Raw genomic sequence first — 144,179 nt, 5'->3', positions numbered from 1 at the left:
GGTTTTCAGCCGCAGATGCATTAGCTATTTGTCCTAATGTTATCTCTCCCTTTGCCCCACACCTCCTGACAGGCCCCAGTGTGTGATGTTCTCCTCCCTGTGTCCATGTGTTCTCATTGTTCGACTCCCACTTATGAGTGAGAACATGCAGTGTTTGGTTTTCTGTTCCTGTGTTAGTTTGTTGAGGATGATGACACATTAAAAAGCTTATCCACTACAATCAAGTCGGCTTCATCCCTGGGATGCAAGTCTGGTTCAACTTACACAATCAATAAATGCAATCCATCACATAAACAGAACCAATGACAAAAACCATGTAATTATCCCAATAGATGCAGAAAAGGCCTTTGATAAAATTCAACACCCTTCATGTTAAAACACTCAATAAACTAGGTATTGATGGAACACATCTCAAAATAATAAGAGCTATTTCTGACAAGCCCACAGTCAATGTCATACTGAATGGGCAAAAGGTGGAAGCAGTCCCTTTGAAAGCTGGCATGAGACAAAGATGCCCTCTCACACCACTCCTATTCAACATAGTGTTGGAAGTTCTGGCCAGAGCAATCAGGCAAGAGAAATAAATAAAGGGTATTCAATTAGGACAAGAGGAAGTCAAATTGTCCCCGTTTGCAGACGACATGATTGTATATTTAGAAAACCCCATTGTCTCAGCCCCAAATCTCCTTAAGCTGATAAGCAACATCAGCAAAGTCTCAGGACACAAAATCAATGTGCAAAAATTACAAGCATTTCTATACACCAATAATAGACAAACAGAGAGCCAAATCATGACTGAACTCCCATTCACAGTTGCTACAAAGAGAATAAAATATCTAGGGATACAACTCTGATTCTTAATAAAATTCCATGCATAAATCCAAATGACTAATATTTTATTTAAATATATCTTCATATTTATTAAAGATAGCATTTCAAGTGTGGTGGCGAAATCACAGAAGCAAAGATTTTAATTTTAAAATATTTCACTGAGAAAGTGAAGAAAACTGGTTTCTTTGCAGAGAAGTTGAGACAGTGTTACATTCCGAGTGTGACAAAGTTATAGAGGAACCTGATTAGTAAGGACAAGAGAAAGCGCTACTTGTGATGCTGTGATCCTCCCCTCCTCTTTCTCTTCCTTTTATATTTTGTTCCATCAATTTGTTCAACAAATATTTATTGAGCAGTTATTATACGTTAGGCATATGCTGGGTGTATTATCTTTGAAAGGCAATGCAAAGTAAATAGCCAGAGAGTGAGAGGTGTTATTTCAGTTAGGGTAGTCAGGGAAGCCTCTTCAATGTGAAATGAGCAGAGAAAAGACCTGAATAAAATGAAAGAGAGCAGGAGTAAGAAATGCACATATGTGGGAAGATTATGTCAGGCAGAGGAACCAGCATGAGTTACCCTTAGATTGTCTGGTTTTCCCTGAATTATATGATTGCCGCCATTGGCATGGTCATATTCTTATAAAACTTAACTGCCCTAGTCACAATTGCTTAGTTCAGTCTAGTGCCTGAATGAAATTGGAATAATCAGCATTTTTCTCTGGGATTTTTTTCTAAACATCTGAATGAGTATAGATAGCAACTATGTCTGCAGTTATGAGACCTGTAAGTCAGAAGTAAAGAATTAAGCATTGACTGGGCATGGTGGCTTACACTTGTAATCCCAGCACTTTGGAAGGCCAAGGCGGGTGGATCATGAGTTCAAGAGATCGAGGCCAACATGCTGAAACCCTGTCTCTACTAAAAATACAAGAATTAGCTGGGTGTGGTGATGCGTGCCTGTAGTCCCAGCTTCTCGGGAGGCTGAGGCAGGAGAATGGCGTGAACCTGGGAGGCAGAGGCTGCAGTAAGCTGAGATTGTGCTACTGCACTCCAGCCTGGTGACAGAGTGAGACTCCATCTCAAAAAAAAAAAAAAAAAAGAATTAAGCATTGGGAGTATCATGGTCATGTTACTCACCATGTGGGGAAAGTAATTGTACAGCCAAAGTAACGAAGGTGACATAAAAATAAACCCAGATAAAAGACCAGAAGATACGAGTTCAGGATTTCAGTGTTCCTGATACCTGCTTGCACACTAAACTATCTTCTGATCTTATTCATTATCCTTTTTCTCCTAATCAACTTTAGATTGACTTGGATTGCTACTATTTTCAGCCAAATGAGTCCACATGAAGAGCTACTGAGTGAATTTAAGTACAGGAATTTGAAAGTTGCTACTTAAGCACAGAAGGTAGACTTTGATGGGGACCAACAAACACCTTTCTACCTTTATAAGTTTGGAAACAATTGAGAGATGAGCACAGGTTTTCAAAAGAAAGATAAAAATATGAGTTCTATTACTGAAAAAAAAAAAAACCAACAACCTTGATAGGATGTGCATGGTCTTTCCAACTCTGGACTGAAGAATTAAGTTGCCCATTTGGTCTCAGTCAGAGCTGAGAAGCCATAAGGCCTCCAAACAGTTGCCTCCTTTAACTTAAGAGAAAGAGTAGCACAAAACATGTGTGTTCTATAGACAGGTTGATTGGCTCAGAAACAAAGTCTAAAAGGACCCCTCTGCCTCCTCTTAGAGGCAAGATAGAGTGAAATATTCAAAGAAAAGCTAGCATTATTACTCCAATAGAAGTCCCTTGTGAGGAAGTGATATAATGGTTACTTCCTAAAATAAAAGTATCTTCTTAAAACTGTAGCATATAGTGGAAAGACAGGAATTGGACAGAATTTGAATATCATTCTTTCCCTCTTAGATAAGCAATCTAGCTTTTTGAGTATAATTTTATAAATTTTTTAAATGGAGAATTATTATCTTTATTCATGCGATTATTGTGAAGGTTATATGAAATGAGAATAAAATATTTGATCTGTTATTGCATAAAAAGATTCATGTGTGAAATTTAACTTTTAATTTAGTAACAGTTTTCAATATTATACTTAACATGTTAGAGACACTTCATATAGGAAATGTCATAATATTTATTTTCTTGAAATATGATTATATCAGACTGTAAGCCATTATTATTTCCTGGTTAGCGAAATTCAATTTGTCATTGCTGGGACTTTTTTAGAGCATCTGAGATTATAAGAACTCCCATGCTGACATACTTCTTGCTTAAGACTTATCTTTGAGATTGAAGTTGGTCACTTTCTCATATCCCATGATTCTTTGCTGAGACTGTGGACCCTCATATCTAGGGTTCAGACTGCCTTGGTGCTACATACAAACTTCTCCCCACCAGGAGGATATGCTGCCAACCTAGGGAAATGAAAAGACATGGCCCATCAGTCCATACCATCCACCTACAGAAATGTTCCTCTAAAAATTAGAGAGATTTTCTCTTTTCTTGAATGCCTTGACCACTCACCTCTCTAGTCTAATATAGTCCTATAAAGTTGGAGAGAAAATTGAAAGAGAAAAAACAGATTGCCGTGTAGCCTATTGGTAACTTGGCTCTTGGCCTGCAGCAAAATTCTCAGAACAGGCAAGAGGATATATGATGGAAAAATAAAGTCAAGACTGAAATTAGTATGTCCATAAATTATTCTGACCCAGCAATATCTATTTTTCTGATTGATTTTTAAAAATATAACGCTCACATGGAATCTGTCTTGTAGAAGATTAAAGTTAGCAGTGTTCTTTATTTCTTTTTTTGCTTCTTTGTGCCTCTTTGGGTAGAAATCTCATTAAGGAAAATCATATTTTATAAATATTTTTAGCTTTGAATTGTTTTAAAGTATATAGCAAAAATATATACATAGCAAAATGTAATGTAATACAATTAAAATTTTTAATTCTGATTTTTAGAATAACTTCAATATAGTGTATTTCGGCTCACTGTGAAATGGAAACCATTTTAATGAGCTGACATAAGACTCCTATTATAATATCTAGCTATAAGTTGTTTCAAAACCAGTTATTTTTTCTTCAAAGAGGAAGCTTATATTTCTTGGGGAAACACAGAAACACTAACCTTTTTGAAATATATATTTTAATCATTGATTATTTGAGCCGTTCTGAGAGAACAGGAGAAATTTTAAACTAGCCATAAAAGAGAAAACAACAACAACAAAAACTTTTACAATCAGCTGAAGCAGAAGGTTCTAAGTCATTGGAACTTATTTATTGTATGCTTGAGAGACTCTTGGAGCCAACAAAGCTGGGTATTAATACATGGGCAAGCACAAGACAGACAGGGCAGATGTTGCATTAATCAAAATTCACTGAAATTTGAGAGCAGCTGTGTGGTTTGAGATGGCCATTCTGGCACAAAATTTATGCAAGGACCAAAATAGATACTACTGTACATTTAAAAAAATAAGAAGAAAAAAGCTAAATTCCATTGTAAAACCTGACTAAAGTCAAATTATATTCCCATAACAAAAGAGCGGTTAGTCAATCATAACATATGAGAATTAGAGTTTTCCCTAGGCAATAAACCCTAAATTCTGAGAGTCAATTGAAATCTAAATCACCTAGCCATCATTTTAAATCTAATATATCTTCATTTACATGAAAGTATAGCTAGCCAATGTAGAGTCCATCTCAATCATGATTCAGAATAGTGCTATTAATTCACAAATGACTTCTAAATTCCCATCTGTCAAGAAAATTAAGACCCTGACAGCTCTAACATTCTGTATGGTAGGCTACACGTTATAATGGAAAGAGAATGGGAGCCAACAGCACCAGATGATCTCAGCATCATTACTTACCAGTGAGGTTTTAAGGGTATTTTTTTTCTAAATTTCCTGACTCCTGTTCTCCTACTTCTAAAATGGGGATATCTATACTTGCCATCTCAGCTCCTCTCACTCTTCTCTCTTGAACACACCCTGATAGACTTTCATTTCTACCACTCCACTGAAAGAACTCTTGCTAAAGTTGCTAATGGCTCCTATACTAATACATTTGATGGTCAAATCTCCTCCCACATTTTGTTTGTTTGCCAACAATATTTTACAGAGTGTAACTCATTTAACTTGATTTTGTATGGAACCACTATCTTTTGGTGGAACCCCTACTTCATTGGCTATTCTTTATCAGTCTTCATTTCAAATTCTCTTCTTCCAAAAAAAAATCTAAAACAATTTTCAAGTTAAAATTTTAGGACACATGTTTATATTTTGAGAAAATGTAAAAGGTCTGAGGTTTTGCAGTGTTTGCATCTAACAAGGTTGCTTGGCACTGCTTCATATATGTCAGAAGACATGAGAATCCTGGGTCAGAGATAAAAGACAGCTTGTTATTCAGAGCAATAGCAGAAGCCAGAGAAGCATTGCTGTGTCAGTTACCCTGGTTCCTTTCCTTAGAAGATGATGTGATGAGGGGTGGCTGTTGTCTATACACACAATGGAGTATGTTAGGACAGAGAATCACTAATATTAGAAAGGCTTGATTGTTATATAGGAGGCCATTGGCAAATCTGCCTATTCTCCCCTTCAGAGAGAGACATTAATTTTATTACCTTGGAATATAACAGATATGCACCAATGAAGGAAGTGAGAGAGATTTTTATCTTTAATATCCTGAGATGTAAGCAAATCCTTTGTGGAGAGATATCTCTGTCTTCCCTGACACTTGTGTATTTAAACATCTTAAAAATACTATTTGGAGAAAATGAGCTATTATCTTGACATCTGGACACACGAGAGATCAATGGAAAATTGTTACCAACACATTAGCTTGTTTCTCTTTTAGATTAGGAAACTGTTTTCTGCTTGCCTTTATTTAGCTTTGCCCTAAAAAGTAATCTTGCTTTGATGATTCAGAATTTAAGACAGTTTCTAAAAGTATTGACAAAGTATTCCACAATAACATCTTCGTATCTTTGCAATGTTTCCTTTTACAGTATTTATAAAGAATTCTGGCTTATAGTGGATTTTCAAACACTGAAAAACACCAGTGGACTTTATTGGGTAGCATTTGAATAATGTAACATTTGGATCTCCTAGCAAGTTTAATGCATTATACAAAATGACTTGCTGAAATTGCCAATTTAAAGACTTATTCTTCTCCCAAAACATATTACTTCTTGGAAACACCACTCACAGGTGCATGCTTTCAAAAAGCATACCATGCATTTAAACTTATCAACAGTTATTTTATTTGCAATGATTCACCATTAGCAGTAGATGGGACTACAGATCCACAAATAAAACATGGTGACTGCTACAAACATTGTGACTCCTTTCCTACATGCTCTGGACCCAGTTCATGCAAATGTTGGTCTTAAACTTCATGACCATGTGTTAGTGTTTTCTGTTATTTCTCTTGACTTGATGTTAGTAGATTTCTTCAAATTTTATCTTTATGTAAGCTTAATGCTTGCAGATTTATATACTTTTTTACATTTTCCAAATTTCTTAGCTAATTTTCTCTAATTTCTGGAGATACAGGGGTAATCCTTAGGGAAAAATACATACACACATACACACACACATATATTTATGTGTGTGTATATATATATATATATTTCTGGAGATATATATCTTCAATACTGTATATATGTGGGTTTATTTCTGAGTTCTTTTTTTTTATATTCCACTGACCTCTATGCCTATCATTTCACTAATTCCATAGTCTCTTGATTACTATAGGTTTAATTTAAATCTTAAAATCAAGTAGTTTGTCTTTCAACTTTCTCTTTCAATTTTAAACTTGTTTTGATAATCTGAATTGAATTTTCATACAAATTTTAGAATACATTTGTCAACTTCATTTACAAAATTATATTTGAATTTTGATTGGCACTTGATTATAGTGATAGATAATTTGCAAAGAATTGACATCTTAACAACACTGTGTTGCAGTTGATGAACATGGTTTATCTGTTCTAACATCTGTTTATCTATGTAAACATCTGTTTAGATCTTCTTTAATTTCTCTAAGTAGAGCTCTGTGGTGTTCAGTAAAAAGATTTTGCAAAACTGTTAATTTTATTCCTAAGTATTTTGTGCTTTTGTAGCTAATGAAAAACAAGTACCTTAAAATTTTATTTTATGATTGCTTAATTCTTATACATAAAGTAATTCTTTTTTATATTAAACTTGTATCACGTGATCTTGTTAAATTCACATATTAAGTGTAATAGTTTTTATTTGTTTGTTTGTTTGTTTTTGGTAGCCTCCTTAAGATTTGCTATCTAAACAATTCTGTAATCTACATATACAGAACATTTTCCTTCCTACTTTTTTATTGTTTTACCTTTCTTTTCTTGCATTATTATAGTGGCTAGGAACCCTAATAAGATATTGAATAGAACAAGTAACATCAGATCTTTTTGCCTTGTTCCAAATCTTGGGGTGGGGAAGGTGTTCAATATTATCACATATTTGTAGATGTCCTTTATCAAGTTATGGAAGCTCCTCTCTCTTCCTTGTTTGCTTAGAGTTTTAATCATGAATAAGCATGAAATTTTCAATTTTTTTTTTCTGCATCCTCTGACTTCTGGCTTCTATGATTCTTGATAGAAACTCCACACCTGTTTGCATCAGTGTTGCCTCTATACCTAGAAATGTCTTTGTTTGCATTTATTCTATTTGAGGTTAGCTGAGCTTCTTGAATCTGTAAATTTATTCCATGATTTCTTCAAATAATTTATTTTTGCTACATTTACCTTTTCCTTTCCTTCTGGCTCTCCAAATACACATATATTAGACATTTTGAACAATTAGACCACTGTTCAACAGGTTCCTGGAGTTTGTTAACTTTTAATGTATCTTGCTTTCTTTTTTTTAACTTGAATTATTTCTATTAATTTATCTTCAAATTCACTAGTTATTTTCTCTGTCACATCCCTTTTTTTCTTAAGACCATAAAATATATTTTTCTTTAATTCCAACATTTTTCAGCTCTAAAATTTGTATTTAGTTTACTTTCGTATTCACATGCATATTTTCCCTAAAATTTCAATATTTTAAATTTAATACTAGTACATTTGAGTTTCCATCACTGAGCATCATTATAATATCTGCTTGATAGTCCTTGCTTGATAATTTCAACATCTGGTTCATCTATAAGTTGGAATCTATTGTTGTCTTTTCCCTTGAGAACAGTTTGCATTTTTCTAACTCTTTACAATTTTAAATTTTTGTTATTGTATCTTAGACGTTGTGAATGTTATGTAGTAGTAACTGTGGACTCACTTGTATTCCTTTAAAGTGTGCTAATGTTTTTGTTTTAGCAAATGATTAATTTCTTAGAGTTTGTTTACTGTGCCATTATTAGGGTAGGCAATGGCTCAGATTTCAACTGGAATTTCTGTCTTCCCATAAAATAAATAGATCAGGATTTAGCCAGATATATAGTGGGCACCAAATCTGAGATTCTTTTTCTCCGGTTCTCTTCATTCTAGAAATTCTCCCCTCACTCTATGGGGAACTCCTAGTTCCCCCAGGTTTCTTCCCCTGATTCCTCTGGCTAGGAATATTTTGGGAAATTCCATGCTGTAGCCACAGCTGTGGTATCTCTCATGATAAAGCTGCACATATGGAAAATTCATTTCAATCAAATATAGTCCCCAAATTTTAACTTTCCTCCAACTCTGCCTAATTTGACTTGCTTCTCTGAGTCCTCAGACAGTTGTGTTTTAGTATTATGTCCAGAATTTATAACTGTTACCTGTACACAGAAAGCTTGGACTTAGTAGCATAGTGTTCTATAATGGAAAAGGAATTTCTCTTACTACCTGTAAGGTATAATTTAAATAAAAGAAAATTCACATATTTAAGTGATTAATTTGATGAATCTTGGCAATTATGTATATCCAGGAAATCACCAGCAAAAACAAGATACATAATATTTCTATCATTCTGGAATGTTCCATTCTTTCCCTTTTCAATCAGTCCCTCATTTTTGCCCCAATAAAAAGCTTGGGATCCATTTTATTATTTCTCTTGTCTTAGAATAATTCTGCCTTTTAGAAATCATAACAGTGAATATAATTGTGTTATTTTGTGCCTGGATTATTTTGTTCAGTTTAATGTTTTTGAGAATCATCCATATTGTTGCAGGTATCAATAGGTATCAATTTGATAACTCAGTATTAAATTTCAAAAATATGTTGCATTTTAATTATTCTCCTGTTGATGGAAATTTGGATTATTTCCAATTAGATATTCTTATTAATAAGGCTGCTGTGGATACTGTTTTCCAAATTGTTTTTGTAGACACATTTTTATTTATCTTGAATAAGTATCTAGGACATAAAAGCTAGGCTATAGTGTAGATATAACAGATTTTACAACAAACTTCCAAACTGTTATCCAAAATTGTGGAACCATTTTATAATGCCACCAGCAATGTGTGATCAACTGCTCCGTATCCTTGCCAATATGTTCCATTATTTGTCATTTTTATTTTAGTCATTCTAGTGTCTGTTTAAATTCTTTTTAGAGAGAAGTTCCATTGAAGATATTTGTTCATGTTTTATTGAGTTGTTGCCTTTTTATTGTTGACTTCCAAAAGGCCCTCACATGATTTGGGTACAGGTGCTTTTTCTACTATATATATTTTGAACAAATTTCTCGAACATTGGCTTGCCTTTTAATTTTATTAATAGTCATTTTGCTAGCCAGAATATATATATTTTTAAATTTTGGAATTTAAGTTCCTCCTTCTTATATGTGTCCTGCATAAGGTATGCTTGGCTATCCAAAATCATTTAAATATTATTATTTTATTTTCTGAGAAGTTATTTGCAAGTTTTTACATTCAGGTCTATAGTCTATATAAATTAAATTTTTTGTATAAAGTGAGATGAAAATCAAGGTTTGTGTTTTCATGTGTTAAAAAGACATGTTTCAATAAACAAAAACATTACAAAAAAAAACTACAGATCAAAATTTATCATGAAAATTGGTGCATAAGTTTTTACAAAGTAGTAGCAAATTAAATTTAGCAGAATAGTAAAATAATTATATATCATGATCAAGTGGAATTTATTCCTGAAACATGATATATAAAAATCAATCAACATAATACACTGAATTAACAGAAGTAAGGAAAAAAACCATGATCATCTCAAATGGTGCAGAAATACCATTTGGCAAAATTCAATATTCTTTCACGACAAAATCACTAAAAAACTAGGAATTGAGGGAATCTACATCAACATAATGTAAGTCCTATAGGAAAAACCCACGGTTAACATCATACTCAATGATGAAAGATAAAGCTTTTCCCTAACATCATGAGCAGGACAATGATGCCTGTTTACACCATATTTGTTCAACACATTAATGATATCCTAGCCAGAGCAATTAGGCAAGAAAATCAAATAAAAGGCAACCAAGCTAGAAAGAAAGAAGTAAATTGATCTCTGTTTATAGATGACATGATCTTATATGTAGAGTACCCTAAAGATTCCACAAAAGAAAATTAATAAAACAGATAAATTGAGTAAAGTAGCAGGATATAAAGTCAACATGCAAAAATACAGAGTAACTATGAATATGGGAAATGTTCACAGTTATATATGTTTTCTTTAAGTTCTTTCAGCAATGTTTTACAGTCCTCGTTATAAAAGTCTTTGACTTTGGTATCATGAAAAATAATACCAAAGTTAGGAATTAACCTAACCAAAAAAAAAAAAATCACTTGACCCTATATTGGGGAGTTTCCTCACTCAGTGGGGAAAGGATGTCTTTTCAATGAAAAGTTTTGAGAAAGTTGAACATCTACATGGAAAAGAATAAAACCGGAACCTTACTTAAAATATACACAAAAATTAACTCAGAATGGATCCAAGGCCTAAATGTAAGAGCTAAAATGATCACACTTAGAAGAGAATGCAAGGGAAAATCTTCATGACATAAAATTTGGAAATGATTTATTGGATATGACACTCTAAACGTGAACAGTAAAAGAAAAAATAGATAAATTGAATTTTATATAGATTTAAAAATATATATATATGTCAAAGGATACTATCAATACAGAGAAATATCTAGAAATCATATATCTGATAAGGGACTAATATCCAGAATATATAATGAACTTCTGAAACTCAACAATAATTACAGCCATCTCAATTGAAACATTGGCAAAGGACTTGAACAGACATTTCTCTGAAGAAGATATAGAATGGCAATAACTACATGAAAAAATGCTCAACATTACTTATTAGAGACATGCAAATCAAAACTAGAATGTAATACCACTTTACATCTGCCATAGACTGAATTGTGTCACAAAATTTATACTTTGAAGCCTTAACCCCCAATGTGGCTGTATCTGGAGAGATAATCTTTAGGAAGTGACTAAGGGTAAGTGAGGGCATAAGAGTGGGACCTTAATTCACCTGGACTTTGACCTCGTAAGAAGAGGAAGAGAGATATTGCCTTCTTCTGCTCTCTAAACAATGTGAGAGAACACGGTGAGAAGCTGGTTTTCTACAAGCCAAGGAGAGACCTTACCTGAAACTGAATTACTCAGCTTCCAGAACTGTGAGAAAATAAGTTTCTATTGTTTAAAACATGCAGTCTGTGGTATTTTGTTATGGAGGCCCATCCTAACACATTACGATGGCTATTAATAAAAGAAAATAATTAAAAATAACAATGGTTGTCATTGGATATGGTGAAATTGCAACCCTTGTATATTGCTGGTGGCAGTGTCAAATGGTAAAGTCTCTGTAAAAAAAAATATGACGTTTCCTTAAAAAATTAAACATAGAGTTCCCACATAGCCCAGCAGTTTCATTTCTGTGTATATACCTGAAATCATTGAAAGCAGGATCTCCAGTGGGTATCTGTTCACCCATATTTATTGCAAAATTATCCACAATAACCAAAAGGTAGAACCAACCCGTGTCCACTGATAGACGAATGAATATACAAAACATGGTACATACATACAATAGAATATTATTCAGCCTTAAAAAGGAATGAAAATCTGATAAATGCTACATCAATGGAACTTAAAAGAATTATTGTAAGTGAAATTAGTCAGACACAAAGGACAAATATTGTATAATCCCACTTACATAAAATACCCAGAAGAGTCAAATGTTAAATCCAGAGAAACAGAAAGTAGAATAGTGGTTACTACGGAATAAATGGGGGGAAGGGGTTAAAGAGCATTTGTTTTGTATGGGGAAAAAGTTTCAGTTTGGGATAATAAAAAAGTTGCGGAAGTGGATAGTGACTATCTATGCCACTAAATTTTATGCTTAGAAATGGTTAAAATAGTGAAGGTGCAGTGGCTCATGCCAGTAATCCCAGCACTTTGGGAGACCGAAGTGGGTGGACAGTTTGAGCCCTGGAGTTTGAAACCAGCCTGGGCAACATAGTGAGACCCTGTCTCTACAAATAAAATTAGCCATCTGTGGTGTCATGTGCCTGTGGTCCCAGCTACTGGGGGAGCTAAGGTGGGAAGATCACCTGAGCCTTGGAGGTTGAAGATGCAGTGGGCAGAAATCTTGCCACTGCACTCCAGCCTGGGTGACAGAGTGAGACCCTGTCTCAAAAATTAAAAAAAAAAAAAAAGGTTAAAAAAGTCAATTTTATATTCTGTATAGCTTACCACAATTTAAAAAGACATGTTTCCCTATTAATTGAGTTGGTAACTTGCTTAGTAATCTATAAATCATATATGTGTGCTTCTATTACTGGACTTTCTATTCTTTATATTCTACTGATCTGTCTGTAAACTGCTTACTGCAACTTTAGAACAAAATTTGAAATTTGGTGGTCTAAGTTCTCCAACTTTTTCTTTTTTTCAAGACTTTTTTCTATCTCAAGTACCTTTGATTTTCTATATATATTTTAGAATTCTCCCATTAAATTCTTCCCCAAAAATCTAACTGGCACAAGAAGAGAACACCAAATACCACATGTTCTCACTCAAAAGTGGGAGTTGAACGATGAGAACACATGGACACAGGGAAAGGAACAACACACACAGAGGCCTGTCACGGGATGTGGGGATGGGGGAGGGATACCATTAGGACAAATAGCTAGTGTAAATGACAAGTTGATGGGTGCAGCAAACCAACATGGCACATATATACCTATGTAACAAACCTGCACGTTGTGCACATGTACTCCAGAACTGAAAGTATAATAAATAAATAAATAGATAAATAAATAAAAATTTAAAAGAAAAAAAGTTAACTGGATTTATACTGAGACTGTGCTGAATTTAAAAATCAATTTGGGAAAAAGAAAGTTTGCCTATTCATGAACATATTTTTCCATTTGTTAGGTCTCCTTAAATTTCTCTCAACTACATTTTGTAATTTTCACTGTAGTAGTCTTACTACACTCCATTTTTATTTAGATTTACTTCTTGGCATTTTATATTTTTAGATATTAATTTAAATTGTATCATTTTTTGTTTTTCTCCATATTTTGTAACCAGTATATAAAAATACAATTGATTTTTATATTGACGTTTTTATCTTGCAACCTTCCCAATGCATGTATTAATTTGAATTTTTTTTGTATATTTCATAGTTTTCTACATGCTCAATTATGTATGAAAATAAAATGGTTTTACTTTTTCCAGTCTTCCTTTGTAGTATTTCTTTTACTTATATCATACTGCCTAGCAATTTTGGTACAATGTTGAGTAAATGTATTGAGGGTAAACATCTTTGCAATGGCTATTAATCTTGGAGAAAAAGTGGCCAATATTTAATCACTAACTTCTATTTTGGATTCTCTCTCTTCACAATGCTTCAACATGGATGAAAGTAGCTGTGTGTCTGTCTCTTCTCTCCTAAGAAATGCTCGTACCTTTTTGAAATATAGTTTTGTTAGATTTCCATGCATTTTCATCTCTATGATTAAGTCAAACTAAAAAAGTTATGATTTCTATGCATTTTTAGCTCTTTGATTGATAAAAGAAATTAGGGGAAAAATCACTATGTAGTTCCAGTGTGCTTTGTTGTTAGCCTAAAAACAACAGTTACTTGAGACTTTCTACATTATAACTAGACATAATAGGATTAAATCTACTTCACAGCTTTAAATGTCATCTCTAAGCCTATGAATTGCAGATTAATATCCTCTATCTGTAGACACAGTGTATTTTCAGCACAGAACTCCAAGTGATTCTTCTAAAGCAGTCTGATCATGTCCCTCCATCTGAAACACTCTGGTGAGTCCCCATTTTACTCAGCATAAAAGTCAAAAGTCTTCTAATGACCAAAAGCTACATATGATTTGAACCTCACCCTTAATATCTGTCGCTTTGACCTCATCTCCCACAATTTCACCTTTGTTCTTTCTGTTCCAGCCACATGGGCCTCTCCGCTGTATCTGAAACAAATCAAGTACCCTCTAGACTCATGACTTTGCATTTGCTCTTCCTCTTCTCATAATGGTCTTTTTCAGACAGACCCCAAATCCTTCAGATCTCTGCTCAAATGTCCCTGTCACAGTATTATCTAACTATTTCAATATTATTTGCTCTTGTTTGAAATAATACTTGCTATTCTGTTTATTATTTGTGTTTCCTAAGTAAAAGGCAGGAATTTTATTTTACTGCTCTTTTTGCTCTATTTTTCAAGAATCTAAAAGATAGCTGAGATACAAGAATAAAAAATATATATATATTTGTAAATGAATATAAAACTAAACAAAAGAGGCTTGGTTATCTTCAGCCATGGTTCAAATGATTTACTAAAATAATGTTAGCTTTCAGTAAAACAACAAAAGCATTCCCAGTGGCATCAAATATTTCCCAGTGGACAAGATTTTCCTACTTTAGTTCTAAATGTCTGAAGCACATATATTCTAGAGTAACAATTTCTTTAATGACTGTATTAGTCCATTCTTACACTGCTACAAACAGTGTAAGACTGAGACTGGGTAATTTAGGAAGAAAAGAGGTTCAATTGACTCGCAGTTTCACAGGTTTAACAGGAAGCATGACTGGGAAGCCATGACTAGGAAACTTACAGTCATGGCAGAAGGCAAAGGGGAAGCAAACACCTTTCCACGGCAGCCGGAGAAGGAAAGAGCAAGGGGGGGAAGTGCCACACACTTTTTTTTTTTTTTTTTTTGTCCATCATTAAAGTTTTATTGGAACACAGTCATGCTCATTTATTTATGCATTGTCGGTGGCTGCTTTTGCGCAACAGCGACATTGAGTAGTTGCAAAACAGACCATCTAGCCCGCAAAGCCTAAAATATTTTCTATCTGGCCCTTTACAGAAAGCCTTTGTTGACCTGTGGCACGGTTTGGCTCTGTGTCCCCACCCAAATTTCATCTTGCAGCACCCATAATTCCCACGTGTTATGGGAGGGACCCAATGGGAGATGACCGAATTATGGGGGCGGATCTTTCCTGTGCCGTTCTCGTGATAGTGAATAGGTCTCACGAGATCTGATGGTTTTAAAAACGGGAGTTGCCTTGTACAAGCTTTCTTTTTGCTTGCTGCCATCCGTAGAGGATGTGACTTGCTCATGCTTGACTTCTGCCATGGTTGCCACACACTTTTAAACCATCAGATCTCGCGAAAACTCACTCACCATCATGAGAACAGCAAGGGGGAAACCTGCCCCCATGATCCAATCACCACCCACCAGGATCTTCTTCCAGTTCAACATGAGATTTGGGTGGGGACACAAATCTAAACCATATCAAGAACTTTTAAGGATTTTTAAAAAATCACTTGTTAGTTCCTTTATTTAGGGAGAATTATCATTTAAAACAAATAAACATGAACATATTTTTAAACTTCATTGAATGCCTTATTACTGAATCTTTTATATTCAGAACAAATTTTTGGACATCTATGAAGGCTAAAACAACTTCATTATCCCCTCCACTGCCCTCCAAAATAAAGTTTTCATTGTGCTTAATATGATCCATATTTGGTATCCTGACACTAGGTGGCTAAGTGGTGTGGAGTAGTAAAAAGATTTAGATTATAAATTAAATGACAATAAAATTTTTAAAAACAATGAAATGCCATGTCCATATACCTGGGTTAATTTCGTATGAGTTTTGTACACTTGTGCAGAGGAAGCAGAGTGGAGGAACATAGCTATTTCTGGATGCTTTGTTTCCTATGCATGTACCACAGGGCCTAGAAGGGTACCAAGTGTGTAGCAGGAGCTGCATGAGTACTTGCTGAATATAAGAATGAATAAATGAAGAGTCATGGAGACACAAGAAAACTTCCTTTTCCTTTCTCTCTCTTCTAACTTTTCATTACATTTCACAGTATAAACAATGTTTTACATAAAATTAACAGCTTAATATTGGCTTACTCCTTAAACTTTACCAATGTGAGTTTTCAACTAGTTTGCAAACAGTAATGTGATAGTTTCTTCTTGTGATGAAGGGTGAATGATGCAGTAAAATGAGATAAAATATTATCTATCTTTATTAATTTTACATATACATAAGGAGAGATAGCTCCTATATCATACTAATATCCCCCCTAGGGATTATAAAATGATGCATTTCATATAGTTCTCTATCAGGTTGCTATTTATTAACCCTGATGAAGGAAGACATGTATATACATATATACATACTCATACATATATGCATACATATATATCATTTATATGTGTGTGTATATATACATATCAAAGAAATATATGTATATAGACAGACATACACATGTATATGTGTGCATGTGTATATATAGTGTCTCTGTGTATGTATGCATATATAAAAATATCGTGTAGCTGTCATATTATCTAGGAAGGGTTTTATTGTTGCTGATGTAGCAGTGTCTTCAGGTCACAGCTTGCCTTTTTTGTTTTCAATTACTACAAACCTTTAGAGCCCTTCATTTTTCTCCCACTAACGCAATTATTTTCTTTGCTGAAAAAGAATGTGTCATTTACTGTTACCTTTTTAAAAAATGACATCTTTAAAATTGCTTCTTTTTGTTTTTATTGAATATACATATCTTCTTGGAAAAGGGAAAATGTGTCATGACTACGCTGCCTTAATTGTACTCTGTGTGTGTATATGTGTGTGTGAGAGAGAGAAAGAGAAAAAGAGAGAGAGAGCAAGAGTGTGTGCTAGTAAGAGCGAGCACAGTGCATTGGATTTAAGATGTTCTAATCATTTAGTTCACATAAACCTTATGAAAAATGAAAACTGTTCATTTTTCTCTGCGTTCCTCTATTATTCGTCAGGTGCAGCACCTGGAACCAATCTCAAGAAACAATTTGTCACTGTGTGTAATTGCTATGCAGCATATTAGAATCAAACAATTCATTATGTTGGTTTATAGAAACAAAAAAACTAGTCAAAGATTTTCTTTCATTTTAACCTTTGTAAGAAAATCAGTGTTCTCACTTCATTCAAGCTGGAGATGAATTGACTCTCACTGGAAACAAATGAGGACATAAATACCTGTCCTTGTCCTATTGCCTTTTGACCATTCATTCCACTAGGGCTGGACAGTGTTATTCATTTAGGGGTCAGGCTTGGACATTAAGAAATCCTCCACACCAATTTTTTTCATTTATTTTTACATCAATTTTTTAATGTACCTTTAATGTAGAGAGTCCATACAACACTCCAGCATTGAGAGAATAGTTTCTATGGACTTAAGCCAACATTTTGTTTAATTATAATCTAATTATAGACACAGTTTTGTGATCATTATAAAGAGTATACTATATAAGTATAATGTAAGGAAATGAAAATCATCTGTAATTCCACATTGACTACTGATGAAAGAGGTGGTGGGCTGGAGTGGTCTCCTGAGATGCCCAGTGCCTGCTGGAAGCAGTGAGGCTCAGCGCCTAGTGAGGGCAAAAATAAGCCACTAAAGCCAAAGACACAGACTAAGTCTAGACTGCTGAGAGCCAGAGAAGAGTTTGTGGAGCAAGGCTGACTGAGACTGGAGTGGGAAGTGTGCTGACTGGGCACGGGCAGGCCTCAACTCTGCCCTACAGGTATTCTGCAGAGTTCCTCTGCGTGGCCCTCCCCAAGGCCAGGGCCTGTGATCTTTGGCATTTGCCTCATCAGCTACTTCTGCAGAGTGCCACTGAATCACAAGGTTGTGAGTGGAAATTGAGCTGGGGGAAATGGGTCCTGCCATAAGTGGAAAAATAGGTGTTAATACCACCTTTAGCCTTATGATTCTTTCTTGCAATTTTGTATTGTAACCATTTTTTTCACTTACAATTTTTCATGCTTATAAGTAGTTGTATTTTGTAATGGACAAATGTAATAATATAAATTTACATAAAATGATATGATGTACTAGATTAATGTTATATTCATGGATATTTGACTTGTTTCTCATTTTTGATATAGAAAATACTGAGATCAACACTTTAGAAACAGACATTTATCTGAATTGCTAGTTATTAAATTAAGATAGCTAGAAGTTAAATTACTAACTTTTTTACATTTATTGATACATATTGCCAAATTTATACTCCCATTCTTTAGGTATTGAACAACCTGACCTACTGTACACTAAGTATAACATCATTTGACAATAGAGTCTAATTGATAAAATGAAAATAAATTCTTATTGTGCTAATCTGACTGCCTTAATTTATTAATAAGGTTAAACATTTTTATGTATTCAACAACTATTTTTAATGTTTCTATACATTTTATGTTTATGGAATATTGCTTTTTTCACATGGAAGTTTTAGTGCTTTACTTGTTGGTTGAAAAGTCCCTCCATATTAAGGATATTCATAATTTATTTTATTGTTGCAAATAAATTTTGGAGATTCAAATTTTTTTTTTCATTTAGCTTTTGATGATTCTCAATATGAAAATGCTTTGTATTTTATACCTGGAAATCAATTGACTTTTTGGTCACTTTTCTTATTGCTTTATAGATTACAACATACTTATATCTTCTAGTTCCATTTTATTTACATTAAACTCTTTAATCAACCTCTAATTGATTTTATGTTTAATTTTCTATCATAAATGATTAATTTTCCTTACATTATGTAATAGTTGCTGTAGTAGTAACAATAGTTGGAGTAATAGTAGTAGTGGTTAGTTCATATTTTGTATGTACAAAACATGATGTTTGATGAATTACTTGTGCTACTTCAATGAATCTAATAATCCAATTGGAAGTTTATCTTTACTATTTTACAAATAAGCAATTTTGTTTGCAGTATTTAGAAACATTATACAAGCAGTATGAATCAAGCCTCAAATTCTAATACTTTTCATTCTCCTAATGGAACTTGTATTTAGTCCACTTTCAGGCTGCTGATAAAGACATACTTGAGACTGAGCAAATTACAAAAGAAGAAGTTTAACTGGACTTACAGTTCCATGTAGCTGGGGAAGCCTCACAATCATGGGGGAACAAAAGGAGGAGCAAGTCATTCATCTTACGTGGATGGTGGCAGGCAAAAAATGAGAGACCTTGTGCCAGGGAATGCCTCTTTTTAAAACCATCAGATCTCATGAGGCTTATTCACTATCACGAGAACAGCATGGGAAAGACCTGCCCCCATGATTCAATTACCTCCCATCAAGTTTCTCCCACAACATGTGAGAATTCAAGATGAGATTTGGGTGCGGACACAGCCAAACCATATCATTTTGCCTGTTGCCCCTCCCAAATCTCATGTCCCCACACTTCAAAACCAATCATGCCTTCCCAACAGTCTCCTGAAGTCTTAACTCATTTCAGCATTAACTCAGAAGTCCACAGTCCAAAGTCTCATCTGAGACAAGGCAAGTCCCTTCTGTCTATGAGCCTGTAAAATCAAAAGCAAGCAAGTTATTTCTTAGATACAATGGGGGTACAGACATTGGGTAAATACAACCATTCCAAATGGGAGATACTGACCAAAGCAAAGGGGCTACAGGGCCTATGCACACCCAAAATCCAGCAGGGCAGCCAAATCTTAAAGCTCCTAAATGATCTCCTTTGACTGCGTGTCTCACATCCAGGTCATGCTGATGTAAGAGGTGGGTTCCCATGGTCTTGGGCAGCTCCACCCCTGTGACTTTGCAGGCTACAGCCTCCCACCTGGCTGCTTTCACCGGCTGATGTTGAGTGTCTGTGGCTTTTCCAGGTGCATGGTGCAAGCTGTGTCTGGATCTACCATTCTGGGGTCTGGAGGACTGTGGCCCTCCTCTCACAGCTCCACTAGGCAGTGCCCCAGTAGGGATTCTGTGTGGGGACTCTGACCCACATTTCCCTTCTGCACTGCCCTAGCAGAGGTTCTCCATGAGAGCCCCAGCCCTGTAGCAAATTTCTGCCTGGGCATCCAGATGTTTGCATATAACTTCTGAAATCAAGGTGGAGGTTCCCAAATCTTAATTCTTGACCTCTGTGCACCCACAGGCTCAATACCATGTGGAAGCTGCCAAGGCTTGGGGCTTGCACTATCTGAAGCCACAGCCTGAGCTCTATATTGGCATTTTTCAGCCATGGCTAGAGTGGCTGGGATGCAGGGCAACAAGTCCCTAAGCTGCTCAGGGACCCTAGGCCCAGCCCACAAAACTACTTTTTCCTCCTAGACCTCCTGGCCTGTGATGGGGGCACTGCCATGAAGACCTCTGACATGCCCTGGAGATATTTTCACCATTGTCTTAGGGATTAGCTTTTAGCTCCTCGTTACTTAATGCAAATTTCTGCAGCCCGATTGAATTTCTCCTCAGAAAATAGGCTTTTCTTTTCTATCACATTGTCAGGCTGCAATTTTTTAAAACTTTTAGGTTCTGTTTCCCTTTTAAAATGGAATGCTTTTAATAGCACCCAAGTCACAACTTGAAGCTTTGCTGCTTATAAATTTCTTCCACCAGTTTTTCTAAATTATCTCTCTCAAGTTCAAAGTTCCACAAATCTCTAGGCCAGGGGCAAATGCTGCCAGTCTTTTTGCTAAATCATAACAGGAGTCACCCTTGCTGTGGTTCCCAACACGTTCCTCATCTCCATCTGAGACCATCGCAGCCTGGATTATATTGTCCATATCACTATCAGCATTTTGGGCAAAGCCATTCAACAAGTCTCCAAGGAGTTGCAAACTTTCCCACATTTTCCTGTCTTCTTCTGAGCCCTCCAAACTGTTCCAACCCCTGCCTGTTACCTTCCACATTTTTGGGTATCTATGACTGCGCCCCACTCCCAGTATTAATTTACTGTATTAGTTTGTTTTCATGCTGCTGATAAAGACATATCTGAGACTGAACAATTTACAAAAGAAAGAGGTTTAACTGGACTTATAGTTCCATGTGGCTGGGGAAGCCTCACAATCATGGCGGAAGGCAAGGAGGAGCAAGTCACATCTTACATGGATGGCAGCAGGCAAGAAATGATCAAGCTTGTGCAGGGGAATTCCTCTTTTTAAAACCATCAGATCTCGTGAGACTTATTCACTATCATGAGAACAGCATGGGAAAGACTTGGCCCTCATGATTCAGTTACCTCCCAGCAGGTCCCTCCCACAACACATGGGAATTCAAGATGAGATTTGGGTGGGGACACAGCCAAACCATATCAGCACTCTTTTATATACTCATCTTCATCAAAGTTAAATACATATATTCATCTCTTTACTACCCATTCTCTCATCTATTCTCATCTTCTTGTTTAACTTTCATTGAGCTTATCATGGCTTTATCATTATTAGGTTTTAAAAGGCTTTAAGCAGTGCAAGGCCAAATCTCTTGCTATTCTACTTAAATTGTATTTTTTGACCAAATCCTCAGAGTTAAATGGGGTTCAAAGTTAATGTGATACCCCTCAATAATCAGTCTCCTCTCACTATTTGGAGCAATGGTAACATGGTCTTAATTTTTGACAGTATTTTTAAAAGAAGATAGAGATCAGCTGAATTTACATCTTTGGGAGGTAGAAATAAACTTAAAAATATGACATATTTGAACATGCTGACATACACATATCAGTGAATAAATACTTTTTAACTGATGTGTGAATATTTTTAGAACATAAGCACCTCAAATTAGTATCAGTCAAACAACTAGCATGTGGCATATATACAGATGGATCACAGCAGCCTATCACCAGCTGTGTATGTCAGACACTTAAGCAAGACTGACACTTGTGAGACAGATGGTGAAATAGGCTATTATAAATATATATTCTGGATTTTTAAGCTTTCATAATACTGTCTATTTTGTCAGTGCAACAATTGGCATATTTTACTTGTCATTCATCTTGACTCTTATATACATATGGATATAAAAACATATCCACGTGTAATATATAGATAGATAGGCAGATAGATACTATACATAATCCTACCTTAATTTTATGGTAACTCTTCATGGTAGTTTAAAATCTATCTACTTAAAATGATAACTATCTCAGCAATTTATGTCTATTTTGACAACCTCACTGTCAACACAGGTAAGCTGTGCAATACTGAGAAATTGATGGATTCTACTCTGCCTCTGAAAAGAGAGATAGAAGTATTACGGTGTATTGAAAGAGCATGAGATGTGTGTCAGGAAAACTGAAAATTTATGTCACAATTCTGCCACTGCCTAGCTGTGGGAATATAAGCAAATTGTTTAAACTTTGAACACCTCAGGTTCTTTATGAATTCAAAATAAACAATAATACCTATTTTGTAGTATTGATGACCATGAGAGTACTGATTGGTTAAATTAACTTAAATTTTACCTGAGGCTTCCTTTGTATTCTGAGTTCCTACATGATAAACTGCAACTTAACTTAGCATGTAAATAAACTGAAATCAAACTTAGGAGAAAAACAAACAGCCACGTTTCAGCCAATTACAAGTAGCCAACTCATCATACCATGCCCAAATAAGAAAAATGCCTCATTACACCATGTCCAAAAAAGGCTAACACCATGTTTTGTGCACATAAAATATGAACTCACCTCCACTACTAATACTCCAACTATCGTTATTACTGCGGCAACTACTACAGAATATAAGGAAAATTAATAAAGTCCAATCAGGTGACTTCTCTACTTTGTTTCTGTGTCTTCCCTATAAAAGCTCAGTGGTCACACTGCTGCCTGGAGCTCTCTGAACTGCTCCTGATTCTGAATGTTGCCCAATTCATGAATTATTCTTTTCTCGAATGAGCTCCTAAATGTAATTTGTCTAAAGTCTTCTGCTTAACAAATTATAGTACTAATAATGGTGATAATAATAAAATAGATAACATTACATATATGAATTATGCCAGTGCTACGGTGACTGCCAGATTCTATGATGTGTGCTTAAAATATACCATCACTCTTAATATTCTAAATACTTTTTTGAGGTGAATATTCTTAATATCTTTATTTTACAGATGATAACATTGCATTTCATAGTATCTTAAGATCGTAAGATCGTGTTTAGGATAACATAGGTATTTATCTGCTCTGAAGAAGAGAAAGCTAAATCCATCAACTTTCCAGAGATTCTTTATTTTTTGCCACATACTCTAAGGACTAAAACTGATTTATTGTTGTTCAGTAACTGCCACAATTTCTTATATATTTTGACATTTTTCTTCCCTTAACATGTGATTTAGAATTTTCACCCACCACCAGAACCAAAAGTGTACCTGGCTGTCCAAAAAGGCAAGTAAAACTATGTTTGTCATTGGAGAAATTTAATTATATGTCTTTATGGGAAATATAAGCTCAAAAATAAATAACATAGTAGTATGATTTATAATTTTTGAAGTCTTAGGTAAGCCTTTCCAGTACCTTATACAAGTTTTCTATCAGACATTGCTTTTGTTTTTGTTTCTGTGTGATGTCTTTTTCTGGTTTTGGTATGAAAGTGCTGCCAGCCCCATAAAATGAGTTTGAAAACATTCTCTCCTCTTTTAATTTTTGGAAGAGTATATGAAGAGATAGTATTAATTCTTCTTTGAATGTTTAGTAGAATTCACCAGTGAAACCATCTGGTCCTGGGCTTTTCTTTGTTGGGAGGTTTTTGATTATTCAATATGAGAAGGCTATGGCTAATTAATGGGGAAAACCTAAAAGCTTTGCCTCTAAGATTCAGTGCTAGGCAGGGATGCCTACTCTGTCCATTTCTTTTCAGCATAGTACTGAAAATTCTAGCCAGAGCAATTAGAAAAGAAAAAAAAAGATATCAAAATTAGAAAAGAAGTACAATTATTTCTGTTTGTAGATAATATAATGAAGTATATAGAAAAACCTAAAGACTCAATGGAAAAACTCTTAGAACTAATAAATGAATCCATAAGTTTTCAGGATACAAAATTAACATATAAAAGTCAGTCATTTCTGTCACAATGAAATATTTTTACAGAAAATTAATAAAACAATCCCATTTACAATGGCAACAAAAAGAATAAAATACTTAGAAATAATTAGGAAGGTGGAAGACTTGTACACTGAAAATTGTAAAACACTGATGAAGAAAATTAAATAAAATATAGATAAATAGAAAGATATTCCGTATCCTGTGTTCATGGATTTGAAGAATTAATATTCTTAAAATGTCCATACTATCTAATGTGAGCTACAGACTCAATGCAATTTCTATCAAAACCTCAATAGCATTTTCCCAGAAATAGAAAAAAATAACCCCAAATTCATATGGAACCCCCAAAATTCCCAAATAGCCAAAGCATTTCTGAGAAAGAAGAACAAAGTTGGGGGCATTGCATTTCCTGATTTCAAAATATATAACAAAGCTACAATAATTAGGAAAGTATAGTACTGGCATAAAAAGAGAAATGTAGACCAATGGAAAAGAATAGAGAGCTCAGAAATAAATTCGTACATCTACAGTCAACTGATCTTTGGGAAGGATGCCAAGAACACATAATAGGGACACAATAGTCTCTTTAATGGTGTTGCCAAAACTGGATATCAACAGGCAGAAGAGTGAAACTGAAACTTTAACTCACACCATATACAAAAGTCATCTCAAAATGGATCACAAACAAACATAAGACCTGAAATCATAAAACTATTAGAAGAAAACATAGCTAAAACATTTTTTACTTGGTCTGGGCAATGATTTTCAGATATGATACCAAGAGCACAGGCAATTAAAGCAAAAATAGATGAGACTATGGTAAACTAAAGAGCTTCTTCACAGCAACAGAAGCAATCAACAGAGTAGAAATATAACCTGCAGAATGGGAGAAAATATTTGCAAACTATATATCTGATAGGGATTTAATATCCAAAATACATAAGGGTCTCATGCATATCAATTGCTAAATAAATAACATTTTTAAAAAACAGGCAGAAGAGGCTGGTTGGGGTGGCTCACTCCTGTAATCCCAGCACTTTGGGAGCCCAAGGCAGGTGGATCACTTGAACCAAGGATTTCAACACCAGCCTGGGCAATATGGCAAAACTCCATCTCTACAAAAACTTTTAAAAATTAGCTGGGCATGGTGGTACATGCCTGTAGTCCCAGCTACTCGGGAGGCTGAGGTAGGAGGATCACTTGTGCTTAGGAGATCAAGGCTGCAGTGAGCCGTGCTCCAGCCTGGGTGATGGAGTGAGATCCTGTTTCCAAAAAAAAAAACAACAAAAAACAAAAAACACAGAATAAACATTTCTTAAAAGAAGAAATAAAAAATGGCCGATAGATATATGAAAAAGTTCTTAGCTTCGCTATTAGGAAAATGCAAATTAAAACCACAATAGTTTTATTTTTAATTTTTTGAGGAACCTTCATACCATTTTTTGTAAAGGCTAAAACAATTTACATTCCTACCAACAGTGTATAAGGGTTCCCATGCACAAAACCTCACACTTGTTAGAATGGCTATTATCAAAAATGATAAAAGATAAGAAATTATGCTGAAGATTTAGAGAGAATGAAATCCTTATACACTGTTGGTAGAAACGTAAATTGTTACAGCCTCCACAAAAATAGTATAGAGATGCCTCAAAAAATTAAAAATAAAACTATTGTGGTCTAGCAATACCACTTCTGGGTATATATCCAATGGGAATGGAGTAATTATCTTGAAGATATGTATGCACTCCTGTGTTAACTTTAGCATTACTCACAATAGCTAATATATGGAAATAACCTGCATATATGTTAATGGATGAAGGTATAAAGAAAATTATACAGATATAATTACATATATAAGTGTGTGTATATATATAATATGATGGTTAATATTGAGTGTACATTTGATTGGATTGAAGGATGCAAATTATTGTTCCTGGGTGTGTCTGTGAGGGTATTGGCAAAGGAAATTAACATTTGAGTCAGTGGACTGGGAGAGGCAGACCCACTCTCAATCTGGGTGAGCACCATCTAATCAGCTGCCAGTGCAACTAGAATTAAGCAGACTGGAGAAGATGGAAGAGCAGACTTGCTGAGTCTTCCCGCCTCCATCTTTCTCCTGTGCTGGATGCTTCTTGCCTTCGAACATCAGACTCCAAGTTCTTCAGCTTCTGGACTCTTGGACTTATGCCAGTGGTTTGCCAGGGGCTCTCAGGCCTTTGTCCACAGACTGAAAGCTGAATTGTCGGCTTCCCTACTTTTGAGGTGTGGGGACTCAGACTAATCCACCACTGGCTTCCTGGCTCGTCAGCTTGCTGACGGCCTATCGTGAGACTAACTTGTGATTGTGTGAGTCAATTCTCCTTAATAAACTCCCTCTCATATATACATATATCTTATTAGTTCTGTCCTTCTAGCGAACCCTGACTAGTACTACATACACACACGTGCGCACACACACACACACACACACACTTACATGCTTAAATATTACTCAGCATTTTAAAAAAGGGAAATCTTGCTATTTAGAACAACCTGGATGAGTTTGGAGGACATGATACTAAGTGGCATAAACTTGTTGCAGAAAGACAAATATTGGATGCTCTCACTTACATGTGGAATTTAAACAGTCAAAACTCACAGAGGCAGAGAATGGTGGTCACCAGAGTTAGGCAGAGGGGAATATGGGAAGATGCTGATCAAGGGGCACAAAGCTTCAGTATTCAAGATGAACAAGTTTTGAGATCGAATGTACAACACTGTGACTATAGTTAATAATACTCTGTTGTATATAACAAACTTGCTAAGAAATTTGCAAATTTGCTTATGTGTTCTCACTACAAAAGAAAGGAGATGGTAACTGGTAGCCAGGTGAGGTGTTGGATATGTTAATTAGCTTGATTGTGGTGACTATTTTACAATGTAGGTATATATCAAATCAAGTTGTACACTTTGTATACAATTTTTAATTGCCAATTATACCTCAATAAAGCAGGACAAATAGACAACTCTGTGTAAATAAATGGATATTTTCTTTGGTGCATTTATTATTTATCATGGAATGCAGGGTTACCTTACGAAAATCTTCAATTCTTTGTGCACAAGGCTTATGACCCCTAAAAACTGGAGGGTCTCCAGCATACAGGTTCTTGAAATCTCTATTTAGAAAATGAAACCATAGGTATACTGGAAAATTTTATAATAGCCTCTCTCTGGGAACAAACATTAAGTTTCATAGGTTATGGTCTATCCAGTATAGGAAAATATGGTGACTCTATTTTGGAATGTGTACATTTTGTTTGTATATGTTAAAGTTAATCCTTTAACCAACACTAGTTGCAAATTCTCATTTTTTCAGATGTCATGAGCCCTCAGTTTTAAACTGTAGCCTGCTCCATCAACCAAAACTTAATTGCAGTACCATAAAATTTATGAACTGATTATTTCTTCCGTCATTAGAAGTTACTCCTTTAGAAGTTTTATGGTTCATCTTATGGTTTTATGGTGTCAAGTTACCATACATGTTCTGATAAAACCTAAATCTTTACACTATAGCCACTAAACTTCAAATTGTCTATAACTTACACACATTGCAAAACCTTTGTAATGTAATATCTAGAGTTTTCGTCATTAAAAATATACAAAAGATTATATTAGCAAATCCTTGAAAATGTCCCCTATCTATAAGTCCACACAAAAATGTATTATCGTATAAGGTATATTTATTAACAAATTTATGGTTGCAATTTGCTCTGTGCTGTGTTATTGCAAATTATTGAGGTCATTGCCCATGTCATTAGAGCCACATATTTGGCCCAATGTGAATGTGAGAACTGCTGTGATTCTTTAAATTCAAATTGAGTCAGCAATTTATATCATTGCCTTTTTTTTTGTAGGCTGAAAATTTTAGCATTCATACCTCTATTTCATCTAATTAGATGCTAAAATTAATTTGTTTACTAATAACCTTTCCTGATAATGACTATAATGCATGCTGATTATTTCTAACCTCTCATTAAAGGTATGCTCTGTCCATTCTCACTAACTTTATTTGTTCTAATTCCTTGCTTTATTACACTTAAATTAATACAGCAACCTCAAGTCCATCTATTTTAGTTATCTAATGCCATGCAAAAAACCATCTGTAAATCTTAGGAGATTAAAACAACACAGATGTAAGGATTTATTATTTCACAGTTTCTGTGGACCAGGAATCAGGGAGCAGCTAATTTAGATGCCTGTGGTTCATGGTCTCATGAAGTTGTAGTAAACCTCTCAGTCAGGGCTGTTGTCTCATTTGAAGACTCAACTATTGAAGGTCTCCCTCCCAACCTCATTCAAATGGTGATTTTCAGGTTTCAGTTCCTTGCTGGCTACTTGGAAGACACTTCAGTTTTTCACACATGGGCCTCTTGAAAGGCTGCCTGATGTGACCTGGCAGTTTATGTCCCCAAAGCAACTGATCTGAGTGAGTGAACTCAAGACTGAAGCAACAATGTTTGTATAAACGTATTTCAGTAGTAACATACCATCACTTCTGCTATATTCTATTCAATAGAACCAAATCACTAAATCCACTCCATACCCAAAGAGAGGGAAATCCTTCTTTGCCTCTTAAAGGGAGGCATATCAATGCATTTGTTGGCATGTTTTTAAAGCTACCATCCTCATATTACATGTTATGGTCATAGTAATGATTCTTAAATACTACTATTTTGGATATTCCAAGATATTTTATTTTCCTATTGCATAAAATCTTTCCTACACACTGCTTATGCATAGAAAGACTGTACTTCACCTAATAAGAGAAGGAAAATAACCTTCATCCTGTATTTCTGATGCAATCTATGTGTGTATATGGAAGAATCTGTCATTTTATTATTCAGATAGAGTATCCTAGCAGGAAACCTAGAGGAGGACACAGGGAATTTCTCTTCAAGGGGTGTTTTTATTCACTCACTGAGTAGTAATGAAACATTATATTTATTTTCTTCTTATTATATAAGATATTGAGCTGAATACTTTCAGTACTTTGTTTCATTTAATGATCAAATCAGTCCTAAGTTGTTGCAATATATTCTCTATTTTATAGATGAGGAAACCCAGGCTTAAAAGAATTAAATAAATGCCCCTAAGTCTTACCTAATAAATAGAGGTACAGAGGTTGAAATGCAGTCTTACCTCTTAACCAATAAGTTTGTCTTCCCTCTTGAATGTTACCGAAGAGATGTTTACATGATTTGACATTTCTCCGTATCATATCAATAGAAAGCTTCTTTCTCCCACCACTAGGGAATGATTTCTTTGCTAATTTTTTCAAATTATACTCAGCCTCTATAAGTTGTTCTATAGCCCACCTACATAGGTCAACAGAATTGAACACTCTTTAAAAACTAGTGTTAGAAAAGTTAAGAAAGGTATATATTGGATTTGGGGACTGAAAAGAAAGGATGGAAGCTATTAATTAGCCATGACAATAAGGAAGGAGAATGAAGAAAATAGTATAAGGGCCAAAGTGAGAAAAGTTCTTTCAAGGTTGATAGCCACATGAAATAAGATTATTAGTTCTATGGAATCTCTTTCTTAACCTGGTATTGAGAATTTGAACATGTTTGCATGCACGTTCCAGAATGAATGAAAAAAAAATCATTTAAGTGGGAAAATGTTGTTTTGGTCCTCACTTATTTACATGAGTGTGCATCTGAAATCAGCTCTACATTCTCTGATCTTGGAAATGTTTATGTCTCATAAACAGCCTGAAACATATTAAGCAGCTTGCTCAAAGGTTACCTAGCTAAGAAGTAGTAGAGTCAGTAATAAAAACACATGTTTGTCTAACTTTAAAGTGTATGTTGTTTTACTATGTCACACTGTCTTCATAAAAATGAAACAAGATTGTGTAGTCTCTCCAAAGAAGGAGGATATATCCCTGCTCCAAATTTGGTTTGGATGTCAATACTGATGGTACTACACACACATCAGGAGGGAATAAAAACGTTTATTATATGAATAATGAGGCTTTCTGGGTAGAGCAGGACAGACCTCAAAACTGGTCTGAGCATGGCTTGAGAGAGCAGAGAAGAGAGACTGGCTTGGTTTTACAGTGATATTTAGGTAATGGGGATGCAGTGAGAGTTCTCACTCAGGTGGGGGCTCGCACAATGGAAAATTTCCACAGGTGTTTAAAGAAGGAGCACCTAGGATTTTTCACTAACTTGCCAACATGTTCAGCAGCAGAAAGGAAGAGGGAATGATGAGACTTAAATGATGGCAACAGTCTGACACCAAAAATTGGAATCAGACTATTATCATTCACCCATGATTTTTGATTGATAACTAAAATGTACCATGTTTTGTTTAGTTGAGTATTAACTTTATAAGTAAGTAATCTTCTATGGCCTATAGACTGAGGTCAGTAAGAAAGGTGAAAGTTCTGTTCAGTGCTTCACTCAAGAGCCCAGCATTGTGTATTCTGGAAAGTGAAATGAGGGCCTCAGTTGCTACCAGTAATGCCTGAAACTCCAAGGAGGATGAGCAGTGTCATGATAAGGTCTGGATAATGAATTTAGTATGTATATAGATATATGTAACATTCATTTATATTTGAGTATCTATGATGCAAAAAATTATTAGAGTTTTTTTTACCCCAAATTGGACAAAGAATTGTTACTGCTGCCATTAGCCAGACTAGGCAGTGAGATCATTGGCAATGGCCGAAAAGTAAGTAAAAATGTGCAGGTGGGGCTGCTTGTTGTGCAGGACATCAGTGCTATGATGACAGCCTAATATTTGTTTCATTGTACTCATCTCTATGTATGTTCTTTATTGGAGAATAAACAGTATTAGCCATCCAGTAAGCATAGTGGGGATGCCATCAATACAGTGTATGAACTCTCATTGCTCCTCGATATGGTTTGAATGTGTCCCCTTAAAGTTCTTGCATTGGAAATGTAATCCCCAATGGGATTATATCTAAAGATAGGTTTATATGAGGTAATTAAGGTTAAATGAGGTCATAGGGGTGGGGATATAATCTAATAAGACTGAGGCCTTATAAGAAGAGAAAGAGGACTCTCACATGCTTCCTATTTCTTGCCATGTGATGTCTTCCACCATGTTGACACAGCAAGAAAGTCTCACCAGATACGGCCTCTCAACCTTGGACCTCTCAGCCTCTAGAACTGTGAGAAATAAATGTATTTTCTTTACAAAATATCCTATCTCAGGTATGCTATTATAGCAACAGAAAAAATGACTAAGAACATGGGTACCAAGAAACGAGGCTGTTGCCATAATAAATACCTGAAAATATGGAAGCAACTTTGGAACTGGGTAATGAGTGAAGGCTGGAAGAATCCGAAGGATTAGGCTATTTGAAGGCTGTGTTGTAGAACATGGAGTCAAGGAAGATTATTCTGGGGGTTTAAGATTTAATGTTGTTTTTCCTGTTGGGTTTTAGACTTACTTGGGGCCTGTTACTACTTTCTTGTCTATTTCTCCATTTTGGAATGGAAATGTCTATCCTATGTCTGTCTTATCATTGCATTCTGGGAGTGGATGACTTGTTTTCAGTTTACAGGTTCATAGCTGGAGTATATTTGCCACGAGAAGAATCACGCCTTGAATCTCAACCATGTCCGATGTAGATAAGACTCTGAACTTTGGACTTTGAGTGGGTGCTGGCACAAGTTAAGAGGTGAAATGCTGTGGTTTGAATATGTTCCCCAAATTTTGTGTATCATGCAGTTAATCTCCAAATTCATATGTTGATGGCATTTGGAGGTGGGGTCTTTAGGAGGTAATTAGGATTAGCTAAGGTCATCAAGGTCAGGCCCCCATGATGAGAATGGGGGCTTTATAAGAGGAAGAGATACCTGAGCAGGCATGCTTTTGCCCTCCTGCTATGAGATGCCTCTGCCATGTCCTGTTGCAGCAGAAAGGCCCTCACCAGATACCAGTGTCATGCTTTGTTTTTTTTTTTTTAGACAGAGTCTCACTCTGTCGCCCAGGCTGGAGTGCAATGGCTCGATCTTGGCTCACTGCAACCTCCACCCCCCGGGTTCAAGCGTTTCTCCTCCCTTAGCCTCCTGAGTAGCAAGCTTAAAAGGCTTGCTCATGAGTGGATTGCAGAGCCAGGCAGTGAGCCAAAGCAGGAGAAGAAAGACCCCGGTGCCTCAGTTAGACTTTCTGAGTATGCCATCTTTTTCTTGCTGATATTTGGTTAATACAATACCCAAGAAATCCTTTTAAGTCAAAAAGTGTCTTGGAAAGTAATACAATGAACCGCCCCCAAAAATGCAGTTCTCCTACCCTCATTTAACTCTTTGTAGATATTTTGAGGAGAATCTAGAGGAAATCTTTTGTTTGACATTAGCCAAAAGAAAGCTACATTTCTCCAAGGAAATAACAGAGTTTTAGGTAACAGGGAGACTTGTGAATGTCCGTGGGGTTAGCTAAACCCTGGGGCCTGCAGAAACTGTAGGAGGGAGAGAAAGGAAGGAAGAAGAGGTAGCATTGGAAGTGAGGAGTGGTGCTTTGCAGATACCTCCATTTCTTAAGAAAATGCCCGTAATATTTTGCATTATTTTTCAGTGTTTCTAAAATAAAACCTAATTCCCAGATGTGAAAATATGCTTAAATGGATGTCAAACTGAGTGGAATTCAGCTCAGGGAGCTGCAGTTAAGAGTCAGCTTACAACCAAATGCACAGTATGATCTTGTTAGTGTGAAAAATAACAAAATATAGGCAAGTAGATGTATAGAAAAAATAAAGAGAACAGTATGCTTGTACCTTTGATAGATTTCTTTTGAGGATAATGAAAGGTGGAATTGCGAAGAATAGAGTATGTATACACACACACACACACATATAGAATGTGTGTAGTGTCTGAATTTTATAAATTAAATGTATATCAACATGCTGATTAGGAAAATGAAACAGCAAAAATAATACATAGTACACATTAAACACTGCTTTTGGTTGTCAGGGAATGGCTGCAAGCTGTACAAGAAGTTCAGTGAAACTCCTGACTGGAGTACTGACAATAATGGTGTCTCTAGTTTTAAGTAAAATATCCTGAACATAGTGTCTAGCACAGGTATTATGTCATTAAATTTAATCCTTAAACAAATCTACCTGGCTGGTACTATTCTCTTCTTTTTACTGATGAGAAACATGACACACGAAGGGGTTGCCAAAGTTCACGTAGCCTGTGTCAGAACTTGGATTTGAACCTGATGCGGACTCTCTGCAGAGCCTGACATTTAACAGCTTCACTCTCCTTCTTCCCAATAAAATTTATGGGTATTTAATGGATGTGGGTGTCTATACTATAAAAAAGCAGTTAATGGTTGTAGATCAATTTTAATTGCATAGCTCAATGTTAAAATAAACATATGTGACATAAACTTTAATTGATCATGTTAATTTACAGTATCTCTTATTTTAAATCTTTTAAAATAATGTTACCTCATCATTTTACATACATATTCCCTTCTCTTTCTTCTTCCATTAACAGTTAATCAATAAACAAAGTTTGAGTATGTTATACAATGTTATAATTAAATAAATGCAAGTTTCTCATGAAAATTTTTGCAAGAGTATGCTAAAACTAATGAAACAAAATATTTTCAGACAATCATCTTATGCATCATTTCTTTTTTTATGTAACAACTCATGTAATATTGAGAAATCTGAAAGCAATGCTTTCCCTTAAAATCTAGCGGGCAGCAGAGGTACAATTATCATAAATTTAAAAAATATTTAGCACAATATATTGACAAGTTGCATAAGAAAAACATAAAACTTCAAAAATCTTGATATCCGATGAAGAATTCACAAAAGATCAAAATTGATAAATAATTTATTGGTATATTACAGTATGTTAAATAATTATTTTATACCATTCGTGATGTAATAACTTTAACAGTTTTAATTTTAAGTAACTATTTTGAATATAAATGAGTTATTGAATGATATTTAATATGAGGTAGGTATACTAAGCCAAATTTTTTACCTTTCCTAGTTTCTTGATTTGTGAATGCCTTTAAGCTTTCTGTAAGATAAAGAGAAATAAATGTGGTGAGGTTGAGTGAGAAAACATTTTGATACCATGTGAATTAAGAAATGCTAACGTTAATTCTTCCTCTCTAATTCCTTAGAGCAACCTGCAATTACATTTAGGAGATTAAAAGCATCAACTCTCGCAGATGAACATCTTTAAAAGGTGTTGTAAGATAGCTACTCACTAATTACTCATTGATTGTACCATATATTTAAGGCATTATCAGATTTAATATAAAGGAATAGGACAAAGACACAATGTACTATCATAAAGTATTTATTCCAATCAGGTAATGTTGACTTTTTGATATGGTCTTGCTAAGAGCAGAATGTTTCCTTTACATCCACTAATCTGCTGCTTAAGTGTCCTGGCAGAAGCAGCTGGCAGGTTCAAGTGGGGTAACTGAGGACTGCCAAAGGGGTTATGTGCAAAGATGCAGTCAAAGTACAAAGAAGCACCTCAAGGAGAGGTAACAACAGACATTAATCTTACCAGAATTAGACTTGAAGGGTCAAGTGGAAGGAGGTTACAGAAACCTGTAGCCAGTAGTTGAAGCTATCGTTGAGGGCTGCTGTTTAGGAGCTGGGGCTTTTAAGGGGATTCAGATACCTGAAGACATCTAGATCAGAAAAGTCGGAAAATAATGCCCATATCTCACTCTCTTGGCTGTAGGCAGAGTCTCTACTGATGCCTCGCTTTCACTGAACCCAGCTTGAAGCCAGAGGATGGGAAAGCCATTGGTGGTAGAAGCTACTGATCAGGGTTCATTGGTCTTCAGTGCAGGAGAAGAGTAGAGATTGGATTTAGAGGGAAGAATAGAAAATATCTTGTATAACCACTCTATTCGTTTGTTAAAGCTGCCATAATAAAATACCACACACAGTGTAGCTTTAACAGAAAGTTATTTTCTCACTATTCTGGTGGCTAGAGAAAGAAGACCAAGGTGTTGGTAGGTTCGATTTCTTCTGAGGCCTCTCTTCTTGGCTTGTAGGTAGCTGCCTTCTTGCCATGTTGTTACATGGTCATCTCTCTCTCTGTGTCCCAATCTCTTTTTCTTATAAGGAGACCAATCATGCTGGATTATCACCCACTCTAAAAGTCTTGAATTTAAAAGTCTTTGAATTTTACCTTAACTATTTTATCCATTTTCCAATTTATTATACATCTATTAAATAAATATTGTATAAATGTAAACATATAGAAAAAATGACCAATATAAATATTAATAAACCACATAGAGAAAACTACTCAATTCTTTGGTCTCATTAAGTCAATTATCTGTTCAAACGTGCTTCAAGTATACATAGTCTCATTTGAGGTTAGAAGGCTTTGTACCTAGATTTAAAATATGTCCTTACCATTTTTTTTTTGCCCCAGACAGTGACCAAACAAAACTGTCTACTAGGCCAAGGTTGAACTTCTACCAATGCCAGTGTCCTCAAGTCCTCTCAGGTCTCCCTTACCTGAAATCTCTCAGGAAAAGATTGGATAAATTAGATTTATGTGTATTTAACTTATATTGAATTTATAAGCTGTATATGTATACAACTCAATGTGTTTTTATTTGTATTTCGACAGGTAATAAAGCCTTTTACAAGATTTTTCCAAATTGTTTTCAGAATACCAATATTCTAAAAGGTATTAACTTTTAAGAAAGAGAATTCTGTATTAAAATAACCGTAGAAAATTAAACAAAATACACATTTCTTTGACAGATTCACAAAGAATGTGCAATGATTAATTTTAAGTGTCCACTCGGCTAGATGAAGGGATATCCAAATAGCTAGAAAACCATTATTTTTGGGTATGTCTGTGAAGGTGTTTCTAGAAGAGATTGATATTTGAATCAGTGGACTGAGTAAGGAAGATACACCTTCATCCAATGTGGATAAACAACATCCAATTGGCTGAGAGCCCAGATAGAACAAAAAGACAGAAAAAAAAGCAAATTAGCTTATTATCTCTTCTACAGCTGAAGTGCTCTTCTCCTGCCCTTGGATCTCAGAACTCCATCCAGATTCTCTGGCCTTTGGACTCTGGGACTTGCACTAGCAGTCCCAGGTTGTCAGGCATTTGGCCTTGGACTGAGAGTTTCATCATCAGCTTCCCTGGTTCTGAGGCTTTTAGACTCAGATTGAGCCAATCTACTGGCTTTCCTGGTTCTCCAGCTTGCAGACAGCCAGTTGTGGGGATTCTCAGTCTCCATAATCGTGTGAGCCAATTTCCCCAATAAACTTCCTCTCATCTATCTATCTATCTATCTATCTATCTATCTATCTATCTATCTATCTGTCTACCCGCCTACCCATCCACCCTATTGGTTCTCTCTGCAGAACTCTGATTGACACAACATCGTTATGTATTTAAGGCTGTAAAATACAATACAAAAATTTTATTAACCTAATCTTAAAGCAAATAATCAAATCTAATTAACAAACATAAGCCATCAATAAGCAGAAAGTGATGGCAGGTAGGGGTAGGGACTCTTCCTGACCATGAAATTGTGCTAGAGCTTTATAGTATGTCCTTGGAATAGGCAAAGCACTATATATTTGGTAAACATGCATTTAGTCACACAAATCAATGTGTTTTTTGCTATACTAAAGAGTATGCTTCACATCAGTAATCACTTTTTATGCAGAGAATTCAACAAAAACAAATCTTTATGATAAAAGTAACTTCTTACATAGATGACAGTTGCAATTAAAGAGGATCCTTGTCTGCTTAATTCAGAAGTGTGACCTGAAAGAAAACCCATACATGTAAGACTGCACATTAAATATTACTGTTTGGAAAGTTTCCTAAATCTTTTTTCTTTTTTTTTTTTTTTTATTATACTTTTAAGTTCTAGGGTACATGCACACAACATGCAGGTTTGTTACATATGTATACATGCACCATGTTGGTGTGCTGCACCCATTAACTCGTCATTTACATTAGCTGTATCTCCTAATGCTATGCCTCCCCCCTCCCCCCACCCCACAACAGTCCCCGAAGTGTGATGTTCCCCTTCCTGTGTCCATGTGTTCTCATTGTTCAATTCCCACCTATGAGTGAGAATATGCAGTGTTTGGTTTTTTGTCCTTGCGACAGTTGGCTGAGAATGATGGTTTCCAGCTTCTTCCATGTCCCTACGAAGGACATGAACTCATCCTTTTTCATGGCTGCATAGTATTCCATGGTATATATGTGCCACATTTTCTTAATCCAGTCTATCATTGATGGACATTTGGATTGGTTCCAAGTCTTTGCTATTGTGAATAGTGCCGCAATAAACAAACGTGTGCATGTGCCTTTATAGCAGCATGATTTATAATCCTTTGGTTATATACCAAGTAATGGGATGGCTGAGTCAAATGGTATTTCTTGTTCTAGATCCTTGAGGAATCGCCACACTATCTTCCACAATGGTTGAACTAATTTACAGTCCCACCAACAGTGTAAAGGTGTTTCTATTTCTCCACATCCTCTCCAGAACCTGTTGTTTCCTGACTTTTTAATGATTGCCATTCTAACTGGTGTGAGATGGTATCTCATTGTGGTTTTGATTTGCATTTCTCTGATGGCCAGTGATGATGAGCATTTTTTTATGTGTCTGTTGGCTGCATAAATGTCTTCTTTTTAGAAGCGTCTGTTCATATCCTTTGCCCAATTTTTGATGGGGTGGTTTGTTTTTTTCTTGTAAATTTGTTTGAGTTCTTTGTAGATTCTGGATATTAGCCCTTTGTCAGATAAGTAGATTGCAAAAATTTTCTCCCAGTCTGTAGGTTGCCTGTTCACTCTGATGGTAGTTTCTTTTGCTGTGCAGAAGCTCTTTAGTTTAATTAGATCCTATTTGTCAATTTTGACTTTTGTTGCCGTTGCTTTTGGTGTTTTAGACATGAAGTCCTTGCGCATGCCTATGTCCTGAAAGGTATTGCCTAAGTTTTCTTCTAGGGTTTTTACAGTTTTAGGTCTAACATTTAAGTCTTTAAACCATCTTGAATTAATTTTTGTATAAGGTGTAAGGAAAGGATCCAGTTTCAGCTTTCTACACACAGCTAGCCAGTTTTCCCAGCACCATTTATTAAACAGGGAATCATTTCCCCATTTCTTGTTTTCGTCAGATTTGTCAAAGATGAGATGGTTGTAGATGTGTGGTATTATTTCTGAGGGCTCTGTTCTGTTCCATTGGTCTATATCTCTGTTTTGGTACCAGTACCATGCTGTTTTTGTTACTGTAGCCTTGTAGTATAGTTTGAAGTCAAGTAGCGTGAGGCCTCCAGCTTTGTTATTTTGGCTTAGAATTGTCTTGGCAATGTGAGCTCTTTTTTAGTTCCATATGAACTTTAAAGTAGTTTCTTCCAACTCTGTGAAGAAAGTCATTGGTAGCTTGATGGGGATGGCATTGAATCTATAAATTACCTTGGGCAGTATGGACATTTTCACATATTGATTCTTCCTATCCTTGAGCACGGAATGTTCTTCCATTTGTTTGTATCCTCTTTTATTTCGCTGAGCAGTGGTCTGTAGTTCTCCTTGAAGAGGTCCTTCACATCCCTTGTAAGTTGGATTCCTAGGTATTTTATTCTCTTTGAAGCAATTGTGAATGGGAGTTCACTCATGATTCGGCTCTCTGTTTGTCTGTTATTGACGTATAAGAATGCTTGTGATTTTTGCATATTGATTTTGTATCCTGAGTCTTTGCTAAAGTTGCTTATCAGTTTAAGATTTTGGACTGAGACAATGGGGTTTTCTAAATATCCAATCATGTCATATGCAAACAGGGACAATTTGACTTCCTCTTTTCCTAATTGAATACCCTTGATTTCTTTCTCCTGCCTGATTGCCCTGGCCAGAACTTCCAACACTATGTTGAATAGGAGTGGTGAGAGAGGGCATCCCTGTCTTGTGCCAGTTTTCAAAGGGAATGCTTCCAGTTTTTTCCCATTCAGTATGATATTGGCTGTGGGTTGTCATAAATAGCTCTTACTATTTTGAGATATGTCCCATCAATACCTAATTTATTGAGAGTTTTTAGCATGAAGGGCTGTTGAATTTTGTCAAAGGCCTTTTCTGCATCTATTGAGATAATCATGTGGTTTTTGTCTTTGGTTCTGTTTATATGCTGGATTACATTTATTGATTTGCATATATTGAACCAGCCTTGCATCCCAGGGATGAAGCCCACTTGATCATGGTGAATAAGCTTTTTGATGTGCTGCTGGATTCGGTTTGCCAGTATTTTATTGAGGATTTTTGCATCAATGTTCATCAGGGTTATTGGCTAAAATTCTCTTTTTTTGTTGTGTCTCTGCCAGGTTTTGGTATCAGGATGATGCTGGCCTCATAAAATGAATTAGGGGGATTCCCTCTTTTTCTATCGATTGGAATAGTTTCAAAAGGAATGGTACCAGCTCCTCCTTATACCTCTGGTAGAATTTGGCTGTGAATCCGTCTGGTCCTGGACTTTTTTTGGTTGGTAGGCTATTAATTATTGCCTCAATTTCAGAGCCTGTTATTGGTCTATTCAGGGATTCAACTTCTTTCTGGTTTAGTCTTGGGAGGGTGTATATGTCCAGGAATTTATCCATTTCTTCTAGATTTTCTAGTTTATTTGCATAGAGGTGTTTATAGTATTCTCTGATGGTAGTTTGTATTTCTGTGGGATCGGTGGTGATATCCCCTTTATCATTTTGTATTGCATCTGTATGATTCTTCTCTCTTTTCTTCTTTATTAGTTTTGCTAGTGGTCTATCAGTTTTGCTGATCTTTTCAAAAAACCAGCTCCTGGATTCACTGATTTTTTGAAGGGTTTTTTGTGTCTCTGTTGCCCTCTTAGCGCAGTGGGCAGCGCGTCAGTCTCATAATCTTAAATCCTTTTTCTAACAGCTGGTAACCTAGAAAGACATTTAGAACACTGTAGTGCACTTAATATTGCCAATTTACAACACAAAATTTAAATTTCAGTAATAAATTAACCTAGTAAGACATGTAGAAAACACTAAGAAGTCAAGTCTGAAAAGTAGAGGCCTCATTTTTCTCATTAACTTAACTATATTAATCTAATCCTTCAGTACAATGATGTGACCACTATGTCAAAGGGAGGAGGTAGAAGAAAGGGAAGGTAGCATAAACCATCTCTTCTAAAAAGAGTTTTGGTTTTTATTATTCCAACTCCACTATCTACACATGTACACAAACACACACACACACACACACACACACCCATTCAAACTCCATCACATGCTTACTTGCAGTCACACACACTCACACTCCTCACACCTCACATCAACTCATATGCTAAGACACACATATACTGCAGTCTATCTATTCCCATGCATTTCTCATGATTCACAGTCTCTGGTTAGAGTCAAGGCAACTTAAAAAGAATTCCAGAACATCTTGAACCTGTCACCATGCATTAGGCACTGACTAAAACCAAGTGTTAGTTTGTTCCCTGGTCTAACTCCAAGTTTTTGCTTGTTTTTCTATAATAAAAAGCAATAATACTAACATTTTAGAACATCAAAGAGCTTAAAGATCCAATAAAGAGTTATTTATTGATCATTTATATTTAAATATAAAAACTTGTACAACATTCAGATATTATCACACTGGCTTCTGTTACCTCCATTGGAGATTAATTCTTTCAAATGCCTGTGTAGAGAGGCTTTTTGATCCTGCCGTGTGCCCACACCAAGCTTTTTCCTGGAACCACATAAGCACTTACTTCTGAGCAGGGGAATATTCTGAATCTTCCTATAGCCTCTCCTGGGAGAGAAGTAACAAGCATTGAAGAGGTCCAGTCATGACCTCTTCTTTAAAGAAGCCTTTGCTTCTTTGAGAGAGTCTCAGTGGGCAGATCTCCCTCTAATCTATAACGTCAGTGTTAACAGTGTGTACAGAAACGTTTCTCTATGGAGCTCAACAAACAGCACATGTTCCTTTTGGTGCAAAGGTGAATTTTATCATTTTGATGAAGTTTCTTAGAAATCTTGCTGTAAGATACTTGAAAACAATAGTTCATATTCACAAATTTGTTATATTTATCTCTGTTTATTTTACAAGAAAGAAAATCCTTGACACACTAAAACCTTCAGGAACATTAGGCCTAAAAATGTCAATTTGACAAAACATCTGGAATAATGTCATTTTTCATAAACAAAGTATGTGTTTATTTATTAAATAATATATACACATCATATATTGTATATTATATGCAATATTATATAAATATATAGTATAATATAATATTACAATATTATATAAATATACATTATATAAATAATATACACATATATTGTATATATTATTGTATATTATATACACAATGTTATATATACAATATTATACATAGTATTGTATATGTAATTGTATATTATATATTTAGATATACGATGTTATATATACAATATTATATACAATAATATATACTATAGAATGTGTATATAATATTTTCATAAATAAATATGACATACAAGTGTGTTTGTATAGTATATATGTATTTATTATTTTAATAAATAAATACACACATATGAATGTATATTTATTACACATTATATAATATATATGCACACACATATGTCACATGTAAATATATATATATATATTGCACGTACACTTCTATATTGGTATACATATGAATACCGGTTAATTCATATAATCTTGCACAAATACTTACCCAGAAATGCTATGTGGATATAGCCGAAAGGAAAACCATAGAACATAATATAATGTCACTCGTCATATCTTGGTAAGAAAAGGAAAGGGGAAAAACTTAAACTCATACTTATAATGCCTATGCTCCAAGCAGCCATGAGACATAATGCAGTATGTAGGAGTTCAATTCCTGTAGCGGTCTTTCCTCAGAAAGGAGCCATAGAAGGCAGTGGCCCCAGCCGGGCACTGTGGCTCATGCTTGTAATCCCAACACTTTGGGAGGCTGAGGAGGGCTGATCACTTGAGGTCAGGAATTGGAGACCAGCCTGGCCAAAATGGTGAAACCCTGTCTCCACCAAAAATACAAAAATTAGTTGAGCATGGAAGCGTGTGCCTGTAATCTCAGCCACTTGGGAAGCTGAGGCAGGAGAATCGTGAATCGCTTGAACCCAGGAGGCAGAGGTTGCAGTGAGCTGAGATCGCGCCACTGCACTCCAGCCTGGGTGACAGAGCAAGACTGTGTTTCAAAAAAAAAAGAAGGTGATGGCCCATTGGGCTTTTGCTATGATGATCAGGATGTGCTGCATGTCAGAAGATACATGATGGCATATTTCCGTGGGTCAAATAAACGTGTACTAAGAGATTTTAAAAAGGAAACCAATATTCCTGAACTGTACAAGTCTGAAAAGTTATATACAGAAATAAGTGTGGATTTGACTGTTTATTATATGCATGTATATTAAAATGCATAGTATATAGTCTCACTTTAATTTTTAGATGATACTTCTATGACTCATTATTATCTCATGCAAAAGAGAATCCTCTCGTCAGAAAATTATGCCTGCCCTAAGAGAAAAAATCTCGAAATACGTCTTTTTTTTGCAGCAGATATTTCTCAAGGAACACTATCTGCTGTGTGTTTAGTGCCTCCTAACCTCCAGGCCACGTGTCTCTTAGAAGCTGTAAACCATCAGGCTACAGCCAGCATCAGATTACTCCTACACAGAAAGTACTTGTAACTTCATACATAACTTAAGCCAATCCATTCTACACCAGGAGTGGACTAGAATATTGAAATGCTGCTCACATAGATATTACTTTTGTAAGCACTAGATATTGTGGTATTCTGAACACTATTGCCCCCACTTAGCTGTGAATTTCTAAAGAGCTTTTCATTTCTGTGTATAGGCAGTACAGATTAGAAGTACTTGATGCCTGTCGTAGCTTTGGGAGGGTTGATAGGAATCTATTATTAATCTCATTACCTAGCATCAAAGAGTTCTAGACTACTGGAGTCGACTAATTAATACACTGCTGAGAAAGTAATTACAATGTAGCAAGCACACCTACAGGCTAATATTCATCTTTTAGGCTGACAAGGAGAATCTGCAAATATATTTTTTGTATAAAATAGAATTTTTTATGTTTTGCTTTCTTGGTATATATACATGTATAAAGCATAATAAGTATGTTTTAAATAAAGGTGAATGTGAGTGCACTCTAAAATTATAGAGTCAAAATATTAGAGCTTGAAAAAAATTAGAGGTCATTTATTTTGGTAGTTTTTTTTTTTTGGTTTTTTTTTTTTTTTTTTTTTTTTGAGACAGTCTAGCTCTGTCACCCAGGCTGGAGTGCAGTGTCGCGATCTCGGCTCACTGCAAGCTCTGCCTCGCGGGTTCACGCCATTCTCCTGCCTCAGCCTCCCAGGTAGCTGGGACTACAGGCGCCCGCCACTACGCCCGGCTAATTTTTTTTATTTTTAGTAGAGACGTGGTTTCACCTAGTTAGCCAGGAAGGTCTCGATCTCCTGACCTCGTGATCTGCCTGCCTCGGCCTCCCAGAGTGCTGGGATTACAGGCGTGAGCCACCGCACCTGGCCATTTCGGTAGTTTTAAAGTCTCTTCTCCTTAGAATGAGAGGGTTTGCCAGGAGAAGTGAGAGGGCTAAGGAATCTGGTCTTCTGTCCTGCCCCACCCTAATACTCTTTCTTCATCTGAAGCATCTCAGCACTGACTTGCTTCACGTACTAGGCTTCCATTTGGGCTGACATTTGGATACAATTTTTGTTGTCTAAGAAGTTTGGTCAGCAGTGGCATATTGGATAAAAACAGTGACTTTGGAGATAGATTACCTGGGTGAAAATCTCTGCTGTTTCACTTTGTACCTATCAGATAACCCCCTTCTCCAATAATTTCCTCAACTGTAAAATGGAAATAATGGTAGTGGCCATTTAATAGGGCTTTTAAGGAGATTGAGTATATTACTGTACATAAAGTGCTAAGAACAGTGCCTGTCACATGGTAAGTGCTGTATAAATGTTGGCTTTCATCTAGACATTAGACAGACCAATAGACTGTATAAACTGAGAGAACTACAGAGCTGGAAGGGAACTTGCAGATCAGCTACTGAGACACAAGAGTGCCGAGTATGGTGTTTATATCTGCATGTCAAGCAGAAACTGAGACAGTATCAGAGCCTAGGTCCTCAGTGTATGTTAGAGTGAGTAATTTCTGTTCATCAACTTGTTCCTAGCTACTAAGAAGAGGTTAAAATATATTTAGTTTAAATGTACGGATGTTTACACTCCATGTTTTAAAATTTCTATCTCAATATTTTTAAATGAAAAGTTTTTTATTCTTTAAGAGAGGAGTTTTCATTTTTTAGTAATGTATTTATATATAGAAGTATATGTAGATTTACCGATGGTGCTAGATAGATGGATTGTTACTCTACCACAGCTAGTTATGTCTGATCACTCATTTTTGCAGCTTCCATGGGACCCTTGTGCTTATCTTTGAAGTGGTAATTTATCTGAGTAATGTCTGCATCAGAGCCAAGCACAATACTGACAACAGACTAGGGGTTCAATAAGTTTTCCATGAATGAATAAGAAGAACGAAACTCTTCCTTTTGTTGATCCCATTTATAGTCTACCTTTTAGCGACTGTGTCTCAGGCAGGAATGCTGCAACACCCCTAGAGAGTTGGCAGGCATCGCACAAGGAAGCAGGAGAAAGACTCACGTGGGTGCTGAAATCAGCCTATGTGCCCCTTGCCAAACCACTATGGAGATGGGTCCATCCTAATAAAGTAAGGGATTTTTGTTGTTGTTGTTTTGTTTTTTGCTTTTTGCTTTGAATAAAAGTGCCATATGCCATAGACTTTTCAACTATGCATCAGTAAGGTTGTGAGAAAAGGCTGATTGCCCTGTGTCCCACAAAGGTGACTTTCAGTCAAGCAGCTTCCCTGCTAGTGATCAGATCAGAGTTCCATCTGAACCAGTGTCTGGCATTTTTGAGTCAGTCTCCAGTGACTAGCAGTCCTGGTGGCCTCCCATTTCTATGTTTATGTAATCACTTCCTGTCAGTAGACATTTTTGGCACTAAGGTATCTATTTGTCAGTACCTATGTGGCCCTTGATTGCTTGATAATTCTACTGGTTGACACAGCTTTCATAGCTTGATCTAGCCTCAGACCTTTTGGTCCATCACGATTGAATTTGTCCACTGCACCTTGATTAGCTGCCAGTCCCATCCAGTCCCACATCTCTTCTCCAGACTTTTATCAATATTGGTAATATGGTGCTTTGCCTCCCACCTGTACCATCTCAAACAATCTCATTCTGATTTTTTTTTTTTTTTTTTTTTTTTTTTTGAGACGGAGTCTCGCTCAGTCGCCCAGGCTGGAGTGCAGTGGCGCGATCTCCGCTCACGGCAAGCTCCGCCTCCCGGGTTCATGCCATTCTCCTGCCTCAGCCTCCCGAGTAGCTGAACTACAGGCGCCCGCCACTACGCCCGGCTATTTTTTTTGTATTTTTAGTAGAGACGGGGTTTCACCGTGTTAGCCAGGATGGTCTCGATCTCTTGACCTTGTGATCCGCCCATCTCGGCCTCCCAAAGTGCTGAGATTACAGGCGGGAGCCAACGCGCGCGGCCTCTGATGTTCTTTTATCAAATTCCAGCCCTTTTTCATTCTGCTTTTTCTGCTGAAGTTCACAGTCTGCATTTCTCCTGCCTTTGGGACTCCCAATCCCAGATAGTGATCCCTAAAAGAAAACTGCTATTTATGTCTTTTCACCTGCCTCTTTGACCCTTCAGACATCATTATTATCCCTAGAAATAAACAGATCCTTCCAGCCTATGCCACTACGTGACCACCCAAACTCTAGTTCCTATACCTTACTTATAAGGACACAGTTTTGTTTATACTATAAATAAAATAATGTTTTAAAAATCCATAGTTCTATTTATTGAAATTTTTAAAAATATAAGCATACAAATAATGTTTTCCCACAACACTATGCTTTGAGTGAGGTTTCAATTACTTTAAAATAATATTTATTTATTTTGCAATTTTGGACTCAGAAAGAAACCTCACACTGGGAGTTTCTTCAACCATACTGTTCTGCTGTTGATAACAGTTTTTTCTCTTGAAATTTTTAATTAGAATTCTAAATTTATATACTGGGAAGAAAATGTGTATCTGAAATATTCAAGAATACTTGCTTACTGTTTTGATATTATATGCATGTGTGAGGTATGGAAATGCAGAAGGAACAGGCGATAGTACATACAGCATAGTATTTATATGGTGCATGAATCTTCCCATCAGAGTAATTTGATCACCATGAATCTTAAGTCTTTCACAGTATCAAGTGATCTGTAAAAGATCATTAGGAAAATTGATTTTCTTAGGCTATATTTTTAAAGTGAATATTTTCTTCTTGTTACCTTTGTAGAACAGATATTCAGTGTTCAGTTTTTCACTTTTGTTTAGCAGTGTTTTCTTCACTAAAGAATCATAATTAAAGTAAACCATTTAAAAAATTCACAAGCTCTTACAGGCTCGGAGCAATTAGGCTAGGTAATTAGAAACACGATAAAAGAGAAGCTTGGGAAAAAGATTTAAACCCCTATTGAACATTTATATTAAAAGATGAATAAGGAAGAAAGAAATTTAAAAGCATAGTTTCTATCTGGTGGGCAAAGGACAAAGCCAATTATTCCGGAACATGTTTATTTACCTAGATTTAGTTATTCATAATATGTAGAAAAATCAGATGTGCTGGAGGAAAAAAAATAGGTGTTCCTTTTCATCTTGCAGGCAATAAAATATGCCCACACAGGAAAAGGATTTTCTACCATATAGCATTTTTTTTTCAGTTCTTTAAACTACAAATTAAAGGGATATCCAATATATTTCTGATGTCAACCAGGTAAAATTATCTACTTTGCAAATCAGAAGATAAATTTTAAGAAGAGAGCAAAAGCTTTGCTTGCAGAGGCTAATCTGGGAGTAGATAGTTAATGACATTGCAAAGGAAAACCATCCAGAAACATTTCCTTGAATGAACAGGATGTTTCAGTTGTTCATTGTTTGGTGCCTTGAACTGTTGCCACAAAGGAGATGTTCACAAACTTCCGACAAGGAAAAAGAGAATCTAAAAAGATTAGTAAATGTAAATGTCAACTTGGTGCACTATTTGTAATCTAAAAGGAATAAACCACAACAAAACAAAAACAAATAACCTTTCCTAGTACTGAGAGAAAAGGAATTATTTTCTGCAGAATTTTTGAAACGGAAACTGAATGTTTTGTGTTATCAAAGTGTAGCTTCCTACTCACTTATTTTATTTTTTTCTTAAGCTGGGGCACAATATACATAACATAAAATTCACCACTTTAAGCAGTTTAAGTGTACAATTTGGTGGCATTAAGTACATATTCACATTACTGTGCAGTTATCACTACCATCCATCTTCAGAACTTTGTCATCCCCAACTACACTGTATTCATTAAACATTAACTCCTCTTTCTAACCTCCACCTACTTTCTGATAATCACCATTCTACTTTCTGTTTTTATAAATGTGACTGTCCTAGGAACCTCATAAGAGGAACCACAGAATATCTGTCCTTTAATGACTGGCTTATTTCACTCAGTGTAATGTTTCCGAGTTTAATTCATTCTGTAGCATGTGTTAGAATTTCCTTCCTTTTTAAGGCTGAATAACATTCTTTATTAGTCAAGATTCTCTAGAGGGACAGAACTAATAGGATAGATGTATATACAAAAGGGAGTTTATTTTATTTATTTATTTATTTGTATATTTATTTATTTTTTGAGACGGAGTCTCGCTCTATTGCCCAGGCTGGAGTGCAGTGGCGCAATCTCGGCTCACTGCAAGCTCCGCCTCCCGGGTTCACGCCATTCTCCTGCCTCAGCCTCTTGAGTAGCGGGGACTACAGGCGCCTGCCACCACGCCTGGCTAATTTACAAAAGGGAGTTTATTAAGGAGAATTGACTCACGTGATCACAAGATGAAGTCCCACAATAGCTCATCTGCAATTTGAGGAGCAAGGAAGCTAGTAGTGGCCCAGGCCGGGTCCCAAAACCTCGAAAGTAGGGAAGCCAACAGTGCAGCCTTCAGTCTGTAGCCAAAGGCCTGAGAGCCTCTGGCAAAATCCTGGTGTAAGTCCAAGAGTCCAGAAGCCAAAAAACATGGAGTCTGATGTTCCAGAGCAGGAATAATCCAGCATGGGAGAAAGGTGAAGGCCGAAGACTCAGCAAGTCCACCTTCTTCTGCCTGTTTTTTCTAGCCACGCTGGCAGCCGATTGGATGGTGTCCACCCACACCGTGGGTGGGTCTTCCTGATAATGGGTCTTCCTCTCTCAGTCCATTGACTCAAATGTTAATCTGTTATGGCAACACCCAGATACACCCAGAGCAACTACTTTGCATTCTTCAGTGATTAAGTTGACATTTAACATTAACCATCACACATTCTATGGTATGTATGTAGCACATTTTGTTTATTCATTCATTTTTCGCTAGACCCTTGGGTAGCTTCCACATTTTGGTTATTGTGAATAATATATGCTATGAACATATACAAACGTCTGTTCCAGTTCCCACTTTCACTTCTGTGGGAAAATTGCCTAGCACGGGAATTGCTGGATCATATGGTGGCTCTATGTTATTTATGCTGTTTTCTACAGCAGCTGCACCATTTTACATTCCCTCCAGCAATGCATGAGGGGTTCAATATCTCCAAGTCTTTGCCAACACTTTGTATTTTCTGTTTTATTTCTTTTCTCTTTCTAATAATAGCTATCCTAGTGGGCGTGAGGCGTTATCTCATTGTGGTTATAATTCTCCCTTTTATTATAGTAGGGTTTATAGCCAACTACACTTAATCAGTAAGAATAGATTAAAATTGAGTTTATGACATTTCCTTTGTTCTTTCTTACCCTACATATGCCTGCAAACACTTATCTCTATAGTTGGAATTCCAGGGATATATATGGTGAAATTCACACACACACACCCACACACATACACACACACACACACACACACACACACAGAGTTTTAGATTCCATTTGACAGCAGACAAGCCCTGTTGGGATTAAACATAGTCAACATTGTACAGATTGGATTTGAAAGCAGTTGTACTATTATATATAATCTATCATGAGCATTTTGAAAATTATCATTGAAAATATACAAATTTCTAACTTAAGAGTCCTCCACAATAGGTGTCCTTTTAAATAAAATATCATAATTTTGACAGTTAATTAGGGACCAGAAATATGCAGAGCAAAATGACTTTGGGCATCAGGAAAGCATTTGGTATATTTAATATGAAAGAAGTCCTGCTTGAGTCCGTCTGTTTCACCAGCAAATTAGTCAAAAGATGAATTACTTAATTTGGCTTCTTCCTGCTTCACGCTATTTTAAATATCTCAGGTGGTCTAATGCAACTGGGCAATAACATGAGCAGGATTTTTATTTGCATAACTACACTCACACTGTTATTGGCATATAATTTAAAAGTAAAGACTAAGAATTTTATCCATTTGGGTCAAAGATCATGTTTACATTTTTATTATTTCACTAAATCCAAGGTCATAATAACCTTCATTTTATGATTGCCGTTTAAATTGAAGAATATGTTGGCATTAATTACTTAGCAAGTCACTAGATTCTTTTTTCTATTTTTTGTTTGTATTTTGAATCTTTGAAATGACACTCTTTAAAAACGTATTTGCTCAAAATATTTGACACTCATGCTTTATTTAAATAGTTGAAATCTCTATTTTTGCTCATTGAAGTTACAGAATTATAGAATATCTAAGCCAAAAGGAAATCAATAAATTAACTAACCATATATATATGCTAATTTTGAAAAACAGAGGATTAATCCTTAGAAAAGTGGATGCACAGACTAAAGACGAGGCTCACTTGTTACAAATAGGTTTGGAGTGAATTTCTGGCTGCTCATGTATTAACTGCTCAGTTACTTTCCTTACATCAACTGCCATGCCACAGTCCCCATACAAGGAAGAGTATGTGAAGTAGACAGCCAGGTAGATGATATTCAAGAATCAGTTTATTTAATAATATTTTAACATTCTTGTTGGAAATCTTTCTATAAAATATATTCAGTGTTCTTGACTTTCTTAGTTGATGCACAACAACCAAAAAAATTGTAACACTCATTGTGAGTGTTGACTAGTATATAATGCCACATAATATTATACTTTTTTCAGAAAAAGTATTGTGTAGGGAGCATATTTGTACTCAAATCCACGTCTCTATTCTATTTTAAAGAAAGGCTTTGTGGCAAATGTTTATGAGCTAAGAACTTTTTACCTCCTCTTTGTGGCTGAGATCCAGAAGGCCAAGTGTGCAGAAACTCTGTCCCTTGAATAAGTGAGCTAGTCTTGAAATTATAATGGAGGAAACTTACTGCCTAGATTTTTTAACATCAAGCATGGGTGCTAAATCACAACTCATGTTTGAGGTTTCATGGAAGTGGGGTTGAGACAGAAAGGGCTTCTTCCTTTGTTGGTTGTTGATGTCATACATCACTGAACTTTGTCCATAGCTATCTTACCTATTTACCTATGGCTTGAAAATCATGAAATAGACCAATACTCTAAAAATGTAATCTCCTGAATCTAATAAAATGAAGTCAACCCAATTAAGGTATTGTGGATAGTATATATTATAATTCCCTATAGACAGGTATCCCCTGAACTTTAAAAAATTTAGTTCAAACAATAATTTTATTCATTTATATACATTTGTTCTTACTCCATAAGGCAATTAGTAATATACCATTATTTGCAAGATGGAGATTCACAAATATAGTAGTCCATCATCTTATCTGTGGGTTTTCTTTCCATGATTTCAGTTACCTGAGCTCACCCTCTGTCTGAAAATACTAAATGGAAGATTCCAGAAATAAGCAATTCATATGTTTTAAATTGCATGCCATTCTGAGTAGTGTGATGAAATCTCACGCCATCCTGCTCAGTCCCACCTGGGGTGTGAATCCTCTCTTTGTCCAACTCATCCACTTAGTAAACCATTTTAGTTATCAGATTTACTATGGCAGTATAGCAGAGCTTGAGTCAAGTAACCCTTATTTTACTTAATAATGGTCCCAGAGCGCAAGAGTAGTAATGCTGGCAATTTCAATATGCCAAAGAAAAGCCATAAAGTGCTTTTGTTAAGTGAAAAGGTGAAAGTTCTTAATAAGGAAAGAAAAAACATCATATGCTGAGGTTGCTAAGATCTATGATAAGAATGAATCTTCTATTCATGAAATTGTGAAGAAAGAATACAGATTTCCTGATAGTTTTGCTGTTATACATCAAACTGCAAAAGTTTCAGCCACAGTGCATGATAAGTGCTTCATTAAGATGGAAATGGCATTAAATTTGTGGGTGGAAGACACCTGGAAACCTGTTTAACTGACGGCAATCACGTTTGGTACTATCATTAGTTTCAGGCATCCCATGGGGCCTTGGAACATATTCCCTGCAGATAAAGGGGGACTAGTGTTTGCTATACTTGGCAGACTTTTTTTGTCCCTGAGTTTTACCATTTGATTTTCATGAACCTTTCTATAGAACTCTTATCTCAGGGACATACTCTTGAAACATATGGACACAGATGGTCCTGACAATGTTGCTTTGCAGCATGGTTCCTGACCTCAGCCGCAGGCTTTCCATATGCTTCTTCTGAAGGATACTACTCTTCCTGCTCTTCCATAACCTCGGGCAGATTTGATGCTCTAATAACAGCTGGCTCTGATGCTCTCCTTTCTCTGCCTACAGTGGTGCTTCATTAGACTATGCAATACTTTGTTCAATTACACATTTAATTTACATTCTCGAAAGTTCACTGGAGACAATATTCAACTATATCTGCCTTGGAAATAACAATTGTAAACTATCAAAACCAATATTCTATTTATTTCTTTAAAAATTTGATGATTCATTCCAAGATTAATGTATTATTTCAGTGTTACATAAGAAAGGTAATGCAGCTTATATCATGTATGCTTATGAAGTATGACAGGCCAAAATGCTCACAGCAGATAAATCCATTAAGTTATGAATCCTAATCCTATGAAAATCACTCACTCAATATTCCATTCTGGTCAATACTCCAGAGTTCACTGTTTTAATCTTCATTGTAATCGTAATAATAATTGTGAATTTAGAAACACCTAAGGGAAATAAATGATTCTCCAAATAAAAATGATGTAAACTATCCCAGTACTATATTTTAAAAAGAGACAACTATGCTATATTTTTCTTTGCAATCTAATGCCAAATTTATTCCAAATTTTAAAATAACTATATTGACCAATTTGAGTTTTATATGTGCACCAAACACTAAATAAGTTGTGGAATTCCAATATTTAAGGGACTTTATTCTATACACCAACAAATAATGTTCATATTGAACTTTAATTTTACTGAATATTAAAATTACCCATAGTAGGATTAATTTTTTTCTAATACAAGATATATGTAATTATTTTCATCAGAGATTTTTTTTTATTTCATAAGCAAATGCACACAATATTACTAAAACTGTGAAGGGCTGGCTCTTTGTAGTAGGCACATACATTCTCATCAAATCAGGCCAGTATGAAAAGTTATTGTTTTTGTTTGTGGTGGTTTATTTATTTATTTTAGAGAGGCAGGTATCTGGCATAATGAAATGTATTTAGAAATATTCTTGTGGCCAGAAATTTGATAGATTCCTCTCTTTATGTATGCTTATAGCATATTGCTCAATACACATTTATTCATAATGTGCTGACCTATGAATTTCATCCTCAGAGTTCTATGAAGTTCCAAATAAATTAAGAACCTATGTTCTAAATTAGTCCCTGAATCAAATCAGTTCATAATAAAGATGAATATTTGAGCCATGTTGTTTTCTTTACAGTATTGCTTTTTTTTACTTTTAATTTTTCTCTAGCACCAGTTAAAATCATAGGCATTGGGAGTAAAAACCTAACACAAAATACTGTTGTGTATATTTTAGAGATGTTTCCTTTCAATCATTCATTTATTTAAAGTATTTTTATTGACCACCCATTCTGTGCTAGGTGCAGCTTAAAGCTATGGTGATATAGTGAAAAAATAATTTTAAAGTTCTGCTTTTATGAAACTTACTTTATAGTAGTTGCAGGGTACAGACAATAAATGATTACCAAAATAGCTAAATGCTGTAGTCTACTACATGGTAATAAATGTGAAAAAAAATAAAGCAGAGAATGAATGAGAGTGATAAGGTAGCTAGAGAAAATCTCCATGACATGGGATTTTGATAAAAAGATTTAAAGGAGGTGAATGAATGCAGTGTGTAGACATCTAGAAGAGGGCAGTCCAAGAAGAGAAACCAGCAAATGAAAAAGTCTGGAGGCAGTGGTATATCTAGAGTGCTCAAGGAACAGCAAGGAGGTCAGAGTGGTGGACCTAGTGATGGAGGGGACAGACTGGAGAAAAAGACAGAGAGGTAACTGTGTGCTACAGGATAGAAGTCAGAGAAAATAAAAATGTGTGAATTTCAGGGCTCTATTCACTGGCTATGAGAGTTTGAGCAGGTCATTTAAACGTCCAAGCTTTAAATCTCTATTACCCACATCCCCTGTAACTGTGGCTCTTTGATTGCTGGTGTAATGTAGAAGGTCGAGATAGTTTGGCAGATTTTACGGGTTTATGAAACTGAATATGCCATGAGAAATAAAGTTTCATCCCAAAGAAGAACTCAACAGAGTGAATTTTTCAAAGTGAACCAGATTTTATAAGCTTCAAAATACCATTAACTTCCCAAGTAATCTTTAAGTTATTTGCTTACAAACACAATAGACACTCATATACCAAACTGTCCTGTCTCTCCTCTCCTACACTGACCAAATTTTAGAGGACTTCATATTTTGCCATTTCCATATCCTATTTCCTACCCACTCTGCAAGCCCACCCACTCAAACAAGGTTCTTTCTACTGAGGTCATCACTGACTTCCATGTAGCTAGATTTCATCCTTCAGCATCATTAAAGAAAATAGTGAAATTTTCTCACTGAAGCACTCTGCTGTGGAGCGAATGGTGCCCCACCCCCAACTCCTGCAAATTCATATGATGAAACTTTAACCCCCAATGTGATGTTATTTGAGATGAGTTATTATAACTCATAACACTTGCTAATAACTCTACCATATGTAGACATAGTGGGAAGGCAGCCATCTACAAGCCAGAAAGAGGGCCCTCAACAGATCTGGCACCCTGATATGACACCCTTATCTCAGAATTCCAGACTCTAGGACTATAAAATAATAAATTTCTGTTAAGTACCCAGTCTATGTTAGTGTCCTATTGTAACCCACACCAACTAAGACACACTCTCTTCCCTCATCTTGTAACTGGGCTTCTAATAGTGTCCTGGATGTTCTTTCTCAACTCTAGCTATTTCTGTTTTGCCTCATTTTCAGGCCATCTGCCTATCTAGACCATTAAAAGACTGGGATTTCTCACAGCTCAGACACAAGCCCTCATTGCTTCTCACTGACTCTCCCTCTACAAATATGATTTATGTTAAATCTTGCTGATAGATTTGTGTTTATCTGCAAATTAACATGCCCAAAACTAAACTCATGATTTTAAAGAATGGTATAAACAATTATTCTGGGTAAAATTCAAGTCATCCTTAATACTTCTCTAACCACTCACCATCAGATCGACTACAAAATCCTCTACATTTTACTTTCTGTAGAGCTTTCCAACTGAACATCTTTTCCCACCCTCAGTACCCACTACTGGTCTAATTGTTACACCTGGTTTATACGGACTTCCTAGTTGGTCACTCTCAAACTATTCTGCTCCGCTTTTTTGTCTGTTCTCCATACTGCATTCAAAGGGGTTTGTTAAACATGCCAATCCAAGCAGGTGATTGTCCTGCTTTAAAAGCACTTCTTGTGGAGGCCTGCAAGGTTCTCCATGGAGTAGTCCTGCTTACGTCTCCTGCCTTGCTGTGTTCTCCCTCGCTCTCCGATTTCTAGACACACTGGTATGTTTAACTTCTTAAAACAAGTCTTGCATTATTTCACCATAATGCCTTCTAAACACTATTCTCTTTCTCTAGGTTTCCCTAGGATGTTCTTGTCTTCCTTCCTCACCAAATTAACCCTGCTGTTAAATATCACTCATTCATCACATTTTTAACGGTGATCCCCGCCTAAGTCATTTCTGCTGTAATTTATTCTTTTGGGGCCCAATCACCTCTTCTTGATGTCACTTAATGGAATTGCTGTTTTCTAATTATTATTTCTTCACATGGCTCTTTGAGCAATATTTGTCTCCCCCAGTAGACTGTGAACTTCATGGGAATATATAATATTTCTGGGTCTTTGTTTTGTTCTATTTAGTTTTTTCTCAATATTACATGTTCAGAACTGAAGCCAGAGTCTGTCGGGTGATCAGTGCTCAATAAATAATGCTATAAAGTATGCATTAAGGGAAACAAAAATACCGGTAGGGGATATGGTGGACAGGTACTTTTCAAAGCATAGAACAGTTAGGACTTTGGACTACTATCTCAGACTTTGAAGAACCAATAGGAGCATTTTGTTTTGCAGATCTCAAGTTGCCTTATTTGTATACATCAGTGGACCATCTAAGCACCTTTGAGAAACAGTGAGATTTATAATCAAAAAGGCATGGGAAGAAGTGGTGATTTTTTTTCATTTACTTAACTAGAAAATAATAGACATTAAATTATCTGGAAATTCACACACTTCCATGTTTACACGAATTCAGCTAAAATGAGACAGAGTAAGATTAACTGGTTCTCAGATAATCATTAAGAATAATCTTTGGATTCAGTATCATTTTTAATATTTTCACTCAGCAAAGGCCTGTCCTTATTTAGCTTCAAGGTCACTATCAGAATCACCCTATTTCAAATGTTTCTTAATTTCCTGAAGAGTGGGAGTAATGTCTTAGTAAGTAGAAGTGATTCTTGATTGGTGAGATTAGGGATACTACCTAACAGTTATATATCCATATTAAAGCAGGAGCTCCTTATGGACAAATAATACATTTTACTCAGTTCATTTTTTTCAACTTGAATATACAGCATATGTTATGCATTTTATTTTATTTTTTAAAGATCTATTACTTTCTAAATTCTATTTTATTTATTTTTTTTGAGACAGAGTTTCGCTCTTGTTGCCCAGGCTGGAGAGCAATGGCGTGATCTCGGCTCACTGCAATCTCTGCTTCCTGGGTTCAAGTGATTCTCCTGCCTCAGCCTCCAGAATAGCTGGGATTATAGGTGTCCGTCACCACGCTTAGCTAATTTTTTTGTATTTTTAGTAGAGACGGGGTTCACTCTGTTGGCCAGGCTGGTCTCAAACTCCTGACCTCAGTGATCCACTCACCATGGCCTCCCAAAGTGCTGGGATTACAGGCGTGAGCCACCAAGCCAGGCCAATTCTATTGTATTTTAAATTAAGGTTAGTATTATCAGTAACATAGAGAAATGGTGATATCTGCTCTATTAGTGAACTTAAGTGTATATGAAATATATGTTTCCAATTTAAGTAACATTTGAGAAATGGATTCATTTCTCTTTTCATGCAAGTGCTTTTGATCACTGTAATATCTCAACCTGTGATAATTTTCATGAATTTTCTCAGGTAGTTGTTTTGACAGAAAATTGCCCAGTGGAATGCTCTTCTTATCTAGCATTCCTGATATGATCTGAAATGAGCACTCTTAGAATCAAGTTAAAGGAAAATATTTAATTAATAGAAAATATCATATGACATTATGAAATAATAAGTGTGAAGGTGGTGTATAGACACTAATGCTTTCTTGGATAACCTCAGTCTGAAAGTTCAATCATCTCACCCACACAGATTCAGGTTTTCATCATTTTATCACCTCTGTAGGAAGATATAAAATATCTGGAGGCGCTTTTGCATCTGTATGTATCTCCTATCATTTTACAGATCTTCATGGTCTCACTTTTCCTAGGTTCACCCCTTCTCAGGCAAACCATTCCATACAGCAGGTGTCAAGCTGTGGAAACTGAAACCTGGCAGAGAAATCTCTCTGATTGGCCTATCAATGGTTCCAACTATGGAGAATCATGGAATCTTGCCCTGTTTACTAACTGCCCTTCCTGTTCTCTCCTTGTAAATTTGCTTTATGGCATAGTTTTCATGCAGCAGAAGTTGGTGAGGCACCCTCTCAAAAATTTTATTATTATGTGTAGTATTCAATAAATTATAAAAAGATGTTTTTCTCCACAACTCTTTATCTATGCCACTATTCCTACTCATCTTGCCTGCAATTAATTTTCAGCTGCTGTTACTCTTAGTTGTGGTATTCTAAATATCTAGTGGAAAAGAAACTATTCCTGTGAGGATTATATACGATTAAAATGTTATAGTCTATCTTTAAAAAGTTTGATTTCCTTATTAAACTATTTTTGCATTTTTTATGTTAAAGAATAATTACATTTTAATTTAATCTTATTGTTAAAATGTAGTAAAATATAGTTTCTGATTTAAGGTCATAGAACAGTATCTAATATCCTCTATGGAACTTAACTCCTATCTGTCTCATGAAAGAGAGATAGGGATGAAAGATGACTCATCTTGAATAAATTATAATTTTCAATTTGATCTTTTTCAAGTGATTAAAACTATAAAGAAATTACTGTGATTTATATTTAGTCAGAAAAAAACACTAGATACAAATTATGGATGATTCAAAAGAAGTAACAATTTAATTAAGACATCCATAGAATGCTTGTTTTTACAAGCCAGAATTATTAGAGGCAATGCATATTTATTAATTTATTCCTTTGACAAATATTTATAAAGTACCATAATTTGCTAAAATCTGATTGTTGTAGGTTTTTAGAATATTTTCAAGAGAGATGATCCCTGGCTTCTTGAAGCCAATATTCTAATTAAGGATATTGGAAACAAACAGAAAATATATAATAAGATTTGAGAAAGTCATAGATTCTAAGGGGAGAAATGAGTCAGGGTAAGGAAATAAAAAGTCGTATGGTGTAGAGGTGAGAGATTTCTATTTTAGAAAGGGACTCGGAGAACACTTAGCCTGACATTTGAGGAGAGACTTGGATAAAGTGAAAGTGACATGTTTAGACAGTCTGAGGAAAGAGGCCTCCTGTCTGAGAAAGCAGCAAGTAAAAGTGTCCTGAAGATGCTCTGAGTTTGGTATTATGAGGAAATAACAAGAAATCAAGTTGTGGCTAGGTGGCAGTGAGCCAGACATAATATGTCAGATTAGGTCCTAGATGAGGAGGGGTCAGAACAGGTAAGGCCTTATAGATGGTGGTAAAGCATTGGTCTGTGCTGAGAGAGATGGGGAGCCACAGGGGGGCTTGAGCAGGTGAAGGACATGACCTGGTTTATACTTTGAAAGCATCTCCCTGGTTACTGTGGGGTGGGGGGCAGGAGGGGAGGGTATTGACTATTGTGGGAGAAGAAAAGTCAAATGACAATTAGGAAGTTTTTGCCTTAGTCCTAGGACATGAAGGCACTTAGATTAGGTTTGAGGTGGTGGTGGTAGTAAGAATTGAGCAGATTCCGAATATATTTTAAAGGGAGAAACTATAGGACTTACTTACCAATGTTTTGGATGTGGAGTATAATAGGAAATAAGTCAGGAAAGACTCCTAGGTTTAAGGTTTAAGCAGTTGGACAGATGATGGTGCCATTTACTGAGATGAGGAAGCTAGACTAGAATCAGTTTTTCTGAGGAAAATTATCTGAAATCATGTTTTAGATGTGGTAAGCTTGGGATGTCTGTTAGGCTTGCTTATTTGGCAATAAATTATATGTGCCTAGGACACAGGGGAGAGTCGCAGTTGAGGATAGAAATGAGGAAATCACTAGGGTATTGATGGGATTTAAGTTTGTGGGTCAGGATATAAACATCAATGAAATATGTGTAAAACCAGAGTTTCTCGAGCTCAGCATTACTGACATTTTGAGCCAGATAACTCTGTCGCGAGGGGCTGTCTGAATTGTACGATGTCCAGCACATCCCTCACCTCTACCCACCAAATTCCAGTAGCACCTCTTCCCCTCCAGTGTGACACCCAAAACATTTCCAGACATTTTGAAATATCTCCTGGTGGAAAAAATCACCCCCCTAGTTGAGAATTACTCGTGTAGATAGAGGCAAGAAGAGGACCAGAAGAGGGAATAAAATGTAAGCCCTGGCCCATCCCACTATGCGGAGGTTGAGAAAAAGATGAGCAGCAAAGGAAAGTCAGAAAGTGCAGCCAATAAAGTGTAGAAAATTCCGAAGAAACCTTTCCGTGAAAAGATAAAAACAACTGACGTTATCCTTTATAATAAGATAATAGCTGCCCTAATACAGTAAATATTCCTATTGACACAAGTGCTAGCAATAATATTTCCACTCAAGTAAGCAGAGTGAGTCTTATAAAATAAAAGTCGTGTTGCTTCTCTGCTTCAATGTTCCCTATCTTTTTCAAAGTAAGAGCCAAAATTCTTACAATGGTCCAAAAGTTCCTATACGATTGGGTCTCCTCCTCCCTCACTCTTCTCTCTGAATTTACCTCCTGCAACAACCACCATGCTCACTCCATTCCACAATGCTGCATTATTCTTCTTTTGTGCACAGTGTCCCATATTCACAGCCTTGCCATCACTGTTTATTCTAGATGAATTGTTCCTTCCAGGTATCTGAAGGGCTCCTCCCCTTCAACTCAAATGTTGCTCAACTCAGTTTTGCTCAAATGTCTTCTCCACTGACCATATTTTAAAAATAATCAAAACATTATTTTTAAAGCATCATAATATTATCAAATTAATTTTTGTCGTTTAACTTTTTATCAATAATTATTTATGTCTTCAGTCAACAAACACACTGCCCTTAATTATTCAACAAACACATTCAGTGGTTACTACATGTCAACCATATGTATAGCTCATTCCACTATCTATAACCAATTTTGAAAATTATTTTCAAAACTGGTACTCCTTTCAGGGAGCAATTCCATAACCCACTGTCTGCTTCATCTTGATCCTTTGCATTTGTCACCATAGAACAAACTACTTACTGTTTGCTTATTTCTTTTGCTTTTTTTGGTATCCTCATTAAAATTTAAGATTTTTTTGAGAAATTTTTGTCTGTGCTATTATTCACAACTCTATTCTCAGCACTTACAACAGCGCTTCACACATAATAGATACCTAATTTATTGACTCAATGAACAAATGCATGAACTAAGATTTATTGAGTACTTAAGATTTGTCAGATTATATTTTATCTCTTTGTATTGAATGTCAGACAGACAAATGGCTTAGCAATAAAATCAGTACAATTGCTAACTTCTGTGTATATATACATATACATACAATCATCCTTCAATATCCTCACGGAATTGGTTCCAAAACCCCACAGACACCAAAATCCACAGATGCTCATGTCTCTTGTAAAAAATGGTGTAGTATTTGCGTGTAATCTTTGTGCAATCTCCTGTTTACTTTAGATCATCTCTAGATTACTTGCAATACCCAATACAATGTAAATGTTATATAAGTAGTTGTTATGCTGTGTTGTTCTTTGGATTTGTTATTCTTGTTGTTGTGTTGGGGTTTTACAAAATATTTTTGATTTGTGGTTGGTTGAATCTGCAGATATGGAACACTCAGGTACAGAGGCTCATTGTATTATTTTGCAGTATGGATGAGTATTATTAATTAATTTGATTATTTTCAAAGGGTGCTGCTCTTTCTGTAAAATGCAAATTACAGCAAATTATTTTCAAAGGGTGCTGCTCTTTCTGTAAAATGCAAATTACAGCAAATTATAAGTCATTCCACTATCTATAACCAATGTTTTAATATTTTCAAGTTCCCTATAAAATTTAAGCGTGATTCATTAGCAAACTCTGCCTCCAAAACCAATATGTATGTAAACATGGTAATACAGCCATTTTTATTAGACATAAATATAAATAAAATAATACTTTTAAAGCAAAAAATATACATATCAAAATGCAAAATATCTAGGAATACATCTAACAAAAATGTATAAAGTATTTGTTCATGGAAAAACAATAAAAAAAGTGCCAGGCACTATTTTTAAAGCATCCTAATATTATCAAGTTAATTGTATTTTTGTCACAACTTTTCAGCAATAATTTTTTTTTTTTTTTTTTGAGACCAAGTCTCACTCTGTTGCCCAGGCTGGAGTGCAGTGACGCGATCTCGGCTCACTGCAAGCTCCGCCTCACGGGTTCACGCCATTCTCCTGCCTCAGCCTCCTGAGTAGCTGGGATTACAGGCGCCCGCCACCATGCCCAGCTAATTTTTTGTATTTTTAGTAGAGACGGGGTTTCACCGTGTTAGCCAGGATGGTATCGATCTCCTGACCTCGTGATCCGCCCGCCTCGGCCTCCCAAAGTGCTGGGATTACAGGCGTGAGCCACCACGCGCGGCCATCAATAATTTTAATTTATTTATTCAATCAACAAACACACTGCCCTTAATTGCTCAACAAACACATTCAGTGGTTACTATAGGTCAGTTATTGTGCTAGGATCTGGAAACAAAGTAACAGCCACACTTGAGGGAAAGAAAGAGTAGCCAACATTTTTAACAGAGTAGAATAAGGAAGGTGATGTGAGGGAGGTCTTCCCTGGAACCTGACAAAGCACAGTGGAACAAACCTACACTAGTCTTAAGGGTCAGGGAAAGCTTTCTTAATGAGCTGATAATTAAACTTTGTTTTAAAGATGGTAAGAATTAAGTTAGAACAAGCTGAGCATTCCAGTAAGAGAGAATAGTATGTGGGTTAGTATAAAACAGTGTATGGTCCATTTTGAAATTTTCAAAGAGGTTTCACCATGCATTTACTGACATGGCTGGGAATGAAACTCAGGTACTTCACAAAAGAGTTTTCATATTCTTAGATCCATATCAGAGAGCCACTGAGAGATTTTTAAGCTAGAAAATGATATAATCATATGATTGTATTTTAGAATTTTTAGTTTGACATACATTGAAGGTTTTACTACACAGGAAAGCTACAGGGTAGCAATGGACTATGGCATTTTTCCAACAGAGTAAAAATCATAGCCTGAATAAAAAAGTGGCTGTAGGATGAGCAAAGTGGGCTATTAGAGAAATTTTATTGTGTTACAAATTTTGCAGTGAAACAGCATTATATATATTTTCTTAAGGCCCAAGTCATGATAGAAAACAAATGCCCATTGCTATTTGTTTCTTTATTTTTGTCCACTGTCTTTCTGAAAAATTCTGCCTTAGGGATAACTTGACTGGATATGGGAACAAAGAGAATTAAGCTTTTAAATATTATTTATGGCTAATATTATAAGATAAAATAAGCATTCTTTTAATTTCAGTTTTACTCAAATTTATTAGACAACCAGTAAGAGCATAAGTTTTATATCCCAAATGTTAAATATTCAGAACCGAGAGGCACATAGAGTTCAATAAAAAAATTCAATAAAAGAATAAAAACAGAATATATTAAAAGATACATTTGTTTTGGTTTATCAGTATAATATATCTTGTATTTGGATTTTTGTGGAAAAGTACATTAATGATTGAGAAAACTGATAGCTCTATTATCTTTTTAAATAAGATCCCTCTAGTCCTTATTTACTAAAAGATTTTCTGTTGGCTCATCTAAATGTTGCCCTTTGATGAGCTTTAGACTTTTTCGGTTTAAACAGTGCAGTCCTCAGATTAATGGGTAGACTAAGAACCAGATGTCTGTTGTCAGGGCTGAAAACCCAATTAAAATGGAGGCCATAAAGGTGAAAGGAAGAAAAAGGGTCAGCTAGAGCTAGTTTGAGCAGGGCACAGGCTGGTTGAAATCAGAGATTTTGTGCTACATTGGCAGATCTGTTAAGAAGCTAATCCATAGATACTTTTATCAAACGCTTTGAAACTCCTGAACCATATGGGATTTAGAGAGATAATAATCTCCACAAAAATTTCAGGAAGCATTTGCTCTGAATTTTGACCTCCAAAATAGAACACAATTTAAAAAAATCCAGTAAGACCCATATATTAGTATAGTCCCCCAAAGTCTCAGTAACAATTTTAAAATAGTATCTAAGCACCTTTCTGTCTGTATATATTACTATATTAACAATCTACTTATCTATACTTAGTCAGCACTATTGCAGATTTTCCGACTGCTTCCTATTTCTCCAGCCCCTCCACCTCTCATTCCATCTTGATTAATCTTTTCTAAAGCAGTGCTCTAATATGTCAATATTTTGAAAAATCTTGAGATTTCCCAATTGGCTACTAAATAAAGTCAAAATTGCTTTCTCTCAAAAGTGGAAATTTGTATGGTTTTATTCAATTTTCCTTTATTCATGAATTAATTTCAGTGAATATTTTTCATGCACATACTATATGCCAGATATTTTTGTAAGCACTGCTGATATATATGTAAATAAATAAGGCCCTCAACCTCAGGGAACTAATATTTTAGTGGGAGGAGCAAAAAAATGTACAAAACAAAAATATGCATACACATATAAAGGGTGAAATTTACTCTGGAGAAAAAGCAGTATAAAAATCGATAGGGATTAGTACAGTGTTGTATGTTGGGATTCTTTTTTTGTAAATAATATTGAGAAAAAGCTTCATTGAGAGGTTAAGTTCTCAGCAGAAGGTTTGAAGAGGTAAAGAATAAATCTTGAAACATCTGAGGAAAGGCCATTCCAGGCAAAGAGAACAACAAGTGCAGCAATCCTGAAGCAACACCCTGCTTGGTAAATAAGAAACAAGCAAAGGCCATGGTTCTGCAGCAGCGTGAATATAAAGGCACTTGTCAGTGATGTTGTCAGAGAAGTAATGGGCAGGCCAGATCCAACAGGATATTACAGAGTATTATTAGGCCTGTTGGCCTTGGATGAGATGGTGGGAAATCTTTTACTAATTTTGAGAAAAAAGTGACATGATATGACTTACTTTTGAAAGAACCACTCAGGTTGGTGTGTTTTGAGTAGACTGGAGAGGGGAAATAAAAATATAGGAATTATGGATTTATAGATGATTTTAAAACCAATGAACTTGTGAGTCCAACAAGAAACTAGGAGTAACCAGAATAGGGATGAAGTCCATGGACTGCCCCTGGCCACTCTAATATTTAGGCTCAGTCAGACAAGGGGGACCACAATGGAGCCTTAAAGGGAGTGGCCAGCAAGCAGGAGGAAAACCGAGTGAAGGTTATCTTATACAACAAAAGTGATCAAGAAGGTTCAAAGAATAGTCTAGGTTAAATGCTGCTGCTCATAGGTCAAACTAGATGAGGGCTGAGAATAAAGCTAAATTATTGGTAATCCCGAATATACAACCGGTGGACTTGTGTGCGTGGAAAGAAAAGGTGTAGGCAACTATTGAGCAGTGTTGTCACCAAAAACTAAACAGTGAAACATAGATAGGGTACAGGGTGAAGGGTGATGTAAGGTAAACGAGAGTGTTTTTTCATGAGGGCAAATTAATCAGATTTGTGGATTGATGGGAAGAAGTTAGTTAAAAAAAAAAAAAGATGTGAAAGTTTGAGGAGAGAAAAACTGTGAGGTAATTAATTATGATGCCAAGAGGTTAAAGAAAGAGGCAAATGTAAGATAAAAGAAATGTTGGATCAGAATGGTCAAGAATGAGAATGTAAGCTGGCAAGTTGGGAGATAAAAAGTGGAAAGCATGAAATTGAATTTCCAGGGATGGGGAGGGGATCAGTTATTATTACCAGCAAATGCTGTAGTATCACAATGAGTGTAATTGGTTGAAATACCAAGAGGTCAAAGTATTGGGAGGAAGAATATTGGGAAAATTAACTATATAATTATTGCAAATGTATCAGGAATTATGACAGAATAGACTAAATCAGGATCCACAATGTAGATGGAATAAGAGAAATGAACCAGATATCTGTAGATGACTGCAACAAGGAAGTATAGTGGGTGACATAATCTAATGGCCTGAGCTTCAAACCTATGGTTTTTAAAGAGAATAGTGGTGGAAACAATGTAAATTAAGTGCACTTGCACTGCTTCCAGGCCCAATACAACAAGGGATGTAGAAAAGGAAGTAGCCACTGATTAAGAGGGCTGCAATGGGAGCCTTACCCTCAGGGAAGAATTAGGTCTCATAAAGAAGTGAAAATTCACAGAAACAATTGAAGATCTAGATTTTTCTAAAAATATAAGTTCCAGAGTGCACAATGAAAGGGTTTTGGAACCAAATATCTGATAAGGGATGAGGGTGACTTGTGAGATTTATATTTTTGATGAAGACTGATATAATCAGGAATTAATTTAGGATGCCATGCAAACAGTCCTCAGGTCTTTAAAGCAGATTGCATTGAAGAGGCTGTGTGTATTGATGGCAGAAAGAGGGAAAAGGGAGTAAAGGGAGATTACACAAAGGCATGATTATGAGCAGGTGAGAACCATTGAAAGCACCACAAAGGCTGGCTTAAGTGGCAACAATCATGATCTATAATTTATTATAAACCGAGTCTTTCTACTGTCGTGTGCTTCATTGTAGTGTATAGCATTTGGAATCCTAGATCCTCTTTAACTCTTATGCCAATGGGGAATAGAAGTCAAGAAAAAAAAAAACCAATCATAGCAGTTGTACTTAAACTTTGAAGTATCTCCTTACTCCTGCAGTTGAAGGCATGCAGGTGGGGGAAGCAGGTAATAATATCAAGATAAGTGAAATTCTAGAACTCCCTCCCCTTTTTAATTACTTTTTCTACCGCTCTCTATTGCACACATTATCTTCATCCTTGACTTCTCTGTTTCAGTTCATTTCCTTTTTTATTCTACTCGTATTGTTTTCTCTATCTGTAAAGCTAATATTGTATGATATTATCACACTTCCAAAGATCACTGAGAAATGTGGTTTATTTGAAAGGAAAGGGTACAAGCAGGTAGAGTAGAACTGGGGATTCTAGCTATGTTTTTCTTATTTTCCTTATCAGTAATTAATTACAGCTTTGCTGAGTATCTCAGAAAAATGTGCCACATATAAGACACAGCTGAGGTTTATCAATTAGCAAGCACATGCATGCTAATGCCTATTGTTATTGTTTTGTGAGCATTTTTCACCTTGACACAGGTACTTGGTATTTTTAATACATAATAGTTTCATCACTGTGCAGCTGCACATCTGCATCATAGTAAAGCTCCTTGTTCTCAGATGAGCAATCAGAATGGGCATCACAATTGTCACAGCATAAAGTATTTTATTTATATTCCTGTAAGCTCCATGAGGGCATGGATACAAATCTGCTTTATAAATTCTGTATAATTACACCCAATACAGCCCATATATATTCAAATATGAATATTATTGAATAAATGAATGTGAATTTTTAAATGTTGGTGAAAGTGTTAAATAATAACTCAAAAACAAAGTAGGTAACTGAAAAATAAACTTGATAAAATTCCCAGGTCACACTTTTTTTTTCTTTTTTTCTTTTAAGACAGAGTCTCACTCTGTCTCCAGGCTGGAGTGCAGTGGCGAGATCTCGGCTCACTGCAATCTCTGAATCCCTGGCTCAAGCGATTCTCCTGCCTCAGCCTCCTGAGTAGCTGGGACTACAGGTGCCTGCCATCACACCCGGCTAGTTTTTGTATTTTTAGTAGAGATGAGGTTTCACCATGTTAGCCAGGATGGTCTCGATCTCCTGACCTCATGATCTGCCAGCCGCGGCCTCCCAAAGTGTTGGGATTACAGGCGTGAACCATCGCACCCAGTCAGATCACCATTTTTAAAAACTCTGAAGTATCAGAAAAAAATCACAAAAATCTTAAAAGCTGGAGAATAAATTCAGAAAGCAGAACATAAGCTAGATAGGAATTTCAATGAGCAAAAATTAAAAAAAAGAAGAAAGAAAATAATTAAATACATGAGTATTTAGATTGAAAAGATTAGTCAAATACTGAATAGAAATAATAATAACAATATGAAAAACATGCTTGGCTGGGCGTGGTGGCTCATGCCTGTAATCCTAGCACTTTGGGAGGCAGAGGCGGGTGGACCACCAGGTCAGGAGATCGAGACCATCCTGGCTAACATGGTGAAACCTCGTCTCTACTAAAAATACAAAAAATTAGCCAGGCATGGTGGCAGGCGCCTGTAGTCCCAGCTACTCGGGAGGCTGAGGCAGGAGATTCGCTTGAACCTGGGAGGTGGAGGTTGCAGTGAGATGAGATCATGCCACTGCACTCCAGCCCGGGTGACAGAGTGAGATTCTGTCTCAGAAAAAAAAAAAAAAAAAAGAGAAAGATGCTCATTGGAATCAGTGAAATTTCTGAGCTCCAAAGATAAAGTTAAAATTCTAAATGAGTCCAGGAAGAATAACAACTGTTAAGATACAAGAATCAGAATCAAAGGAGGATCCGATTTCTAATTACTAAAATATATTTTTAGAAGTATATTAAATTTTTAAAATTATAATGCTGAAATGTAACACTTTAAACTATAAAAAATCTAGAAGATTTTTCTAGAGAAAAAACTTAGCATATTGGCCTAGGCAAAGAATTTATGACTAAGACCTCAAAAGCAAATGTAACAAAAATAGATCAATGGGACTTAATAAAACTAAAGCGCTTCTACACAGAAAAAGAAATAATCAATAGAGTAAACAATTTACAGACTGGCAGAAAATATTTGCAAACTGTGCATCTGACAAAGGACTAATATTCAAAATTTACAAGAAACTCAAGCAACCCAACAAGAAAAAAAAGAGCAAATAATCTCATTAAAAAGTGGGCAAAAGACATGAACAGACACTCCTCAAAACAAGACGTACAAAGAGCCAAGAAACATATGAAACAAATAATAAATTTGATTCATTATATAAACAGAACTAAAAACAAAAACCACATGATTTTCTCAGTAGATGCAGAAAAAGCTTTTCAAAAAATTCAACCTCCCTTCATGTTAAAAACAAGGAACATGTTTTAGGTATTTTTAAATGTACAATAAATGATTGTTGAATGTAGTCTGATAATTCTTAGTAATGCCATTGAGATAATCAGGCATTATGCATATCATGATGTGATGCGATAAAAGTACAACACTATGTGGTATTCTTTTTTTTTCTAAAAAAGATATTTTAAAAACACACTTTTTAAAATTAAAAGCTCCCATTTTGATTAATGTTCACAAAGTGAATAGTTATATGTATTAACATCTGAGTGTTGTGTGGGGGGGGCAAAAAACAACTCCTGTTATCTGCACCACAGAATCTTCCATCACAGCCTGCAATTCGCTATTCCTCCTCCTCTAAGTAATCATTTTCTGGTTTCACTACATCCTGTAAACTGGACTTTTCATAAATGCTTCCTCTGAATTTGATTAGTCTTCTACTTCTAAATTCTGTATGTAGAACTAAAGAGAAGAACTTGCTAACTGACAGCATGAGGAAACAGTCTAACAAATCCAGAAATTGGAATACTCTAAGTGACAACTTGCTTGGTCTTTGCAGTATGTGAGGTAGGGAAAAGGAGACAATTGTTATAAATTAAAATTGATGCAAGTAAAATTACAATAAATTGAATTCACGGTCCTTGATTAGATCCCAACTAAAACAAACCATCTGTAAAAGACATTTTAGGAAAATTGAGGAAATTTAAATATGGATTATATATAACATTAAAGGACTATTTGTAACTTTTTTGGTTTTGAAAATTATATTGTGGGTAATATTCTTTTTTGAATTGCACATTGAAATATCATGTTATCTGTAACATATTTTAAATTATTATAGAAAAAAGATGAATAAATAAGACAAATTGTTAATCTTTGCACAATCTATACTAGATTACAAGTATATGATTATTATATGCTTCTCTCTGTTTTTTATATGATTAAAGTTTTTAAAATATAAATTTTAAGGAGGATACTAGTAGATTACATAGATAAGATATATTTTACAATAAGGAATGTATAATTTAAGTAATTATTCCAGATTAATTTATACATTTGAATTTATAAATATTTAATAATAGACATTTTCTTCTTTGACTTTATATTTATATGTTATTTTACTGATGTTGTTGTTAACAGTCTAAACATTTCAAGACTTTAATCCAAATGTCTTTATGAAGGATTTTAAAGTTGTTTCAATTTCAATATTACTGGAAGCCACTTAATAGGCTTCTTTCTTTAAACTTCTATTTTCTTTTACTCTATAGAAAATCAATATGAAGTTAAGAAGAGACTTTTATCTAAAGTTACAAAAGGTTAACTCTTCCTCATTTATAAATATATCTGCCGTATAATGATGCTAAACAGCTGTCTTATTCTTTAATTTCAAAATGGAAGTTTTTGAAAAGAACACTTTATACCTGAATCTTTTTTGTCACATACATTATTTTTAATGTTTAAAATGGTATTTGAATATATAAATATCCCCTTTAACAGGCATATCTAACAAAACATGTGATCAAATGCCACATGTAATTATTAACAATAAAACCAAACATTGGTAAAAGTCAGAAGCACTCTCAGCTTAATTTATGCTGTGCTTTCAAAGGCCTAGTGTAGCCTATTATTGTACTAGATGTTAAAGGCTTACTGTGTAGTATCTGTACTTTGAGAATGTAAGTCATTTATGGACAAATTGGTTGTTGTTGCAGAGTAAAATCTTTAAATTGCAAGCATACTTGAGGCTTTGTTATTACAATGGTCATAGAGTAGCTTCTGTTTTTGTGGGGCTTCTAGTATAAGCTTTAATGTAAACTTGACTGATATTCTTGGAAGTTCACTAGCTAATATGTCATAATAGTGAGCTTTTGTTATGAAAATATTACAAAGTTTTATATAGATCTGTAGCTCAGTTTGAACTAGAGAAATAAAATGGTTTAAAACATACAGTTAGGCAACTGGTACTTTAGATCATTTCAACTCAGAACCGACTCAAGTTCACAAAATAAGCACCATTTATTGATTTGTTTGTTTAAAGATACACACAGTTCTCTTGAAATTTCAATGATCTTAATTGTACCCACTGATTTTTATTTGGTTGCGTGTTATGGAGAGGTCTTATTGAGCTGCTGCTTGTTCTTTTCAGCAAGTAATGAATTTCAATTTACTCATCTTCTGCAAGAAAATAGAAATTGGTTTCTTTTCACTTGTGTACCTGTGATCAGAAAAGAAATTCTGAAACTTACAATCCCACTTACAAAGTTAGATCTTAATTTTCTTTTGATCTTTCAGAATCTGTATTCATGGATTTATTTAAATATGAGAATAAACTTTATTTATATAATAAATAAATTGATCTAAATTATTGATGATTAAAATATATGTACTATGGAACATTCATTCCAGGCAATAGCATCAAAATGCAGTCTATAGCTTGTGATGGTGTCAGTAGGGCTTTGTCACATATGTATTTCTTAAGTATTAGATGGCACAATATGCCAAAGTGATTTAAATTGTTTATTAACAATGTACTTTTTATATAGAATCAGAATATATGTGCAACTGACTAAATTGTTTGTTTTGTTTGGATTAGATAAATGCAATTTAGAAAAGATCATAGACCCTTTTCTTCTATGCATCTAAGCAACAGATGTTTTGGGTGAAATAGTGAATTCCATTCTACATTTTGTTGATACTGTCAGATAGTAAGAAATACTGCTTAGTACTACAGAGGGTAATGTAATGAGACAGTGTACCTACCCACAGGAAACTAATGGTCTAATAGAAATATTAGAATAAGTCCAAAAATGGCAAGAAGCCTAACTAGAACATGTTTTTAGCTTGAAAAGGAACAAAAGTATAAACTGCTCTTTCTAAATGAGAATCCATGTATTTGTAAAAAGCTTGTGGTTTTAAATAAGCCTCTACAGGGCCGAGACTGTATTCAAAGTACCCTGGGAAATTTAAAAATATCTCAAAATTGTAAACTAAGTTTTAGCACTTACGAATGAAATTAATAAAAATGAGTTATATAATAAGTTAGTTCTATAAAACCCTGAACCTTTATGACAGTTCAAAAATACTTTTTAGCAAAGCATTAATCCCAATTAATCTTAATTAATTGTCTTAACATATCTAAAAAGAAGAGATAGATAGGTTTCGAGGTTTTTAAAAGAAATCCAGGAGCTAGGATTAAAGCTATTTCCAGGCTTGCCTTGCTAAATGTCAAGAGATCAAAATGATGGCCACTAGAGAGGTACATCTTGCTTTAGGAGTCAGAGGAAGTTAATTATCCTTTTGTCTGTCCTGGGTAAACTATGTCAATACTGCCTAAACATTTTATTAGTAATTTAGCTTCTTTTTTAAACAGTGATACGGTAGATATGTACGTTTAGTTTAATGGAAATATACAACATCAAGTGAAATATAATTAGTTGGCATTATAATTTGTACAAACAGTAATTCTCTTTTGAGGTTAGTTATTTCAAACAGATCTCTAAGAGCTTGATAAACTGCAAGATCATTGAAAAAAATAAATGGAACTTCTAATCTTGAGGAACAGCCTCTAAATGCCATTTGTTAAACGATTTTTTTAAAGGCCTGTACCAACAGTGGATTGCCTTATTTAATAATGTTTATAGAATACTTAGTTTCAGGCACTGTCTTAAGTACGGGTCTTATAATGCCAAGTAAAAGTTAAATTGTCTCTGTCTGATCTTACAGGTTTAGGAGAGTTGAAAAATAAAGTTTATTGAATTAATGATACTAAATACATTAAGATTTACACATAAAAGCACTAGAAATTAAAAATATTAAAATAGGATATGATCAGTCCTGGAAAATTTCATGCATTGCATTTGAAAGTTAACATTGTTTTCTAAAAATAAAATAAAAAATAATGTTACATAGCCAAAGCATACTGAGTCTTTTTGTTAGATAACGTAGCTTTTGATGTACTAACCAGATCAGAGGCCCCAGAGTACTGTTAAATTTAAGAACTAAGTTTCCAGCTGCCAACACTCTGTCAAGAATCCAGATGGTGCTTTTGGAAGAACACATTTTCAGTAACTTGGCATCATGTACTTCCATCATTAGTGAAGAGAGCTTCGTAAATTGAGTAGATTGTGTTATACCAAGAGTTTTAACATATTTAATTATTTTTACCCCCATTGAAACTATGTGAGTATGAATGCACATATTTAAGATGAAATAACTTTCTAAGAAAAGTTAATACTTAACTGTTAGTATTGAAATGAGATCACTACTTTCTTTGGGACTCATTAAATTTTATGAAGGCAACTGCCTTGTCATATTGATGACGATGTCCCAAATTTCAAGCTTCTTTTTTGGTTGTTGTTAAACACAAAGAAATTATCTTTAAGACAGGCAATCCAACCCTAGAAATGTGGGAGCATTAACTGCGTCAGTGCAATTTGAAGTTCAACTAACAGTCCTCTTGTGATCCTGCCCCATTGTTGCACTTTGAGCTCTCTCTTCTATTCTCTTCAAAATGCCTAAAGCCCTTAATATAAAGAATGGCAATATTGGTCCTTCCTTTCTACCTGCACTGATGTTTGTGATGGTCTTTATAATGTGAAAGGCTTCCCATAAATTCCTAGTTGCCTTTTTTTTCCTTCCTTCCTTCCTTCCTTCCTTCCACTCTCTTTTTTCTCTCTTTTTATCTTCCTTCCTTTCTCTCTCTCTTTCTCTCTCCTTTTCTCTTTTCTTGTCTTTTCTTTTCTCTGTTCTTTGTTTTCATTCTGTTTTAAGTCACTATTTACCCAGAGATTTTATTGAAGGATCCTAGACACTAAACTTTATTTTTGCATCCACTGTAATACTATTTTTTCTTCTGTGGCTGTATGATGACCAGTTGAACAACTTTTATCAGCTATTATGGATCTAAACAATTTTCCAAAAATGTGAAAATACATGGCTTATAAGAGCCCATAACAAAAACAGTGAACTTACCCAATGCAGAAGAGTGTAATAGAGCACTAAGTAGTGAAGATCCTTGGTGGTATACGTCACTAACACTATAGCAGCTTCCCCAGAAAGCAGACCCCAGAAAGAGATGGGAATTACTTTGCAGGCAGTTTATTATAGAGTTTCTAGTTTCTGGGATCAACATGGGGTGGACAGGAGGAAGCAGAGGAGGGAAAGAGCAAAGGAAAATGTCTTATGTGATGTGGTCTTGATGGAGGCTTCAGCCATCTCCACAGGGAGCTTTGACGCAGAGAGAGCCTTCCAGAGTTGTCCCAAGTTGGGGTGGGGATCCCAGGAATTTATATCCCCATGTCACAGCAGCCATTGGATGTGACCTGACTATTTTTCGGAGAGACGATAACTGAGGACTTTTTGCCAGCAACACTGCCAGACATCCTTCAGCCCTAAGGCAAGAGCTGGGTGACGCATGGCAGCATCCATTCCAAATATTCCCTGGTCAGTTTTATCTTGTGAAATATTTCACACTGCTTCATTGATTGAGAACATGTAATAATGCTTAGAGAATGACGAGAAATATATACAGTGTTATTTCACTGATTTGTTTCATACATACACATATACACACATGCATGAGTATATACAAAATAGTCATTTTTAAGACATAATTTAACTATCACTTCTAGTTGTAATTACTTCTTACAATTTACACAGACACACACACAACATATAATTTTGTTATTTCTAAAAAATATCTTCTAAAAAAATTATTATGAATGTATTGGTAATGAGGGTTGACATAAATAGGATATATTCCAAAATGCTTATTGAGCAAATAACTAAAGGAGATGTTACATAATATTATGTCTTCTCAGTTATGTCTGTATTTAGCTTTGTATCACAGTTTTTCTGTATTTAATCATCTATTCCCACTACCAGTTTACAAAGTCTTGGATGAAAGAGATTCTGGATTGGTCATCATGACCTCAGTAACTTGAATTGTGCATTATATATTGAAATACACAATAACTTCATATGCTGGGATAAACTGCATCATTTTAAGGTGCTTCAGGCACCTCACTACCTATATTGTAAAGCTTTTGAATATATTTGTATATCTTTTTGCCATGCAAGTTTTTCTTCTCAGAAGAAACATTTTTTTATGTCTAAAAAGATGTTAAGCAGAAATTCTATGACATTCCTATGGAATGATACCTTAAAAGCAACATGTAAACTGCCCTGCTGATTTAACAAGACGGCCCAACAATCTTTCAACCTGCTGCTTAGACCACATGGGTTTCAATTAGTTCCAATCTCATGACAGTCACTTTTTTTTTTAACATGACCTGATTTAGTGAAAGGTGAGCTGGTCTGAGACCACAAATTCACTGAATATTGGCCAACAAATAGTAAACAGATGGTAACAACATCTACTCAATTCACATGTGGGTTGGAAATCAAACAGTAACCTTAATATAGAAATCTCCATGCTTTCATTCATTTAGTATCTATTGCTTTCAAAATTCATGTTCAATGTACCTTTTTTTTAAGTATGGAAGATTATCAATGAAACAATGAAACTGTTTTATTATAAATATATATATTTGTTACATATATATATAGCTTTAATTTTCAAGTTAGATAATGAACTAAAAAATAAAATAGTCACATTTAGAATATGAAATATGGACATTTGAAAACTTGCTTTTCTTAGTGATCCTTTAAATTTAGCAATAAATATACAGAAATACTACATGATGTAATTTTGATATGAATTAAGTTGATGGTAGTAGCTCATTTTGCCCCAGAATTTAATAAGGCTATATAAAAATCATTTAATGTGGACAGTAGAATGTTATATCCATATGGTCAAGGACGTTATATTCCTTCTCATTGCTTTGCCTTCAACACTTAGTATAGTGCCTGTTTAATGGTAAGCTCAATAAATACTTGTCAAATAAGTTATTGGGCTTATATTTCAAGTGGCATTTACTGAATCTGTCAGTATAAAAATCCTGTATGTAGATCCTTTTTAATAAGCCAACATTTACTGAATAGTATTTGTCTCATGGGTACAGACAGAGGTGAATGTATTAAGAGTATATTCTCTTCAAAATGTACAATTTATTGCTGGCCAAAATACATAACAAAATGTATTTTGTTATGTTATCAAAAAGATAACAAAAATATCTTTTTGAAACTGATTTATGTAAATTATGGTACAAATAAGTGCACTCCTTTCTTGGGTTCAGATTAATTTTGGAAATAAGCAGACTTCTCTTTGCATCATTTAAAGGTACTATATTTCTTTTATATTGAAAATGTTGTGTTATATGTTAAAGGACATAACTTAATGTCATTGGCAGTGTTCTTCATAATTCTTTTAAAATGCACTAAATGATATTCTATCTGCATCATTAGGTTACTGTACAACACTGCCTTTGAGAATATGGTTTTGCTATCATTTTTAGTCGTAATTACTTCTCACAAAAACTGTATGGGCTTATTGAAATGACTTGATGTGTGAAGGTTGAGAAGACAATGCCTACAGTCACTGTAAATAACCACAGCTTGACTGCATGACATGTTTATTTCACAGAAGTTCGACCTTACAAGGTGTCATATTTCTGAGTGTGATGTTTTAAACCTTTCAGAATTTATGATTTTCTATAAAAGTCTGAATTTAGAGATTTCTTGTAACTCAGAGTTTCTCAGCCTCAGCACTTTTGACATTTTAGACCAGATAGTTCTTTGCTCTGGGAGGTGAACTATACATGGTAAGAAGTACAGCAGCATCTCTTTGTCTCTACTAATAGACGCCAGTAGCACCCTCCACTTGAGTGGTGAAAATCAAAAACATCCCTAAACATTGCCAAATACTCTGTAATAGCAAATACACCCTTGGTCAAAAACCACTGCATCACTTTGTTTTTGTTGCATGTGTGAGTACGTGTAAAAAAATTCTCAAGGGAATTTTGTCCTCAAATTGTACGAGGCTCAAAACTGAGAATGTTAGGTAAAGTGACACACAACCTAAAAAGAAGTGCCATGGGGCCACCAAAAAATAGGAACCAGGCACCCTGTCTAAGGGCTTTCTTGGAGGTAGAACTAGTTCTACTCCACCGAACATCACCCTCGTTATTCTTCCCACATACGGGGCTATAGGAGTAGAGAATGATCAGAAAGGTTATTCCTTCGCTTTTGAAAGTGTAGCATTTGTTGGGAAAGGCTTCTTTACATCACGAAAGTGCTGAAGGGAGCTCCACCAGCGCCTTCTGAAGAACCCGCTATGAAGGAGCTGATATTAAATTACTGTATAAATAGACAAGTGGCTTAACCAGTTACCTGTCATTGTGCATTTTTGTTGTTTTCTGCGTTTAAATGTTATGTGTACATCTTTTGAAGGTTCTTGTCTAATGGGGTGTGTGTGTGTGTGTGTGTGTGCGTGTGTGTGTGTGTGTTTCATTTCTTTTGTGCAAACGCCAAAGAGTAAACCTTTTAGGCCAGGGAGGAATAGATATATCTTCAAGTGTTTCAGAGCCAGAGGCATCAAAGGCCAATTAGTGTTTTGTCATGGAAGCATCAACAGGTCCTAAAGATAGGATAGTGACTTTATTTCATGAAGCTTTTCTCTCTTTCTTCTCTCTGCTCCAAAACGCTAGAGCAACTAGGGCCTTATGAGGGTAAAATAATAACTGCATCTTTAGAATTGATGTGAGATTAGAGGTTTAAAATGATTTGACCAAGTTTAACTACCAAGGCTCATTAGGAATTAATGAAATATGCCACAAATAATACTACAGTGTGTGATATGAGGAAATGGCAAATCATTGTTCAAAGATATGGGGGCAAAATAAAAATCTTTATCTATGCCTCAAATAGTTGAAACTATTGAGTTAACTTGTTTCACGCAGACAAATAAATATATCCACGCAGACAGATACATAAATGTACGTAGATGACAATGGATAGCAAAATTTAGAAATGTAGAAATAAAATTTATTTTTTAACAGACTCCAACTTAGCTTTGAAACCATGAGTTCTCATGAAGATAAAAAAAAATCCACTTGATGATTATGACTCCACATTATCTTTTTCACTTTTGGGTTAAAATTGTTTTCTTTTTGTAAAATGAACTCAAATTTAATATTCAAACCTAATCAAGTTAAGACTATTTTTCCTCTCTCTTCTTCTGTCTTATTCTGCCCAGGTGAGGTAAATGAAGTGCCCAGGGGCATATGCACAGTCCTGATACAAATGAAGAGGCAGCTGGTCCATGGAGGCATGATTACAGTCATGCTTAGTTAAACAGACAAGCTTCAGTGTTTCAACATCATTCTTTATCCTCACTGTATCTACTTTCCAAATCTCTATAGCTGGTATATTGCAGGTAAGTGAACAATTAGGGAGCCCAGACGGCCCCCTAATGATAGAATCACTGAGGTTTTAGTAATCTTGCAGAGGCCTCAACTCAGCTCCGTCATTCCCCTGGTTCTCTAACGTTGGGCTATTTATCCTAGAACTTCCATAGACAGTGCAGCTTTGGGCAAAGTTTCATTCGGTTCTCTGGAATTTTAACTCAGGCATTTGTAGGCATGCTTTAGTTTTATTTGTTCAACAAATAATCTGATGGTGTTTCCCTTTTAGAGTTATTGATAGTACTGCTTGCAATTTTTCTTCTATTTGTGTTCCAATTGTTTAAACCCATTATGTAAATAATTATTTACAATTTTTAGCCATATAGTGAAACCGACATTTTCAGAATCTATTAATATGATTAAAGTACACCTTCAACCATATATTTGAACTTTGTCCCCAGGTTTTGTGGTATATATTTTCTAGTCAGCACCTAATTTTGCAATGTAACGTAGTATAGGTGTCTAGAAAATTGATGGATTTTATGAAAATCAAGGTAAATGACATATGGAAGTAAATATGCAAAAAGTAAGAAATTTGATTAAAATTGTAATTATAATTTATTAGAATTAAAACAAGCACTATAAAAAGTATAACCAGTGCATCTCTCTATCTTGCTACTCTCTTCCCCAAGAGAATGATTTCTAAAGAAATAAACCTATTAGATATAGAAAAAGAGATGAGGATGTGATGATTGTTGTTATATTCTTATGTATCTATGACACAGATATCTAATATATAATCAGAATTAATTACTCATTAAAACAACTTTCAATCCAATCAATTGTCAAATTCCATTAGATTCTGTCTTTCAAATACACAATAAAATCCATGTTGTATGATTTAATTTTTTTTCAAGAAAAACAGTTTTGGTCGGGCATGATGGCTCACACCTGTAATCCCAGCCCTTTGGGAGGCCAAGGTTGGTAGATCGCTTCAGGTCGGGAGTTTGAGACCAGCCTGGCTGAAGTGGTGAAACACATTCTCTACTATTAATATAAAAATTAGCCAGGCATGGTAGTGTGCACCCGTAATCCCAGCTACTCAGAAGGCTGAGACATGAGAATTGCTTGAACCTGGGAGGCGGAGGTTGCAGTGAGCTGAGATCGCGCCACTGTGATCCAGCCTGGGCAACAGAGCGAGACTCTGTCTCAAAAATATAAAAAGAAAAACAGTTATAATTTTTTCCAAAGACAATAATTTATTCTCATTTTCTTTCTGATAATGTATGGGTAAAACTAAACATTTACAAATATTAATATTTTTTATTTTTATTTTCAAAATTTATTAATATATTATGTATATTAGGGTTGGAATACTATGCTTTAAGGAAAAATTCTTCATGCAAATTAAACAATCAAACTGAATAATTTGAGATGTGTTAGAAAATATTGTATTATTTAAAAATGATAAGTATATATTTCAATTGACTCATTTAATTTTTTTTACTTTTTAGAGTATAATGTTATTTTGTATAACTTAAGTCACAGATGCAGATTAGAACATTACTTGGTATTTCTATTTGTGTTCACTATTCAATTGCTTTCATTTTTTATGTGTTTGAAAATTTTGACAATAAAATATTTGAAAAATATTTATTTTTATTTATATTACTGAAATATTGTGGATCTCATTTTTGCCATGCAACGATACCACCACAAATTTCACAGCTGAAGACAGCACAATTTTACTATGTATTTCGGTGGGTCATAAATCTGGGCATGGCCAAATTGTTTTTTGCATCCAGGTCTCACAAATCTGCAATCAAGAAGTTGTTGGCTAGGGCTGTGGTCTCATCTGAAGTTCAGCTAAGGGAGGGTTTACTTCTAAGTTCACTTGGCTGTTGGCAGGATTCAGTTTATTGAAGACTATCATTCTGAGATCCTCAGTCTCTTGCTTGCTGGAAGTCACAATTAGCTGCTTGCTACTTGGACCTTACAATTGTACAGCTTATTTCATTAATTCCAGGAAGGGTGAGCATCAACAGAGAGAATCCTCTAGAAAAACACAAGTAATGATTTTAAGTGACATAATCATGGATCTGACATTCCATCACCTTTGTCTTTGGCCATATTCTATTAGTTAGAAGTAAGTCATAGGTCCCACCCATGCTTAAGGGGAGGGAATCAAACAATGGCATGAATACTAGGAGATGGGGAACACTTGGAAGCCATTTTACACTCTGCCTTTCAAGACATTTTTATTTTCATTGGTCTTAGAGAATGAACTTCATGCATTTTTGAAGTAATTTTATAGAGCCTGTTATGTTTATGTTACGTGCAACTTTGGCTCACAGAGTACAAATGGTTTGTAGTCCTTGAATATTCACTGGTAAAAAGAGATGCGATTTATAAATGAATTTTGCCATAGGATATCCGTTTTTTTTGCCTAACATATTTTCTGGGTTATTTATAAAGGAAAGAGGGAAACTTGCTTTCAACAATGAGTACATGTTAAATGTTATAATTAAGAATCTTAATTATATATTTTGAGATCAGTATGGATATTGTAAAAATTATTTTTAACATCTGGCACCAAAGGTTAGTTTACTTACAAAAAAATAAAAAACAAAAAAACAAACAAAAAAACTGCCTTTGTTTAGTCCAGGAAGTACTGGCTGGTATTTGAGGTTATAGTTTAGAAGGCATCAAATACCTACCTACGTACATACATACATACAAATAAAATACATGTATAAACAAACAAAAATAGCTCTTCTGCTTAGAAAATAAAAAGTGTTGAGTCAGATGAAATACAAAATAGGAGAGAGGGGACTGAAACAGGCTGATTTATAATAACAAAGCATAACGTTTATGGACTAAATTAGTGAGATATTTGAGTGCTCAAGAACTTTTAGTACTAAGGATTCTATTCTTCCATCTTTTTGTTAAGTTTCTTACATACACAAATGTTTTTATAAGGTGACCAAGATTAAGTTACAAAGTACCGTAGTAAGTTTATCTTTAAATTTATTGAAGATACATGTCAAATGGCATTTGTGGATAATGAAGAAAAAATAGATTGAATTTAAAATCTGGCAAGATGAAGACTAGAGAGTAACTCATGTGAGGTGGGATTCCAGGAATTTTGAGGCTGAGGTTAAAAAAAAAAAGCCACCTTCCCCTCCACTCCAATTTATAGAAATCACAGTAAACCCTTGGGCATTCCATAGAAGTCATCAAAGGACAAAGAAACTTCAGGTGAATGAAGCTCAAATTTACAATGACTGTATGAAGGGGATATTCTAATATTTGTCTTACAATGCAGATATTGAATCTTGGGAATGATAATGATTTACCCAAGATCCCCCAGTAAGTAGTTACCAGACTAGGATTCAAATTTGGGTGAGTCTAAGTCTACATCAAACATTCCTTTCACTGCAATTTATATGGATACCTCAACTGAGGAAACCGGAAGCAGCTATGATGGTTTGAGGAAGACTGTGCATTTTATTTCCATACCTTTGTGTGTGCATGTATGTGTGTGATTCATGACCAGTGAAAATATAAATGGCAGTCTATAATCAAGCAGGAAATATTTCTGAAGACCAAGACTTACTGGCACTATAGTCAAGTTGAAATGGACTTGGTATGCCACACATTGTTTACTATTTACTATAATATCTAAGTCTAAAAGAGGCAAAATTCAAACTGTTCCAACAGGTTCCTTTTTGGCAAGTGATATATGACTGTAATACTACAAGCGGTTCTTAACAAATAATTTTACTCAAATATTTAATTAAAATAGCATGAGTTTTAAGACTGGAGAGCACAATTTTTATGCATAGGTAACTCATGACTGTATTATATATCTTATGTCCTGGACAAGTTACAAAATACCATAATTCATTTATCTCTAGCTCTGTTAAAGATTTTTGGCAAATTATATGTAGCTCTTTTATAAAGAAGAATATTAAACTTATCAATTTTTTCCAAAATAAACTGATATTAGTATGCTTGTAAAAATTGGAACTTTGAACACCATTTGAGTAATTAAATGAAACGACTTATTAATTCAGAAGAAAAGCTTGCATAAATGTGAACTGGTGTGTGGAGAATAATTAAATCGTAATTCCAAAAGGTTAATGTAGCAATTTACTTGTCCTGATTTTTAAATTTAGGTAATAGTGCAGATTTTTGCAATATGGCAAACCGATCTATGACTTATTTTCCAATATGCATGGGAATTGTACATCTGTGTTAAGAGTTTTATATGTTACCCTACAATAATATATTTGATATCAATTATTTTTATATACTGCATGCCAAATTGTATTGGTATTTAGGTTTCAATAGCTTATAACTATTCCAAGTATGATAATAATACAATCAATTTATATGTAAGTCGACTGATGAATGTCCTTGCAAAAGAACAGTTAATAATTATGCTGTAGCAGATATTTAATTGTCCTTATTTACTATTCTTAGAGTCTCACTTAATTCTGGGCACATTCCAATTCTCAAATTTTGTTGATTTCATTTTTTTACATTTTCTTCTTTGACAACATATAGTACTAATCAGCTTTCTGGAAAAAAGAAGATGAATATATTTATTTTCTTTATTTTCAAATGATAAAATATGTGAGGAAATTCTTATTTACCAAATTGAATAAGCTATAAACTGTCACAACCAAAATTAAGACCTGTAATATGTTCTTATATTATCATTACAGTACATATTTTAGTTCGTCTTCTACTATTGTTATTACCTCATAGTTGAGACTGGGAATGCCTTTCAGTTTAATTTTTATAGCATAATTCTAAAAGGTAGGCATGTGTAGTATTTAAATTTGTATGCTGTTGCGTTTTATGAGTACAATGTGATTTAGAAATCAATTTGCATTTAAAAACCTCTTGCTAAAAAGTAGAGTTTTTGAGAATCAGCTTTATTACTTTGATAATAAATGCATTTATCAAACGTTATTCTTAAAGCATTTATCTGATAAAATGCACTAGATAACAAAATAGTCTTTTGAGAATTTTAGTGGTATATTATTGGAGAGCTTTTTAAGTCACTGATGTTAAGTATATTGACTAACCTATATGGCAATTTAATAGCTTAAATTTTTAATATAATTTCTGCTGATGGTTGCAGTTGAAGGAATTTGCAAATGGATTCACAAATATAAAATTTCTGCACAGCATGTCGATAGCTTCTTCGTTTATATTATTTACTTTCTGTGCATTAAGCTTTACAGATGCTACATGTTTCTACCTAAGACTTTTTTCAGGAGACAAAGCATAAGAAATATAAATCTCTGATGAGAGTCTCATAATTACTAGATGATAATGGGACCTACAGAATAACAGCAGGAAGAAATGTGAGGGTCAAGAGTTTTTGCTTCCAATCTCTATATTTTCATCTCACACTTCCTTATCTAATATGGCAAATCAAGCAGTAAAATATTGGCAATGAGACAGAATTTAAAGATTAAAAAGTCATAAGAAAATACACATCAAAAACAAAAACGAGTCAGACAATAGATACCAAATACATAGATTTTAACATAAAGATGCATGATTAGCATTAATTTGAATTGATGTGTATTTACTCCTTCAATTCTACTCTAAATGTAAAGACTTTCTCAGAGACATTGTGCTTACTGCTTATTCTTCTCATATGGCATTCAATTTTATAATATTTTTGTTTCATATATACATATACACACACACACAGATATATATATACATTCTTACATATGCAATTCTGCATGATTATCTTTAAGGGAATTTTAGTTATTTTTTATGTCTTTAATGCATTAATTTCTAGTTATCCATGCAGACATGAGCTGTAGGTGCATCCAAATGCTCTTTAAAACAGAACAGAAATGACATGAAGTCTATTTATTTGATTTTAAAGTAGTTCTTTCTGAAATACAATAGTAAGCAATATTAAATATGTTAAAGACATTATGGAAATCTAGATAACATCACATAAGCTTTTATTTTGCAATAAAATGGGATTATAATGCATACATTTAAGACAGAGTTATAGAATTTAGCATTTTTACAGCTTACTTTTGCAATAGATGGTAAAATAGTATATTAATAGACCCAGAAAACACCTTGCTAATAAATAATTATTCTGTTTTTTAAAATTTATGATTTTATTTCTTTCATCAGTTGGTATTTTAATTTAGATATTTGTTTACAAATTGACTTCTTTGATGTGTCATCAATGAAACACAATTTCGCCAATTATGACAATATTTTTACTTGTGTAGGAGCTTTAGGCATGAAATAGGACTGAGAGATAGAAGAAGCACTTGAAGTAGGAATGTTTTAATTAAGTAGTTAATGAGGTTTCTAAATCCCCTAAAAATTCTGGGCCAGATGCATTGGCTTACACCTTTAATGCCAGCACTTTGGGAGGCCAAAGTGGAAGAATGGCTTGAGCCTGGGAGTTCAAGACCAGCCTGGGCAATGTAGCAAGACTCCATCTCTACCCAAAATTAAAAAAAAACAACAAAAAAAGCTGGGCATGGTGCTACATACCTGTAGTCCCAGCTACTCGGAAGGCTGAGGCAGGAGGACCTCTTGAATGCAGGAGTTCAAGGCTGCAGTGGACTATGATCATACCACTATATGGGTAACAGTGCAATTTATAGTAAATATTGAACTCTAGTAATAAACTTTGAGCAAATTGATGACTGTGTATGCTTTATTTTTACATAACAGGTACTTACTGAAATTTATCCTTCTTCCTCTGAAAAATATTTTTAAATAAATTCCATTATTTACTTTCAAATTCGCTATTTTAATATCAAAAAATCAATTCTATGATTACTTCACCGTCATTTCCTTTTTGGCATTTGATGAAGCCTTATGTATTATTTTTGTGTTGAGGCTTATGAAAAAACAGATGTTGATATATGCAAACACACACATACACTTAAAACTTTTTTTTTTTCTAATATAAGCTAGATGGAGAGGCAGGGTGAAATTACTTATCTCTTAAAAAATAGATATACATTGGGGAAATCTTCAGTCCCAAAATACAATTATTGCAGGAATTTTCCTTTGCATTTTCTAGAATTTAGTTGGAAGCATAGTGTTATTAAACTAAAGAATGATTTGTGCTATATTACTAGTAACAATTGTCCATGTTGCCTTCTAATTTCTAAATCGTGATGCCAAATGATTAACAGGAACAACTAAAATCGACAAAGGAAGCATGATTATAAATAACTCTTGACAACAGGATAACTCTGAGAAAGCATTAATTTTTCTATTCATGATTTAATCATCTGGATAACTACTAGAAGAAAAAAATAAATGCTAAGCCACATGATGAAGCTCATGTAGAAATAATAAAGGTGCTATTAACTGGCAATATGAAGAAACTAGGCAAAATGAGTATGTTTCTCTTACATTTGACTGGTTCCTTCATTCATTTTGATATTGATAGGGGCTAGATAATAAAATGCTTTCACACTTCCATTTTTTAAAAAGTTATCTTCTATAGTACTTTAAAGCTTTAGGGCCATAACTTGACATTATAGACACAATTTAATTAACAAATGTGCATGAATAAATAGGCTCAGAATAAAATTTGTTTAGAGCAGTATTTCTCAAACTTTAGATTTTCTAAGGATCACCCAAAGAGCTTAGTTAAAATATACGTATCTAGTCCTCATCCTTTGAGACAATGATTTGGTCAGTCTTGTATTGAGCCCTAGTAGTTGCATTTCTTACAAACTCCCAGGTGTAACTGACACTGTTGGGATAGTATTTTTAGTCAATGTTTAAAATATTATCTTTATTAGTGTCTTAGAAACTCCTTTTAGTGCTATTTTGTGGTATAGATTGTGAATCATGAGAGAAAGTTTATGGTATATTTATTTAATAGTTCTATTTATCAATGCCTGTAGACCCAGGTTAGAAAGACAAGTCATACAAACAAAAGATGAAACCAAAGGGTAGAAGTGCTTAAAATGCTAGACATCCATGCATTTAACATTTAATAAACATTATTAAACACAAACTATAGGTTTGTACTTGTCAATGTGTGATGAACTCCAGAAGCTTACACTCATTCAATGGATAAAGATATCTGACAGCTATTGGGTATCTGGTGATGATCAATGAAAGTACCTGTTTTCAGACACTCCTCTCACTCTCCTGCTTTTCTCCTTGAAATATCCTTAAGATATCATCTCATGGCTAATTTTCCCTGGCAGGCTCTGGAGTGGTGACTTGTGGTTAAGACCTCAGGTTTTGGAATAATATTGCCAAAGTTCCCAAAAGGGTTTATATCAAGAGTCTTCTACTAACAGGTTATTTGGCCTGAGTCTGGACACATAACTTTCAGTGTTGATTTTACCATCTATAAAATGGGAATAAAGTACTGAGTACAATGTAACACAGAAAGCCCTCCATAAATCTTAATTATTATCATCACTTTTTTTTTATATAAAACCACAATAGAAACACTTCTATAAAATTTTATGCTTATGAAACTTCCTTGGAAATGTTCTATCTGATTACAAATGCAGGTGATGATTTCCGCTTAGGGAAATATTTGTTGCAACCATTAATTGCATATTAAGTTTAAGAACTTGATGTGTCCCATTTAATCTCGATTAAACACAGTACAGGTCAAGTGATTGATGTATTCAAAGATAAATAGGGTGGAAAAAGTGCAGATATTTAAAGCTTGCAGTTTATTACAACAAAATATTTTTAGAACAGATAATAGGAAACTATAACAAGCAGGTTTCTATGGAAACAACTGAACATTATATTAAACATAGGCAAAAGCTTTTTAATAGTGCACAATTAAACCAAAGGTAAGCCTGGTAAGCAATTCACGTAAGAGGTAATTTTTCAGAGTATGGAGAAGAATAACAGCAATGACATAAAACACTTAGAAGACATGAGAGAATAAGGTGAAAATCATCTTTGAAATTCAGACCTTTACGTTTTTTGAGTGCATCATTTAGTATCATTGATGTGAGGGCTGAGCAAATGTCACTCTGAATTACCTCAAGGCTTAGGCTCATTATTATTAACTATTTCATAATGGATATGGCAAAACTAGAGGTACTTATCATATTTTATCAAAATGTTATATGTTAATATACATCCCAAGTCTTCTAAAAACCAAAAAAAATTGGTGAGGAGATTTACAAAGGAAATTTTATTCCATTTATAATGATCCCTGATATGTCTGTGTCAATCCATTGCTCGATACAAATATTCAAAGCATGAATGAACATTCTGTAATAGCTTGATCAAAGCAATATCAACTAGGAAACATTGATTATTTATGAATATTGTTTTCAATAAATGAAATTCACTTATTATAAACAAAAAACATAAACTAAGGTATGGTTTAATCAAATAAAATTATGTTTGAATTGTGATTTATCTTATGAGGTATATATACATACATGTATATTTTAATATTCAAGTATTTATAAGAAAATAAACATTTGTATCATAACATTATGGATCAAATTGATTCATTTATTCATTCTGCAAAGTATTTATTCAGGACCTATTATGCATCAAGCATTTTGCTACATGCTTGGATTTCAGCAATAAAATTAACATATCAGACCTCATGGTACTTACTTTCTACAGCTTATTTTCTATACATTTATTTAATTAAATATTTTAGGTGGTGAAAAGTAATATAAAGAAAAAAATGAAGAGGATCAAGAGCATCCAAGTGGCTTCGGTTCTAGAAGACAAAGGCAGGGAAGGACTTAGGAGGGGATGTTGAGCAGAGTCTGAATGAAGCACAGGGACCAGAAAGACATCTGGAAAAAAGGCACTTCAGGCAGAGAGGAGAGCCAGTACAAAAGCTGTAGGTGGAAAATGCCTTTGTTCTGACAGTAGCAATTTGGTTATGCAGTTAAGTCAGAGTGGAAGAGCGGGAGTAAAGGATGTTAGAAAATTTACTAGTGGCCTGATAACTTAGGAAGGACTATGAAGCCTGGCATAAAATTCAAGATTTATTGTATACAAAGGAAGATAAGACATTGAATGTTTTTGAGCAGAAGAGTAACCGAATCTCAAACAAATGTCGGACATCACTAACTGTGGGTGGAAAATTCACTTATAAGGGCACAAAATGGTAGCAGGTTGTATTAGTCCATTCTCATGCTGCTAATAAAGACATACTTGAGACTGGGTCATTTATAAAGGAAAGAGGTTTAATTGACTCACAGTTCAGCATGGCTGGGGAGGCCTCAGGAAACTTACATAGCAGAAGGGAAAGCAAACACCTTCTTCACAAGGCAGCAGAAAGGAGAAGTGTTGAGCAAAGGGGAGAAGCCCATTATAAAACCATCAGATCTCAGGAGAACCCACTCACCATCATGAGAGGAGCATGGGAGTAACTGTCACCATGATTCAACCACCTCCCACCAGGTCCCTCCCACAACACGTGGGGATTATGGGAACTAGAATTCAAGATGAGATCTAGGTGGAGACACAGCCAAACCTGTCATTTCACCCCAGTCCCTCCCAAATTTCATGTCCTCACATTTCAAAACACAATCATGCCTTCCCAACAGTTCCTCATTGACTTAATTTATTCCAACATTAACTCAAAAGTCCAATTCCAAAGTATCATCTGAGCAAGCAAGTCTCTTCTGCCTATGAGTGTGTGAAATCAAAATCTAGTTACTTCCTAGATACAATGGGGGTACAGGCATTGGATAAATACACCTGCTCCAAATTGGAGAAACTGGCCAAAACAAAGGGGCTACTAGAGGCCCCATGCAAGTTCAAAATCCCATAGGACAGTCTTTAAACCTTAAAGTTCCAAAATGATGTCCTTTAACTCCATGTCTCACATCCATATCATGCTGATGCAAGAGGTGGGTTCCCATGGTCTTGTGCAGCTCTGCCCCTTTGACTTTGCAGATTACAGCCTCCCTCCTGGCTGCTTTCACAGGCTGGCATTGTATGTCTGTGGCTTTTCCAGGTGCACGGTGCAAGCTGTTGGTGGATCTACCATTCTGGGGCCCTCTTCTCACAGCTCCACTAGGTGGTGCCCCAGCAGAGACTCTGCATGGGCACTCTGACCCCATATTTCCCTTTCACATTACCCTAGCAGAGGTTCTTCATGAGAGCCCAGCCCCTGCAGAAAACTTCTGGCTGAGCATCCAGGCATTTCCATACATCTTCCGAAATCCAGGCCGAGGTTCCCAAACCTCAATTCTTGACTTCTGTGCATCCGCAGGCTCTATGCCATGTGGAAGCTGCCAAAGGTTGGGGCTTGCACCCTTTAAAGCCATGGCCCAAGCTCTATGTTGGCCCCTTTCAGCCAGGGCTGGAGCAGCTGGGATATAGGGCACCAAGTCCCTAGGCTGCACACAGCATAGGGACCCTGAGCCCAGCCCACAAAACTACTTTTTCGTGCTAGGCCTCCAGGCCTGTGATGGGAGGGGCTGCTGTGAAGACCTCTGACATGCCCTGGAGGCATTTTTTCCATAGTCTTGCAGATTAACATTCAGCTCCTCATTACTTATGCAGATTTCTGCTGCCAGCTTGGATTTCTCCTCAGAAAACAGGATTTTCTTTTCTATCACATTGTCAGGCTGCAAACTTTCTGAACTTTTATGATCTCCTTCCATTATAAAACTGAATGCATTTAACAGCACTCGAGTAAACTTTTGAATACTTTGCTGCTTAGAAATTTATTCTGCCAGGTAACCTAAATCATCTCACTCAAGTTCAAAGTTCCACAAATCTCTAGGGCAAGGGCAAAATGTCTGTAGTTTCTTTGCTAAAACACAACAAGAGTCACCTTTGCTTCAGTTCCCAATAAGTTTTTCATCTCCATCTGAGACCACCTCAGCCTGTATTTTATTGTCCAGATAATTATCAGCATTTTTGTTAAAGCCATTCAACAAGTCTCTAGGGAGTTCCAAACTTTCCCACATTTTCCTGTCTTCTTCTGAGCCTTCCAAATTATTCCAACTTCTGCCTGTTACCCAGTTCCAATATCACTTCCACATTTTTGGGTATCTTTTCAGCAGTACCCCAATCTACTGGTACTAATTTACTGTATTAGTTCATTTTCACACTGCTGACAAAGACATACCTGAGACTGGGCAATTTACAAAAGAGAGAAATTTATTAAACTTACAGTTCCATGTGGCTGGGGAGGCCTCACAATCATGGCAGAAGGTGGAAGGCATATCTCACATGGTGGCAGACAAGAGAAGAGAGTTTGTTCAGGGAAATTCACCCTTTTAAAATAATCAGATTTCGTGAGATTTATTCACTATTATGAGAACAGAACAGGAAAGACTTGCCCCCATGATTCAATTGCCTCCCACTGGGTCCCTACCACAACACATGGGAATTCAAAATGAGATTTGGGTGGGCACACAGCCAAACCATATTAGATGCATAGTTTGAAAATATTATCTTTCATTCTGTGGGTTGTCTGTGTACTCTGCAGATAATTTCTTTTGCTGTGCAGAAGTTTTTTAGTTTAATTAGGTCCCGCCTATTTTTGTTTTTGTTGCATTTGCTTTTGGGTTCTTGGTCATGAACTCTTTGGCTAAACCAACATTTAGAAGAGTTTTACTGAAATATCTTCTAGAATTTTTATGGTTTCAGGTATTAGATTTAAGTCTTTGATCCACCTTGAGTTGATTTTTGTATAAGGTAAGCGATGAGGATCTAGTTTCATTCTTCTACATGTGGCTTGCCAATTATCCCAACATCATTTATTGAATAAGATGCCCTTTCTCCATTTCAGAGTTTTGTTTTCTTTGTTGAAGATTAGTTGGCTGTAAGTATTTGGCTTTATTTCTGTGTACTGTACTTCACTCTATTGGTCTAAGTGCCTATTTTTATACCAGCACCATGCTGTTTTGGTAACAATAGCCTTGTAGTACAGTTTGATGTTGGGTATTGTGATGCCCCCAGGTTTGCTCTTTTTGCTTAACCTTGCTTTGGTTTGAGGGGTCTTTTTTGGTATATATGAATTTTAGAATTGGTTTTTGTAGTTCTGCAAAGACTGATAATGGTGGTACTTTGATGGGAATTGCAATGAATCTGGAGATTGCTTTTGGCAGTATGGTCATTTTCACAAAATTGATGCTACTCATTCATGAGCACGGGCTGTATTTCCATTTGTTTGTGTTCATCTATAATTTCTTTCAGCAGCGTTTTATAGTTTTTCTTGTAGAGATCTTTCACCTTCTCGAATAGGTATATTCCTAAGTATTTTATCATATATTATTTTTTGCTGCTGTTGTAGAAGGAATTGAGTTACTGATTTGTTTCTTAGCTCTTTCATTGTTGGGGTATAGCAGTATTACTGATTTGTGTACATTGATTCTATATCTTCAAATTTTACTGGATTCATTATCAGATCTAGGAGCTTTTTGGATGAGTGTTTAGGGTTTTCTAAGTATATAATCATATCATTGGCAAACAGTGACAGTTTGACTTCTTCTTTACCAATTTGAATGCCTTTTATTTCTTTCTCATCTGATTGCCCTAGCTATGACTTAAAGTATTATGTTGAATAGAAATGGTGAAATTTATCATCCTTGTCTTGTTCCAGTTCTCAGGAGAAATGCTTTTAACTTTTACCAGTTCAGTATGATGTTGGCTGTGGGTTTGTCATAGATAGTTTATCATTTGTTACCTTGAGGTATGTCCCTTCTACCCCAGTTTTACTGAAGGTTTTTATCATAAGGGAATGCTGGATTATGTCAAATGCTTTTTCTGCATCTATTGAGATGATCATGTGATTTTTGTTTTTAATTCTGTTTGTGTGGTGTATCACAGTTTTTGACTTATGTATGTTAAACCATTCCTGCATCCATGGTATAAATACCAATTTATCACGATGTATTGTGTTTTTGATATGCTGTTGTATTCAGTTAGCTAGTATTTTGTTGAAGATTTCTGCATCTATGTTTATTAGAGATATTGGTCTGTAGTTCTCTTTTTTTTGTTATGTTTTTTTTTCCTGGTTTTGGAATTTGCTTGATACTGGTTCATAGAGTGATTTAAGGAGGATTCCCTCTTTCTCTGTCTTTTGGAATAGTTTCAGTAGGATTGGTACTAATTCTTTTTTGAATGTCTCATAGATTTCAGCTGCGAATCCATCTGGTACTGGACTTTTTTTGTTGGCAATTTTTAAAATTACTGTTTCAAACTTGCTACTTGTTATTGGTCTGTTCAGAGTTTCCATTTCTTCCTGATTTAATCTGGGAGGATGTATATTTCCAGGAATTTATCCATCTCCTCCAGAATTTCTAGTTTGTGTGTATAAAGGTGTTGATAATAGCCTTGAATGATCTTTTGTATTACTGTGGTATTTGTTGTAATATCTCCTGTTTCTTTTCTAATTGAGCTTATTTGGATCTCTCTTTTTTTCTTGGTTAATCTCTTTAATTGTCTATCAATTTTGTTTATCTTTTCAAAAAAACAGTTTTTTTGTTACATTTTTCTTTTGTATTGTTTTTTGTTTGTTTCAATTTCATTTAGTTCTCTCTGATTTTTGTTATCTCTTTTCTTCTGCTGGGTTTGAGTTTGGTTTGTTTTTGTTCTCTAGTTCCTTCAGGCATGACCTTACATTGTCTATTTGTGCTCTTCCAGAATTTTTAATGTAGGCAATCAATGCTATGAACTTTCCTCTTACCATCACTTTTGCTGTATCCCAGAGGTTTTAAGTTGTGTCACTATTATCATTCAGCTCAAAGAAGATTTTAACTTTCATCTTGGTTTTATTGTCAACCCAAAGATCATTCAAGAACTTATTTAATTTCCATGCATTTGTACAGTTTTGAGGGTTCCTTACAGTGGTCTGGAGAATACTTGATATAATCTTGATTTTCTTAAATTTATTGAGACTTGTTTTGTGATCTATTATATGGTCGCTCTTGGAGAATGTTCCATGTGCTGATGTAAATTATGTATATTCTCAGTTGTTGGGTAGAATCTTCTGTATATGTTTTTTAAGTACATTTGTTCTAGAATACAGTTTAAGTCCATTGTTTCTTTCTTGACTTTCTGTTTTGATGATTTGTCTAGTGCTGTGAGTGGAGTATTAAAGTCCCTCACTATTATTGCATTGCTATCTATCTCATTTTTAGGTCTATTAGTAATTGTTTTATAAATTTGGGACCTCCAGCATTAGGTACATATATATTTAAGATTGTGATATTTTCTTGCTGTACTTTTATTATTATAAAATGTTCCTTTTTGTCTTTTTTTCTTACTGTTGTTGCTTTAAAGTCTGTTTTGTCTGATATAAGAATACCTACTCCTGCTTGCTTTTGGTTTCCATTTGTGTGGAATATCTTTATCCACCCCTTTATCTTAAGTGTATGCAAGTCCTTATGTGTTAAGTGAGTTTCTTGAAGACAGAAGATCCTTGGTTGATGGATTTTTTTATCCATTCAGACATTCTGTATCTTTTAAGTGGAGCATTTAGACAATTTACACTTAACGTTGGTATTGAGATGTGTGTTACTGTTCTGTTTATTATGTTAGTTGTTGCCTTAATACCTTCTTTGTTTTTTTTCAATTGTGTTATTTTTTATGGGTCCTGTGAGATTTATGCTTTAAGCAAGTTTGCCTTGGTGTATTTCAAGGTTTAAAACTCCTTTAAGTATTTCTCACAGTGCTGGGTTGGTAGTGGCAAATTCTCTCAGCATTTCTTATCTGAAAAAGAATTTATCTCTCCTTCATTTGTGAAGCTTAGTTTTGCTAGACACAAAATTGTTAGCTGACAATTATTTTGTTTCATGAGGCTAAATATGGGAGCCCAATTCCTTCTGGCTTATAATGTTTCTGCTAAGAAATCTGCTGTTAATATGATAGATTTTCCTTTGGAGGCTATCTTGATACTTTTGTCTCATAGCTCTTAAGAGTCTTTTCTTCATCTTGGCTTTAGATAGCCTGATGACTATGTGCCTAGGTGATGAACTTTTTGCAATGCATTTCCCAGGTGTTTTAAAACTTCTTGCATTTTGATATCTAGACCACTAACAAGGCCAGGTAAGTTTTCCTCAATTATTCCCTCAAGTTTTCCAAACTTTTAGATTTCTCCTCTTTGTTAGGAACACCAATTATGCTTAAGTTCTGTTGTTTAATATAATGCAAACCTCTTGGAGGCTTTGTTTTTTTAAAAAAAATCTTTTTTTTTTTTTTGGTCTTTGTATGATTGGGTTAATTAGAAAGCCTTGTCTTTGAGCTCTGAAGTTCTTTCTTCTGCTTGTTCTAGTATACTGTTGAATCTTTCCACTGCATTTTGTATTTCTCTAAGTGTCTTTCATTTCCAGAAGCTGTGATTGTTTTTTCTTTATGATATCTTTTTATCTGAGCATTTTTATTCATATTCTATATTGTTTATTAATTTCTTTAAGTTGGTTTTTACCTTTCTCTGGTATCTCCTTGAGTAGCTTAATAATAAACCTTCTTAATTTATCTGGCAAATCAGAGATTTCTTTTTCAATTGGAACCATTGCTGAGAATCTGGTGTGATCTTTTGGGGAGATTATAGAACCCTATTATGTCATATTACCAGAATTAATTTTCCGGTTCCTTCTCATTTGGGTAGACTATTCCAGTGGAGAGTTCTAAAATTCAAGGCCTGTTGTTCAGATTTTCTTGTCCCAGAGGGTCATTCCTTGATGTGGTATTCTCTCCCTTCCCCTGGAATTGGGGTTTCCTGAGAGCTGGACTACAGTGATTGTTATTGCCTTTCTGGGTCTAGCCACCCAGTGGGGTACCAGGCTCTGGGCTGGTGCTGGGGGTTGTCTGCAAAGAGTCCTGTCATGTGATCTGTCTTTAGGTCTCCCAGCCATGGATACCAGCACCTGCTGTGGCAGAGGTGGCAGGAAAGTGAAGTACACTCTGTGAGAGTCCGTGGTTGCAGATATGTTTGGTGTGCTGGCTTTCTTGAATGCTGGTTGGGCTAGCAGTGAGGCTGTCATGTGAACACATTCGGGACTTCTGATTAGCCAGGATGTTGCAAGCAGTGGAATTAGATGTTGTCTTCTCCTTGTTGTTTCTCAGATGATGGGGGGGAACCACAAAACTCCTAAGAATTTCTATGTTTTGTGTTCAGCTACCATTACCAGTTTCAGTTGTAAGCTTCCTTTGCCCTTTGACCCCTCCTCAATTCTGCTGGCTGTCTTCACCAAGGGCCCCTGTGAGATATAGTCATGGCTGGCTTCCCTAGGCTTGAGCTGGGGAGTGGGAGTGCCTACAAGGCACTTCCTGCTGCTACTTCTACTTTTATATTTCATGTGACTCCTTAAATCTGTTCATTTCTAGGTAATGTTAAATCTTTCTCCCATGATCTACATTTTCAGATTTCCCAGTGGGGATGTATGTTTGAAGGTAGGTTTTTTTCCCCCTCTCACACTTTGGGAGGTCATGTTTTTTTGCCTGTTTTATGGAATTTGCAGTAGTGTATTGCTTCTTTCAAATGATCTGTGAATTCTTTTAGTTCTCCTGGTAGGTTCCTGCAATGGTGCTTGGAGCAAAAGATCACAGTATGAGGCTCTACATGCTGTTCTGTCATCTGTCTATGTGGAAGCCACACATTAGCCCTCTAACCTATCCTCATCTTCCCCTAATCTCCCTACACACCTTATATTTTGTGTATTGCAATGTAGGTGCAATTTTTTTTCTTTCCACTAGAGCTTATGTTCCTTTAGGTAAAATATGTGGTTATTTCATTTTGTATCATTAGCTTCTATTTTTGGGCTAGAAATTTTCAGATGCCCAATACACTTATATATTTGAATTTTTTTTCATAATTTTATACTAGTTTTATAAAAATATATTTTTGATGCATAATAGAAAGTATACAGTATATATTAATATAGCTGACATAAATATTTCTGAAATGTTGAGTATTTGACAGGTTTACATGTGACAACTTTAGCAATGCATAGTTATCAGAGAGAAAAACTCTTTGAGAACATAAGGAAAAAAGTTGATTTTTGCATCCAATAGTGTGTGTGTGTCTGTGTGTGTGTGTGTGTGTGCACGCATGTGTGTGTGTATTTAGAGTACACAAAATGTAGAAGTCAATTTCTACATATTTAAATGAATCTTTCTATCAACAAACACCAGGGTTATACATTTAAATTATTTTTACTTTGTTGAAAGAATTTTTGATATTGATAAATGATATTTACTGAATGACAAAACTTAAAGTCCTTTGCATTTGCTACTAATTAAATATTTTATAGCACTGCAATTTCAGCAACATATTAAAGTAAAATTAAAATCTTGACATAATGAAATAGACATCTCACTTTCTGAGGTATGCTTGCAGACATTTTTCACATACACTTTATAACTTCTATGGTAATTTACAGTTATTAAAGTGTTTGTCGCCCCCAATCATGCAATGTATTGTTAAATCAGTTTAGTTTTAGAAAAACTGCATTTCTTTCTACCTAGACTTCTAAGATGAGAGTACAGAATGGTTTCAGTAGGTTCAATGACTCTCTTTAGGATTTGTGCCTTAAGAATTTGGAAGCTTTTAAGGAACATTTGTAGTAAAGGGAGAGGATAGTTTAATACATAGCAGCAGGGAAAAAAAAAATCCACAAAATTGTCATGTGCTCTGAGAACTGGGATGGCAATTTTTGGATAATCTGCTATTGAATTAAGATAAAACTCTTTTAGATAATTATTTCTCCTACAGAATATGTGCTCCACAGAATTGTCAGATTTAGCAAATAGACAAACTATACATTGATCTTTGATAGTCATTTATTGGTATATGATCTATAGCAAATATTCTATGTCACAACTCACAATTCATGTTTCTAAAGGACTGAAAGATATTTAAAAGAATGATAACCTTTCCCGACATACAAATATCAAATAGACTGGGAATGGTGGCTCATGCCTATAATCCCAGCACTTTGGAAGGCCAAGGCAGGGGGAGGGCTTGAGCCCAGGAGTTGGAGACCAATCTGGGCAACATAGGGAGACCCCGTCTCTACAAAAAAATAAAGACATTAGCCAGGTGTGGTGGCACATAGCCCCCTCTGTTGTCCCAGCTACTCGGAGCACTGGGTGGGAGCATCACTTAAACTGAGGATGTCTAGGCTACAGTGAGCCATGATTGTACCACTGCACCCCAGCCTGGATGACAGAGTGAGACCTTATCACACACAAAAAAAATTGAATAAACATTTCAAAGATTTTTATTTAACTAAGTTAATAAAGATTGAATAAGGTGTTACAAAAGAGAACACAGAATAACAGGTATTTATACTCAGGTAAAGAACAATAAAATAAATTTACAAATGAATACAAAACTTATGCAAATTATCAATGTCCACAGAACAATAGTCACTTATATTCCACTAAGCAAAATTAGAATTTGTATGAAAAAGAATTATTTGATATTTTATGAGGGTTCTTTTTCTTACTACTTACAAAATTATAAAACAGCTCTAAGATGATGAAAATAGAAACAAAAATTCCCCCCAAAACATACAACCAGATAGCTATACTATACAGGCTGTGTTCTAAACAACACATAGTTTTCCCTTAAAGGATCTTACTATATTTTGATTACTTCAATTATTTCACAGCAGACTTGTCCTCATGAACTAGGTACAGTATTTTGGTGTACAGCTAAGAGTATGTAAAGTGAATGAAAAATATCTCCAATATAATGGCTGAATTTAAATTATCATGCCATATTACTTGAGATTATAATTGTTGTCCCTCTGTGGTTAATCATCTTAAATTCAATAATCTTCTTCATTTTCGTGTTCTCATCCCTATTCTTTCTAGAATTTTCTTTTGTTAGTGCCAATGAAGAACAAGAAATAAAGATATGTACTAAATTCCTAAAAATGTACACATTAATATATGAACTTTAGTTCAAATTGTTTACAGGGTTAATAATGAGATTCATATTTAAGCAAAGAGAGACACCTTCATATGCTTTAGAAAGATTAGCATTTTATTCTATTTTTCATTGACATATAATAATTAAATGTGCAGTGTGATGTTTTGTTAAATGAGTACACTGCATAATGATCAAATTAAGTAATTAGTATTTTTGTCATCTCAAAGCTTTGCCAGTTCTTTGTGGTGAGAACATTCAAATTTCTCTCTTCTAATTCTTAGAAATATACCATACATTATTGTTAACTAGAGTCACCCTACTCTGTGTTAAAATAACAGGACTTATTTTTCCTAACTATAACATTGTATCCATTATCCCACCTCTCCCCATCCTCTCTCTTCCTTCCCCTCCCTAGACTCAGGTAACCTCTATTCTACCCTCTATTTCTATGAGCTCAGCTCCCATGTTAACTACAGTACTTATTCAGAATAGTCAAGATAAGGAATCAACCTAAGTGTTCGTCAACAAATGAATGCAGGAAATGTAGTATATATACACAATGGAATACCACTCAGCCATAAAAAGGGAATGAAATCTTGCCATTTGCTGCAACACGAATGAACCTAAATATGTTCAGTGAAATAAGCCAAGCACAGAAAGACAAATACTGTATAATCTTGCTCATGTGAAATTTTAAAATGTAGGTTGGGTTCTAATCCCAAGGAGAAAGGAGAAACAAATGAGAGACTGAAAGTGCATTGCATCATCTGTGGGAATTAACCAGGAGAAGAGGAAACAGTAGGAGTAGTCTACAGTTATGCCTCTATGACTATGTTATTTGTGTTTTGGATTCTAAGCCTTCTTATTAACCACCCCTGCAAAATAAAACAACAGTAAGCATTATTGAATAGATTTGAGTGAGTTCTTAACATGAGTATACCACTGAAACCCTATTGGTATCTATATGGTAATATTATGCTTTAAAATGTTTAAGGGATTATAGTAAAAGCACATACCTGTGCACAAAACCTAGCATATATGTTGTATTGAATGTTTTATAAAACACATAATCTTAAAATATATAAAAATTGTATGGCTAATTGAAAGGGAAACTTTTTGTTTTAGGTCACAGTTATTAAAGTATGTGTATTTCAGGGAACATTAGTTACAGGATTACTTGAAGACCCTTCAGTGCAATATTTTTTGGTTTAATAAGATGTATTAGTCCACTTTCACGCTGCTGATAAAGACATACCCAAGACTGGGCAATTTGCAAAAGAAAGAGTTTATTGGACTTACAGTTCCACATGGCTGGGGAGGCCTCACAATCACGGTGGAAGATGAAAAGGACATCTCACATGGCAGCAGACAAGAGAAGAGAGCGTGTGCAGGGAAACTCCCCTTCATAAAACCATCAGATCTGTGCTATTCACTATCACGAGAACAGTATGGGAAAGACCCACCCCCATGATTCAATCACTTCCCACTGGGTTCCTCCTACAACATGTAGGAATGGTAGGAGCCACAATTCAAGATAAGATTTGGGTGGTGACACAACCAAACCATATCATAAGGTAAAATTTCTAAACCAGGCTGCAGTATCCGACACAAAAATCACAATATTTTGAGATTTGACTTGGACTTGGATTTTGATTCATAGAATTTGACTTGAACTCTTAAATCATCATGATGTCACTGTTAGCATAGCATAATACTATATGTACGTAATTCTACAGAAAATAAGCTTTACTTTTTTAAAGTTTAAAAATTTAATAAATGTGTTCCTGGAGATAATTCCTGGAGAAAAAATAAACAATTTCAATGGAATCATCTTTTTCTTTGCTTTGAATATTTTATTCTATAAATCAATATAGTACATAATTCCTTATGTTATAAGACGTGGAGGAAACATCTTTTCTTTTGTATTAACAAATATTTGTAAGAATTCAGAGGTGTTAATCTATCTTACATTACAAAAAATGTGTGTTTGAGTGTCATTCTAAAATTTTCTATTTCTAGCTTCTGAAAAATAATGATTCACTTAGTACATTCATTTACAACTCGACTTGCTATAGAATCAGTTACAAAAAAACTAATGGTAGAAAATGAGTGGCAAAAAGATTTTCATAAATTGCTGAAAGATACAATTAGTGGATATTTAACTGATAATTAAAGAAGCTAATTCAGAGGATGTACAAAGAAGAATACAGGTAAACCTTTGCAGTAGGTAACCATAGAGAATTGGAGCAAAAAGATTTAGAAGTAAAGGTAACTTAAAAACAGTTGTGTCTACCGATTATAAGAATCAACATTCTTTATTCACTCACTACTCACTACTGGTTGAAGATTAGCAATTTTGTAACAATACTTTAGTAAATTTGTAATTCTGTAAAAATTGAAATCTTTAAATACTAAAATTTTAAATTATAAACGTATAAATTAGTAATTTTGTAAATGTAAGTTGTACATTTGTAAATCTGTAAATTTGTAAATTAGAAACTTTATAAATTAATAAATTTTAAAAGTTAGTAAATTTATCCTTGTTTGAAGATTAGTAAATTTGCCTCTATAACACTATAAGGGAAATAAAACTTAATATTCTGCTTCTCACTGAGTTGAAATGGGAATGACAATCTAGGAAACTCTAGGTTTTGCATTTGGGAGAGAGTCCCATAAAACTGTCTGTACCATACTATATGCATTCTAAAATAAGCCAGTCTCAGAAATCCAGAGTGGGAAGTTGCTCATTTAGGTGAGAAGCCAGCTGTGTCCTCTAATAATAAACAGAGTCCTGGGATGTGAAACACAACTAGAAATCGCTGGATAGACAAATAGAAAAATATCCCCTGTAGACATATAGATAATTCAAAGAGAAATTTAAAAGTCAATGATATAAAACAAGATCACGTATAAAGAATTGAACTAAAATTACTAAAAATAATCTGCGAATTTGGAACTAATAAATGAAGATACTAAAAACCACAAGACTTCTAGAGTGTACAGAGAACAGTGAATGAAGAAAATAATTTAAAACATAAAAGAAAAACTATAGAGCTGAAAAGGAGTACAAAAATATATTAAAAGGGCCCTCTAAAAGTATCAATCCAAAGGAAGAAAGCCCAGTCCAGGACTGTTCTAAAAATATTTATAATAAAGAATTAAAATAACATTATGAGTGTCATCTCACATAATGATCAGAACCTAGATGCATTTCCTCTAAGATCAGGAACAAGGTAAAAATGTTCCTTCTTACTGTTTCTATTCTACATCATACTGGAAGTCGTAGCTAATGTAATAACAAAGGAAAAGGAATTAAAACACGTATAGATTGAGAAGGGAGGAAAAAAAAGGTCTGTTGGCAAATAATAGGATTGTCTATGTAGAAAGTTTCAAAGAATCAACAAAAATTTCCTGGCACTAACAAGAAATTATAGCAAGATGAGAGTATACAGAGTTAATATACAAGTCATTGCTTTCTTACATATCAGTAATGAATAATTGAAATTTGAAATTAAAAACATGACATCATTTATATTTGTATCAAAAAATGTATATACTTAGCTATAAATCTAACAAGTACAATTTCTGTATTAAAAAACCCCTGCAAAATGAATCACAGAGACCTCAATAATTGGAGAGATATTCTATGTTCATGGATAGGAAGATTCAATATTGTTGAGATATCATTCTTCCCAACTTCATTTATAAATTCGTTGCAATCCCAATCAAAACTGAAGCAGGGTAGTTTCTAGATATTGATGAAATAATCATAAAATGCATATAAATAGACGAAAGACCTAAAATTATCAACAAAATACTTAACATGATAAAGAAATTTGGAGGACTGGCATGAATCACTTTGTAGACTTTATAGAAGACTACAGTAACTGAGTATTGTATTGTTTTGTGTTGTATTGTATTGTACTGTATTGTATTGTATTGATGAAAGAAAATAACAGAGCAGTGCAATAGAATAGAGAGCCCAGGTATAGATCCAACAAATATAGTCAACTTATCTTTTACAAGAGATTAAAAATAACTCATGGAGAAAGTATAGTTTTTTTAGAAAATATTTCCAGAAAAAATGGAAATCTACATGTAAAAATATGAAACTATGTACAAGCCTTAGCCTTTCATAAAAATGAACTCAAAAAGTATAGGAGACTTAAGCATAAAATGTAAAACATGTCTTCCATTATGTCTTCTAGACTATGGAATATCTAGAAGACAGCATAGTAGAAAATGTAGATGACCTTGGAGTTGATAATGACTTTTTAGATGCAACACCAAAAGCATGATTTATGAAAGAAAAAGTTGATAAATTGGACTACATTAAAATTTAAAACTTCTGCACTTTGAAAGTCATTACTAAGAGAATGAAAAGACAAGCCAGATTCTGGGAGAAAATATTTGCAAAACTTTTATCTGATAAAGGACTGGTATACAAAATATGCAAAATTCTTTAAAACTCAAAAGAAGAAATATACAACACACTTAAAAGGAAAAATCTGAAATGATACCTCATCAAAGATGATATACAGATGGCAAAAAAGCATATGAAAAGATGCTCAACATGATGTCATTAGGGAATCACAAATTAAAACAACAATGGCATACCACTATAAATCTATTAATATAGTTGAAGGTCAAAGCACTAACACCACCAAATACTCGGAAGGATGTTGAACAGGAACTTTCGTTTATTGCTGGTGATAATCTAAAATCGTACAGCCACTTTGGAAGACTCTTTTGGAGTTTTCCACAAAGTAAGATCACTTTACCATATGGTCCAACATTTGCACTCCTAGATATTTACCCAAATAAGTTGAAAACTTATATCCTCCAAATAGCCTGCATGCAAGTGTTTGTAATACCTTTATTCAGAATTTCCAGAAATTGGAAGCAACCAAGATATTCTTCTATAGGCCAATAAATAAACAAACTGTGGAAAATCCATACATAGTTTTAATAAAAATTAATAAAAAGAAATGAACTATGCATCCATGAAAAGACATGGAGGAAACTTAAATCCATATAGCTAAGTGAATAAAGCCTGCATAAAAGGTTATATACTATATAATTCCAACTATCTGGAATTCTGGAAAAGGCAAAAAATAGAGTAGAAAGATCAATAGTTGCCAGGGGTTGGTGGGAGAGTGGAAAAGATGAATAAGTGGAACCCAGAAAATTTTTAGGGGAGTCAAAGTTTTATATATAATACTATAATGGTAGATATATGACATTATGCATTTGTCTAAACTGGTACAACTGTACAACACAAAGAGTGAATCCTAATGTAAACGATGGACTTTAGTTAAGAATAATGGGTCAATATTGGCTCAATCATTTTTGTAAATACAGCACACTAATGCAAGATGTTAATAAGAAGGAAGACTTCACGGGAGTGGGAAGAGGAGATATGAAAATCTGCTTTTTGTTCAATTTTTCTGTTAACCTAAAACTGAAATGCGAAAGGTTCCCTTGTCCCTCTTGCAGGGCGTGAGACAGAGGGAGTGGCTCGCTTCTTCAGTGCCCCAGTGCTCAAACCTCTAGGGGAGCATACAGACAGGCAGGCTGCAGGGCTCCAACCCCATTGCAATGCCTAGGGGTGAATGTTTACAGCTCCTGAAACCCCAGTGGGCGTGTGTTACAGAGTGTTCGTTTAGTTTAGCTGTCCATAAGTGGCTTGTGTTTATCAGCTCAATTAGAACCTCTGCCTTATGGCAAGGACAGGGGGCTTTCTGTATCCCAGGGATTTTTGCCCTGGTGTACCAGAAGCATCGGATCACACCTGGGTTTGGAGAATGAGTGCAAGGTTTTATTGAGTGAAAGTAGCTCTCAGCAGACGAAGGAGCCAGAAGGGAGATGCAGTGGGAAGGTTTTCCCCTGGAGTCGGGCCTCTCAGCAGCTGGACTCTTCTCCAACTGCCCCATCCAAACTCCACATTGTTCTGCTGGTGGATGGCCTGCCTGAGTGCTGATATCTGCAAGTGCCTGTGAGCGTGCTCTTCCACTGATGTGCTCCTCTTGACGTCCAGCCGCTTGTTGTCTCTGCCTGATAGGGTCTTGGCGTTTTTATACGCACAGGATGGGGGTGTGGTGGGCCAGGGGTGTCTTGGAAAATGCAACGTTTGGGCACAAAGGCAAGAGTGCCTGTCCTCACCTAAGTCTGTGAGTATAGGCCCAAGGGTGGAGCCCTAGCGAGGGACCCACTTTTCTCTACCCAGCACTTCCCTGTTCCCCTCCCATGTCAGCACCGCTCTACAAATAAAGTCTATAAAAACAAATAGTTAAAAAATAGACTCAAGTATCCTCAAAAAATAATAATCAAGTCAAGGCATTCGAAAATGCTGAGAAACCTTTTCTATCCTATGGAGGAATTATCCCAAAGAATTTAGAATTTAATGTGCAGTAGAGATTTCTTCTCAAACATAAAAACAACTAAAAAATAGAGATAATTTAGTGACATTGTTTCAGATGAGCTCATATTTATTTAATAGAAATAAAACATTTTGGCTTCACTGGCCTTTGTTTTCTCACATTCTAGTGTCTTTCAATTTATTAAAATATAATGAAATATTCCACTATAAAGCAGACTACAATATCCATATTTTTTCAAGGTCCCAGAGAAAGACTTCTTGATAATCATGGAATCAGGGTAAGATACTTTGATGATGTTACTAGCTACTCCAATATATTTTTAAAAATCCGATGCATCTGTATCTACTTTGAGTATATATGAATGTATCTGGCACACATCTAGGGCAAAGGATTTCTCTAGATTGTCGATGTTATGGTTTGGATTTGTGTCCCTGACCAAAGCTTATGTTGAATTGTAATCCCCAGTGTTGGAGGAGGTGCCTGGTGAGAGGTGATTGGATCATGTGGGTGGATTTTCCCCTTGCTGTTCTCGTGATAGTGACTGCTCATGAGATCTGGTTGTTTGTAAGTGTGTAGCACCTCCCCCTTCTCTCTCTGCCTGCTTCTCTGGCCATGTAAGTGGTGCCTGCTTCCCCTTCACTTTTCGTCACAGTTGTAAGTCTCTTGAGGCCTCCCCAGTGATGCTTCCTGTATAGCTTGTGTAACTGTGAGTCAATTAAACCTCATTTTAAAATAAAATAAAATAAAATAAAATAAAATAAAATAAAATAAATTACGCAGCTCAGGTATTTCTTTATAGCAGTGTGAGAATGGACTAATACAGTTAATAAGGGCATTTCTTTACTGAGGAATTCTAGGAACACAACCTTTCTTAATTGCATCTGTCTATGCAGTCAAGACATTTTACAATAGGTGTCAGTGAATAAGAAATTAAACAGCTGTAAAGGGAAAGGGAATGCATTGAATCTAAGCTTTCTAAGAAGCGAAAAGTAATGTTACCCACAACAGAGCACTAGTTCAGAGTGATCGAGTGATATTCTCCAGTACTTTTCCTTGAGATGAAACATAAGTGGAGATTTTTTAGTCTTTTCAATTCATTTTGCTTCCACAGTAGATTAATAGTCTGGATAGTTACCAAAATCTAGGTTGAAAGTCATTTTCTTGAAGGTATTATTCTAGTAGGTGTTAGTAACCAGTGCTGTTGGAAAAAAAGCTTACTGTCATTATGATTCTCATTACTATATGTGTATATGTGTACATATGTTTTTATTTTGTTTTTCTCCCTTTAGGCTGTTATATGTTGTGTCCTGAAGTACAAAAAAGTGTATAACTGTGGGTCTTTTTTCATTCACTCTCCTATTATCAAGCTGGAAACTCCTTTATTCAGAATAATCCAAAATTTTGTTATTTTTTAAAAAATCCTGTCTTCACTGTCTGCAGTTACTACCAGAGAAATGATGGATTCTCTAGATTACTGCTTTGTGTATTTTTTTCTAATAATTTTAATTCCTTTCATTTTTGTTCTGTGCTTCTGTTTCTGTATTTCCTAACCCAGCTTTATATACATATTTTAAAAACCAGCCATCATGTTTTTAATTTGTTTTACCATTTAATGTCCCTTTGTACATCATTTGCCATTGTTATTTTTAATAAATGTAAGTATTCTTGTATTATATATTCTTGTATTGTGTTTTAAATTTTTGTTCATAGGTTACTGGGGAACGGTGGTGTAGGTTATATGAGTCCATTCTTTAGTGGTGATTTGTGAAATGTTGGTGTGCCCATCACCTGAGTAGTATATGCTGCACCCTATTTATAGTCTTGTATCCCTCACCTCCTTCCCACCCTTTCTCCCTGAGACCCCAAAGTAGATTGTGTCGTTTTTATGCCTTTGCATCCTTATACTTTAGCTCCCACTTATGAGTGAGGACATACAATGTTTGGTTTTCCATTCCTGAGTTACTTCACTTAGAATAATAATCTACAATCTCATCCAGGTTGCTGCCAATGCCATTGATTCATTCTCTTTATGGCTGAGTAGCATTCCTTCGTGTGTATATATATATATATATATATACATATACGCACCACAGTTTCTTTATCCACTCACTGATTGATGGACATTTGGGTTGGTTCCAAGTTTTTGCAATTGCGAATTGTGTTGTTATAAACATGAGTGTGCAGGTATCTTTTTCGTATAAAGACTTCTTTTCCTCTGTGTAGATACCCAGTAATGGGATTGCTGGATCAAATGGTACTTCTACTTTTAGTTCTTTGAGGAATCTTCACACTGTTTTTTATAGTGATTGTACTAGTTTATATTCCCACCAGCAGTGTAGTAGTGTCTCCTGTTCACCACATCCATGCCAACATCTACTGTTTTTGGATTTTTTGATTATGGCCATTCTTGCAGGAGTAAGGTGGTATTGCATTGTGGTTTTGATTTGCATTTACCTGATCATTAGCGATATTGTTGGCCATTTGTATAACTTCTTTTGAGAACTGTCTATTCATGTCTTTAGCCCATTTTTAATGGCTGTTTTTTCTTGCTGATTTGTTTGAGTTCGTTGTAGATTCTGGATATTAGTTTTTTGTCAGATATATAGATTGTGAAGATTTTCTCCCACTCTGTGGGTTGTCTGTTTACTCTGCTGACTCTTCCTTTGCTGTGCAAAAGCTCTTTAGTTTAATTAAGGCCCAGCTATTTATGTTTGTTTTTACTGCATTTGCTTTTGGGTTCTTGGTCATGAAATCCTTGCCTAAGCCAATGTCTAGAAGGAATTTTTATTTATTTATTTATTTATTTGCTTGTTTGTTTTGTTTTGTTTTTTGCTTAGCCTTGCTTTGGCTATGCGGGCTCTTTTTTGGTTCCATGTGAATTTTAGAATTATTTTTTCTAATTCTGTGAAGAATGATGGTGGTATTTTGATGGGAATTGCATTGAATTTGAAGATTGTTTTTGGCAGTATGGCTATTTTCACAATATTGATTCTACCCACCCATGAGCATGAGATGTGTTTCCATTTGTTCGTGGCATCTATGATTTCTTTCAGCAGTGTTTTGTAGTTTTCCTTGTAGGGGTCTTTTGCCTCCTTGTATATGCCTAAGTATTTAAATTTTTGCAGCTATTGTAAAAGGGGTCGAGTTCATTTGATTCTCCATTTGGTAGCTGTTGGTTTGTAGAAGAGCTAGTGATTTGTGTACATTAATTTTGTATCTGGAAATTTTGCTGAATATTTTTATCAGGTCTAGGAGCTTTCTGGAGGAATCTTTAGGGTTTTCTAGGTAAACAATCATGTCATCACCAAACAGTGACAGTTTAACTTCCTCTACAAATTTGGATGCCCTTTATTTCTTTCTCTTGTCTGATTGCTCTGGCCAGGACTTCCAGTACTATGTTGAAGAGGAGTGGTGAGAGTGGGCATCCTTGTCTTGTTCCAGTTCTCAGAGGGAATACTTTCAACTTTTCCCATTCAGTATTATGGTGGCTGTGGGTTTGTCATAGATTGCTTTTATTACATTGACATATGTCCCTTCTATGCCAATTTTGCTGAGAGTTTTAATCACAAAAAGATGTTGGATTATGTTCAAATGCTTTTTCTGCATCCATTGAGATGATCATGTGATTTTTGTTTTTAATTCTATTTATGTGGTGTATCACATTTATTGACTAGCATATGTTAAACCATCCCTGCATCCCTGGTATGAAACCCACTTGATCATGGTGGATTATATTTTGGATATGTTATTGGTCTCAGTCAGCTAGTATTTGGTTAAGGATTTTTGCATCTATGTTCATCAGGGATATCGGTCTGTAGTTTTCTTTTATAGTTATGTCCTTTCCTGGTTTCGGTATTAGGTTGATAATGGCTTCATAGAATGATTTAGGGAGAGTTCCTTCTTTCCCTATCTTGTGGAATAGTGTCAATAGAATTGGTTCCAATTCTTTTTTGAATGTCTGGTAGAGTTCAGCTGTGAAACTGTCTGGTTCTGGACTTTTTTTTGTTGGTCATTCTTTTATTACCATTTCAATCTCAGTTCTAGTTTTTGGTCTGTTTAGGGTATCCAATTCTTCCTGATTTAAGCTAGGAGGCTTGTATCTTTCCAGTAATTTATACGTCTCTTCTAGGTATTTAGGTATTCTTTTTTCTTTTTTCTTTCTTTCTTTTTTTTTTTTTTTTTGAGATGGAGTTTTGCTCTTGTTGCCCAAGCTGGAGTGCAATATGGCGTGATCTCGCCTCACTGCAACGTCTGCCTCCCAGGTTCATGTGATTCTCCCGCCTCAGCCTCCTGAGTAGCTGGGATTACAGGAATGCACCACCATGCCTGGCTAATTTTGTATTTTTAGTAGAGATGGGGTTTCTCCGTGTTGGTCAGGCTGGTCTCAAACTCCCAACCTCAGGTGATCCACCCGCCTCGGCCTCCAAATGTGCTGGGATTATAGGCCTGAGCCACCATGCCCTGCCCCTCTTCTAGGTTTTCTAGTTTATGTGCATAAAGGTGTTCATAGTAGCCTTGAATGATCTTTGGTATTTCTGTGGTGTCAGTTGTAATATTTCCTGTTTCATTTCTTAAGCTTATTTGGATTTTCTCTTTTCTTTCTTGATTAATCTTGCTAATGGTCTCTTAATTTTATTTATCTTTTCCAGATACCAGCTTTTTATTTCCTTTATCTTTTGTATTTTATTTTGTTTCAATTTCATTTAGTTCTGCTCTGATCTTGGTATTTCCTTTCTTCTGCTGGGTTTGGGTTTGGTTTGTTTTTGTTTCTCTAGTTCCTTGAGGTGTGACCTTAGATTATCTGTTTGTGCTCTTTTAGACTTTTTGATGTAGGTGTTTAGGGCTATGAACTTTCCTCTTAACACCGCCTTTGCTGTATCCCAGAGGATCTGAAAGGTTGTGTCACTATTGTCATTCACTTTGAAGAATTTTTAAAATTTCCATCTTGATTTCATTTTTGGCACAATGATTATTCAGGAGGAAGTTATTTAATTTCCATGTATTTGCATGGTTTTGAAGGTTCCTTTTGGAGTTGATTTCCAGTTTTATTTCACTGTGGTCTGAGAGAGTGCTTGATATAATTTCAATTTTCTTAAATATATCGAGGCTCATTTTGCAGCCTATCATATGGTCTATCTTGGAGAAAGTTCCATGCACCTTTCAATAGAATGTAGATTCTGTGGTTGTTGGATGGAATGTTCTGTATATTTCTGTTAAGTCTGTTTCTTCCAGGATATAGTTTAAATCGATTGTTTCTTTCTTGACTTTCTGTGTTGGTGACCTGTCTAGTGCTGTCAGTGAAGTATTGAAGTCCCCCACTATTATTGTGTTGCAGTCTGTCTTATTTCTTAGGTCTATTAGGAATTGTTTTATAAATTTGGAAGCTCCAGTTAGGTGCATATATGTTTAGGATTGTGATATTTTCCTGTTGGACAAGGCCTTTTATCATTATATAATGTCTGTCTTAGTCTTTTTATCGTTATATAATGTCTCTCTTTGTCTTTTTATATAATGTCCCTCTTTGTCTTTAGAAGAGATGGCAACTCTTCTCTTCATTACTGAAATGAAATAGGGAATACAAGAGTTCCCTGGAGACAACAGACTGAAGTATTTCATTTTAAAAGTGGGTCTTGTGTTTTTCTGTTTTTAAACTTTTTAAACTGCTGTTGCTTTAAAGATTGTTTTGTCTGATATAAGAATAGCTATTCCAGCTCACTTTTGGTGTCCATTTGTGTGAAATCTTTTTCTATCTCTTTACCTTAAGTTTATATGATTCCTTATGTGTTAGATGAGTCTCTTGAAGGCAGCAGAGACTTGGTTGATGAATTCTTATTCATTCTGCAATTTTGTGTCTTTTAAGTGGAGTGTTTAGTCCATTTACATTTGATGTTAATATTGAGATGTGAGGTACCATTCCATTCTTCCTGCTATTTGTTGCCTGTATACCTTGGTTTTTGTTTTTGTTTTTTAAACTGTATTTTTGTTTTATAGGTCCTGTGAGATTTATGCTTTAAAGAGGTTCTATTTTTGATGTGTTTCCAGGATTTGTTTCAAAATTTAGAGATCCTTTTAGCAGTTCTTATAGTGGTGGCTTTTTAGTGGCAAATTCTCTCAGCATTTGTTTGTCTGAAAAAGACTGTATCTTTCCTTCATATGTGGAGCATAGTTTTGCTGGATACAAAATCCTTGGCTGATAATTGTTTTTGTTTGAGGAGGCTAAAGGTAGGGCCCCCATCCCTTCTAGCTTGTAGGCTTTATGCTGAGAAATCTGCTGTTAATCTGATAGGTTTTTCTTTATAGGTTACCTGGTGCTTTTGTCTCACGGATCTGAAGATTCTTTTCTTTGTCTTAACTTTAAATAACTTCATCACAATGTGCCTAGATGATGGTCTTTATGTGATGAATTTCCCAGGTGTTCTTTGTGCTTCTTGTTTTTGGATGTCTAGGTCCTTTGCAAGGCTGTGGAAGTTTTCTCGATTAGTCCTCCAAATATGTTTTCCAAAGTTTTAGATTTCTTTTCTTCCTCAGAAAGTCCTATTATTCTTAGGTTTGGTCATTTAGCATAATCCCAGACTTCTTGGAGGGTTTGTTCATATTTTCTTATTTTTATTTTTGTCTTTGTTGGATTGGGTTAATTCGAAGACCTTTTCTTCAAGCTCTGAATTTCTTTCTTGTACTTGTTCAATTCTATTGCTGAGACATTCCAGAGTCTTTTGCATTTCTCTAAGTGTGTCCACTGTTTTTTGAAGTTTTGATTGCTTTTTATTTATGCTATCTATTTCATTGAATATTTCTCCTTTCACTTCTTGTATCTTTTTTTTTTATTTTCTTACATTGGGTTTCACCTTTCTCTGGTGCCTCCCTGATTAGCTTAATAACCAACCTCCTGAATTCTTTTTCAGGTAAATCAGAGATTTCTTCTTGGTTTGGGTCCATTGCTGGTGAACTAGTGTGATTTTGGGAGGATGTTAAAGAACCTTGTTTTGTCATATTACCAGAGGTGGTTTTGTGGTTCATTCTCATTTGGGTAGGCTCTGTCAGAGGGAAGGTCTAGGGCTGAAGGCTGTTGTTCAGATTCTTTTGTCCCACAAGGTGTTCCCTTGATGTAGTACTCTCTCCCTTTTCCTATGGATGTGGCTTCCTGAGAGTTGAGCTTTAGTGATTGTTAGCTCTCTTTTTGATGTAGCCTACCATCTGCCATGATCCACCCTATAATTTTGTATTGTGTTTTTCTGTGATTCTGTTTCTGTATTTTTTAATCCAGTTTTATATACATGTTTTAAAAATCAGCTATCATGTTTTTAATTTGTCTGAGCTTTACAGGTCCCTTTGTACATCATTTGGCCACCATTATTTTTAAATAATTTTAAGTATTCTTGTGTTATTACACTGAGAGTATTAATTAAAATTAATTTTTTCTTGTTTCTTGTATCTGTTTCCACAGTTCATCTTTTGTTTTTGTTTGCTTTTTTTTTTTAATTGAGAAAGGGAGTTTGTTTGACAGACTAGGAAAAATACGGATTATACATCTAGGGTGAGAGACAAGATCTCACTGTTTAGATTTTCAAATCCTTTTCTTCCATATCAATTTCTCTGAAGAACTAGCCTTTATTATCTGACCTGTGCACAGGTACCTATATTTGAAGCTTCTGTCAGTTCTATAGTCACTTTTTTTTAGGTTTCTCCAGGGTGGATGATCTTTTCTCTCACCACACTCTCATCCTTATCTTAGTTATAGCTTTCCTTGCCCTGTTAAATCACTTTCCACTTCTATATTATGTCTTTGACTTTTAAAAACCTATTAAAAGCTTTCTTCAACTATTCTCTTTATATTTCTATACAAATACCTCCTTAGCTGCCAATATAATGTCAGTGGGTCTTGGGAGAGAATAAAAATACACTCATATTTACTTCTCTTTAAAAGAAAGTGTCAAATAAGATCATTTTTAAAAACGATACTAGAACTTTGAGGATTTTTTAATACATAGAAATGACTTCATATTTGTCCTAATATTTTTTGGAGTTAGAAGTAATGTGGTGGATGAGGCAGATAGTACACCTTTTGAGAGGGATAAATTTTCTAAGTATTCTAGGAATACATACTCCATTACAAGCCTCCCTTTCCATATGCTGTCATTTATATACAGAAGCACAAACTCTATACATTTGAAACAGCCAGATGTCAACTTTTCTTTTCATTACTGAAATGAAATAGGAAATACAAGAGTTCCCTGGTGACAACAGACTGCAATATTTTGTTTTAAAACGTATAGTTTTGAGGTAAACATAAGCTTGCTTTCACCTTTTTTAATGTTTGTTCTCTTTTTCATAAGTATACTGACAACAAAAGAAATTCAGTGAGTTCTGTAACCTGATTTTTTAAGTTAAAAGTGAAAAAGCTAAATAATAATAGCATAAACATTTGCAACTGTTACCTAAGAGAATTCTGATAGCTGCCTCAACTCTCTGTGTGAAATTATTCTTGCATGGCATTTGTAATTGTTTCTGTCAGGAAAATGGAAACCTTGCAGATATTTACTAATGTGCCTTGGAGAGCATGTAACCTTGGAGAGTTGTGTAATGTACCTTTGGAAATGGAAATTCTACAGATAGTTCAAAAACTAACTCCTTGACTCATGATGGCTAAATTCTTCTTGAGGCAATATTTGTCCTTGGAAAAACCCGTTTGGTTAGTTTGTTATTTATAAACAATGGAAGACACTGGATGGTTAAAGGTGACCAGATATGTTTATTAGAAAACTTTATGTAGATCATAAAGTTAAGATTTTGTACATATAAGTGGCCTTTTTAACTCTACAATAGAGCCAGAAATAAACTGTGGTTACATCTGTAATTCCTACACAAACAGTAATGCAATTACTTTAAAAGACAATTAAGATATAAGTTATCTGAAGGACTTTGCTATAATTATATGAAAAAAATCATATCAAAGCTTTCTAAACAATATCTTTGTTGTTTCAAGTAAGTCTGCTGTTCTCTGTAGTCATAACAAATTTGACTTTTAATTTGATTCATAAAAAAATGAAACTACTAAAAAAACCTGAATTATTCTTTCCAACATATGAGCTGTAAGAAATATGACAGCAAGAAAATCGAGATGATGGGAAAGGCCAGTTCTGTAGAGAAAAATAAATAGATACTGATATAGATGTATTTTCAAAGATTTTAAAACTATGTTGTTTTCTAAAATAAATCCTTTACTGTCCATGTATTATTCTCCACTTTCTTTTCTGCCTCCCAGGAGTTCAGTGCCTAAATATCCAGGATCCTAAGATTACTGTTAGGATTGTAGGAAACAAGAGGGAAAACTGAGAAACAAGGGTAATGGGGACAATTACATAGAAAAGCAATGGTGACACTGGAGCACCAGCCCTCAACAGCATATTTATCTTCTCACTGTGCTGAACAAAGCTACTCAATTTTTTTTTTTTTTTTGATGGAGTTTCACTCTTGTCACCCGGGCTGGAATGAAGTGGTGCGATCTTGGCAATCTCGGCTCACCGCAACCTCTGCCTCCTGGATTCAAGAGATTCTCCTGCCTCAGTCTCCCAAGTAGCTGGGATTACAGGTGACTACCGCCCCACCCGTCTAATTTTTGTAGTTTTAGTAGAGATGGGGTTTCACCATGTTGGCCAGGCTGGTCTGGAACTCCTGATCTCAAGTGATCCACCCACCTCGGCCTCCCAAAGTGCTGGGATTACAGGCAGGAGCCACTCTGCCCATCCAAAGCTGTTCATTTTTAAAAAAACAAAATCCAACTTAATAAATAAAATTGAACATAGCACAGATATTTATTATACACATTTATTTTAGCTTCTTCAAATTTTAACATGTATTTTAGGATTTTAGTTATTATGGAAGGAGGAAAATATGATTACAGTTACCAAAGGGATGTTATGACAATATTTTTTTTTGTCAAAGGTCAGTTTTAGTTTCCTCAGATTCTAGAATACAGGCCTAGCCTTGCAAGGGCTACTGAGATGAATATTCAACATTTCCCAAAGCTTGGCAACAAAAACCAAGCTATTTTATGAATGCTTGCTTCTTCAAACTTCAAAGTCTTTGGGTCATCATTTAAAATGCACACTTTTAGGAACATAACTATGAAATTAAGCACCAATGCTGAACAGGTAAATTGTGTTCTACTGGCCTCCTGTTCTGTTTTTTATCTTGCTAAGCAATGAATCGATAGATTCAAACTCAAGTATTATGAGCCAACCCTATACCAACAGTAATAAGAGTACATGATTTGACTTCGAGGACCTAAAAATGCAACAAAAATGTTTGGAATAGATTATGTAGAATACTGCAAAATATTAATCATTAAGGAAGTACTTAATTATTGTCACACTACTTTAGAATGTAGAGATAAGTTTAACTAAAAACAGATGTAAGCTGGGTGTGGCAGCTCACATCTATATCCCAACACTTTGGGAGGCTGAGATGGGAGGATCTCTTGAGTTCAGGAGTTTGAGATCAACCTGGGCAACATAGTGAAAAGTGGTATATACTTAAAGAAAAATTAGCTGGTTGCAGTGGCACGATCCTGTAGTCTCAGTTACTTGGGAGACTGAGGTAGGAGGATCGCTTGAGCCTGGGAGTTGGAGGCTGCAGTGAGCTGTGATCACACCACAACACTCCAGCCTGGGTGACAGAGCAAGACTCTGTCTTGAAAGAAACAAACAAACAAAAAACAAATGCATCACTCGAAAAGACTATAATATTTTGATTCATTTTTCTAGCCAAGTCATTTTAAATGAGATTATCTTATTTCCACTGTGACAAAAAAAATGGAAGTGGCTGTGTGTTTCTTTGGTCTTACAAACTTCCCTTTCTATCTTATAACACTGATGAAGAGTTAATGAATGTAACAAGCAGAGACATAGGAGGAAGAATGTTTTCTATTTACCATAATAGAAAAATGACTCCAGAATTAATTGCAGAGTTTCTCAAATGCGTGGTTAAAAACAAAATGATATAATAGACAAGTAGATAGATAAGAAAATAACATTTTAATGTGATCATAATTTAGTCTTTTAAAAAATACATTTGAGATGCTAATATTTGCAGTTTTACCCTTAATCCAAAGGATATGGAAGATTAGAAATAATCCATTCAACTCTGTTGTGTGGATAGTGTTCCTCTGCCCCCACTCTCCTAATCTTGGCATCTATACTGTTTCATTGTTATACTGCAAAGGACCTGTCTGAAGACACTTAAACTTCACACTGTGGGCCTCTTTTTGAGGCAGCAATCATTCCCTCAGTTCAAGGCTTCTGTGCCAGGGATAGTGTTTCACAACCACTTAGGATAATCTAATAACTAGGCACAAACAAACATCCTCTGCTCATTTCCCCATCATTTGCAAACTGCAGACAAGCACAAAATTTAAACAAAAGTGATGATGGTTTTCTGCAAAATTGTGGTTTCTTCGAGACATGTCAACGAGATTGAGGGAAGAGGAGACAGATTCTAACTGGCATGGACTCTGTGGAAGAAAAACCAAAATGAAATTTTCTTAATATAATAACTTTATCAATTTATATTTATTGCAATTACTCTTTATACACTTGATGTTCTACTTACTGAATTTCAGTTCTTTGTGATCATTTTATTTTTTAATAAAAGAAAATATTAATTCCTGACTTCACCTTCTTCAAACTTACTTTTAACTGAAGTTTACTTTTTTTTTCTTTTTCTTAAATAGACACGGAGTCTTGCTATGTTGTCCAGGCTGGCCTCAAACTTCAGACCTCAGGAGATCTTCCTGCCTAACCCCCCAAATGGCTAGGATTGCAGGTGTGAGCCACCATGTCTAGCAAAAAAATTCTGATTTAAAAGCATAATAAAATAATTTTTGATATAGATAGAAACTATTTTCACTACTTAGGATATTATTAGATGGTTTAGTTTATTGATTTTAATGATTTTTTTCTCTTTAATTGTGGTATAATTTACAAATGATTAAAATAAACTTTCAATAGTAACTATGTTTTCTGGCTGAAGAGTTTTTTGATAGCAGTCAGTTATTTATTTTGAATTGAACATTTATTCAAACTATTTCCAAATTGAACCACAGATTGCAGTAGTGTTTCTCAGCAGTGACATTGTTGACATTTTGGATGGGATAATTCTTTGTTGCGGGGAGCTGTCCTGTGCACTGTAGGATGTTTGACAACATCCCTGGATTCTACCTACTAGATACCAGTAGTACATGACAATCCCCCAGTCATAAAAATCAGAATAGCCTCCAGACATTGATAAATGTTCCCTCTCAGGTAACGTCACTCCCAGTTGAGAATCACTGGACTATAGCATTTTCTTCCCTGTTGCCATGTGGTGATTCTGTCTTTGAAAGCAAACTCGTATCTGTGGGGCTATAGGGTCTGCTATTCTTTGCTTTTATTTCTAACATTTTACTCCTCAGTTGTGGCATCCACTTCTCCTAAGTTGGTTTCCAACACCAATCTTTGCCCCTTGCTTTTTCCTTCTCTTGCCCACGAATTCTGTAATTATACATGTTTGGTGAATCAGAGGAGTTAAGTGACAGTAATTAGAATCCTTAGTCTCTTAGAGATTATAGCAATAATAGAAAATACAAATAACTAGTAACACCATGTTAAAATTTATTTACATATCTCTCCATTTCTGTATATTAGGTGTGAAAATATATTTAAAAAATTTGTGAGCAAAATATTATTATTTTTATTATTGAGACAGGGTCTTGCTCTGTCACCCAGGCAGGAGTGCAGTGGCGTGATCATAGCTCACTGCAGCCTCCACCTCCTGGACTCAAGCAATCCTTCTGCCTTAGCATTCCAAGTAGCTGCGACCACAGGAACATGTCACCACACTCACCTAATTGTTTTGGGTTTTTTTTTTTTTTGCTTTTGAGAGATGGGATGTCGATTTGTTGCACAGCCTGGTCTTAAACAACCCTCCTACCTTGGCCTCTCAAAGTGTTGGCAATACAGGCATGAACCACTGCTCCTGGCCCAAAATCTTATTATTAATAACATACAGTAAAACAAAGAATGACACACTTCTCATTAACGATGACTTCCAGGTCCAAATATTTTTTCAGTTTCACAATTCCTATAAATTGATTGCTTTATCAGATGATCCTAAATCCTCCAAGAATTAAAGCCCACACCAAAGGTCCTATGATTATAATGATTTTATTGGATTGAGAAAGCTAAATTAATTCAGGTATAAAAAGAGGAAAAGCAATATTTCAAGGCTTTTGTCTATATAAGTATCAGCCTCATTGTTCAGTTTCTTCATCTGTAAAACTGTAGAATTTGTCAAAAGAATTAAATGAGAAAATACATATAAATGCAGTTAAAATAGTACCTGGGACATAGTGAGCACTTAATAATCTTCCTTGATAATTTATCCTATTCCAATTAATTGAAATGCTGCTAATAGGTTAATAACAACTAAAATTTTTTTTGCAGCCTAGAACATTCTGTGGAATCATCTGCTAAACTACTAGATATCTTATTCATTTATTCACTTTTTCATTCTTTGTAATATTGTTCTATATTTGAATGTCTTTTAGATACTTCTGATGTAACATATCTTATAATAAGCTTAAAATCTAATTAATTTCTATGCTTTCCCTTGTATTCTTTAAATCTACTTCCCTATGTTTTATATCTAAATGGGCTTGATTTTTTAAATCTTTCTTATTGATTTTATTCCACTTTTCCTCATTCTTCAGAAAACATGACCCTCCCTGCCTTACAGGGTGTCTAGCCTGGATTTCAAAAATATCTTCTAACTCATTTTCCTGCTCTGATACAATCTTCACATTACTATACACAGCGATCTTTCTGAAAGAAATAATCTGATGAAGTAACTTCTTACTTAAAATCCTTCAATAGCTTTCAGGGCAATTCAAGATAAGATCTGAGGTTGTTAGTATCCCACCAAAGGCTCTTTATGAACTGGCCTCTATTTTCCGAACTTACCTTTTGTCCCTCTTCACCTTGACTTCCCCGGTAGAGTCAGAGTAAAGCATTTGAAGATGACAATTTTGTGTCATGCTCTAACAGCCCTAATTCCAGTGCACACATCCCTCCATCTGGGATGCCATGCTGCCCAGGTTCACCAGACTATGTTCTAACTGTTAGATTAAATACTAATCTTCAATCCTTCTGGTTTTACCTAGGTTTATCTCTTTATAATATTTGTCACACTACATTGTATTGTACACATGTATGCATTTGTTCAACTCTTTTTTAGATGCTCACATCCTTAAGGACTGTTGCTGTTTCTTTTTTCTCTATAGCCACAAATATCTCACATTTTTCAACTATATCTGGGACTGAAGATAACTAAACTATTACTGTAAAATGTTTAAAGGCATTGCACAAAAACCACTGTCAATATAGTGTCATGAGCAATGATTTTCTTATTCAAACAGACCCAGACTTTGTAAAATTCTTTCACATGGGGTTGCAGTTTTCTTTTCTTCTTTTCTTTTTCTTTGTCTTTTTCTTCCCTCCTCTCCCTTCCCCTCCCCTCCCCTTCCCTTTCTTTTCTTACAGGGTTTCACTCTGTTCTTTAGGCTGGAGTTCAATGGCATGATCATGGCCCACTTCAGGCTCAACTTCCCTGGGTTCAGGTTATCCTCCCACCTCAGTCTATTGCATAGCTGGGGCTACAGGTGTACGCCACCGTGCACAGCTAGTTTTTCTATTTTTAATAGAGACAGAGTTGCGCCATGTTGCCCAGGCTGGTCTCCATCTGCTGGTCTCAAGGAATCCTCCTGTCTTGGCTTTCCAAAGTGCTGGGATTACAGGAATGAGACACTGTGCCAAGCCGAAGTTTTATTTTCCATCTCAAATTTGATTACGTCATTAGTTTAGTTTTATTACATATTATATTAAAGGGATTCTTTGTCAGAACGAACTTCATGCATCAATATTTATGACCTAAGAGATGATACATTGTGCCACAGTTATCAATATTTGCATAACAAACCACCCCAATATTAGTGGCTTAAAACACACACACACACACACACACACACACACACTTTTGTTGACTTCAGAGTCTCTAGACTTGCTGTATGTTTCTTCTGACTTTGGTCAGCAACTCCTACACACATTACTATGGTGTATTTGTTACAACTGACGAATCAATATTAAAACATTATTTACTAAAGTCCACAGTTTTCATTAGAATCGTATCTTTATGTTGTGCACTTGTGTGGTTCTTGACAAATGCATAGTGCAATGTATGCACTATTACAGTATCATACAGAACAGTTTCTTTTGCCTAAAAAACCCCTGTGCTTCACTTATTCTTCCAATCTTTTGATGAACTCCTGGCACCTACTGATTTTTTTCTATCCCTGTACTTTGACCTTTGACATGCGGTCATATATTTGGAATCATACAGTATGTGCCCTTTTCACATTGTCTTATTTCATTTAGCAATACACGCTTAAGGTTCCTCCATGTGCTTTCATCACTGAATAGATTTTTTTTTATATCTGTAAGTAATATTTTGTCTGGATATACAACAGTTTGTTTCAACATTCACCAATTGAAGAGCAGCTTGCTTCCAATTTTTGGCACTTATAAACAAAATTATGAATTATGAATCTATAAACATTCATTTGCAGTATTTTATGATGACATAAGTTTTCAGTTCATTTGGGTAAATACCAAGGAGTACAATTGCTGGATCATATGCTAAAACTGATTTGTTTAGTAAGAAGCTGCCAAGCTGTCGTCCTAAATGACTATACTATTTTGCATTCACCAGTAACAAATGAACATTTCTGTTGTTCTACATCCTCACAGAATTTGGTATTGTCAGTTTTTTAAATTTTAGCTATGCTAATAGTTATGTAGTGGGGGCCTCAATGTTGTTTTAATTTGCAATTTTCTAATGACATTTGATACTGAATGTCTTTTCTTATGTGTCTGCCATCTGTAAACCTTCTTTGATGAGGTGTCTGTTCAGAACTTTTGCTAACTTTTTAATTGCTTTTTATTTTTACTTGAATTTTTATAATCTGTGTACAGTTTGGATATCAATCCTTGTTTAGAGATATGTTTTGTAAATATTCCCTCTTATTCTTTTGGCTTATCTTTTTATACTTGTGTCAGTGTCTATACAGAGTAGTATTCAATTTTACTAAATTCAGGATATCAATATTTTCTTTAATGGATTATGTAGAGTTAGGTTAGGTAGATGTTTTGTAGATGTTCTTTATCAAATTAAGAAACTCCTATTTGTAGTTTGTTGAATGTTGTTATCATAAATTAGTGCTGAATTTTGTACAACAATTTTTTGTACAAAAATTGTCAATTGATATGATATTTTTTTTCATTTTTTAAGCCTAATTATATCAATTGATTTTCGGATGCTGACCCAACATTGCATATCTTAAACAAATTCAACTTGTTTAGTGTATATAATTCTTTTTATACATTGTCATATTGGATTTTGTAAACCAAAAATAAAATTTGAAGGCTCCCCACAACCATCTAAATGGACTCCCTCCTCAGTCAGACCACCCTAAAACTTAACCTGAAAGACTGGTTCACGTCATGACAGAAAGTAGGTGTTGGACAGGTCTCATTAGATCCCTGCAGCATTAACATTAACACAGACCTTAAGTCTGATAAGAAACATTTACAGTCTATTCTCTGTAAAGCCTGCCACTCGGAGGCTTTGTCTGCATGGTAAAACCTAGGTCTCCACAATCCCTTATTATAACCCAGAAATTAATTTTTATGGATCATAACTCTCAACCAGTTCCCAATCAGAATATGTTTAAATTTACTGATATGGTTTGGATTTGTGTCCCCACCCAAATCTCATATTGAATTGTAATCCCCAGTGTTGGAATGGGGACCTAGTAGGAAGTGATTGGATTATGGGGAGGAATTCCCCCTTGTTGTTCTCATGATAGTGAGTGAGTTGTCACGCGATCTGGTGTTTTAAAAGTGTGTAGCACATCCCCCTTCAATCTCTTCCTCCTGCTCTGGCCATGTAAGACATTCCCACTTCCCCTTTGCCTTCTGCCATGATTGAGAGTTTCCTGAGGCCTCCCCAGAAGCAGAATTCTGTATGGCTTGGAGAATCGTGAGCCAATTAAACCTTTTCTTTTTTTCTTCTTTTTTTTTTTTTTTGACAGGGAGTCTCACTCTGTTGCCCAGGCTGGAGTGCAGTGGTGTGATCTCAGCTCACTGCAAGCTCTGCCTCTCGGGTTCACTCCATTCTCCTGCCTCAGCCTCCCAAGTAGCTGGGATTACAGGCACCTGCCACCATGTCTGGCTAATTTTTTTGTATTTTTAGTAGAGAGGTGGTTTCACCATAGCCAGGATGGTCTCGATTCCCTGACCTTGTGATCTGCCTGCCTTGGCCTCCCAAAGTACTGGGATTACAAGCATGAACCACCGTGTCCGGCCCAATTAAACCTCTTTTCTTTATAAATTACCCAGTCTTAGATAGTTCTTAATAGCAGTGTGAGAACTGACGAATATATATACCTATGATCTGGAAGCACCCCCGCTTCAAGTTGTCCCACATTTCCAGATCAAACCAATGTAAACCTTACTTTGCAAGATTTATTGATTGATGTATTATGTCTCCATAAAATGTATAAGAGCTTGTTGTATCCAGACCACATTGGGAACATGTCATCAGGACCTCTGAGGGTGCATCACGGGTGCATCCTTAACCTTAGCAAAATAAAATTTTTAAATTAATTGAGGTTTGTCTCAGATATTTATTGATTTACACATTGGTGACTACAAAGGGATACTGAGTGGAGGTTGCCCTGATCTTTGGCAAATCTCCTATTGGTACTTGTACCAGCTTAAGCTATCTTTATGTCTCAAACCAATAGGACAATTTGCTAAGGCCCGGGAGCTCCCCTCACTCCAGAGAATTCCTGATCTCCACAAATTTGGTTGAGATCTCAAGTTTATTTTGCTGTACAACTCCTCTTCTGAAGCTATACTTGTTTCCAAGAAGGGAGGTTTTCAGGCTTCCATGATGGTGAAAGGCAGGTAACTACTTTCCGGAGTTTGAGCCCAATTCCAACAGGAAAGACAAGTGTGAGTTTTTTCTTTCTTCTAGGATGACAGAGCACAGTCTTCAACCTGAGACCCATTCCTAGGTGAGTGGCTAAATTGGAGTTTAGTCTTGGCTAAAGTTACAATTAGAAATTAGCTGGTTTTTATTTCTCCTTACCATTAGAGTGCTCAGTAATCACACTGTTGGGTTATTTACTTTGTTTTGCTCTGTTTTTTCCATTCTTTCTCCCATCAGATTTGACTATCTCTATGTGACTTGGTCAAATCCAAATTAGGTTTTCAAATTATGGGGAAAAAGGCCTCTCTGAATTGACTAAAATTCCTCACAGCTGCAAAAGAGAGGAAAAACAAAAACAAACAAAAAAAATAAAGAAAAAGAAAAAAAGTACGCTTGATTTCTGTCTTTGCTTCCTGTATTAAACAGACAAGTGTTCTTTCATTTACTTTTCTTCCACCCTACTTCTCCTTCCTAGTTTACCATCTTCTGTACCAAGAAAAATATAAGGAAGGCTTCTAATGGCTCATACCCCTTTAAGAACTCAGAACAAATGTGTCACTCATCTTATTTGGGGGTATTCTGTTTTCTTTTGGAGCTTCAAGAGTCATAGGCAGGTTATGTCTAAAGCTCTACTTTTCTGTATTGCATTACTTGACCTCTTTGGCTTTCGGGGATACCAGAGATTACCTTGTACTGTGAGAGGATTTGACCTTGGTATGTGTAATGGCAGATGAGAGGTACAAAGTTAAAGGTGGCCTAAGACAGTTTACAGATAGTGGTCTTAGCTGTTTTTTTCTCCTCCTAGGAAGTTGTTTACGATCCTAATTCTAATTCAGAGACACATTCTAAAGAGTATTCTCCATTGCCTTTCCTCTCAAAATTAATCTTGATTGGCTTGTCTGTGCATTTGCATGAGGAACTGAACTGTCCTTTTCATAGATGAATCACAGTCTGAGTTTTCTCAGCTCTGAAGAGATATGGCATTTTGTTCTCAGTAAAAAGGTGGCACCCCTGGGTGACTGGTGGCCAAGTTGGAGTGTCTGGGGGGTTGATCCCCCACAATGTGCAGCAACCCAGCAGGGAATGCCCAAAAGAATTAGTTTAAAAAGGCCCATCCAAGAAACAGATATAGGAGCTGGTCACTCTGCACTTTGAACCCTCCCCGAAGTACCTGACACATAAGAGGGAGGAAACAACTCAGTGGTGACACACTGTGGAGTCCTGCCCACACCAGCACACTTACCCCACTAAACCATAGGCCACAGCTCAGTTCCTCCTTAAAAAACAAACAAACAAACAAAAAAGGGGGACAAATAATCTAAGAATGAGGGAAAATAAGGAGAATGACTCCCCTTTCTGGCACTCCATTGGTTTTATGGTGCCTGTACTTGCAAGTGTTTGTGTAAAATGATCATATTATGGTCTTTTTGTGCACAATTATGTCAAGAAAAATTCAGTTACAAGAGGTTGACCTGCAACTACAAATTAGTTCCTCAATTCTCTCTTTGCTTTCTATTCTGCCTGCTTTAAGTCTGCTGTGACTTTTTTAGTGAGATAAAAACAGTTTGCATTCAATCATTTCTTTTTGTTATTGTTTTTGCAAACCAATGAATTTGTATTATTATCTCATGGTTACATTTCTCAAGTAAAAGCTATAGGATCTTTGTGTGAGTGTGTATGTGTGTGTTTATGTGTACATACAAGTATTTTGTTATGTGTTTTTGACCAGAAGTTGCCAAATTTGGCTTAAATCCCAAATGCTTTTCAAGTTCACATGACTTAAGTAAAATCTTTAATAAGCTAGCTTTAAAATTATTGATAAAATAATTAAGAAATGTCTTAAGAATTGTCAGCATACATTTCTGTTTGCATTTATTGATCTGGAGTTTTCATAGTTATCCCTGACAAATACTATAAGATGTCAAAATTTGGCATAAAGGCTACTAAACTATAAAACCAGGCCAAAACAGAATGATCTTTGTTCATGTAATTTTTGATAAATAAAACATTAATATTGATTTAATGAAAACAGTGAAATATTAAATTATTTAGTGAAATAATTACATATTTAATCTTAAGGTTTTTACTTAGGTAAACACCTGAAATTCACAGGCTATAAAATGGTTGGCAGGGAAATAGCTTTAAATGATGACAGTCACAGTTTTCACAAATAATCAGGTAAACTATTAAAATAAAATAATAAGGGTAAATGTAATGGGATAAATACTTGTAGACAAATGTCTTAATTCAGAAACTAAAGTTATATTAAGTTAAATAATAGATATTTCATTAAATGTCTGGGTATTTTCCAATTTAAAAAGTTATATTGTGGAAAACTTTTCTTTCTAAAAATAGTGTGTTATTGTTAAAATTTGAATAATTTTTTGTCTAATTCAAAGCTTATTTAAAGGTTATGTGTAAAGTAAGGTAAAAGGAGCCAGGAAATATGAGGGATGTAAGGAAAGTTATAGAAATAAAGAGCTATTTTTGGTAAGAAAACTTAAAAGAAATGTAATTTATATTAGAAAGATTCTTGTATTGTGAATATTTGTCCTAAAAAAAAATGATTGGGTTGTTCAAGAAAGAGGGATATTTAGGATAAACCAGAAAATCCAAGCACGTTGTGAATGGTCTAAGTTGTAATAAGGTTAAAAAGGAATTAATTGGCTATAATTAAAGGAAATTATAATAAATAATTTTTCTGAAAAATTGGACTTTAGTATTAAAAATACTATCATACAAAACTAAAAAATTGGTTAAAAGAAGATTTTATTAAAAACATTGGATTATTCTTAATGCAAGAAAGCTTTAATTTTTAAATTCTATAATCTGTTTTTATTTTTTAAATTATACAGATTGATATCTCAGAAGCTGAACCCTGCTGCTTCAGCTCCTTCTCTCTTTTGAGAAGGCATAAGATGTTAACTCTTCCTTCAAGTTTTGTTGTAACATGTTATTTATTAATAATACAAAGCAAAGGAGAAAACTTTTTAAAACAAGCGCATGAAAATCTTTTGGATCTGCTTTCATCTGCATGTCTGTTATATCTATATTTATATGTGTTATGTAGAAGTGATATTTCACTATTAAAGTTTATGAAAGAGTTTCAATCATTTGACTTAAAGAAAAGTAAGGGCTAATCAGACTGATAGAAACTACCTCAGGTGTCTTTTAATTCACATGACTTTGGCAAACTTTTGTAAGATTAATTTGGTAAATTTAATCTTAAAATTCTGTGCAGGAGCTTAAAATTGTAACATCATCTGATATGCCTTCTCTCTATGTTCTCACCCAAATCTCATCTCGAACTGTAATCCCCATGTGTTGGAGAAGAGGCCTGGTAGGAGGTGATTGAATCATGGTGGTGGACTTCTCCCTTGATGTTCTCATGATAGTGAGTGAGTTCTCACAAGATCTAATAATTTAAAAGTATGTGGCACTTCCCCCTTTGCTCTTTCCTGCTCTGTCATGGTAAGACGTGCTTGCTTCCCCTTCACCTTCTGTCATAATTGAAAATTTCCTGAGGGCTCCAAGTCATGCTTTTGGTTAAGCCTATGGAACTGTGAGTCAATTAAATTTCTTCTCTTCATAATTTGCCCAGTCTCAGGTAGTTCTTTATAGCAGTGTGAGAATGGACTTATGTTAAATTAAGTGAACTTTTTTATCCCCCACTGAGACTGGATTACTAACAGTTAAAATAGTAGGGGAATAAAAGATGTTTTTGATGAGATTTATAAAACATAAGGATGTAGTTTTTGCTAAAGAAAATATAATTTTTTTTTTAGTTAAGAGACTACTTAAGAGTCATTTTAAATTAAAGGAAAAATTATACAAATAAAATTAAATGAATAAAAAGAAAAATTAAGCTAGAGCAACAAAAGTTACTTCTGAGACTTACGGTTACCAAGAAGATACTCAATGTGCGGGAAGGGCAAAGCCAAGTAACTATTAAAATCAGAGGATATAATGTAAAGGAATTGCACCATTTTGTAGATTGGTATCATCAGTTTCTTGAGAAACCTTTCCTATAATGGATTATAAAAATAAACCCTTTAAAGAAAAAATCCTTTATTTTAAATGCTACAGAATGAAAGAGCTTGTTTGGACTGATGCAGGACTCACAGCTCACTATCAAACAATCACTGATGAGTATATGTGATCCAGATGCACAGGAGATTATTCCTGAGAGAACAACCAGCCTGGAGGGCTGGATAAATACCATGGTAAGGTCTATTTGTCCTGAGAAGGGGACTGCCCAACTCTTCCTATAAAATACCATGTGGAGCACCCCGGATGAGGCAGTTGATATGCTTCATATTGCAAGCCATGTAGGACTGGCTTTATGAAGACCAGGATATTCTCCCTCCAAATATTCCTATAACCCAGGTCATAGTAATTTGAGCATTAATGGGAGCCCCTTTTACATGGGCACCTCTCCCACAGAAACCTTATCAAATTTGCTGTCCCTCATGGGTCTTATAGAAGCTTAATAAAACATTGCGGTAATTAACAACAACAACAAAATAAAAGGAAAAGGAAAAAGGAAATCAAAAGCCCCACCCAGAAGAATGATAGAAATTTTTGGATGGTTATTCAGTATTTGCTCCAGATTGGAAAATTAAAACAAACAAACAAAAAACAAACAAAAAAACCTCAACAAATCAGAAGGCAAAGTTTATCATGAGAAAGCTGATGTCGCCTGCAGCAATGGTGAGGCAAATTAAGATAAAAATTGACAAAAAAGCCTGATTCCCTTGGCTAAACTCCCCGATGGGAACACAAACCTTTTTTTTTTTTTTTTTTCCCAAAAAGGTAAAATGGTCTTGGTGTAGAAAGAAAAGCTTCTGGGACCAGAACTTTAAAATGTACAGGTTAATAGAATTATGAAATTTGAGATGTTTAAACAGACTTTATACAAGATAGTTGTTATTCCTTTACCTGAGTGACTTATGAGAATGGGTATTGTATCGAACTGGGGGATATTTCCCCTATCTAGTCCCATAAAACTGAAGGCATGTAAATATGCTCTTTGTGAAATGTTAATCGATACATTAATTTGGACCTAGTAAGATTTCCTGGGCCCACAAAATATAGGGTAGAAGCTAGATTGCTAGTAGGTAAAAAATCCTCCACTTCATCAGCCTTTGTGGAGCATTTATTGGGGCTTACGGCAGAAGACTGTGAGTACTTCCCAATAACAACTACTGGACTAGAGAATTTCCACTTGAGGGGCATTTACAGCCTTGCTAAGGGATGTTAACTGAAGCTACCTATGCTAATAGAAAAGATAGTGTCAGAGACGTTTGAACCAGAGAGACTTCATTTTGAGTGAGGGCTAGGAAAATGAGGCTGGGACTTGCTGGGCTGCATCCCCCGAAAGTTAGGCATTCCTAGTCTCAAGATGTTTATGGTTAAGGGAAAAAATTAGTAATGCTTACTAAACAGATCCAAACTTGGGAGTGTCCAGATATCAAGATATCTGGACAACAAAGGGATTCATAATTTTGTTTTAAAGATAATAATATGGAATCTGGAAAAATATAGTAATTAAGAAAGTTAGTCCTTTATCACAAACACTTGTAGCAGAGCACATCTCCCCATACATACAAGCATTGTACCTAGGGTGGATGCATTCCTTCTCTTAGTTTTGGGAATGTCCTACTCTGTCTATGAAGTAGCTGTTCTTTCATCACTTTACTTCCTCAATAAACTTGCTTTTGCTTTGCACTGAGGACTTGCCCTGATTCTTTCTTGTGTGAGATCCAAGAACCCTCTCTTGGGGTCTGTTGGGAACAGGTCCCCTAAAATCTGGCCATAAACTGGCCCCCAAACTGGCCATAAACAAAATCTGCAGCACTATGATATGTTCATGATGGCCATAATGCCCACGCTGGAAGGTTGTGGGTTTACCGGAATGAGGGCGAGGAACACCTTGCCCGCCCAGGGTGGAAAACCACTTAAAGGCATTCTTAAGCCACAAACAATAGCATGAGTGATCTGTGCCTTAAGGACATGCTCCTGCTGCAGTTAACTAGCCCAACTTATTCCTTTAATTTGGCCCATCCCTTCATTTCCCATAAGGGATACTTTTAGTTAATTTAATATCTATAGAAACAATGCCAATGACTAGCTTGCTGTTAGTAAATACGTGGGTAAATCTCTGTTTGGGGTTCTCCACTCTGAAGGCTGTGAGACCCCTGATTTCCCACTTCACACCTCTATATTTCTGTGTGTGTGTCTTTAATTCCTCTAGCACCACTGGGTTAGGGTCTCCCTGACTGAGCTGGTCTTGGCAAGTGGCATCCATCATGAGGTCTCGAATCCAGGTTGAAGGGTTGCCGGAGTGATGGTTGGAGAATGTGGAACTAGCAGGAGGACACCCAAGCACTCTTAAAGCAATCCCCATGGTAAGTAAGAAGGGGAGCTCGGAAGTGTCAGGGTAACACTGGGACAAGTGTGGGCTGTGGTTCGTTCCACCTTGGAACTTTTTCACACTAATGATGAGGAGGAAGGAGAGTATAATGAAGTAACAGAAGAGGTTAGAGACCAGGTTTATTTGCCAGCTAAAGCTAAAGCGGCAAAGAAGGGAGAGGTTCATCCCTACTCTTCTGCACTCCCTCATTATTATTTTGAAGAAAAAGGCCCTCCAGATCTTTCTTTTCTGGAGGACACTGGGAGAAAAGTAGTTGCCCCAGTGACTGTTTGAGCAGTGCCTCGAGCGGCCGCTCTTAGTTCTATTCAGGCAGAAATTCAGCAAGCTAGACAAGAGGGTGATTCAGAGGCTTGGCAGTTCCCTGTTAGAACACACCCCCCAGATCAACAGGGAAATATTATAGCTACATTTGAACCTTGTCCTTTTAAATTACTCAAAGAATTTAAACAAGCTATAAATCAGTATGGACCAGGTTCTCCTTTTGTAATGGGACTGTTAAGGAATGTTGCTGTTTCCAGTCGGATGATTCCTACTGACTGGGATGCTCTTACTAGAGCTTGTCTAACTCCTGCTCAGTTCTTACAATTTAAAATTTGGTGGGCAGAGGAAGCTTCCATTCAGGCTGCTCGCAATGCCCAGGCCCAACCTCAAATTAATATAACTGCAGACCAACTTTTGGGGGTTGGTGGTTGGGCTGGTTTAGATGCACAAGTGGTCATGCAGGATGATGCCATAGAACAGCTTAGAGGAGTGGGCCACAGAGCTTGGGAAAAATCACTTCATGTGGAGAACAATACCCTTCCTTTAGTACTATAAAAAAGGGACCCAAAGAACCATATGTTGATTTTGTAGCTCGGTTACAGGAGTCTGTTAAAAAGATGATTGCAGGTTCGGCTGCTCAGGATATAGTGTTGCAGTTGTTAGCTTTTGACGATGCTAATCCCGATGGCCAGGCTGCTCTGTGATCTATCAGAGGGAAAGCACATTTAGTTGATTATATCAAGGCCTGTGATGGTATCAGAGGTAATCTGCATAAAGCTACTTTGTTGGCACAGGCAATGGCAGGGCTGAGAGTGGATAAAGGAAATACTCCATTTCCTGGAGCTTGTTTTAACTGTGGGAAGCATGGTCATACTAAAAACAATGTAAAAAAAATCAGCAAGTCAGGCCGCCAGATAGGGTAAAAAAGCAAACTGCTGAGACTGAAATATGTCCAAAATGTAAAAAATGAAAACATTGGGCTAATCAGTGTCACACTAAGTTTGATAAAGATGGGAACCTGATTTCAGTAAACGCCATGAGAGGCCTGTCCCAGGCCTGTTCTAAACTGGAGCATTTCCAGCTCAGGATATTCCTTCAGCCCTGTACAATGTCTGTCCCCTGCCACAGCTGGTAGTGCTGCGGTAGATTTATGCTGCACAAAAGCTGTGAGCCTTCTGCCTGGGGAACCCCCACAAAAGGTCCCAACAGGAGTCTGTGGACCCTTGCCAGCAGGGACAATAGGATTACTTTTAGGAAGATCTAGCTTAAATTTAAAAGGGGTACAAATACATATAGGAGTCACTGATTCAGATTACAATGGGGAAATTCAAATTGTTATATCTACTTCTGTTCCCTGGGAAGCAGAGCCAGGACAGCATATAGCACAGCTCCTGATTGTGCCGAATGTGGGAATGGGAAAAGTGAAACTAAACGAACAGGAGGATTTGGAAGCACAAATAAACAAGGCAAAGCATCTTATTGGGTGAATCAAATTACTGATAAACATCCTACCTGTGAAATAACTATTCAGGGAAAGAAATTTAATGGTTTGTTAGATACAGGAGTGGACATTTCAATCATTTCTCTACAGCACTGGCCATCCACGTGGCCAATTCAACCTGCTCAATTTAACATAGTTGGATTTGGTAAAGCCCCTGAAGTATATCAAAGTAGTTATATTTTGCATTGTGAAGGGCCCGATGGACAACCTGGGACTGTTCAACCAATTATAAATTTATGGGGGAGAGATTTATTACAACAATGGGGAGCACAAATTCTAATTCTGGAACAATTATATAGCCCTCAAAGTCAACATATAATTCATGAAATGGGGTATGTCCCTGATATGGGACTAGAAAAAAATTTGCAAGGTTTGAAAAAAACCACTTCAAGTGAAAAGACAAAGTTCCCGCCAAAGATTAGGATATCATTTTTGATAGCAGCCATTGTTAAGCCTCCAGAACCTATACCTTTAAAATGGTTAACAAATAAGCCAATTTGGATAGCACAATGGCCACTAAGTAAAGAGAAACTGGAGGCTTTAGAGAAATTAGTTACTGAACAATTAGAAAATGGGCACATAGCTCCAACATTTTCCCCTTGGAATTCTCCAGTTTTCGTAATTAAGAAAAAATCAGGTAAATGGAGAATGTTAACTGACTTAAGAGCAACCACTTAAAAGCCATCAATTCAGTTATACAGTACAGCCAGGATTGCCTTCTCCTGCTATAATTCCAAAAAATTGGCCTTTAATAGTCATGGATTTAAAAGACTGTTTCTTTACCATCCCTTTAGCTGAGCAAGACTGTGAACGGTTTGCATTTACAATTCCTGTGGTAAATAACCTGCAGCCTGCTAAGCGTTTTCATTGTTTCACAGATGGGTCTAGTAATTGTAAAGCTTCTTATTCTGGATCAAAAGGTAAAGTTTTCCAGATGCCCTATACTTCAGCTCAAAAAGCAGAGCTTGTAGTTGTAATTGAGGTATTGACTGCTTTTGATATGCCTATTAATGTGATTTCTGATTCTTCATATGTGGTTCATTCCACACAGTTAATTGAAAATGCTCAGTTACGATTTCATACAGATGAACAACAGATGATTTTATTTACCCAATTGTAAACCACAGTTAGAAGTAGAATGCACCCTTTTTACATCACTCACATTAGGCCTCATACACCTCCTCCAGGACCTTTGACTGTAGGAAATCAAATGGTTCATCGCCTAGTTGCTAATGCAATATCTAATGCTAGACACTTTCACAATTTAACCCATGTTAATGCCTCTGGTCTCAAACGCAGATACAGCATTACCTGGAAAGAAGCTAAAGCTATTATCTGGCGATGCACAACTTGCCAAATGGTACATTCCTCATCTTTTACAGGAGGAGTTAACCCTCGAGGATTGGAACCCAACTCTCTTTGGTAAATGAATGTCACACATGTTCCCTCGTTTGGGAGACTAGCTTAGTACATCTATGTGTGGACATCTTTTCTCACTTTGTCTGGGCTACATGCCAAACAGGAGAGTATTCTGCTTGTGTTAAATGTCATCTTTTGCAGTGTTTTGCAGTGATGGACATTCCAGCTTCCATTAAAACAGATAATTCCCCAGGCTATACTAGCCAAGCTCTACCTACATTTTTCTCTATGTGGAATATTAAACACATTACTGGTATCCCACACAATTCTCAAGGACAAGCCATAGAGGAAAGAATGAATCTTTCCCTAAAACAGCAGTTGCAAAAGCAGAAAGGGGGAAATAGAGAATATGGAACCCCACAGATGCAATTGAGTCTAGCATTATTAACTTTAAATTTTTTGAGCCTGCCCAAAGGCCAGATGTTATGAGCAGCTGAACAGCATCTACAGAAACCAGCTGCAAAGACAGAAGCAGAACAACTGATTTGGTGGAGAGATCCAATAACAAAAATTTGGGAAATCGGTAAAATAATAACTTGGGGTAGAGGTTATGCTTGTGTTTCTCCAGGCCAAAATCAACAGCCAATTTGGATATCATCAAGACACCTAAAACCTTATCATGAGCCAGATGCAGAGGAAGAGACGCCAGGAGGATCTCAAGGACCCCCCGAGTTGCAGCCATGTTGAGACTGACGCTGAGGAGGACCCCAACTGTCATGAGCACACCCATTGAAAACAGCCACCCACCTGGGGACAGATCAAGAAGCTGTCACAGATGGTGGAAGAAAACCTGAGGAAAGCGGGACAACCAGTCACAATGAGTAATTTAATGGTAGCTATGATAGCAGTTATCACCACTGCTGTGAGTATTCCTCCAACGAGGGCTGACACAGAGAACAATTATACTTATTGGGCAAATTTATCAGTCCTGGAGGGTAATAATGCCTGGATATAATCACTCTATGACAAAGTTACACAAGCTTTGTGATCTCAGTAGTTACCATAATAAATCTGCTCCTGTAATTGAGGCATACCACCTTCAAAAACCTATTTGTAAGTAAAATAGAACCTGGGCAGAAATACTGAACATACTTGTTTGGGAAGATTGCTTTGCAGAACAGGCAGAGGTGCTGCACAACAATTCCTATGGCATCATTAGTGATTGATCTCCTAAGGGGATGTTTAGCTTAAATTGCGCCTCTCAGTCTGCATGCCATGGCCACACTATGTTCAGCTGGTGAGAACAAAATGGTCAGATGGTAGAAATGGCAAGAAGTATGGCAAGAGCTCCTATTATCTGGAACCATGGCAGTATAGTGGCATCTTAACCTCAAATGATATGGCTCATTGCAGGAGCTAAACATTAAGGATTTGTGGAAACTATTAATAGCTCTTAATAAGATCAAAATTTGGGAAAGAATAAAAAAGCATCTAGAAAGACACGCTACAAACTTGTCTTTGGATATTGCAAAATTAAAAGAACAAATATTTAAAGCATCCCAGGCACACCTGACCTTAATGCCAAGAACTGGAGTGCTTAAAGGAGCTGCAGACAGATTAGCAGCTAGTAACCCATTAAAATGGATAAAAGCACTTGGAAGCTCTCTAATTTCAATGATGATTGTGCTTTTAATCTGTGTTGTTTGTCTTTGTATGGTCTGCAGATGCAGATCCTGACTCCTGCGAGAAGTAGCTCACCATGACAAAGCTGCCTTTGCTTTTATGGCTTTACAAATCAAATAAGGGGGACATGTTGGGAACAGGCCCCCCAAAATCTGGCCATAAACTGGCCCCCAAACTGACCATAAACAAAATCTGCAGCACTGTGACATGTCTATGATGGCCATAATGTCCACGCTGGTAGGTTGTGCATTTACTGGAATGAGGGCAAGGAACACCTGGCCTGCCCAGGGCAGAAAATAGCTTAAAGGCATTCTTAAGCCACAAACAATAGCATGAGTGATCTGTGCCTTAAGGACATGCTCCTGCTGCAGTTAACTAGCCCAACCTATTCCTTTAATTTGGCCCATCCCTTCATTTCCCATAAGGGATACTTTTAGTTAATTTAATATCTATAGAAACAATGCTAATGACTGGCTTGCTGTTAATAAATATGTGGGTAAATCTCTGTTTGGGGTTCTCCACTCTGAAGGCTGTGAGACCCCTGATTTCCCACTTCACACCTCTATATTTCTGTGTGTTTGTCTTTAATTCCTCTAGCGCTGCTGGGTTAGGGTCTTCCCAACCAAGCTGGTCCCCACAGGGGTCTGGATCAGGACCCCTCTCCTGTAACCATAGTACCTAAAATGGTTCCATGATGAAATAAAAATTGTTTACATAGGATTTTGCAACCTGGGAATACCAGGAGGAGATCCTCATGAGCAGGGGGCCTCTTTTTTCCCTAGGACTGATTCTAACTATGTAAGGAGCTGCTAAATTCTACAGTGCCTGATAGATAGCTCTCATGAGCTATTTGGCTTGTGAATGGCAGTTCCAAAGTGAACAATGTCTTGTTTTGAAGGCTGCTGCTCTAGTTAAAGAAGGGTCAAATTTTCTTTTTTCTTTTAAGTTATTTATAGTTTAGAGCATTTGAGTGAACAATGTTTTTGTAAGCAAATTTACTTTTCTCTCTGAGTTCTCCAAAATTTGGATTGTGGTTTTATGACAATATAGTTATTTGCATAAGTTTAATGAGTCTTTTAGAACAGGATAATTGGAGACACTAGTTATTTTACCAAGACTTTGACTAAAATAGCATCTTTTTAGGTAAAGATCCTGCAACTTAAGAGGAGCCTGTATAGCCAATTCTTGCTGCACTTTATGTGAATAAGAAGGCAACGTATAATAAGCTTAAAACTTATTTTGCACAAAAATTGGTCTTACTATTACTATTTAACAGAAAAGGAGGGCTAGAGAGAAAAATAGAAATTGTTTTAAAAGAAAATTGATACTAAATCAGCCCTAACTTTTGATTTTCTGAGTGCAGATTTAATCATGAAATATTTCTTGGCTGTAATAATCCTCTAGAGACTACCAGATTATAAGTTTTCTTCAGACATTTAGTTGGTGTCCTAATGAAATAGTTTCCTTTTTCTGTTATGACTCACAAACATTCAATATTTTGACAATATTTTGATTGTCAAAATATTAATGTTATTTATTTCTTCTTGTTTTACTTCCAAGGAAACCAAAAGCATGGTGTTCTGAAGACCAGAGATGCAAATCTCCCTCATTTGGCATCCCACAGGACCCAATCTCTTTTTCATTGCAAATGCCCTGCTGCTAAAACTATGCAAGCATGCTCCCTCTAGGTGGTAGGGACTGTTGGGGAAGACATTGGTTTGATCTCGAAGGGTGGGACAACTTAAAGAGGGGGTTTCCAGGTCATAGGTAGATTTAAACATGTTCTGATTGGCAGCTGGGACCTGTCTCTACTAAAAATACAAAAATTAGCTGGGCGTGGTGGCAGGCGCCTGTAGTCCCAGCTACTTGGGAGGCTGAGGCAGGAGAATCACTTAAACCCTGGAGGCAGAGGTTGCAGTGAGCGGAGATTGCGCCACTGCACTCTAGCCTGGCGACAGAGTGAGACTCCATCTCCATAGAAAGGAATCCCTGAGTTATGATAAGGGGTTTTGGAGACCTAGGTTTTATCATGCAGATGAAGCCTCCAAGTAGCAGGCTTTACAGAGAATAGACTGTAAGTTTCTCTTATCAGACTTAAGATCTGTGTTAATGTTAATGCTGGAGGGGTCTAATGAGGCCTGTCCAACTCTCACTTTCTATTATGGCCTAAACCAGTCTTTCAGGTTGAATTTTAGGGTGCCCAGCTGAGGAGGGAGTCCATTCAGGTGGTTACAGGGGGTCTTTGAACTTAATTTTTGGTTACATTTTCCCTATTCTGGCCAAGGTTTACCAGAGGCAACATCAATGTCCAGTACATTTTAATTTTGTCCCATAGCGTTGCTGAGGTGGTAGGACAGCCTGCCTTAGGTCTATCCTGTCCCTTGGTGGGACTGCCTATGATGGAGGGACTTAGAATCAACAAGACTTACAGCCAATTCATTGTTCTAGGCCAGATATGAATGGATGTGGCCAGACATTCATTATCCCTTAAAATTATTATCATTGGAAAAATATGCCAGTAAAACCATCTACACTTTGTGTTTTGTCTTTTGGAAATTATTAAATATTGAATTGTAAAGGAAAATTTTAAAAAATCTCAGGACCTCCAAACTCTTTATGCAAAAAAGAAGGATAAGCCTGAGGGCTGAGTCATGCAACACCCTCTTCCAAATGAATAGCTGTTATTTGCTTTATGCATTAGCTAGGTTACCACAGAAATGCAAAAGCCTCCGGCATCTATTAGGGATTGCTCCTACAGGTCATTCATAAGTAAATTCTTTGCCTGGCGTCCCATAAACAAGGACATACCAGTGGTAACTTTAGATCTACCCTAAGTCTAGCTCCTAAAACTAGACTCTGTTCAATTCCATGTTGATAATGTTGATTACGAGTTTATCTTCCCAGCTGCAGAACAAAGACAAGATGAGATCAGTCATTCCTCCACCTACCCAGAGAAGTTTGCATAATTGATTCCTTCTTTACTCCTTTTTTTCTCTTCAAAGGTTCACCTTAGCTTATATAAAATGTGGACTTACTGGGCACTAAGGAAATTCTGACAAGAATGTAACAATGTAACCATTCACCTTACCGCCTACCTGTCCCTAAGGAAAAGAATAAATATGAAACCTTCCGAAAACCGAAAACCTCTTTTAAAAAACAAGCCACAGTTGTGTCTGTCTAGTGTTTTTCCCCACACTCTCAAGCTGGCTTAAGAAACCTAGATCAATGGAGACTTTTGCCTCAGTCACTCATTTCAGTTATCAAACCCCATTTCTTCAATAGGTATCGGCCTATTCAGATTATATGTTTCTCCTTGTGTGAGTTTTAGTTGTTTACTTTGATCAGAAATTGGTCCGTTTTCTTTAAGTTATCAAATTTGTGGGAATAGAGTTTTTATAATATTCCTTTATTTTCCTTTTAATATTAAAAGAACCAGTGATATTAAAGAAAAAATATTCTACAATACTTGTTATAGCATAGTAAGAAGACTTTAATCCACCTAGAGGGATGGCTGCAATGGTATCTTGCAGTGGGAGAATAAGCATTAGCAATTGATAATTGATAGCCAAGAGGCATGATGTGGTCACTGAATAGAAAATTACTAAGAGGAAACATCAGAGGGGTATTCTGGCTAAACTTACTTAACAAGAGTCTTGCTGAAGACAGGCCAGGGTAATGAGATATTACCTGGAGCATGGCGTGGAATGAGAAATCAGATCAGATGATGAGGGTGATCAGATATCAAGGGTGGAGAGTTCTTGTTAGGAAACAGTAGGCGGCTGAGCATGGCGGCTCATGCCTGTTATCCCAGCACTTTGGGAGGCCAAGGCAAGCAGATCACTTGAGGTCAGGAGTTCGGGACCAATCTGACCAACATGGCGAAACCCTGTCTCTACTAAAAATACAAAAAAAAAATTATCCAGGTGTGCTGGCTGGCATGTGCCTGTAACCCCAGCTACTTGGGAGGCTGAGGCAGGAGAATCAACTTGAACTCAGGAGACAGAGGTTGCAGTGAACCGAGATTGCACCACAGCACTCTGCACTCCAGCCTGGGTGACAGAGTGAGACTCTGTCTCAAATAAATAAATTAATTAATTAAATTAAATAAAAAATAAAAAAAAAAAACTTAGTAGGGTTCTTTGCCAAAACTGGATTCAACAAGAGAGTACACAGAAGGCCCCAGGAGAAAGTTCAGGAGCCTGAGTAAAGTTTGGCCAAGCAAAGAGCCTTTATCACTAGTGATGAGCTCTCTTTCCTTTCTGATATCACTAATTTGTTTCTTCTCTTTTTTTTTTTTCTTGATTAGCCTGCCTAAAATGTTATAAATTTTACTGATTTTTTCAAAGAACCTGGTTTTGGTTTTATATTTTTTTTCTATTGATTTCTTATTTTACAATTTCATTGATTTCTGTTCTAATTGTTATATTCCTTTTCTTCTACTTGCTTTAGGCTTAAGTTGTTCTTCTTTTGCTAGTTTTTTAAGCTGCAAGCTTAGATTATTGATTTTACATCTTTCTTTCTACATTTTTCTAATGTGGGAGCTCAGAAAACAATACCCCAGACTGAAGGTCTCAGCAGCAGCCTCAGAATCAAAAGTTTTTCTCTTTCTCCTGTCCTCCTGTCTTCAGTCCCATTCTCCCCCAAGGCCAACCATAGAAACTAGAATACCTTTTCCCCACGGCAGATAATAGAAACCAGAACCCCTTTTCTCCAAAGCCAGCCATAAAACCTAAAAATATTATTCTTATTTTCCCCCAGCCTTTCTGTTTAACAACTGGCAGTAAAAAAAGTATCTGACTTACCTTGTTTGACAGTACATTGTAAGACTTCTATGCCAAAGAAGGCCATACCCCACACCCAGAAGGAAAGGAATACATGCTCTGAGAGGCCAAGAGGAATCCAGACAGACTGACTTTGCTGGATTTCCCCAGAAAGCTTATTAACATTAGATCATACACTTTTTGTCCAATACTATTCCTGTATGGCTGTCCAGACTTTACTGAACCTAAGCATGGAAATGAAAAAATTTCCCCTGTATCTTTGGGTCTTCATTCTGAAGGCTCCCATGTGTACACATTAAATAAATATGTGTGCCTTTTCTCCAATTACTCTGTCTTTTGTGAGTTGATTTGTCAGCAAGGCTTCAGAGATTCCTGGGCCTGTGCACTAATATATGCATTCAGGGCTATAAACTTTTCTTAAACAGTACTTTTGCTGTGTCCCACACACTTTGTTAAATTGCATTTTCATTCAGTTCAAAATCTTCTTAATTTCTCTTAAGGTGTGTTTTTTGTCTCATGTTTCACTTAGGAGTATTATCCTTTAATGTCCAAGCTCTTTGGAATTTTTCTATCTTTCTGGTTTTGATTTCTAGTTTAATCTATTATATAGTCTGAGAACATACTCTTTATGGTCTTTTAATATTGTAAAGCTGTGTTTCATGGCCTAGAAATAAGGTTTATATCAGCTTGAGAACATTGTGTATTCTGTTGTTGTTGCCTAAGGCATCCTATAGAAGCCAATTAGCTCAAGTTGGTTGATGGTGCTGCTCAATTCAACTATGTCTTTACCTATTTTCTTTCTTTTCAATGTGCCAATTGCTGATAGAGGGCTGTGAAAGTCTCCAGGTATACTTGTGGGTTTGTCTTATATTTCTCTTTGTTATTATATCCATTTTTGACACATGTATTTTGACCCTCTGTTGTTAGTAGCGTGTATGTTAAAGATTGTTATATTTTCTTGAAGACTAGATTTGCTTATCACATAACTGAATGCCTCATTTAAAGTTTCTTTTTCATTTACTTCATTTTTGATAATATAATAACCTTTGCTTTCCCTTTGCTGCCAGGCACTCCCTTGCACAATGTTTTCCTTATTTAATTATGTGATTACTTAGAAGTCCCAGGGGCTAATTCTTGAAACAATCCAGGCAACATATAGTTATCCCCCACCTAGAGATTACCTCAAGGCTGCAGTTATTTAACAACCCAGCTGTACCCAAGATGGCTCCTGCTCATACACCAGATGGGATGACAACTCAAGATAATCTTTGAAAAAAGCCACATTCTATGGCAAGAACATCTCTTGCTATTCCTGCATGCCCCTCATATCGTTTCCATTTATAAACACTTCCTCTCAAGCCCAAATTTGAAATGGTTCCTTTATGGAATGAGTCTGGCCACGTCTCCAACTGCTAGCTTTTGGAATAAAGTCAGTTTCCTTTCATTGCATCTTGTCCTGGTTCATTTGGTTTAACAAATGGCAAGCAGCCAAGTATGCATTTGGTTATAATCACTATACAGTATTTCCTACTATTTCTGATAATAGTCCTTGTTCTTTAACAATTTCACGCAACTGTCTTCTTGCTTGAATAATTTCTGAGGAGAAGGTGATGTAATTCTTACCCTTGTTTCTCTATAGGTATGGTATCCCCCATTCCCCTCCCCTTAACTTCTCTATCCCTGCTTCACCTTCTTCAAAGATTGTCTTTCTATGTTTTGTTTTCTGCTTTTAAAGTGTTATAGGTTTAGGTGAATATTTATTTGATTTTTTTCTCTGGTTTATGTTCTCTGAGCTTCCTAGATCTGTGGTTTGGTGTTTGTTATCAGTTTGGAAAGTTCTTGATCATTGTTGTTTTGAATGTTTCTTTTGATCCTTTCTTCTTCTAGTATTCAAATAACATATGAGTGTTCTATACATTTTGAAATTGTCTCATAGTTCTTGGACATGCTGTAATATTTTTCTAATTTTTATTGCTCTTTACATTTTAGCTTGTAAAATTTACATTGATATACATTCAAGCCCACTGATTATTTCCTCAGTTGTGTTTAATTTCCTAATGAGCCTATCAAAGTTATTCTTCATTTCTGTTGTAGCATTTTTGGTTTCTAGTATTTCCTATTGACTATCTCAGAATTTCCATCTCTTTTTTACATTACTCATCTGTTCCTCAATGTTGCCTATTAATTTTATTAGGGCTCTTAACATATGTAAATTCCCTACCAAATAATTTCAACATCTGTGTCATATCTGAGTCTGGTTCTGATTCTTGCTTTGTCTCTTCATACTGTATTTCTTTCTTGCCTTTTAGCATATCTTGTAATTTTTTGTTGAAAGCCACACATGATGATATATTTGGTCATAGAAATTGAGGTAACTGAGTCTTTTATTATGAAGTTTATGTAAATCTGGCTAGGATTTGGGCTGCGTTTAATATTTATTATAGATGTAGGTGTCAGAGATTTCAGTTTTCCCCAGTATTTTGTTTTTTCTTCTTTTGCCTTTGTTTTCTCTAAGATTCCTTTTTCAATTATCTCTATTTTGCAACTCTCAGTTGTAATCTAGTGCTATTACACTAGAGTCCCTTTAATGTGGTAGTAAGGTATGAGTCAGGGAAGTTTTCCATAATCTTATGATAAAATATTATTTTATTTGCAGCTAGAGTCTCTGGGCTTTGGAAATGTTTCTCAGCTATTTTTTTTCTTTCTTTTGGTGAAACTGGAAAGCTAGATGGGTTTGAAGTTTGTTAAATGCTCTACTCTAAGTCAGCTAAGGCTTAGTAAAATTTCTTTTTGAAAGTAGGCCTCTGTTATGGCAAATGCTCTGAGTACTTTCAAAATAATAATTTTTCTCCTGTCTAGGATCTTCACCCTGAGAATATGGTGTGTTTCAAAGAAATAAAACTCATGAAGATGTTGAGACCTCACCTAAGAGTGGACCCATAGGAGTTTCTCACTCTCAAGCTAATCTAAACTCAGCCTCCAGCAATTAATCAAAATTACTTTTTAATTGTTCCTTCCAGTTTACAGATCTAGCAGCTTCTGCTCCAAGTAAGCTGTAAGTTGATCTTGGCTGTGATTCTCTGTATTCATCCATCTCTCCAGATTTCTCAGTGGCAGTTGCCCTGTGACCTCAATTTTCTCACAGGTCTAAAACAAGTTATTGATTTTTAGGTTGCTGAGGTTTTCTCTTGTTGTAAGAATAGGAGTGACAACTTCCAAGCTTTTTACAGGTCCAAGCTGAAACCAGAGTTCTCATTCATTGAATTTTTATTATGTAAATTTACGTTGGGAAATTAAGTTTAAAACTATAGCTATTTTGATGGTTTGGGTAAGACTCCCATTTTCTAGGGTTTTTTTTGTTTGTTTTATTATAGGTGATGGATAAAGATGAACAGTTCGGTGTCTGACCATTTATCTTTGTCCTGGAGATTCCATGATCTATCAGGCACTTGAAAAGATTCCTGCTGCTTTTATTTTATTTTTATTATACTTTAAGTTCTAGGGTACATGTGCACAATGTGCAGGTTTTTTACGTATGTATACATGTGCCATGGTGGTGTGCTGCACCCATTAACTCATCATTTTCATTAGGTATATCTCCTAATGCTATCCCTCCCCACTGCCCCCACCCCACAACAGGCCCTGGTGTGTGATGTTCCCCACCCTATATCCAAGTGTTCTCATTATTCAATTCCCACCTATGAGTGAGAACATGCAGTGTTTGGTTCTCTGTCCTTGTGATAGTTTGCTCAGAATGATGGTTTCTAGCTTCATCTATGTCCCTACAAAGGACATGAACTCATCCTTTCTTATGGCTGCATAGTATTCCATGGTGTATATGTGCCACATTTTCTTAATCCAGTCTATCACTGATGGATATTTGGGTTGGTTCCAAGTCTTTGCTACTGTGAGTAGTGCTGCAATAAACATACAAGTGCATGTGTCTTTACAGCAGCATGATTTATAATCCTTTGGGTATATGCCCAGTAATGAGATGGCTGGGTCTAATGGTATTTCTAGTTCTAGATCCTTAAGGAATCACTACACTGTCTTCCACAATGGTTGAACTAGTTTACAGTCCCACCAACAGTGTAAAAGTGTTCCTATTCCTCCACATCCTCTCCTGCACCTGTTGTTTCCTGACTTTTTAATGATCGCCATTCTAATTGGTGTGAGACGGTATCTCATTGCAGTTTTGATTTGCATTTCTCTGATGGCCGGTGATGATGAGCATTTTTTTGTGTGTCTTTTGGCTGCATAAATGTCTTCTTTTGAGAAGTGTCTGTTCATATCCTTTGCCACCTTTTTGATGGGGTTGCTTTTTTCTTGTAAATTTGTTTAAGTTCTTTGTAGATTCTAGATATTAGCCCTTTGTCAGATGGGTAGATTGTAAAAATTCCTGCTGCTTTTTACTGTGACTGACCACTTTTTGCCTCTAAAGTTAAAATTTGTTACTTGTTCTCAGAAATCCTCTTCAGTGGAAATCTCATCACACATCTACTTTCTTTGCTTAAACAGAACAGTCAGTAAAGTACTTTGCTCAGAAACCGGTCTTTCCTTCTTTGATATCTTTCTCAATGTCTTTTTGATTAAAATGTTTTCAGTGGCTTCCTACCGGTCATAGTTAAGAGTTGGTAGAGAAAGCTACATATAATATGTCTGTTCTAATATTTCTTACTCTTCAAATTAGAGAAATCAGGAAATTTCTTGCATTCCAGTTTTATTTAGTAAAGTCGCCAATGAATACAATATTTAGTTGGGTAACTATTTATAAATCAATTACTTTAGATCTTTGTGTTAACACATTTACTTTAGAATCTCTAGTATTTGCATCTATATCAATTTAATCACATCTGAAATTCTATTTCTTCCTTTTGGGTCTAGCATCTTTAGAATCTACTGACTTACATATTCCACCATTTTTCAACTAACTTATTAGAAAAAATTTGTAATTGTGTATATTGCTGTGCAAATCTTTTCTTGATTTTCTCAATGTTTCCTTCCTCACACCAGACTCATGCTTGTATTAGACTCTATTTATAAGATTAGCAAGGTGGCATGTTGAATAGGACATAAGAAGAATTGGATTTCTCTTGCCAGGTAGCTGTCTCAGGAAGGTTTTTCACAGGGTCTTAAAACAAGGAAAGAACAGCCTCATTTTACAGAGGAGGAGGTTAATGAAGCTTAGTGAAATTTGTGGATTCAGGGAAATTTGAGTGATCTGAATCTTCCCATATTGTATTCATTCATTCTCACATTGCTATAAAGAACTACCTGAGACTGGATAATTTGTAAAGAAAAGAGGTTTAATTGGCTAATGATTCCACAGGCTGTACAGGAAGCATGGCAGAGGAGACCTCAGGAAACTTACAATAGTGTCAGAAGGTAAAGGGAAAGCAGGCATATCCTTCATGGCTGGAGCAGGAGGAAAAGAGGGAAGAGGGACGTGCTACACACTTTTAAACAATCAGATCTCATGAAAACTCATTCACTATCTTGAGAACAGCAAGGGGGAAGTCTGCCTTCATGATTCAGTCACCTCCCACTAGGCCCCTCCTCCAACATTGAGAATTATAATTTGACATGAGATTTGGGTGGGGACACAGATCCAAACTGTATCACATATGTCTTCCTTCTGTTCAATGAAGTCCACAGAGTTATATTCTTCCTCAATAATGCCCTCAGTTTCCTTAAGGAATGTGGTCAGTGTTTAGATAAAAAATAAATGAATATCCAACAATTTACAGTATCAATTGTTGAGTTTAATTTTTGGCTATATTAATGCCCTGGCAGTAAATAGCAGGAGATTCTTTAGAATACTTATACAAATTTTATTGTTCTCAGACTATGCCTTGATCTGAGAGTTTACAACTTTGACTATGTAGTTTCTTTTCTGTAAGCCTTCCTACGCAATTAAAAGCACAGACCAATTACATTCTTATATAAGTAAGTTTAATGTAGTGTTAAATGAATAACCTCTTGATCTCTTCATAGCCTTGCTTTCAACAAGTATTTTATTCATAGTACTTACGATAAATGTATTTATTTATTTTGCCACTGTATGTCATGTGTTAAAGTCTCACGCTAGCACCCATGCAAGCTGTGTTCCTACCATCTATGGGACTGAACTGACCAGATAACCACCAATTTAATTAAAGTTCTGTTGCTTGAAACCTCTTACATTCCCACTTGTGTATGCTTTATCACCTTAGTGGCAACAAGAAAATTCACTCTGTCTCATTTATTGAAAGCTAGGATTTTTTAAAGAATATTAGGAAGAGGTTCATACATAGAAACATAATCTTTTCTCCAGAAACACTACCCCAAGTCCAGCCAGAGAACTGGCCTCTTGAGAAAACAGCTAGTG

The sequence above is a fragment of the Pongo abelii genome, chromosome 1 (genome assembly GCF_028885655.2).
Source record: "Pongo abelii isolate AG06213 chromosome 1, NHGRI_mPonAbe1-v2.0_pri, whole genome shotgun sequence".
Taxonomy (NCBI): domain Eukaryota; kingdom Metazoa; phylum Chordata; class Mammalia; order Primates; family Hominidae; genus Pongo; species Pongo abelii.
This window is presented reverse-complemented; position numbering follows the sequence as displayed.